At 33.5% G+C, this 144,179-nt stretch overlaps 2 protein-coding genes across 6 annotated transcripts; one reads left to right on the top strand and one right to left on the bottom strand.

Moving 5' to 3' along the window:
• Window positions 1-7,381: 7,381 nt before the first annotated feature.
• LOC120072247 (sterol 3-beta-glucosyltransferase UGT80A2-like) lies at window positions 7,382-42,380 on the top strand. Of its 5 annotated transcripts, XM_090310820.1 has the most exons (15): window positions 7,688-7,825; window positions 8,000-11,005; window positions 11,439-11,611; window positions 12,284-12,520; window positions 18,637-18,748; window positions 19,380-19,550; window positions 21,501-21,564; window positions 24,937-24,994; window positions 25,076-25,253; window positions 39,533-39,663; window positions 40,070-40,172; window positions 40,273-40,349; window positions 40,809-40,856; window positions 40,936-41,085; window positions 41,928-42,380. In XM_090310820.1, exons 4-15 carry the CDS (start codon window positions 12,335-12,337, stop codon window positions 42,090-42,092), a joined length of 1,443 nt encoding a protein of 480 aa, XP_090166946.1. In that variant the 5' UTR covers window positions 7,688-7,825; window positions 8,000-11,005; window positions 11,439-11,611; window positions 12,284-12,334; the 3' UTR covers window positions 42,093-42,380. The 5 variants fall into 5 exon arrangements, with proteins under 5 accessions (XP_038880599.1, XP_038880597.1, XP_038880598.1 ...); XM_039024671.2 differs by lacking the exon at window positions 8,000-11,005 and having other exon boundaries at window positions 7,382-7,825; window positions 11,452-11,611; XM_039024669.2 differs by lacking the exon at window positions 8,000-11,005 and having other exon boundaries at window positions 7,447-7,825.
• Window positions 42,381-43,814: 1,434 nt separating this feature from the next.
• LOC150037876 (uncharacterized) lies at window positions 43,815-76,763 on the bottom strand. Its single transcript, XM_090311055.1, has 7 exons — window positions 76,633-76,763; window positions 61,090-61,207; window positions 49,488-49,591; window positions 47,797-47,890; window positions 45,377-45,489; window positions 44,801-44,904; window positions 43,815-44,143 (listed from the first exon to the last, which is right to left on the bottom strand). The coding sequence occupies exons 1-7, from the start codon at window positions 76,761-76,763 to the stop codon at window positions 44,130-44,132; spliced, it is 678 nt and encodes a 225-aa protein (XP_090167181.1). The 3' UTR covers window positions 43,815-44,129.
• Window positions 76,764-144,179: the final 67,416 nt, after the last annotated feature.

Below are 144,179 nucleotides of genomic sequence, written 5' to 3' on the forward strand. Positions count from 1 at the left end.
GTTTACACACTTCCGTATGGAATTCAATTCCTTCACATATACTATAGACCTTTAGGTTATTTCTTGAACATGATCGACCTGTATGTCAACTACATACTATTCAAGACTGCATGTAATTTCCTTGGATTTTTCTAGTTAGTAGATAGATTAATATTGTGACATTGATAATTAAATTAATAAACTAATTGATTATGAGGCTTTAGGGCATAAATCCCAATAAAGAGGGGGTTCCACCCCTAGTTGAGTCTCTTTTCTTCTTCTATTTTTCTATAATTTTCAAGTATTAGAGATGTTGTATTGGCAATATTTGTTTATGCCTAGTGGATGTTACTCAGGGTGTCTCTACATCTGTTGTATCAGATAAAGGATTGTTACTGGAAATGTTGATCCTACAAAATATATTTTCCTTATTTTGAAAATTCTGTCTACAGTTTTTTTTACATATTTCCTGTCTTTCCTGAGCATGACTATTTTGGGAACTAGAGTTGCTCTCTTGCTTTTCCACGGTGCATATTTAAAGGCATAGTGATTGGTGTTTGAAGTCAGATGTTTCATAAGAATTACAAGTGCTATTGTCTTGTGAGGATTTTTCACAAGTGTGTCGATCTTTGAAGAAATGAAGGCCGTGTAGTTGTAAGTTTGGAGGTTTACTCCGAGTTGTATTGTCTTATTCTTTAACATTTTTAGACGAGTTTCTTAAGCTTAGGGGGAGTTTAAGCTATTCACATGAATTGGTCTTTATTTGAGTGGGAAAGATAAAGTCCTTGTGACATGGAGTCTCACGGCTTAAGGGGAGCTTAAATCACTTCAAGAGGGAGTCTCAAGCTTAGGGACAACTTAAGTAATCTTCACTAATATCCATACTTAGGAGGAGCCTAAGTTTCAAAGGGAGGGAGTCTCACATCTAAGGGGAGCCTAGTTGATCATTTGAGTAGTTAAGCTTTACGAGTATCATTGTAATCGTGCTATTGTTACAGATAAGTATAACACTGTAATTGCTTAACATTCGTTAGTGAATTTATCTTTCCTTGTCATACTACCCCCCAGGCGTAGGTGTATTTCACCAAACTGGGTTACCAAACTTTAGTGTCTCTATTATTTGTTTGTTTGTTATTATTTTCTAATGTTATGAGGAATGTTGTAACATTATTCTTAACAATACCTAGGGTGTAGTAGGTAACCTTTTATTTTCATCAGATTTTATCTTTCATTTTGGGTTGTTAATATACTTTGGATGATGCTCAATTTTGACTACATCATGTTATCTCACAACAGAAGCTACTTTATGCCTCTAATCTTAGTTGTTTATTATGTTTAATGTGCTTAATTATTATTTTTTTGTAGAAATTCGAGCAAATCATGCATTTTGGAGCATCACAGACCATTTAGAATTAATTTGAAGCTATTTGAAGTGATACTGACCACTTGAAGCTTCAAAGGATGCAAAAGGACAAAAATACCCCAAAAAGGTCTGGCATCGTGGCACTGTTCGACGCTTTTTTCAGAGAGCTCATAAGGCAAGAGCACTGATTGCTTCAGATATCAATGAAAGAATGTGCGCCGCAAAGCTCGGACTCCGTAAAGGCCTTTCAGGGCATCAACGTCGCATCACCATCACATTTTTATATGTACTTTTCTTTGGCTTTTTTAGGGTTGAGCAACTTGAATTCCATGGAGGCAGAAGAGTTCTCTACAAATTTCTCCTTTTCTCTTCATAATGCTAGCACTTCTTAGGTTAGATTTCTTTTTATTTTAGGTTGTAATCATTGAATGGATGCTCCCCCTTCTCCACTTTGTTTATGGATTGTTAAGGTAAGAGTTTTTCTAATTTTTGGGAGCAAGGACCTATGTAAATTTCTTGATATTTATTTTAAATGAACTACACATTTTAAATTTATGGTTTGAATCTTGTTTGTATTTAGATAAATGTTTATGTATGGATTGACACCTCTACCATGAATGTATGTCTTAGCTAAGATTAGTTGCTTGCATGTTCTTTATTTGTTTATCTAGCTAAAATGAAAAGTAACAATTGGTTGAATCATATAGGCTAGGAATATAGGCTTCCTATAGCCCTTGAATCCATGCTAAACCTAGGCTCAAATATTAATTGGTTAGTTAATTAGGCTACCTAATTGGTTAATTACACATGAAATCCTAAACTGTAATGCAAATGTGTTACTTTTAGATGGACGCCTTCGAACCCAATAAGACTAATGCATTTATTAGGGCTTAGGCTTAGGCTTTAATTAATAATTAGGGTGTTTATTTGGTTTAATCTAATGAGTTGGTTACCTATAACATCAATGAGTTTGGTTAGGCCAACTGAGTCATTGTGCACACATAAATTAAATGTATGCTCGATTAAAAAAAAATCAATGTTAAAAAATTGCATAGGAATTCAGCCTACTCCTAGAACTAGAATTTCCAATCCGAAGTGACATTTACCTGCTTTATCTTTTATTTTCATGCATATTATCTCTATCATACCAAACTCCCTTTTTACCACTATAACTAGTTAACTGACTATTCGAAACACATATTGCATTTCCTTGCAAATTGACTTGGACTTGATTGCTATGCATTTGTAGTAGTAGTAGAGTTCGGTAATTATAACATCGTCACGACGAGTTGTTGAGGTTAGTTTTTCTAGTTTAGGAGTGAAGAGAATGAATGATTCACCCTACAGCGGAAGCGTTGGATTGCATAATTTTTATTTAGAATTAAATATAAATTACAAGAGGGTCAAACATTTACTTACCTTTGGAGAACGAGTTGGTGAGTCTATCCCTTGGCCCTCTAACTCCATGAAGTTGAATTTCCATCTTCATCTTCTCCACAAGATCTAAAACAATACTTAAGCTTTTAAAAGTTGGGATAAATCTCATTTGGCCTCCAAAATAGGTTATCCATACAAAATTTCCACACATGATGTCTTTCACTCCTCAATCTCTTGCTCCCACTCCTCGATTCTCGCTCTCAGTTTATGCTTAGATTCTCACTCTCAAATTCTTGCGTTCACTCCTCATCCTTCCTAATTCCCCTGTCTCTTTGTCTACCATTGTTGCTCTGTAACTAACCTCCAAAACAATAAAGTGATAGAGTAAACATGCATAAAACGGAAGCTAACATAATCATTAAACATTCTAATTATACTTAATTTGAGTATAAAGCATGGTGAAAAATAGTTTTAACAAAGAGGGTTTCAGAATGTACAACCTTTGTAGATTCACTCCAAATCCTTGCAATCTCCACGAATTAGATCTCCAAATCTTCAGTAGACTACCAAGAGGATCTTTCTACTATTCTCAGCCTTGGATTGAGTGGTGGAAACTCAGAATTGAGAGCAATTGGAGAGGGTTTCTAAGAGCAAATAAATTTCAAAATTTCTGTAAAAATTCAAATTGCATGATCCTCATTCCTTTGAAAACTAGAGTATTTATCAAGTTAATTCATGCAAGCACTTACTAATTCAGCTAATTGACACTTCAATTAGCACTTAATAAGTGGGCAAGGTGTTAAAATGTGGACTAATCCACTCAAAATCCCATTTTTGTGTTAAATCCACAAACCAAATTATTTTCCAATTTTGAATTAGATTTAATTCTAAATTAAATAAATTTCAATTTCTAAAAATTGAATTTAATTTGGAAATTGATTTAATTTTAAATAATAAATTAAACAAATTGAATTAATTAATTAATAATTTAATATCAAATATTAAATTAATAAAAAAAACACCTAATTTAAACATTAATCCTATTCATGTAATCAATATTTAAATATTGTGAACTCTCCAATTATGTTTAGTTTCAACAAAATTAAATATTAATTATATCAAATATAATTATCCAACTCCTAAATGAAATTGAACATTTCAAATTCAAACCCTAAATAGAAATTTGAACACTTCAAATTCACTCAATCTTCTAATCCAAGGTTTAATCTTTTACGAGCTAGTAGAGGGACCTTATGGACCTACAGATCATGAGCTCCAACGATTTGAGATTAATTGGCTAAACTCTTTAAACCGAATTAATCAATATTCGTTAACTATCGAGACATACCACTATAGCTCAGTAGTTGCACTCTCTTCACTGTAGATATATTTCTATCCACTTGATTTAACCATAATCAGTAAGTTGATCATTCACAGGTCATTCGTATTTACAATTAGGTTAAAATTACCATTTTACCCCTATAAATATATCTTGCTACCTAAGTCACCACTGATCCTCTATTGAACAATTGGTTTATAGTCCAACTAATAAACCATGTCCCTCTTCTTCATGAGAGGGTGGGGTCTCTTTGTTCAAGACAAGAAATCAGTACTTAAGAGAACAACCTATCTACTAACCTAGATTAGGTAAGAGTGAATTTCTTCTTGCAGAACTATGTCCCTAGCTATCTATCCGATTTTATCCCCAAAGTGGGAGGCTTATTAAGCAGTGTTGTTGAACTACTCTAACATATGCAGATCAAAGGATAATCCCAAATAAATAGAAGTTCATATTTAGCTCAGGATTAAGATCGAGTTACCTTAGGTTATCGAATTGAAATAGCCAGTTTGAATAGTAAATGGTCGTTATAAAGAAAAGTGACTATTTTCGTGGTACGGTCTTATGCAAATGTCTTTTTCATAGGATGCCCTCGTTCGCATGTCTCCACATGAACAGTTTCAGGATCACATCGTTTGTATCAGTATACAAAATGGGTCGCATCCATAGTGTCCCTAGGATGAGGTACCCAATCCCGTCCATATACGTATAGTTCTTTTAGGCTATATACTATAACTTGATCCTCTTTTATGTCTCTACTTAAAATTAATGTATTCATACTATAGCCATGAGTTTGTTTATTGAATTTTAAGTGCAATTTCAATAATACTTTTATTGATAAAATAGAATACGTTTCATATATTATGAACTACGAGTTTTAGGACATTCCCATCATAAAGATCGCGGAAACTTACATGGTGAAGAAGTATGAATGGGCCAAATACGAGAAAATACAAGATTTTGATTTTTCTTTCTCATTCAACACATTTTCATTTCTTATTATTTCCCCCTTTTCTCATCTCTTTTGTGTACTCTCTCTATTTTTTTTTTTAATGGTGAGTACTTTTAGGGCTTCTTATTGTGCTTTTACAGAGATGGTTGTTCTTGAAAATAGTGAAAACCTACATGATGATGAAGCACTAATTGGCCTAATACTGGATGGTACAAAGCCACAACTTTCTACAAAGCATCAATGCTTGTTTTATTGTAACATTGCCTAATAATTTTACAACAAATGAGCGAAGGAAGCATCGATTTGAGAAGATAAATGAGCGAGAAGGAAAACAACAACAATGAAAGAAGGGAGTGAAAAAAGCAAGAAGAGAGGAAAAGAGAAAGAGATAAGAGATAAGAGAGAGAGGGAAGTGAGAAGAAAATAACCAGAAAAAGAGAAGATAGAAGAGAGAGAGAAGTGAGAAGAAAAAAGTGAGAAAGAGGAGAAAGAGAAAAGAGAGAAGGTATAAGAGAGAAAGCATAAGAAAGAAGTGAGAAAGTGAAAAGAGAGCTAGAAGAGAGAAGAGAGAAAGGGAAGCGAGAAAAGAGAAAGGGAAGTAAGAAAAGAGAAAAGATGAGAGGGAGATTTTTGTATGAATGACCCATTCTCAGCCCCCTAAATGAATAATGACCCACCCGTAAAAAACAAATGAAATCTAATAGTCTGCTTACATCTAAGCACACTACTGTATTTTATACCGTATCACATTAAAGATGACTATGTCTATCGTAGCCCTGGTGTGATGACACATTTATCGCGATCTTCATTTTTCTCACATTTCGCTATGCTTTTGCCATGATTTTTGTGGTGAGGTAGAGAAAATGAAAACTACAATAAATATGATCATTGTGTGAAGACTATGATATATGTAATGCCCCAGGACAAGGATTCAGAATCCGGATTTGACGCCTGATGGCCCTAGCATTCCCCTGCATTCCCTTCGTCCTGGCTATGTCCCAATTGTGACGATCCGACTTTCTTGGATTTATACTAGGCTATTACTACATGTAAGCATAAATTTCAAAATGACAATCTCATACATTTTAACTAAAGTCAAAAGAATTTTATTAAATAAATAGTTTTTGTAAAATTTAAATAATTGAACATCTTTGATCGGGGTCTCCCTGAAATATAAGTTCAAAATAAATTTGAAGAAGCTTTATAAATAAAAATTTCAAACAATGGAACTCTAAGTTCAAACATCAAGACTGAAATTTAAAACATGAAAACATGAAAACATGAGCAGAAACATCTCTTTGGTCGCAATGGCACAATCACAATTTCCTTTTGTCATTTGTCAGTATGTCTTTGCTCCTACCTGAAAACATAACATAAGAAATGATGAGTATAAAATACTTAGTAAGTAATTCTACTACTGGGGTCAGGCTAAACATTTATGTCCGATAAATGCAACATTCTAATAGGACATCCAAAAACCTCTACTTATCATGGATGACCATCTAGTGAATAATTTCACCTAGCCTACTGTCTATGAGATGTACCCTTTAGGAGATAACTAACCTCTGACGATCCTAAAGGAGATAACTAACCTCTGGTAATCCTGAAGGAGACACTAATCTCTAGTGAATCTCATAGGAGAAACACAAACCTCTGGTGAAATCCTAAAGGAGATCAGTAACCTCTGGTGAAATTCCAAATGAAACACAAACCTCTAGTGGGTACATGACTACGGGTAAGGGCAACTATCACTAACATAAATGTCATGCATCATAAAACAGATTCCCATACATGAATCATAACACAAAGCTCATACATACTCACACATGTCAAATAAGATCTAGTTCATACTCATACATTATTGTAAAATATTATAAAACAAGATTATGCTCACACTTATCACATACTTCAAACAGGACAGTCATATATTCATATTTCCTTTCTAATCAGGCATCATGATTCATACAGTCTTATAACCATCAAAATTATCCTTATTATTGCCCGACACGAAAGCAGTTCCAATAGTAAGATTACTTATCTTGAACTTGAGCTAGATAAAACTCTGCGAGCAATCTACCTCCCTCATCTAACTTCTAGGAATGCTTGTTGAAAAAAAAAAGAAGTTGTCTTTCTCAAATAACTAAACCATGTAAGGACCCGAATTTAGGAGGAGTGCATGAATGAATCGATATCACATTCGAATGTGAGGGATCCTAAAACTTTGAAAGTATGGTTAACAGAGACTTAAAAGAAATAAAAGTTACTATCTATACCAAGGGACATTTTCCTTTTTGGTGGTTCAGTCATAAACGTATTTATCTTGAAGCAATTCTAGGTAGAATGACCTCCTAGAAATTTCCTTAAGATACATGTTACCGAAGACAAAACATACCCAGCCTAACGCGATGCTGTATAAAATGTAGCGCTTTGACCATATGGCGTGCCAATGCAAGGAATCTTGTGGTAAGTGTCCCCTTCGTTGGCGGGTTTTGATCTCCCGAGTGACATTTACAAGATCTCCATTACCCATTGTCCCAATTCTCCCAATTCTCATTGTTTTGTCTTTCAATTTTGACCCACCTACTCAATCAACTCACTTTGAACTTTTCCCACTTTCCCAATTACTCCGATCCTTTCTTCATCAAACGTTACAGTTCCATTCTCTACCTAAACGAGCCTCTGTGGAATTCCATGGCCCACTTGCAGATCCACCAATCTCCCCATTCTTCTTCCGGTCGTTCTAGTGACTTCTCCGTATCCATGGACTCAGATGGCGATGGCGACAGCGACGGCGATCGGGTTGTCTCTTCTTCTGGTTTGTTTCTCGTGTACTTTTCTCTTTTTAGGAGGTTGACGTCTGTTGTTGTTGTTTGAATTGGCTATTTGCTATTTTTCTATGGAAGTTGAGAATTCGATGTCTTCGATGTCCTATGTCATGGAATGAATTATGGTATATAAGAAATTCTAATACGTAGTGTTATTATTTCAGGATTTTTGGATTCTGTAGTTCGTAGTGTTACTTAAGTAAGAATTCTAGTCCATGCCAGATTCATCCCAACATCTTCTGATCGATAATTCCTTGTAAGGGCTCAATTGTCAAATTTTGGAAATGGAGTTTTTAGAGATTCATTAAATACCCAAGGTCCCTCTTGAAATTCTATTCAATCAACACTCCCTACTTGAAAATCTGAGAATGCCATCACCTGTTGATAACATTTGGTGATAATGAACCTCCTAGTCCTAAGTTTCTCCTTACCGTCCTTGTTCCGATCTCGTGCCTATTTCTGCCAATCTCATTTAATTAAGTGTGAGGTGGTATCAAGGCTGTTGGATCTTGCGGGCTTGCATTGGTAAATTGAGATTGTGCAATGGGGCCTTGCGGGTTTCCCCTTGGAGGCTAACACACTGTGGCATAGAGTGGTCCTCAGCCTTTTCAGTAGGCTTTGAGTTATAGGTCCAAAGACACATCCAGAAATCCTGGGAAAATTACCTTTGTTGGTTTTCCTTTTTCTCTTGGTATTTTCTTTGAAACGGAAACAAGTCTTTTTCATTGAATTAATGAAATGAAATGGGACTACTCAAAGTACAATGGACCAAGTGAGGAAAAAATGAAGATACAACAAAACTAACACAGCAACAAGAACAAAAAGAGCAATCGTCAAACACAAGAACGACTGGTAAAACACAGATCTTGAATCTTGACTGCCAAGAGCTTTGAAAGCAGAAAAATTGAGAATGAACTCAAAACAAGACTGACTTGCAAGCTGCCATATAGAAACCTTCCCAGAATCCGAGCCAGCCAAAATAAATCAACCATAAACCCCCAGCTGAAAGAAAAGAAGAACCTGGGAAGGAGAAATCACCAAAAACCAAAAGCATTTATGCAATGAAGACTTGCACTGCCTTATCCAAAATGCTTAAAAGCTTTACGACTGAAACTTTCCTACAACAAAAGCTTCTCCAATTGGATCACTAAAGATATTCACTTAAATGCATCACTTAGTCCCCCTGATTCCGAGAAACAATTTACATATTGAAGCTAATGCGAATTTTCACAACCAGTCTTGCTGAGAGAGGTTAATCCATAACAAGTCCACAAGCTTCAATTATGGATTTTAAGTGTGCAGGAATGTTCAACTGAGGCAGTGGCTTAAGGCAAGAGTTCCAAACCTCTTCTGATTTCAACCCTTCTTCATTTTGAAACAGAAAATTGAACTCTTCCTCAAAGTTGTCAACTTGCCTGCTTCTTCTTGAACAACTTCATCTCCAAAGCTGTCTAAATCTTCGCTGCTAACACCCATTATTGAGTCCTTGTCTGAAATGTAAGTCTTTTTCTGCTGACAAACAGAGGAGCTACACCAAGTACCTCTCAAAAATGTGATCTTATGATTAGGGATGTGGAAAACTGAATGCTTGAATTGTTGAGGAGGGGAGGATTGATGAACTGACTTGTTGGAAGGGATTGGAACTTACAAGCCCAGGTGCAACATTTGTACAATAAATCTGGATTGGTAGATACTACTCTTGACTTGAGATTGTATTTCTTCTTCCTGGAAAAATGCTTAGGATAAGGCTTCAACAATCTTGAGAATTTTTGTGAGAGAGAGAGGGTGTCTCAAATAATGAAGCACATTCTTTGGCCTTTGAAGAATGAGGAAGATCTTGATGGTTGCTCTGCTGGCAGCCATCTTTCTGGTAGTCCGAGAAGAAAGGGTATTCATTATTGGGCTCCCAATTCTCTAGAGAGGTTTTCTTGCAAATCCTTTTCATTCTTCCATGTGATCCTTCTCCTTTTAATCACCCCTCTTTTTCCTTGATGTGGAGGATTAAAATCTTTGGAAAGGTCAAATTCTTTGCTTGATAGGTTTGGCATGAGAGAGTTATGCAGTATTTTCCTTTTTGTTAGGCTACTGTGAGGCATGGTGCCTTATTTAAAAAGGGAAGTTTGAAGATCGTGATCATATCCTTTGGAGTTTGTTGCTTGATCTGACAATGATTTTCTAAGTTTTTTGGTGTTTGGCTCACAATAAAATGTTTTGTTCTATGATGGAGGAGGTTCTTCTACATCTTCTATTTCATTGCCTTCCAGGTTAAGGGTTGGATCTTGTGGGGAGTTGGTTCTTTTGCAGTTTTGCGGGCTTTGAATTAAGGGGAACAATAAGAATTTGCAGTATAGAGTAAAAAGAGAAGGAAGATTTTGTGGAGATTGAATGAAAATATACCATTAGTACTCACCAGACTTCATTATTGTGAAAAATGGAAAAAGATTGTTGATGTGCTAAAGGAAGATGTGTTATTGATCCCATTGTTGCTGACAAGGCCTTGATGCTGTGTAAAAATGAGGAGCAGACTGCCTTTCTTTGCAAATTTGATTGTCGGGTGAAAGTATAAATTTTTTATATTACATTTGAAAGATGTAAGACACGAGAATATGGCTTCTTTGAAGTCACCTGGGCAGTGGATAAGTCAAAGGTCTTTCATCCTATTGATCTATTGAGAAAGATTTCTGTGGGGAATTGCATGTTGAAAATCAAATACACATAATGAAGTGGAAACAAATTCAAAGATCAACTTTGAAATACGGTGAGGCAAATGATCAATCCGAAGAATTGATTTAGAAGTGCTTCATGCATACTTGATGGAATTTCTTGAATTCCAAATAATTCAGCCAATGAAACATGGTTAGATGTGCATGAAGAGCATATGGTTGAAGAATCTTACTGCTTGGTTTTTGAATGTCGAGGAAGCTTTAAGAAATGGAGGGTTTGAATAGTGCCTTTAGTTATGAAATTTGATTGAAGACAGTTGGGAATTCATAAGGACACTTGTGTACAAAGGTTTTGTAGATAGCTGATGGTGAAGTATTCAAGAAAAATTCCAATGTTCCAATTCAAGGGTTGATAGTTATCTTTTGTTATAATTGGGTCAACATGCAAAGATGTAATAGCATCTTGGAGATAAAGATCTGATTTTAGCGACAGACTCCGATATCAAGGTTAGTAGGAGGAACAAAGGGTTATCATTTCTTCTAGGCTGTTGCATGGTGCAGTTTTTGAAGCTGGGTAAAAATTGATTTTGTTGGTTTAGCACTCGGGATCTTCTTTGGCAATTTTGTTCTTCAATGTTCTAATTTTTGGCTCTTGTAATATTTGGAGATCTTTACTTTTTATTTGTTTGATCGTTTGGTTTTCTTTCCAATTCCCTTGGTTGTTGGCACCCTCAAACTTTTTTCTATCTTTACCTTGAACTTGTTTTTTGTTAAAAAAAAAAAAAAAAAAATCTGCCAAATAACCCATTCCAGAAGCATCTTCCACCAATTGCACTCACTTGCTGTATATTGGTTGGATGGAAGCATCTATGGAGACAAATATGGAACTTTGGATTTTGTGTAAAGCTATATGTTCTCCTATATCTGAATATGCTTTCAGGAAATACTGACAGGAATTCATCTGGAGATAGTACTCAAGGTGGATCATCAGTGGGTAGGGAATTAGATTCTTGTTCAACTAAGCCTACCAAGTCGGGGAAGTCAAGACAGAGTCATGCATTGCATCATTTACTGGGAAATATTTTTGATGAAAAAGTTTCTACGAGGAGGAAGGTGTGTTATATTCCTTTTGAGTTGACTGACAATTTTATCATTCTAGATTCCTGAAGGCACAGCCAAATGTTATTCCAGGAAATGCATTTCCTTTTACAAATTAACTAAAACCTCAGGACCTCATTTAATCGTGATGTAACAACTAGATGGTTATATTAAACAAAGCATTTTGAGAAATATGCTAGGTGATATTCCAAATGATTTGAAAATAGTTTCTGTATGATGTTTAAAAATCAGGGAGAGTAAAATACAATTTCCAGATTCTCCAAGAGATCTGAGTCTCTCTTTTACACTCAGTATTTCACCGACTCTTTCCCTACTTGATCTTGTATGAACTTTCTTTAACTATACAACATGACGAATCTACACAGCCCCTATACTAACGATACCCTCCTGATAATTAGTAACTTATCGAGCTAATTCCCTTGCATCTTCCTTCTTGCACCTATACACTTAACTGGAGGTATGGTTGACCCTGTCCATACCCCCTTTCCTCGATCTTCACCTCATACTTTCAAGTTCTTTTAACTTTACAACGGTATGAAGCCTCGTTGTTGTCACAGGTTATATAAGAATTCCCTATGATGTAGTGTAAAATCTTCTCTGCACTGATGAATCTCCTTTATAATTTATGCTCTCTTACAAAGTTCTAAGTCAAAAGTGTGCATGCAGCTCAAGTGGTTGAAAAGGGTTGCCACAGTCAAGGATGATGGAACTGTACAAATGGAAGTTCCAGAAGGCATTCAACCTGAAAGTTTTCATTTAAGTGTTTTGGATGTTGAGGCTGTAGATGATGAATCCCTAGACACAGCCAATGTTCCATTCATCCCCCCATTACAAATTGTGATGCTCATAGTTGGTACAAGAGGAGACGTTCAACCTTTTGTTGCCATTGGGAAGCGTTTGCAGGTTCTACTTGCTTTTCCTATTTCTTTTGTCGGTTCCTTGTTGATTTTTCTTTTATTTATTTATTTATTTTTAGTTTATGTATATTGGTTTAGTAATTTTATCACCATTTTTTTGGGATAGTTTTTTGGATGCTATGGTATTCTCTCATTTTCATTCTTAATGAAAGTTTGTGTTCTGATTGTAAAAATATAGTAGGGTATGATCAGCTTGATATTGATGATAACCACTTTTAATCATAAGTTTAGCAAATCAATCAAACTAAGCACGAGGAGTCGAAGGAGACTATTTTGATTCGTATAAAGATTTTCTTATCTTGCATACCAAGTCTCTATTGTCCTCATTTTCCATTCCAGGAGGAACCTGTATATAAACTTCTTCGAGATCATCATTGAAAAAGGCATTTATGACATCAAGTTGATGAATGGGTCAATCTTGATTTATAGCTAAAGATAAAAGGACACGAACAATGTTTAGTTTAGCAATAGGAGCAAAAGTCTCTTGATAATCAATATCATATGATTGAATGAATCCCTTAGCCACAAGTCTTGCTTTGAACCTTTCTATACTGTCATATGACTTATATTTAATTGTAAAAATCCATTTGCAGCCAACATGATTCTTTCTGGGTGGAAGTCTTGTGATAGTCCACGTTCCATTACTTTCAAGAGCTTTAATTTCCTCCTCTGTAACCTTTTTCTACATAGGATTCTTAAGTGCATAAGTGCATCTTGAATATTATGGGGAATTTGCATATTGTCCAATTGAGTTACAAATGCTTTATAACCTGAATGTAACTTCCCATATGCTACATATTCTTCAATTGGATGACTAGTACAACTTCTAACACCTTTTCGTTGAGCAATTGGTAGTGCTGCATCATCAATCAAGGCTACCATAGAGGTGATGTTCTCATAAGTGGGATTCAAAGAAAAAGTGCGTGGTTGACATTCAGAGTCTTTCAAGGTAACCTCTTTCCTTCTCAAGTAAACAATAGGAGTTCAATTTTGTGAGACTAAAGGTTCAAAAATTTGTGAGACTCCAAACAATAGGTGGGTTCAATACGGAGCTAGGTAACTCATTTAGAGGAGGAGCTAGGACTTCAGTTATGATGTGAGTAGGAGGTGTGGGATAGGTAGACTCAAGTTTCCATGCTTAAATTCTCTCACGTTCTCCCTTTAATTTGGGACTTGATAGAAAAAAGATTGGTTTTCAAAGAAGGTAACATCCATAGAAGTGTACATTTTCCTAGTCATTGGGGAATAACATTTGTACCCCTTTTGATGTGATGAATAATCTAGAAAAATGCACTTCATGGATTTTGGATCAAGTTTGGATCGATGAGAAGAATGATAAAAAAGGTACAGTAAAAAACCCATGAGGCAAATTTGAGTAGAAGTTTTAGAGTTGGTAATGAATTTGGAGGAAGACAGCATGAGGATATTTGAATCGGAGGACTTGACTGGGCATTTAGTTTACGAGAAAGGTTGCAGTAAGAATGGCTTCTCCCAAAAACAAATTAGGAACATTATTGGCGATCATAAGAGAACAAGCGATCTCAAGGTGTCTATTTTTCCTTTCGGAAATCCCATTTTATTAAGGAGTGTCCACACATGAACTTGTGAACAATACCATGAGAAGAAAGAAATGACCCAAGAGTTAAATTTAAATAGTTTCGAGCATTATCTGTTTTGAGGACTTGATATTACTTTGAAACTAAGTGGAGATTATAGAGTGAAAGGATTGAAAAATACTTGATGTTTCAGATTTTTCCTTCATGAGGCATGTCCATGTCAGTCTCATATGGTCATCAATAAAAGCTATGAACCACTGTGCTCCATATATATTTCTAATTCTAGAGGGCCCCCGAATATCATTGTGGAGCAATACAAAAGGTTTTGAAGGTTTGTAGGGCACCGTTGGATAAGGATTTTTGGTATGTTTTGAGAGTTGGAAAATTTCGCACCGAAAGTGATTTGGTTTTTATTAATGTATAGACAAGGAAACATCTTTGGAAAATACAAAAAATTTGGATGACTAAGGCAAAAGTGTCATAACATGATTTGATTTTCACTAGACAAAGACATAGAGCAAGAAGAGGACTCGGGAATGAAACTAACATAATTAGAAGAAGATTAACATATGGTTGGTTTGATATTTTGTCTCTTTGTATTTTGTCTCATTGTAATTGAGCTATTACCCTTTTCATTATATCAATGAAAAGTTTTGTATCCGTTTAAAAAAAAACGAAGATTCTCATATGGTTTTGAAAGATGAACTTGGAAGATGCTTTCCTTAAAAAAGATAGTTGCCATCTTGCTACTTACCAATGCCAATCACCTTCCTCAATTCCAACTCTTTAAATTCACACAAGTTCGAATAAAATCCAGATATACAATTCAAGTCACTTGTAAATTTGCTTATTGACATCAGGTTACAACTCAATTTAGAACATAAAGACCATTAGAGAGTAAGAGATTTCTTAATAATTTTATCGACCTAGTTCTTGTAACCTCAGAGAGAGATCCATCTGCTATGCAAACTGAGGAATGACCTGGGTGTGATTTAAACCAATAGAAAATATTGATATCACTAGTCATGTGATCCGATGCTCCAGAATCCACAATCCATAACTTTTGTTTATTGTGGTGACATAAAAATAAGGAAAGATAATATTCTAAAGAGCAAGATAGCTTCTGGAAGATGTAACAGTTGGTTTTAACATGATGGGAGAGATTGGTTAATGTCAATAGAGCGACCAACTGGAGGTGGAGTTGGTAAATTGACCTACTGAAAAACCATGGATGCGAGACCTAAACCCACCCTGCCAACGAACCAGATTAATGATATGGACCAACTGAGTTGAACTGAATTTAACCAAAATACAATTTGAAACATATTAGGAGTTTCACGATCTGAAATTTCTTGGGGATAGATGCTTCACGTCAAACATAGAGTAGCGCGTGGAATCTGGAAACGGAATTAGAAGGGGTGGGCAACACTAGATCAAGGCTGGGGGTGCCAGATCTGGAAGGAATGGCATTGAAATCTAGAAGGAGCAGTGTTATATTGAGGCTAGGCACTTGATTTGGAATGAGTAGCGGCAGATCGAGGCTGGATAGAGGCGGATGGAACCAATCTGGGCTTCACTGAACAGGTTGGTGGTAGGAGATGTGACCTATAAATGTATCTGGGGGTGCCAGATCTTGAAGGAGTGGCACTGAATCTAGAAGGAGCAGTGTTAGATCGAGGCTAGGACATTGGATTTGGAATGAGTAGCATCGGATCGAGGATGGATAGAGGCGGATGGAACCAATCTGGCTTTGTTGAACAGGTTGGTGGCAGGAGATGTGACCTGTAAATGTATCTGGGTTGCACGAAACAGGTGATGGTAGCTTTGAGTAGGTGAGCGTTGAATAGACGACTGCTAGGGTTTCGGCGATGGTGGCTTGGGTTCTAGCGAAGGTCGCTAGGATTAAAAAATTCAAAGCTCTGGTACCATGTAGTTTTGGAGAAATATTGTATTTTCTCTTATCTATTAGGATTAAAAAATCCCAATAATGGGCAAATATAATACAAGAGAAATCCTAACTGAGGAATTAATTATAAAAAGAAAGGACATATAAAAATAATTGAAAATTATAAATGACTATACACAAATCTATAGTGGCCGTACCCATAATGACCCTATAATTTCTCGTCTCAACCATAGGCAATAGCAAAACATGTACTAACCTCTATGATATAAAGTTATGTGTTGTACCACAATCGATAAACACTATAACTCCCTCCTGTTTGATTAATCCTTTCAGTTTCATGGCCCTAGATTAGTCAACTCTACCACTCGATTCAAGGATAACTCCGCCACGGACTCCACCTTCACTTTTTATGTTCAACTTGTTCCAATGTCTCTTCCTCACCATCGAACATCTCCAACTCTTCATCGTTCCCCTAAACTGCTAGTATTCTGAGCTCTCTTTGATCACACACTTTGCATAGATCACAAGCCGAATAACGCCGATCACAGTGGGCCCTCCTTTCTTGCTTGAAACTCAGCATCACACAACTGTTTCAAAGGCCCCTCTCGTTTGTTCCCCATCGTTGACACTCCTCACGAAGTGATCGTTCTCATTGGCACAACTTCACTCAACTTCCTACTATCCATACCTATTAGTTTCCTTCATTAAGAAAAAAGTCAAAATAAATAATTTTATCAAAAACAGTTCGAACTGATAACTCATTGCATGCCTCACCTTAGCATTTTAATTTTCAAGTAAATAGAAAAAATAATCATTGTTGGATATTTTCTTGAAACTAAAAGTTGAACCATTTATAAAAATGCTAGAAGTTTTTAAAAGGAGTATCATTGTGGAAAAGAAAATGTCACGATAGTACTGACACATCTCTAAACTACTATTTCAATTATTTATATTTTTTGGAGAAACTAGTGTGATTAGAGAGTTCATTCCCATGTATTTTGTAAATTACAGTAACAAACTCTAGCTACAGTGATGATAATTGTATTTCTATACAGTGGTAACATGTGTTAACATACCACCAATATGGTGCAGTACTAGAATTTGATTAGCTTGAAAACAAATTGGTTGAGCTTGGAAACAAATAGATTGATCAGCCGTAGTAGCTTTTGCTATAAGGATTTCTTAAATTGGGCTTTGAGTGGTGGGCATTGCCAAAGCCCACTTGGAGAATGTGTTTTTAATTTTAACTTACAAAGTTGGGCATAGTACTTTTGGTTTTTGAGGTTTGAGGTTGATGTCTATTTGGTCTCTAAATGATCAAAAGCTACATTTTAGTTCATGAAGTTTGGAAAATGGTTGTAAATAGTTTTTGTACTCAAATTGACCGTTAATTGGCCTCTCTCTCTTTGTTTTGTTTTGTTTTGTTTTTTTTTTTTTTTGGGTTTTGTTTTTGTTTTGTGTTTGTTTTTTTTGTGGAGGAGCTGCAACTGTAGTACTCAATTTTTCCTTTTCGTTTTTCAACACCAACAGCAAGCACAAATATCCACGGTAGAATGAACTCAACACCTTCAGGTCTCACTTCTCTTGTTCCAGTGGTATTCACGTATCTGATGCAAAGCGGTGATGCCACACAAACTACATCGTAAACTACAATAGTAATGATCATGGCCCACAAACAGTAGCATTTGGCTACCTATCGGCTACATACCAGGTAAGATTGACGTGATGACGGCAGTCCACACTCTCCAGCAACCATGTGTTTCTCAGGGACTTGGCCGTAGACCTAGGGTGAATTTTTCCTGGGCAATTTCTTAACAGGGGTATAGCACCCTTCAAGGCAGATCTATGATGCCCATACTGTGTCCTCTTCTTGATTTCTCACTTCATTTCAAATCTATAAGTAGCTTGGTGAAAAGGTCACTTGAGGAGGAGAAAGAATGAAGATGAAGAGAAGAAATGAAAAGGAAATGTTGCATCACATTGTCCAATCATCAAAAAGTTAATATATAATTAATATGATTTGCCAAATCTTCAAACCTAATGAACAAAAGACTGCAAGGTTTTTTGTCAGTCAATTAATAGTCAATTTGAGCTTCAAGACTAAATTCAAACCTTAACATATCAATATGTACTAGTAATAACTTTAATTAATTTTTTATTATGTATTTATAACATAGTTTGTTAGCTTCCAAAATATATTATCAGACCTCCAAAATATATGATATTGATTTGTCCCGCTGCCGGAGCCACATTATCAAATATGAAATTGACAACTTTGGTTGTCATAGTAATAACATTTAAGAATAGTATAGGGTTTATGAAATAAATTAATATATTATTTCATGTTTGTATTAAAATATAAGTGAAAGGAATATGTACTGCAATTGTTCTGGAAATTTTGCCCTTTGATTGGTATTGTTACTTGGAAATGTTCCCTTCATATTGGCTTAATTTCTGTAGGGACTTTTAGGTTAGATCTTATTTTTTCTTATAGAAGTTTTATCAATAGACATAATTTGATTTTTTCCCTCTTTATCATTGCATATGTACAAATATATGCATTAAGATACGGGGTCTCTTCAATAAACTTTGATAGATCAAGTTAATTTTAAGTTGACAGAGATGACTTATTACTTGCAGGAGTATGGCCATAGAGTTAGATTAGCAACTCATGCAAATTTTAAAGATTTTGTACTCTCTACTGGACTGGAGTTCTTTCCTTTAGGAGGAGATGCTAAAGTTCTTGCCGATTGTAAGTGTTCTAATTATTTTCCATTTGTTTTTGCATTACATTCGACTAACTATGGTAATGAACACATCAGTATTATTAAAGTGAAAAAAAAAAAAAAAAAAGAAGAGTGGTTTTTAAACTATTGTGTGAGGGATATGCCCATTTGTTTTTTAAAAATGTGCTGAGATGGATAATTTTAGAGCTTTTTTGTTTACTTATTTATTTATTTTATTTTTATTTTAATTAAAAAAGGTGAAACAAAAATTAAAGGAAATATTAAAAAGAAAAAAGCAACCAAAAACAAAAGGAAAAAAATATGTCAAGGAAGATCCAAAATTACTATGGACCCTGAACCTGAATGAACGAACCGTAAATTGTCAGTACAAGCCCAACAGCCTGATAACACCAAAGAAGATCAACCAAAAAGAAACTTACTAAGCAGCACTATGATCTTCTAGAATTAGCGAAGTTAGCTGCCAAAATTGAAGAATTCTAGATGCCACATTTTACCAAAAAGACACAAAATTGATGAACATAATCTATGTAACACTTCCCTTCTACTGCCTCTTTGAAAATAGCTAGATTTTCTATTGACTCTCTTCTGGATCTTCGGAGCTTATTCATGATTATATATTTTGCTTATTTTGTTCAGATATGGTAAAGAATAAAGGATTCCTTCCATCAGGACCTTCAGAGATACATACCCAACGCAATCATTTGAAGGATATTATTTTCTCATTACTTCCTGCATGCCAGGATGACGATCCAGAATCTAAAATTCCATTTAAGGCAGATGCGATAATTGCGAACCCCCCTGCATATGGTTAGAATCAAATTTGTTATTCTATGTTCTTTTTTATTGGGATTTTGAGTTTTTAAGTTCAGCTCATAATCTTTTCTCCTTGTGCTTTTATTTGTTCCCTACCCTTTCAGTACGGGTCATCTGCTGACAACCATTTTGTCAAGGCTTACTATTTTAAGTCATTAGAAGAAATGTTTCTAAAAGAAGTTGTTGTCTCCAGCTTATTAGTGCTGAAGATTTTACAGTGGAGGCTGATTTTATGCATTTATAATTAGTTTGTGCGTATTCATTGGAATCTTTATTGTTAATAAATCATTTCTGAAAAGATTATACAAAAAATGTACAAGTCTGGAAGCTTTTTTTTGGCCAATTAGTAAGCTAAATTGAGATATAGTACTCCCAAAGATATTTTGATTTAAGAGTCTGTAGGATGATTAAGTGGACTACATCCTCCCAAAGCTTGTCAATGGTCTATCTATGTGGGAGAAGATGCACTTCTTGTTCTCTAGCCAGAGGACCTAGTGTATGTTGCACTCTAACTAGATTTCCCAACATATAGCTGATCCTGCTAGATATTATAGTTCAAGCTTTTGGTTGGGGAGATGGAAACTTCTAAGATCTAGAGAAGGAAGGAGTTAATGGAGCTGTATTGACCACAAGATATATTGGAATCTCTGTCAAAGATGGTTTTTCATTTAGTTGGAATAATATAACCCTAGATTTAATGATGTTCTGTGGATGTTATGAAAGGGAACATGAAGTCTACTGATGTTTAAGTTTCCCAATCTTATGTGATGAAGAAAAATCGGAAGTTTTGTGGATGGAGTATAGTGAAGTATTGGTTATTATTAGACTTATTGCTCAAGTAGATGAACACTAACAAGGTTTTGGGGTCCTTATGAGTCCCAATCATTTATGGATGAACAATAAATGGTTTGAGTACACTTGGAGAGGGGAACATCTTCGGGCAATTTCATTTGAAATTTGAAAACTGGTCTACTGATAAGCATAGTTAAATGTCAATAAAAGAACAAAATAATCATTTCTATTCTATACAGTAGAGTTTAATATAGATAAGCATACGCGAAAACCCAAGGATTCGTGGATGAAGCCATAAACTAACTTACAAAGTTTACTAGATAAGCTACGTCTAGTTGTAGGTAATTCAACTTTCTAACCAATTTTTATATCTCTCAAAATCTTTAAAATGATTCTCCATCTTTTGTAAATTGCAAACTAGGCATCATTGAACTAGTACATGGGTTGGCTCCTAAGCTTTCTATCTTAGATAGCAAATCAAGCACATATATTCTCTGTGACATGAAGATACCTTTCTTCTTTTCATGACCTAAATATTGAAGTACTTCAATATTCCTAAGTTTTTAGTATGAAACTGAATTTGGAGGAAAGCTTTGAGAGATGACATGCTTGATGTATCACTTTCAGTGGTGAAGATATCATCAATATATGGAATACATAGAATAATATCACTTATAGAGATGACATTAACACTAAAGACTGACCGAGTATTTAGTGAAGAGTTGGGGCTAAAACATAAAAGTGTAAAACTTGAAATCCACAAAACCTAGGGATCAAAATGGTATCCCCCTCCAAAGAAGGGGAAAAAAAAAGATTTTTTTGACTTGCTATCTACATAACTTTCTTTTGGAATCTTTGGTGTCAGAGGAATAGGCTGATCTTTGCTGTTAATAATTCACTTTTGATACGTCTATTTTTAATGCTCTTTATTGTAGTGATTATAGTTTAATTAGTAAATGGAAAATTTTCTTGTTATCCACCATTGAGTTGTTGAGTATTTTAACTCCTTTTTCTCATTAATCCACCATGTTTCTTCCTCAAAAGAAAAATAAATAAGTAACAATCAAACACCCGACTCTGACTGGCAAGCAGTGTGTCCTTATAATCTTGAATATCATCTAACGAACTTAAATTGCTTTGCTGACTGTCCAGGTCATACTCAAGTTGCTGAGGCGTTGAAATTACCACTTCACGTGTTTTTCACAATGCCATGGACGTAAGTCTTGTTTCGTGAGAAAAAATCTAGTGCCTAAAACATTTGATGCACATTGTTAAAAACTGCATCTTACGTTGACATTATTGATTCAGCTGTACATAATTTCTCAGATAGTATTGTTTTCCATTTGATTAAGTCATAAACCTTATGTTAAATTATGAGTTTAGTTCCTAAACTTTTTGGATTGCCCCAAAATGTTTAAAAGCATCTACTAGGTCAATCAACTCATAATTTTGGCATCTTATATGTGCTTGGACTTTTAATTTTGTGACTATAGGCCATGCACCTTCCCTTCCCCCTTTCTATTCAAGCAAAAAACAAAATTTTCATTGATATATGAAACATAGAAAAATGTCCAATGACACGACACAAAAAGGAAGTGATGTTAGGGGATTTTTCATTTTTGGATCTAGAGGCTCTTTACCGATTAGATGGTACCACATTTGCACCATTCTTTAACCACTTTTTTCCCAAGTTTTGGATGAACATTTTTTTCAAAGGGTCTGTGAAGGATAAGATATTCTTGTTGTTTTGTGGGTTTGTCGATTGGTTTTGATGCTCCAACAATGGAAACAAAGGTTTTTAGCAGTGTTCTAAGCCATGGAGAATCCTTTTAGTCTTGATCTCAAGATATTTATTCACAAATTCTTGAGAAAGCTTCGTTTGCTGCCTTGTTTCCCTGGCAGTTTGGCGAAGAAAAAAGTTTCCAATGTTGGTTCTTACAAATCTGATCGGTCAGACATGTTTTAAATTTTGCATCCACGATAATCTTCTTCTTCTTTTTTTTTTTTTTCTTTTATTAGAAACAACCACTTTCATTGAAAAAAATTGAAAGAATACAAGCATGAACATACAAAAAACCAAGCCCACAAAAGAGAGAAGACCTACAAAAAGAGACTCCAACTATGCAAGAGAATGTCTATGGAGTAGTTACAAAAGGTCTTTGACAATGAAGTCCACAAAGAAGCCTGATAGTGAATAAGAAACCAAATCTCATTAAGATCCCTATCTTTCCCTCTAAAAGTCCTGTCATTTCGCTCGCCCCACAAAGTCCATAAAATAGCACACACCTCAACATGCCATAAAAAACGACCCTTCCCCCCTCACGGCGGATGGAGAAGGAACTCCTCGATCATACTACGAATACCCCTCTGATGAGCCCAAGAGACGCCAAACATCTTGAAAACACAGCTCCCAAACTGAAATAGCATACTCATACTGCCAAAGAATATGATCCAGGTCTTCCTCTGCCTTCCGACAAAGAAGACAGCAGAATGGCTCAACAAGCGAAGGTAATTTCCTCACCAGCCAATCCATCGTATTAGCACGACCAGAACTTGCCAAATAAAGAACCTCATTTTCCTAGGGATCTTAATCCTTTAAAGAACTGAGAAGACCGAGACACCTATGGGAGAATGATCAACCATACTTTGGAAAAAGGATTTACACTAGAATCCCTCCAAAGGACTAGGATTCCAAACTCTTACATCCCTTCTCCCAATTCTAAATGTATGACCTTCGAGTAAGACAAGAATAGAGGCCACATCTGTTGTTTCCCTATTGGAAAGAGGATGAAAGATACTGAAAGAGAAGGAACGCAAGCTCCCATACCAAACAAGAAAGTCGATCACAAAGTGATTCATTTTGGAAGATAAGTTTTTGTTTTTTTTTTTTTTTTGAAAAGGAAACAAGTCTCTTTATTCATTAAGAAGATAAGTGAAACAATCTCAGGAATAAAGCACAAAGAGGTCTCTCCCCCACCTAATGGTCTTCCCAGAAATACGTGTCTCTCCCCTCCACCACACAATGAACAAGGTTAACAAACGAAGAGAGCTCTTTCGAAATATCCTTCCACATGTCCTAGTGTGTCCCTTTACTCCCCTTAGCCAACCACTCGAAATGATGGGGGCCATGAATCTTACGCCAAAGAGAGTTGGGCTTAGAGAAGAAACGTCGTAACCATTTGCCTAGGAGGGCTTTGTTATGTAATCTAAGGTTTCCAATCTCAAGACCCCTCCTCCCCCCCTCCCCTCCCCCTGAGATCGACTTTTCCACCGTTTCCCACCTAACCAAATGAGCACCTTTACCTTTCCCTTCATCAACCCCTTCCTAAAGGAAATCACACGTTAATCTCTCCCCATCCTTAGAAACCTTAGTAGGGGCTCTAAAAAGGGAAAAGAGGTAAATGGGTAAGCTAGATAGGACCAATTTGATCAAAGTGAGCCTTCCCGCTTTGGAAAAGAAACCTCTCTTCCAAGAGGCTAACCTTCTTCTAACTTTGTCCACCAGTGGATCCCACAAAGCAATCGACTTAGGGTTGCTTCCAAGAGGAAGACCAAGATAAGAAGAGGTAAGGTCTCGAAGCTCACACCCCACCATATCCGACCATCTTCGAAGCTCCCAACCTCACAATTAATCCCCATTAAACTACATTTACTCCTATTAATCTTCAAACCAGAAATCTCCTTAAAGAAAGCCAAAATATGGTTCAACACAATAACGAGGCCTCACTGCCAGAGTAGAAAAGATCATGTCATTAGCAAACTGAAGATGTGAAAAGGGGATCCTAGCCTCACCCACTTGAAAGGGAATAATAACATTACCGTCCCACACTCCCGCAATTCTACTAAGAATATCCATGGCCAACAAGAATAAGAAGGGGGACAAAGGGTCTCCTTGTCTGAGCCCTCTTAAAATAGCTAACATTCCTTAGCAACCCCACATCCACACCTCCATTTATAACCAAAGCCCTTCTTATCCAAAACCTTGTCTAAGAAGTTTCAATCCACATGGTCATAGGCCTTTCCAAGGTTATGAAGTTGAGATATGAAATATAAAAATGACTTGGAAGAAAATGTTCTAGAGGAATCCAAAGTCCAAATTCCTTCCAACTTAGATGAATTATTCTAGTAAAGACCAAAAGGTCATTGTTACATTGATTAAAGTGTTGATATAATTAAATTTACTGTAACTCATCAGCTCAAACTTTTGGGTCAATTAATGATTTAACATGGTATAAGAGTAGATCCTGTGTTTAAACTCTTGTAATGTCATTTCCTCCTCAATTAATATTGATTTCCATTTGTTGGGTTTTCCACAAATTTTCAAATCCACTAGTGAGGGAGGAGTATTGAAGTGTTGATATAATTAAATTTACTATAACCTAACAGCTTAAGCATTTGGGTTAATTGATGATTTTACACATCCTCACTAAGGATTAACACCAAAAACTTAATTTCAGGGCCATCCTTATGATATATTTCTCATCTGCATGATTATGTCTATTCCGAAGATCAAAGTTATGATCTATGTAATTTGGAAAGCACGTCTGTTCTATTGGATTATCAGTAACTATCAGCACTTTTTGTTCAGGCCCACGAGTGATTTTCCTCATCCTCTAGCCCATGTCAAGCATCAAATGGGATATAGAGTAAGTAGTACTGATGGTTCTCATTTCACTTATTGGACTACCGTTTTTTTTAATACATGTAAATATTTGGTCTTTTGGCAGTTGTCGTATAACATAGTTGATACTTTAATTTGGCTTGGAATTCGTGACATTATAAATAGCTTTAGGAAGAAGAAGCTGAAACTGAGACGAATATCATATCTCAGTGGACATTACAGCAGTCTTCCGGAGGTGCCTTATGGGTATATATGGAGTCCTCACCTTATTCCAAAGCCAAAAGGTGAAACTTCGATTCTTCTGTTGTTGATATTCATTCAATAGGTATAGCGTAATGGAAAGATTATATTATTGCTACTATGCCCCCCACCCACACCCAGAAAATAAAAACAGGAAAAATAAAAATAAAAAAATATATTATGTGTGTGTATATATTATTGGTACTATACAGTCTATTTAACCGGCATTTTCATGGTACAATATTCAATTTCACATGCTTGATCCTGTCTTCCTTGTATTTATTTTAACAAAGTCTATTTGTTTATAATCTTCTTCTGTGTATGCATATAGTTACATATTTGCATGGGTAATATATTCATAACTTTTCTTATGATTCTCCACTGATGGATTTTGAACATTAAAGTTTCAGATTCTCTAAATATATTTGAATTTAGATTGGAAGGTCGTTTGGACTTTTTCTGTTTCACCATATTTGATTATGGGTAGTTTGGCAGGTTTAGTTGTTTTTAGAATAGACTATGTTAGGTTATATTAAGCAATATGCTGATTTTCTTCTCTAACAAGCTTGATATGAGCTGCACTAGCTTGCTAATTTAAGTGCCCAGTTTAAATTAAGAAGATTAACATACACCATGAGGCAAATGACACTAGTCAAAATCGGAAACAAACTATCAACACGCTATCACATTACAAGATGTTTAGTGCATCAACATACTTGAATTTTAAAAATTTTAGCTTGACATGAATGAAATGAGAGAATTCTTCACTAGATAATCAACCATGACTATAAAGATCGAAGAATATGAAAACAGCGAGCTAAGTTACAATCTCCTTGCCTAAGAAAAAATTACACACTTAAGGGGTTCCCTCTATAGCTCAATTCAACCTCAAAGGAGAATTCAGTTTTACAATCCTCTCACTAGTTAAAGGGATTGGAAGTGTTCAAAGGTTAGAGGAACTTTCGTTCTTAACGCAAGGTTAGATTTCTTGAGTGGAAAAACTTTGAACTTCTCTAGGGGGAGTGACTTTTATAGCCTTCAAGGTTCGAGGTAGTTAAGGAAAGTCAAAGTCCATGCAACCAACTTCCCAGGTGGTTTCGGAGTCCAAGGAGGATCTGGATTGAAAATGACGGTCATTTGTTTTGACCAGCAAAAATGGTGGGTCAGCAGTTTAAGAATGAATGCAGCTGCATTTTGTTTTGCCTTGTGGGAAATGGGGCCACATTCTGACAAAATAATAGAATTCATGCAAATAAGTCAAAATGAATTAATACATTACAAAATTGACATTTTTACATCTAGATACATTAAATGAACACAAAAGAGTCTTGGGTTCATACTATTCCTAGATACTATTTCTATTTCATACAAAAGAGTCATACTAGTTTTACCTCTAGAGACACCAATTCGCCTGGGCATGGTTTTATGATGAAACTTCAGGGTTTGAAAGTTATTATCCGGGATTGGAATACCAATCGTCGTAGTGAGGTTACTAATCTTCATTCCCTAATCTCACAATTAACCAATTTAGATGTCCTGGAAGACAACCAGGCCCTTAATGAGGAACAAATTAATAGACGTGTTCTTCGTGAACAAATTGAAAATATGACTATTCAAGATCATTTCCATTGGCAGCAGCGTTGTAAGCTGAAATGGCTTCTTGAGGGTGATGAAAACACATGGTTTTTCCATAAAATTGTTGCTGCCCGACGCCGTAAGTCCTCTATTACGGAGATTCTCTCAAGGGATGGCACAAGTCTTTTGACTTCACAGGACATTGAAGTTGAATTCTTGTCTTTTTATTCATCCCTTTTCAAAAAAGACGGGGGTCAGCGATTCCTTCCACTAAACCTTAAGTGGAATCCTATTTCACCTACTCAAGCCATTGATCTCGAGCGTCCTTTTATTGATGATGAGGTATTTGCTGCTGTCTCCTCTCTTGGTGTTAGTAAATCTCCTAGTCCAGATGGTTTTATGGCTGAATTCTTTAAATTTTTTTGGCCTACTCTAAAATCTGATATCATGTTAGACATTAATGATTTTTACAATTCTGGGATTATTAAGTGAAAATGAATGAGACTTATATCTGCCTGATACCCAAGAGAGTTGACTCGAGATCTATTTCTGATTAAAGACCTATTAGTCTCATTCCCTATGTTTTTAAATTATTGCCCGTGTTTTGTCAAATCGCTTGAAAAAGCTTCTTCCTTCTACGATTTCACCCAATCAACTTGCTTTTGTAGCTAATAGACAGATTCTTGATGCTTCCCTGATGGTGAATGAGCTCATTGATGATTGGACCTCTCAGAAAAAACCAGGGGTTGTCTTAAAACTGGATCTTGAGAAAGTTTTTGACATAGTTGATTGGGACTTCCTTGATTATATACTCCAGGTTAAAGGTTTTGGTTGCCGCGGGTGTAACTGGATCAGAGGATGCATTTCTAGTGCGAATTACTCGATCATCATTAATGGCCGCCCTCGTGGCAAGATTCTTCCCTCACGAGGCATAAGACAGGGAGATCCTCTCTCTCCTTTCTTATTTATCTTAGTGGCTGATTGTCTGAGTCGTCTTATTGATCATAGCTCTGCATTGGGTCATATTAGTGCACATCCTGTTGGCCATTCTGATTTTACTCTGATTCATTTACAGTTTGCTGACGACACGTTATTGTTCTCTACTGCTGAAAGAACTGCCATATGGAACTTGTTTGAAATTGTCCATATTTTTTAGTATGCTTCTGGCCTTAAAATCAATCTTGTTAAGATTGAGCTTCTTGGGATTCATGTCTCTGACTCTGATTTTGACTGGTTGCTGCATTCTTTTGGCCAGCTTCTTATTTAGGGCTTCCTTTGGGTGGTAGTTCAAAATCTGGTTTGTTTTGGCAGCCTGTGATTGAGAGGTTTCAGCATAAACTCCATAATTGGAAGTATTCGGTCGTCACACGCTTATTCAAGCTACTCTTTCTAGCCTCCTTACATATTATTTGTCTCTGTTTAAGGCTTCTTCCTCTATTATTAATTGCCTGGATAGATTGGTTCGGGATTTCTTTTGGGAAGGCTCTCATGGTGATGGTGGTGTTCATAATGTGAATTGGATGGTTTCTCAGCATCCAAAATTATTGGGAGGTCTTGGCATAGGCAATTTTAACCATCGGAATTTGGCTCTTCTTGTGAAATGGGCTTGGCGGTTTTTAATTGAACATGATGCTTTATGGAGGAAGCTTATTGTTGTCAAGTATTATTCTACTGATTGTGTTTGGCCCTCCCTGTCAATGGAGCTTCTTCCAAATCACCATGGAGGTATGTTTGTCTGTCTTTTGAGTTGATTGCTAATCGAGTTAGTTGCCGCATTGGGGATGGTTCATCTACGTCCTTTTGGAATGACTCTTCGCTTAGTTGTGGAGTCCTTTCTACCACCTATCCACGGCTTTTTCGTCTTGTACAACATTCTGAGGTTACAGTTGCTAGTGTTTGGAACTCATCTATGACTGCATGGAATTTGGACTTACGTCGTAATCTTAATGAGTTAGAGATTGCTGAGTGGGCCTCATTATCCTTTCACTTGACACCAATCCGATTGCGTGCTACCCTTGAAACTTGGTTGTGGCCTCTTGATCTATCTTTGGGCTTTACTGTCAAGTCTCTTATGACTGATTTGGAAGGTGATCTGGATTCAGACTTGACTGATCTTTATTCGGTGATTTGGAAGGATAGATATCCTAAGAAGATTAAAATCTTCTTTGGGAACTCAGTTGGGGTGCCATTAATATTTAATACTGCTGATCATTAGCAACGTCGTATGTCTTACATGTCTCTTTCTCCATCTTGGTGTCATATGTGCCATGAACATGCTAAATTGTCAGTTCATCTATTTTTTCATTGTTCTTTTGCTACTGGCATTTGGAACCTTCTCTTGCCTCATTTTGCTTGGAATTTCACTTGTCCACATGATATTTCTGATGCTTTGGTCTCGGTGTTAGTGGGACATCCTTTTGGTGGAACCAAGAAGGTCATTTGGTTGGCTTTTATCCGTGCTTATGGAGTGAAAGGAACGGACGGCTTTTTCATGATACATGTTCTTCTTCTGTTAGGTTTTTTGAGTTAGTTTTATCTACCGCTTTTTCTTGGTGTAAATTACAGCACCCTTTCACTCATTTCATTTTATCTTTCTTAGTCAATAATTGGCACTCTATTGTAATTCTTCGGGGTCTTCCCCTTATTCATATTAATAAAGTTTCTTTTACCCAAAAAAAAAAAAAATTCTACTTTGGCGACTAATGGACAGTTGCATTTATTTCATTAAAACATACTTGATTGCACGAGAAATAAACTAAATTAATGGGAAAAATAATAGTAAAATTACCATTCATTAGTCATCCACAAATAAGATAACCCACAAAATTAAATCATGGATGATTGAGACAAATACAACCAAAAGACTTATATTGATGTTTGAACCCGGAGTTGCGGAAGACTGAATTTTTTTGCTTTATTTGTAGACTGCAGTAGGTACATCATGGCAGAATTAAGTAGAAATGGGTTGAATGAATACAGCGTTGTGGGAATAGAGATATAAAGAACAAGTCATGGGTAAATTTTTGAAGATTACACATGCATCCAACCAGTAGATAGAGATGAAGTGAAAGGGAGAGTGTGCCTCACTTACTGAGACAGAACCTGTCGTGGGGTTGGACTATGACTTTTTCGAGATGATGGGATACATTTAATGCACCATGTATGTCCATGTTTTCAATATTTTGAGCTCATGAGTTTGGATACAACAAAAACAACTAAAGTTTTGCCAAGACAACTCAGCAAATAAAGACACCAATTACCATCTTACAAGTCGATAGCTGGATCCCTCATCCTTGCAGTGTTTAAACTAAAAAAAAAAAAGTCAAAATTTGTTTTTGGATTTGAGTATTATTTTTCTGTTTTGGAGAACTATTAGTGTCACACCCCTCCTGAGCCTACCTCTAAAATCCGAAAGGAGGCATGAGGACGGCAGATACCACCCTTTTGGGATACCTACTGCCCATTTGACCATTTTCCACTCAATAAACTTAAAGTTAAGGAAATAAACAACAATTGTTTGGCTAAACTTATTTTATTACAAATAGCATAACGTTTTTACAATTTCCAGACTTAACTACAAAGTTTACAACAACAACTTAGAATCGGAAGTGTAGCTGTGGCGTGGTAGACCTTGACTTTGGCAGCACCTTGGAATTCTTCATTTTTTTGCTACCTGGGAAGAAAACATGAAAAAAAAGAATGAGTTTCAAGAAGCTCAATGAGTGGTAACTATTTAAAAGAGAATAGAGAAGAGAAAAACAACAGGATTACGTGAAAACCCTAGTGCAGGGATAAAAACCACGATATAAAGTCTTTTCTTATTTGTTTTAAAACTGATACACTAAATACACAGGGACTCACTGTATAAATAGACAGTAGGAAACCTTAGGGGTCTTACACAATTACATAAATGCCCCTAGGTTAAAAACCCTATTTCCAACACTCCCCCTCAAGTACATGAACAACTCGTTGACTCGAAGGAATATAAGGGATGCATATGTTTCGACTGTCCAACCTCCTTAATATAGTGTCTGTCTATCTCCACATGTTTAGTTCTGTCATGTTGAACTGGGTTGTTTGCAATACTGATGGCAGCTTTATTATCACAAAATAATTTCATTGGAAGCTCATTATCTTGCTGGAGATCTGATAATACTTTCTTCAACCAAATTTCTTCACAAATCCCTAGACTCATGGCCCGATACTCTGCCTTAGCACTACTTCTAGCAACAATTCTTTGTTTTTTACTTCTCAAGGTGACTAGATTTCCCCAGAAAAACGTACAATATCCAGACATAGATCTTCTATCAACAACAGACCCTGCCCAGTCAGAATCAGTGTAAGCTTCAATAGATCGTTTATCGGTTTTCCTGAACATTAGGCTTTTACCAAGAGTTCCTTTCAGATACCGAAGAATACGTTCAACTGCTATCATATGATCCTCACAAGGAGCTTGCATGAACTGATTCACAACACTTACTGCATAAGAAATATCTGGTCTTGTGTGAGACAAGTATATCAACTTCCTAACTAACCGCTGATACCTTTCTTTATTAACAGGAATTCCATCATTCTTATCACCGATTTTCACATTGTATTCTACTGGCGTGTCAACAGGTTTACACCCAGTCATACCTGTTTCCTTTAGCAAGTCCAGTATATATTTTCGTTGAGAAACTGATATACCCTCTTTTGAGCGAGCCACTTCCATTCCCAGAAAGTATCTTAGCTTATCGAGGCTTTATTTCAAACTCTCTAGCCATCTCTGTTTTTAGTCTTGTGACTTCTACATCTTCATCCCCAGATAAAACAATATCATCAACATAGACAATAAGAACAACTATTTTCCCTGATGTTGATCTTCTTACAAAAATAGTGTGATCGGAATGTCCTTGAACATATTCCTGTGCTTTCACAAACGTCGTGAACCTGTCAAACCAGGCCCTTGGAGACTGTTTCAATCCGTATAGTGATTTTCTCAATCTACACTTTATTTTTAAATCGACTCTCGAACTCGGGAGGGGGACTTATATAGACTTCCTCCTCAAATTCCCCGTTCAAAAACGCATTTTTAACATCAAGTTGGTGTAGGGGCCAATCTTTATTCACAGCTACTGACAGAAGCACTCGGATCGTGTTAAGTTTAGCCACAGGTGAAAACGTCTTAGAATAATCCACTCCATATGTTTGGGTGAAACCTCTTGCAACAAGTCTAGCTTTGTATCGGTCAATTGTCCCATCTGACTTGTACTTTATAGTAAACACCCATTTACATCCTACTGTTTTGTGCCCTTCAGGCAAAGTCACCGATTCCCAGGTTTTATTCTTTTCCAGAGCTCTTATTTCTTCCATAACAGCAGACCGCCATTCTGGTTTTTTCATTGCAACACTTATGTTATCTGGAACCACCTCAGTGTCCAAGCTAGTAGTAAAAGCCTTGAACTCGGATGTCAGATTACTATATGTCATGTAACTATGCATAGAATATTTAGTACATGAACAGGTACCTTTCCTCAGGGCTATAGGAAGATCAAGTGACACATCACGTTCTTTCACCTCTTCAGGCTTCTCACCATGATTTACTATCTGTGTATCAGAAACTTCAGTAGTATCTTCCACATCATCATTAGCACGGACCATTTCATCCTCCGTAGCGTCAATCATTTCATCCTCTACAATTTCCCTTTCTATCACTCTTTTAGTATCACTGCTTCCTTCCCCCTTGGCATGCCTGCCTTCATCATTCTCCATACATAAATCAACATCATTAGGAATATACGTACCTGGACCTGATGACAGGTCAGACTCCTGCACTGGAGCCGACAGTTCTGGTTCAACAGGTGACACTGCTTCCTTCTTGAGATTCTTCCTGTAGTACGTTTTCCAAGGAACTTGATTGGTAGGAAGAACTGGACTATCATGATCAGGACTAGGTTTAGACAAGGTTTGAATGGGCGCTGACTTTAAAGGAATAGCATAAGAGGACCAGTTAGTCTCTTCATTTATGTTCTTCCCCTAAAGATGACTAACAGGAAAGAACGACTGATCCTCGAGAAAGGTGATATCCATAGAGACATAATACTTTCGAGATGACGGGTGATAACACTTATATCCACGTTGATGGAGTGGATATCCAACAAAGACACACTTCTGAGCACGAGGAGAAAATTTCGTGCGGTTTAGACCATGGGAGTGAACAAAAGCAACACAACCAAAAACCCCAAGAGAAACATCAGAGATCAACCGAGTAGTAGGAAAAGACTCTTTAAGCAATTCTAAAGGGGTATGAAGATTAAGAATACGAGAGGGCATCCGATTAATGAGGTGAGCAGCAGTAAGAACTACATCTCCCCAGAGGTATGACGGAAGGGTGGTGGATAACATAAGAGATCGGGCTACTTCAACCAGATGCCGATTTTTACGCTCAGCTACTCTATTTTGTTGCGGAGTGTAAGCACATGAGCTCTGGTGAACAATACCTTTAAAGTCGAGAAATTCTCTGAAAGAGGCATTAAAGAATTCTCACCCATTATCACTTCTTAAAATCCCAATCTTTGTTTTAAATTGAGTTTCGACAGTTGTGTAAAACTGTTGGAAAACAGAGGACACTTCAGATTTATCAGTGAGCAGGAAAACCTAGGTGAGACGGGTGTGATCATCTATAAACGTGACAAACCACCGTTTTCCCGTGGACGTAGTAACCGGTGAGGGACCCCAGACATCACTATGAACGAGAGAAAAAGGACTCGAGGGTTTATAAGGCTGAGAATGGAAAGAAACACGATGTTTCTTTGTACGAATACAAACATCACAATTAAAAGAAGTACGAGCATTATGAAATAAATGAGGAAATAAATATTTCATATATTGAAAATTCGGATGTCCTAAGCGAAAATGCATAACATAACATCATTTTCAGAAACAGAGAAATTTAAAGACATAAACCCCGATTGGTGATCATTCCTAGAGGAAGTCTCGTCAGAAAGGAAGTAGAGTCCCCTATCGTGCCAGGCAGTGCCAATCGTCATCCCCAATTTCAGATCCTGAAATAAAATTGAATCAGGTGAGAAAATCGCCTTACACCTCAAATCTCTTATTAGTTTACTGACAGATAACAGATTATATGATATTTTAGGCACATGTAAGGTATCACATAGAATTAAACCATGAAACGGAGAGATATTGCCCTTTCTTGCAACAGGGGCAAAAGATCCATCAGCAATTCGAATCCTCTCATTACCAACACTCGGATTATATGACATAAATAACTCTGAGGAACTCGTAAGATGATCAGTAGCCCCTGAATCCACAATCCATGGTTTCTTACCATTCACACTAATTAGGCCAAAAGAAGGAAAATTACCTGATTGTGCAATTGCACTCACCCCAACTGTACTTGAGCTATGTTTACCTTCACCAGGAGATTTCTTCTGAGTTTGGTCATCTACTGAATCACTTGCCAGGGAGTATTAGATTTTTCATGAGACTGTCGTCGCCTGCTATTTGGGGGCTTCCCGTGTAATTTCCAACATTGATTCTTCGTATGCCAAAGCTTTTTACAATGTTCACAAACGGGAGGAGGTTTCTTATCACCATCAGTACTGGACGGCTTGGCAACGAAAGCGGCTGCATCAGTAGTTGAGGTGGTATTATTCATGGCACACGATCAATCTTTTTCTAGTTGTATTTCAGAACAGACTTCTCGAAGTGAATGAATTGGGTTCTGGCCCAAGATCCGACTACGAACCCCATCCAACTTTGGATTTAATCCAGCCAAAAACACATAAACACGATCTGCTTCCTCAATCTTAAAAAATTGGGCCCCATCCTGTGGACAATTCCAGACAATTTCTCTACACAAGTCCATTTCCTGCCACAGCATCAACAGTTTGTTAAAATAAGAGGTAACATCCATAGACCCTTGTTTGGATTCATGAACCTGTTTATGGAGTGTATATAGCCGAGAGGCATACTGTCGTTTAGAATATAGATCTTGCGCCGCCTCCCAGATATCCTTGGCTGTGGCAGCATATAATAGCCGTCTTCCTATCTGGGGTTCCATACTGTTCACCAAGACCGACCGTAGCAACGAATCTTCTCCTTTCCAAATTTGTTCTTCAGGATCACCTGGGGCCGGCTTTGGAATTTCCCTGTCAAATATCCAAACTTGTGATGCCCTTCCAAGGCCTTTTGGATCGATTGAGACCAAGAAAAATAGTTCTGGCCATTTAATTTTTCTCCGAGGATAAATCCTGCAAAATTACCTATCGAACCAAGTAGGAAACGTTAGGCACTATAGGTAATGAGTTTACCGGATTTTCTGAATAAATCGGTTGAGGATTTTCACCAAACATCGTATCCAAATCAGAAATTTGCTGTTGCAGATAAGCCAACCGTTGTCTCACATCGTCTGGGTAACGAGCTAAACCACAATTGATTGGAACAGGTGCTGGTTGCTCGAGACCTCGACTGTTGGATGTGAAAAAGCCATCGGGTTGGCTGTTGAAGAAAACCGGATCACCGGGTCGGGCTGACAATGGATCAGTGGCGCAAAAAACTGGACAGATGAGTTTTCGGGTCGGGCTGAGCTTTCGGGTTGGGCCAGGCGTGGGTCGGATCGCGGGTCGAAACTAAATAATTGCGGGTCGGAATTAAAAGCTGCGTTCTCAGGTCGGGCCTGGCGTGGGCCGGATCGGTTCGGGTCGGAATTAAAATCAACATACCGGGTCTGGCTGGTCTACCCTAGTTCAACCCAAACCGGTTCGGTTTGCTCCAGACCAGTACTAACCCTAATTAGATCATCACTCTTCTGCTCTTCGCCCCCGACACTTCTCCCTCTGCCCTGATAGCTCCGATCGACGGTCAACACCTCCTCGCGGCCAGCCTGTTCTTCACGTCCAAGACCGCCGACTCTGCCGTGATCGCCGTCGACTCTGCCATGATTGTGATAGCTCCGATCGTGAATCGATGGTTCCTCGCGGCCGGCTCCAGCTCCGATCGGATTCTGACTGGTTCCGGAATGGTGATACCCGATTGGCTGAGGGCGATTTTCCAAGGATTGTACCTGAACGACAAATATTAATTCCGGTAGGGCATCCTGAAAACATTCCTTTACCGCTGCTCGGATTGCCGTTCTCATGTCAAAACTTGAAGACTCATCAACAGAGGAGGATTGAGGTTGATTTTCTTCCATAACGGCTAGGTTTTCGTCACCGTGCTTTGATACCATGTTAAAAAGAGTATAGAGAAGAGAAAAACAATAGGATTACGTGGAAACCCTAGTGCAGGGAGAAAAACCACGATATAAAGTCTTTTCTTATTTGTTTTAAAACTGATATACTAAATACACTGGGACTCACTGTATAAATAGACAGTAGGAAACCATAGGGGTCTTACACAATTACATAAATGGCCCTAGGTTAAAAACCCTATTTCCAACAGTAACAACATAACAAGTCTCTTTCAACGTATAGCAAATAAAGCATATCACAATTACGAGGTCAACATTTAAATCTCAGCCTTGAATGAGTCTGTTCACAACCCTACCTACACATGCGGTTGATAGTTAAAACTAAAACTCAACATATCCATTCTATCTCTTATGTTCCCTATGTGCACATAGATCCCTGCTTATGGGCTCAGAAGCTAGGCCCGTCAACCTTCTGACCATCCCATACGAGATTCCTCTCAAAGGCTCAAGAACTAGGCCTCATGGCCCCCTGACCATCCTGTAAGATTCTGCTCCGGATTCAGGAACTAGGTCTATTGACCCCCTGACCATCCCGGCCACATTCTCATTCTCATTCACAACATAAACATATATCAATAAAGATATCATAAAACCTTAAAAGAAAACCACTCATCTTGATTGTCAGGAACCTTTCTCTCTTTCCAAGTTCCTTGGTCTCCCCTGGCTTCCTTTTGAACCCTAATTTCCAGATTCAACTTCAAGCTTAGATTACTCAGTTTTCTGAGCGTTATTTCAGGAAGGTTCCTTCTACAAACATGTTCTAAATTGTCTCATGAGGCTCACTTTAAAATCTCAACTCAGAACTCCTCTTGATTTGGCTGGAATCTTCAAATTATTAAGACTGGCCCAAGCTTACCCGAGAGCTCGACCCTTCTGTCCTTTCTTCACTCTCCAGCCCGATTCTTTTGAGCTTATTCTCCGGAAGCCCTGCCTTGAAAACTAGACACCCAGAGCTTTCAAGTGGCTTTGGAATCAGTCAAAATGCACAAGTAGTTTGGGAGGACTCCTCGTTTGAACTTGGGTTACAATCTGTTCCCATCGCCTGGACAGCACCTGCACCTTTTGCCTTCTTGATCAACGCATGGTCTTGCTATCAACGCATGCTCTTCGTGATCAACGCAAAACTTATTTCGAATCTGCCCTCAAACACTCTTCCTAATGTCCTTTGAAGAGAATTTGTGTTATGAATTGAAGAGAAGCCTTGTGGTGGTATTTATAGGCCTTTAGCAACCAATCCTCATCATCTCTTAAGGCTCCAATGCATGACACCTCTTACTTAGGAACTTTCAGAGTGTCTTCACCTTGCTTTGCCACTACCTACTTTCATGCCACTTCCTACTTGCTCAGTTGCGTTGTCCTCCCCATGCACAAGTCCTCTTTGCATGTCTTAATATTCATCCACCTCCTCCTAACTTAAGCTCACACTCCTCTCGGTTTAGCCACTTGTCCGGATGATTTGCTATTCAGCCTTGCTCTCCAAGTTTCTTCAATTCATCACCTCAACGCATACTTTCCCTTATGGTTGAATAGCACTCCTTGCACATCTACCTTGTCAACGCATGACTCTTACCTATATGCTCGCCGAGTTCCCCTATTTGAACCTCCTAGTCATGGTGCCAACCTAGTCTCATCGCATGGTTGCAAGCCTTCCATCGCCTAACCCTTTGTTGGCCGCATCCTTGGCCACCACTCAACCATCGCTTGGCCTATTATCCACGCATGACACCACCACATGCCAAGCCTTGGGTCAAGCTAGGTCTTAAGCCAACGCCTCTTGGTTTGTCTTTTCGCATGCCCTCACCATATGCCTACTACCGATGTGCCCTCGCGTCAATGACCAAGGCTTGCCTTGACATCGCCTAGCCTCTTGTCATCACCTAGCCTCTTGTCATCGCCTAAGCCCTCATGACCAAATGCAAGCATGCCCTTGTTGCTTGCCAACGCCCATAGTCGCGTGCACGAGACCAACACATTCACCACCCAACCTCGCAAGCCTTTTGTGTGCCGCAAGCCCCATGAACGCATAGACACTACACTATGTGCCCATCATAGCTTGGCCCATCGCATAGCTTGATCGTGTAGCTCTTGTGTGCACCGCATGCCCATCTGTTGCATACCTCAATGCACGCTACCTCGCTCCATCGCATAGCTCTAGTGTGCATTGAGTAGCCAGCGCCTTGCGCTCACTGCCGCACACTGGACAACACGCGCGCCCAGCCTCAATCGCTTAGCTTTGCACTCATCGTCTAGTGCCTATGCTCATCGTTTAGTGCTATCGTCTGATGCTATCGTGCAGCCTCGCAAGCAGCTATGCGATTGCCCTCGCACAATGCCTCAACGTCCAGTGCCCACATTCGCGTGCAACCGAACGCGTCCTACTCGCGCCTGGCCCATCCTCGTTACTCGATGGCCCTTCCTCGCTGCTCAATCACGCAGCCTCTTGTCATCCCAATGCATGAGCAGCCCTTGTCACGCCAACGCTTGGCCAGTGCCTCATGCCAACACTCGACCAACATGCGTCCATCACTTAGCCAACAAGACTCCCTCTCCAAGGCCAAGATTAATACATAGACACCACACCATGCGTCCACCACTTTAGCCAACATGATACCCTCCGATGTCAAGACTCACGCATAGCCAACTTTCACCATGTGCCCATGTCTCACAAGCCTCAATGCATGGTTGTCCTAGGCTTCAACACTTAGCCAAATTTTCACTTGTTAAGCTCCAACTCAATGCTACTCAAACGTTTACTCCAATACTTAGAATTTTTCTTCCCTTCAACATAAGATTTAACTTATACTTGGTTTATTTCCTTAATTACTTGCTTAAGTAGGGAAATTGGGATCCGGGTATTATAATTAGAACCTCTTAAAATTGTTTATGAATTATACCAAAAAATACTTGTTAAATTTAATACACAATGTCTTTTTTTAAGTCAAAAAATCAAATTCAGATTCAATCTTTTATACTATTGCCTTGCATGCCAAGTTTAAGAAACACCTAGGTCCTGCCACAACTGTTCCTATGCTTTATAGGATCTTTTGTGGCTCTGAGTACTTCATTTAGTTTCTTGTATCTTCATTTTTCCTGGTAAGTTTTGCTGAACTTTTTCTTGCTTCATCCATAATTTGAATGGGGTTTAGTTTTCCTAAAAATTCATTCAGCTCAAGCTTTCGGTTTGTGAATGAAATATGAAGTATGAACTACTAAATGTTGCAAGGAACTTCTGGCAGTGAATTTCTTAAGTTGGAAACTCTTGTTTTATTACCAAATTATAGTTACCTAGTCAGTGTAAGGTTTTTTACTCAAAAAAGGGGGCCCATTTTAATTGTTATGTTCAAGTGTTAGCTATCCAATTCTTCTTTCCTCCCTTTCACAGGATGAGTTGTTTACAAATTCTTGCTACTATTGTTTCCTGTTCTTTGGGATTTTACATACATCCAGTGATACTTGGTGATCCCACTCTTACTGGTTGCCCCTTTCTCATTGTTTCAGATTGGGGGTCTAAAATTGATGTAGTTGGATTTTGTTTCCTCGACCTTGCTTCAAATTATCAACCGCCAAATTCTCTTGTGCAATGGATGGAAGCTGGCGAAAGGCCAATTTACATTGGATTTGGCAGCCTTGTGAGATATATGTTTCCCCTTTGCTTTTCTAGTATTTCAGTACATGCATCAAACATGATTTAATCTTCCAATTTGTAAATAGTGAGAATTTTATAGATAATATTTTCAAGTGTAATCATATATGTAATGAAGGATGTAGTTGTTAAACATTAAAATATAACTCGAGAGACCCAACTAAAGATCCAAGTCCTGTGAGTGAACTGACATTGAACAAGAATCCTTAATTCTGAGCTCTAAAATTTAAATGCTCCAGCCAGGATTTCTTCTCTGCATTGCTTCATATTTTAGGCTATTGAAATGCTTATGTTTCAGTTATGCTATAAAACAATTGAAACAGGTTGAAATTGTCCTTTTTTTATTTTTATTTTTTTTATTATTATTATTTTTAATTTGGTGTTTGATGCAGCCTGTTGAACAACCACAAGAAATGACACAGATTATAGTTGAAGCTCTGGAAATTACAGGAAGGAGAGGAATAATAAATAAAGGCTGGGGTGGTCTTGGAAGCTGTTAGTCTAATATTTCTATCCTTTTTCCTCCCTTCTAAAATTATATATTACGTGGCTTCCAATGCTTGACTCATGAAGAAATATGGATCTCTATATCTAGTGGCAGAGCCAAAAGAGTTTGTGTACGTGCTGGATAATTGTCCCCATGATTGGCTATTTCCGAGATGCATGGCTGTGGTAAAGTATTTGAAGTGTTACTCAAAACTTAGGCTTTAAAAAGCTATTTTCTTTCATAATTTTTATTCTGAACACTGTTTTTTGCAAGTTTACACTCCCTTATATCAATAATAGAATCAGTCTTCTTATTGAATATAGCCGTACAATCATTGCCAAAAATCTTCTCTTTGCACCAATTTATATGACCATAAATTGATTAGGCAGCTTATTAGAAGAGCTAAGCATCGTTGTGGTATAGACTGTCTCCAAGCTTAACATGTATGCATTTTCACGGATATATGGATTGTTATTTATATAATTTTGTGAAACCAAACAGACATGTTTGAGTTGTAAAATGTGTAAATAGAGGATTCAATGGCTAATAAGATAAATACTAGTTGCCTGCTTCTCTTTGAACTCCATCTCTGTCTCTCTATGGTGTGTGTGTGTAGAACAATCTAAATATAGCGTTTCTTTCAGGTACACCACGGGGGTGCAGGAACAACTGCAGCTGGACTCAAAGCAGCTGTAAATTTTTATTATTCCACCGTTCGTTTTGCAAATTACTTGTAACAATTGAGTTTAGCCATATTCTTGTTTTCTTCAGTGTCCAACAACAATTGTGCCAATCTTCGGTGATCAGCAATTTTGGGGCGAGCGTGTGCATGCACGGGGACTTGGTCCCCCGCCTATCCCAGTTGCTGAATTTTCACTTGAAAAGTTGATTGATGCCATAAACTTTATGCTTGATCCCAAGGTATTTCCAGTACTTATGTGAACTTTTGGTGACTTCTAAAACTCTATATTGCCGTCAGGTTTGCAAAAAGATTCTGTTGTTATGTGCATCCTGAACAAAACTTTTATTAGAACTTAATAATTATTTCGGGTCTTGTACTTTTAAGACTTGTTTCATTTTCGTCCTCATTTTTTTAAAATGTTCATATTTAGTCTATATGGTTGATTGCTTTCAATTAATGTAAAATTCGTCCTCACCGTTAGTTTTTGTTCAACATTTGCTAAAAGTAATTTATTCCTTCTAAGTCTTCACTCTCGGAAATTGATACGTTCTGTAACTTGTATGAAAATTATTATTATTATTATTTTGCCAAATTGAATAAAAGATAACTACGAGGTCCATTCTTAAGATCTATTGACAATCAAGGGACTGAAATTAGACAATTAAAAGTATAGACCATAAAAATTCACCCTAAACTATAAATCCTAATTGGTATTTTAACCAAAAAGAAAACTCTTCATGTATCATAACTTTGTGAAAATGTACATATTGCTTGGAAAGGAACGATGGCCTGATGTTTCAGTCACCAAACTCAATTCTTCTCCCTTTTGTCATTAATTCTATTAGATTGTTTATCTTCTCTCCTTTGTACACATCACTTGCATCCGAACCTATGACTTCTTAGAGGAAGGACAAATATCTTAACCATTGAGTTATGCTTACGTTGACGAACTATCTATTACTTTCTATATATGACGAACTATGTATTACTTTCCGTATATGACGAACTATGTATTACTTTCCGTATATACTTCGCTGTATTCTTAATGACGGATATTTTCTTGGCATCGGCCGGCTTGCAGGTAAAAGAGAGGGCTGTGGAACTGTCCAAGGCCATAGAAATTGAGGATGGAGTAGGAGGTGCAGTGAATGCTTTCCACAAGCATTTTCATCAAAGTAGAACTCTGGCTAAACCTGAGACTCCGAAACGTGGCTTTTCGGTTAGACGCCTTCTCCATATATCTTAATCTTATTTGCTATTTTATTTATTAGATGCATACATCATCTACAGAAAACTACCTTGACAAAAGGCATTATTGTTGTATCTGAGTAATCTAACATATAACTTCTTGTAATGTGAAAGACTCTTTAGCTTTCATTTTGAGTGTAATATAAACTAGATTGGTGTATGAACAATAAATGTTACTCTTCACCAATCTCATACTTAGAACACAGATAATATTACAAAAAGAGAGTCTGCTTTACGATGATTCTCTACTTTTTAACATAAGAATAATTGTATTATTGCTTTTTAACATTGAGGTTCATTATTAAATCTGAGTGACTATTTAATGGTGATGACGAGAAACAGTTTCTTAGCGAAAATGTGACAGACGGATAGTTAATGTTTTGTTCTTGTGATTTTCATTTTTACCTTAGATCATTCCTAATTTACACGTTTGGAATCAATTTTCGTATTTGTGATAATTGTAGAATTGTCATGAAAAAAAAAATTTGCAAGACATTTTAAATGTAAAGAAAAAAATAATTATGGTTGACAGTTTTTAACTGTCATTAATTTATATATTTTTTACCGTTTTCTTTGCATCGTTGTGTATATATTGTGTTTTTTGAGGGTCAATTAAATAATTGTAAAGAATACATAAAAAATACATTTGGAATCGAAGAGTGATTTACCGTCATAAAATCTAAAATTAGTAGTAGTGAAAGAAAATTCATTCTTCATAAGAGGATTCATTAACTTGCATGTGTACTCCATAACACAACAGCTATGTTCCGACTAAAAGTCAATTATGTAAATCAAATTGATAAAAGAATGTAATTCATTAGCTTTAATGTGTAATCTTTATTTTCCATCTATGGCAATTGCAAATAGGCTAAAGTTTGTGTAAACGACATTATTAGCTTAAATCGGAGAGTTTTTGTACCGGATTTGGGTGATTATTGATAATGTCATCCTGGGATTTGACTGCCTCAATACTATCAGATAAAAAAACGGTAAGGTTGGATGGGCTGCAATGAAAATTGATATGAGCAAGGCTTATGATTGAGCGGAATGATTTGTTATCAAAGGTTTTCTTGCTAAGTTGAGTTTTCATCATGATTTTATGGAACTTATTATGAGATGTGTTTCTCTTTCTAGAGGAATATGCCAAGGTGATCCAATTTTTCCCTGTTTATTTCTCCTTTGTGTTGAGGATTTATCGAGGATATTATGCAGGGTGAAGGAGAAGAGATGTTTATAAGGGGTGAGGATTGCCTCTCATAGCCCTTCGATATCCCACTTGCTTTTTTTTTTTTGCATATGAAAGTTTCTTTTCTTCGGGACGTCACGTGTTGAGACGAATCGCATAGCTCGTCTTTCCATAACTATTCTATTATTACATAACTCGAGATGATTTTCAGATTCTCAAGGTTCAGGTTGTGGCAAATCATAAAAAATACTTGGGGCTTCTGGTTTGGTTTGGAAATGGTAAATACTAGTCTTTCTCCTATATGAAGGTTCGGATTTGACAGACATTGTGGTATCATCTTTTGTTCATCAGGCGGTCTTAAAAGTTGTGGCCCAAGCATGCTATGGGGTGTTTTAAAGTTCTCATGTCTCTGCTTGCAAACAGATTAATGACCATGTTTTAAAGTTCTCATTTCTTTTTCCCACTGAAAATAATATCGGAAAAGATGGTCACGTTTACTCCAATGAAAACATTATAAGTCAATGGTAATGTAATAAGTAGATCTCATTACGATTATATCAATTTTCATTACGGAGTGATAAACATGACATTAATGTAAAGAAGAACGAGGAATCCATGTCTTTCTTACACATAAAATTAAAAAACCCATATAAGGATTAAAAATCACATAGTGCAAACAACACCAAAATAATTTTGAACGACAAAACTCCAGAACACAAATTTAAGAGTCACTTGTTGAAGGGAATAATAACAAATGTTGTTAGAAGTTATTCCCAAATTATTGAAAATTTAAGAACTTTTTAAGCTGGAGGAAATTCAACAATAACTTTAGGTTGTGCTTCTCACTTTTCACATCGCATCACCTGCAAATCAATTTTACGAAAGGAGAATGTAGGAAGTTAGATTAAGTTTTTCTAAGAACTTAACCTATCCCGAAATGACTCAATGCTATAGAAAATTGACTCATTGAAAAATGTTAACATACACTACCCATTGCAAATGTCATGATAAACACACACACATATATATATATCATTATTTTTTTTAGTTGCACAAAATATTAGGGAGCATTTTCAAATATAGTAAAATGAACTAAATGTTACTGTTTATTAGTAAAAGACACTGATAGACATTGACAGAGCTATATCTATATATATTTTAATATTTTTACCATTGAAAACAATTTCTCAAACATTATTATTATTTTGATAATACGTGAGGTGGAATAACTGAAACTTCAACTTTGAAGTTCAACAATATAAGTTTTATGTCAACTAAGACTCTACTCATTTTAGTCACTATTAATCTTCTTTAAAAACTTTTCAAGTGTTAATTTTTAAAGTAAGTCATTTCGAAAAAAAAATTATTTTACATTTCAAAATTTATTTTACATAGTTTTTAACAGAAGAGTGTAAATAAAAAAGACTCTTTTATAAAACACTTTTTTTCTCTAATCAATCTAAACATACCCTTAGTCACACGATTAGGTATTTCTTAACAAACCACCTTTGTTTTTATACCTGTTGAATCACGCCATGAAAGAAAGAGGCGTAAATGAGGATCTATAGGTAATCCCATCGACTCATACGTTGGGTCATAAACTGCATTTCTACTTTCTGCTGACCTGTTTCCAAATTTCATATATTTTATCAAATTATTACAATACTATCACAATTCTTATGTTACAATTCTAGTCCTTTTAGATTTCAATATTGCATTTCATACCCTATTAAAGCTTTAATCTTCACGTTTAACACGTCTTTAAACATCAATATCTAATGGGTTAGTTGGATTCTTATGTATATGAACACTAGATTCTATACTCCTACCATTTATATGGTCTATCACTAATAGATTCTAAAGTTAAATCCAAATTTTGCTATTTCTATATATGTATATTTTTTGCATTTTGTGCTGTATATGCTAATATTTGGGCCTGCTCGTTATATTTGCAACTACCCATTAGATAAATATTAAGAAGTCGTTGAACTTGTAATTTGATGTAAAATAGAAATATTTAGAAGGTTAGAGACTTAAAATACATTAAAATAAAAGTAACATAAAAGCTTAAGCAAAAAAATTAAGTTTGGATGTACCTTGAAGTTGGAGGTGTGGTAGCATTGCTTAAGACATTGCCTTCAGAAATCCAATGGCGTGAGAGGTGAAGATTGGAAGATGATGGCAGCCCATCTTCCAGATTCAATCTTGTCTGTAATCAGAGATAGATATATAATATACCAAATAAAATATGAATCTATCATTTTAATTTACTCTCTTTTTGTAAGTTTAAGATACATATGCACTATCTGATCTAGGACTTATTTCAGGCTAGTTTTGAGGTTAGAACAGTGAATTTCATGAGGATATATGTTTTATTTTTACATTTCAAACAATTGGAGTACAAAGGCGCTAACAGTGCTAAGTTTGTCACACATATGCACAAATCAAATTTTTTGCACATACAATGTCTTGGTATGTAACATAGCAATGCTACAATCGTACTTGGATAAGTTATACTTCACTCGACGTCACAGATGTGTCATCTCAATACTACTTTTTGTCCATTACGTCGAAATATTATTTATGGCATCTCGACACTATCAAATTTTCTTTCATAAAATAGCACACGACTAAGGTACAACATCGAGACGTTATCCCTTGCATGTCTTGATGTCTGTAACAACAATCGTGATAGAATTCATCTTTAGAAGAAACAACTATGACTTCTTCATAAGAAAACGAGGAGGGTCGTAGGTTGGATACTAACACTCTCTCTCTCATTGGAGAAAAAGAATGATTTCCTCTAAAGAAAGGTAAAATTCATCCTCGTGATATGTTTGCTTTATCATGATACAAGATGGGATGCTAGCAATTCCACACGTTTACACATGGGCCCTGACTTCACAGTCATACAAGGTGTGTGTGTGGTGGAAGTTATGTCTATGGTTGAAGAATTTTCAAGTGAGCAAAGCAGGTAAAAACTGTAGCATAAATTTCAATAGTGTTTTATCGTCATGTGACAAAAAAGAAACATCTTGGAAGACGACCTTCTAACTGGTCTATTCTTTACGATGGTGTAGATTATAGTTCTTTGATTTGAGAATTATGATTGTTGGTGAAGACAATGGATTTACTAGAAGCCGTAGATTCTTCGTAGCTTGCCAATGTGGAATTAATTGGGTTTACGCACAATATTTTGAAGAGAGAAATTTCACATATAAAGGAATAGAAAAGTAATGGGTTCCTATATCTAAAAGAGTTGGAAAGTAATGAGTTCCAAGTAATATAAGAAATCCAATAACTACTTTTATAGTGTCACAGTTAGAAACACTTTTAAGCTTGAGTGTGCTAGCTCTAGTTTTGAGACAATACTCTTGTAATTTCGATAATTGCAGAGAATTTTTGTTATTGTAACAATTTTTCCACCCAATGAATTTTTTCTAATAGATTGTGACTATTTTCGATTTTGGAGATGGCTATGTAAATTCTTGTGTCTTAATTCTTAGTTTTGTTGCTTTCTTTTAATATTTTTCAATTGTTTTCTACTTGTTCTTCAGTAAAAGTGAGGTTTTTCCCAACATTGTTAAAGAAAAGGGCAAAAGGAAGAGTAAGGACATGAAAGCTTTGTGGATCTCTTTCTTATGTGAGAAGTATCCTAAACCCATTTTGATAGATGGGTTTTATTGGCAAGGTTCAAAATAGGCTGTTTGAATTTAACACCAAAGTCCTACATTTGATTGGATGCTTCAAAACACTCTTTGAGTAAAACAAGAGAAAATTTTCATATGTACTCCAAAATATATATATATATATATATTTATTGATGAAAAATTAGAATAAGAAGAAGATGGTTCAAAAAGAATGCTAAAAGTGAGAAGAGAGAGAGAAAATAAACTTTTTAGTCTCAAATTCTGAGTGTAGCTTACTTTGACTCTAGGTTTTACAAAGTTATAAGTAATTGCAATGGACAATATTTTTAGGGATAATAGCTAATATATAATAATTTTTAAAAAAATTGCGAATATAACAAAGTCTATTAGTAATAAACTCTTACCAGTGATATGACCAATCATTCGGAGATTATCTAAATTTGTTCATATTTGTATTTTTTTATATTATGTTATATCTGCTAATAGTTTGAGTCTGATTGCTATATTTGCAACTGCCCCTTTATATTCAAGATTTCTAATTTTAGTTTTCATTTCATCTCTAGGTTTCCGAATGTGGTACCTCAATTTACCATTATATTTTGATTGAAACTGAACTCAAATCTCAAAGTACAAATATATATAACTCACATGAAATAGAGACAAAACTCATAGTTAATGAATAAAATTATAACATTTTGAAACTTGATGAGCTAACCGAGTTCTATAGAACAAAAAATATTTCATATTCAAAAGAAAAAGAAGAAGAAAATGGCAAAAGAAAAAAAAAACAGTGGATACATCAATTTTCCTTAAAGAAAAAGAAGAAAATGGCATAATATGGTATATTATGTTGAGAGAAACAATACCTGAGGAAATTGGATGGTTGAGAAATCGGTTGAGTAAAAGGTGCCATTCGATGGTCCTTGGTTCAACGGTCCATGAAATTGCATTTCTTCTGACCTGAAACAATGGATACATCTATTTTCTTTAACTATATTATTCCCTAGTTGATTATCAATTTTATTTTGAAAAAAGATTGAGTGTTCAACAATCATTCAAAATATCTTTTGAAAAAATCAGATTATAAAATAAGTTAGTTCAGGAGATACACGGAAAATCCACTTTTAGAAAAATGAGTTTTGAGTGTTTAATTGTTAATCTCTTCCTAAGTTGTATACTTTTTAATATTACCAAATTGCCCTTAAGAGTCGTCTACCTTATATTCACTACGTTGTCATGGCTACCACTACCCTCCGCAGGCCATTTCTGGTGACCACCACCAAAAACCTACTACAGTGAAACATCCAGCAACCATCTCCGATGACCTTCATTGGCAACCAATCCTAACAAATATCACTGGTGGCTAATTCCGACAACCACTCTGGACAACCAACTTCAGCCACCACCACCACCAACTTTCGTGTTGACCACCCCAAATGACCAACTCTGGCGACTATTATTCTAAATTATTAGTTCATGATTTTTTTTTAACTACCAGTTCATTATACTCGTTCTTTACAGTAATTTGACATTAATAGAAACACTTAAGTGTATAAACAAATCAAACAAACTTATATATAAAAATACTTTTGAGAAATAGTTGTCAAAACACATAAATGTTTTATTTTAAACCTTTTTTTATATGGGAAGTATTTAAATCAAAATGATTTTTTGAATTTTTTTTTTTTAAGAATCAAAATAATTTATATCAATAAATACTCTCGATTGAAGTGTTTATAGTAAATTGAAATAGTGCAAATTAATAAATTGAAACATCAAATACGAACAATTGAGGTCAATTCCCTAAAGTTTAAGAACCTACTATGACTACTGTCAATATTATTTCGGGAAAAATGTCTTTTTGATCCTTAGGTTTTGAATCTAGTTTCTGTTTGATCCTTAAGTTTCAAAATATTACAAATTTAGTACTTAAGTTTGGTTTCAATTCACTTCATAAGTTTCAATTTTTAATAATTTTATCCTTAAGATTTTAGTTTTATTTCAATATGGTCCTTAAGTTTTAAGATTTTATAATTTTAACTTTAATTTTTCATTAAATACTCATTTTCAATCATTCACGTCGATGTCTCTTAATTAATTTTAAATAATTATGAAGTAAAATGATAAAATTTTGAAACCTATAAACTAAATTGAAACTAAACTCAAAATTTAAGGATTAAATGTTTAACATTTTGAAACCTAAGAATCAAATAGAAACGAGACTTGAAATCTAAGACTAAAAAAGTATTTTTTTCCTATTATTTAAAAAGAAAGAAACATATTATTTCCTAATTTTTTTAATAGTTCAATGCGGCTTACCTATTCAGGTATAAAGATAATATTATATATCATTTTTGTTTTTTTTTTAGGTTGAAACTCTCTTGTAGTGTTCTAAAAAAAGGTATAAAGATAATATTATATATCATTTTTGTTTTTTTTTTTCCCTTCTTGAAACATTATATTTTATCAATTTGTGTGAACATAAATACCCTTGAAAACCTCTTTTTCTTTTTTAAATAAGAAATTGTTATGGAAAATAATTGTAATAGTGACTTACGGGAACAAAATTTGTGAAGAAGAAGCATAGTGATTTGGAGGGTTGAAGTTCATCATGTCTTCATCAATGTTCATATTCCCATAGCCTTCTTTTGCTCCATCCACCTTTATATATATAATATTCATTTCGTAAACAATCATTTCATCAAGTAAAAAATATGATATTTTTTCCAAAAAATATACATATATAAAATAGAAAAATAAAGGAAACTATTTACACAAAATAGTAAAATTTTGTTTTTTTTTTTTACAAAAACTGATAGAATTCTGTCAATGTCTATTAGTGATAGAAACTGATAGAAGCTAGCATGGATAGACGTTGATAGAAGTCTATCAGTATCTATCTGTGTTTTTTTTTTTTTACTATTTTTGTAAATAATTTGACATTTTTTCTATCTGTAAAAGTCTTTCTATAAAATATGAAAAAAAAAATGATTTTTCAACAAAAATTTAACCTTAAAACTTTTATTTAATTGGATAAGTAATGAATTAATGTATGCTCAAAATTACATTGAAAAGATTATCCACTAGTGAACTCAGCTATCAATGGATTAGACTTGGAGAAACTAGAAAATGCAACTAACCGGGAAAAACTAATTAATATGAAATCATGCCATATAAATATTTATATTTAGGGGTTGTTTGGGACACTCACTTGAAGTTGGTGGAGTGAGTTATTATAGCCTATTTCATATTTGGGGCACCAAATATAATAATAGTGCATACGACTATTTATAACCTACATCTAAGAATAGTAAATGTTATTTCAAAACTCTATTTGCTAAAGTATTTATTATTTCTCGCTCATCCTATCTTCACAAGGCCCAAATACTCAAGATCAACGCTGGAAAGATGAAGAAATGGCTCATAAATATTCTGCCAAATCCTCGACACTCGAAACTGATGCTCGACGTCTTCATACTCGATCCTCGATAAGAATTCCCTTCTTTGTCTGACGAGTCTATGTTAAATCCTCGATGGAACTCGATGGCAACAAAACTAATACTCGATCGTACTCGATGGTTCTTTAACGATACTCGGTGTGAATAAAAGTTGAAAACGATGTACTCGAAGCAACTCGATAGCGAAGAATCGATGTATGATTTACTCGATATTTAGATTACACGATGCGATTTGAAAGATAATTGAATGGCACACGATTTGCAATAAAAAAACACTCGTATGAACAAGAAAGATAAGGCAAGAAGATGGAGACACAATGTTTATATGGTTCGGCAAGATTGCCTACATCCATAGGAAGATCTGGATTTTTTTACTGATGAAGATTGCGTACAGATTTTGTTGTTTACAAAAAACTAAGGAAAATGATGATAACTCTGTGATTTGAATTTAAAACCAGTAGTATATATAGAGCATACCAAAAAAACTGAGGTATTTGACTTAAAGCTTCTTCAACTCCAAAACACAAACTATTATAACCTAGACTAAAATAGTTTGTTCCCAAAATACAAACTATTATAACCCTAGATTATAACGTCCCCTTACGGGTTCGGTTTGAATTTTTAAGTGCTTAAAAAAAATTCTCTCATTTTGAAACACTTATTTAAGTAACAATAAGGAAGAGGTTAAGGTGAAAGTAACAATAAAAGTAACCTCCAAAGTTTGTTTAGTTTGACTTTCTAAGTTATTTGGCCCAAAGAATCGGGAGAGTTGAGGATTGGAGGAAGTGAAGTAGTGAACTCCATTTTTTGTTTGGCCCATGGAATTCGTTGTCTCTATCACTAAAAAGTGACATTTTTATGTTTTATTAACTTCTTACACTATGGACCTCAGAAGTTCACAACTCCTCAAACTTCACGACTAGTTAAAGTGTAGAACTTCACTCCTTTCCTCAAATATATATTGTGTTTAAAAATGTATTTCTAAATGAAAAAAAAATGAATTTTCAATTGCTTAGAAAGTCAAGACTTAAGAGAGTTAGGCAAAGTTATTCATTTGATAGGGTGTTGAGCAAAATTATCAAAATATGCAACGAAAATGTTTTCGTCAAAGAAGGGTTCATTCCATTCATTTTAAATCTTGAAGCACTAATACTAAGACTAACACTTGAGCTTGACCATTGTGACCTTTGGGGGCCTTCACCAGGCTCCTCCATATCTGGCTATATCTAATTTACTTGTTGAAATAAGTATAAAGTATTCAATATATTTCTTCAATATCAAAGTCTCGCGGAAAATAGGTTTGATAAAATCAAGAATATCCAAAATGATTTGGGTCGAGAAGTTACATCGTTTTGGTCCATATCTAAAGACAACAGACATCGAGTATGTTACCCTTGGCCTCACACTAGTGAGCAAAACATCTACAAATTTTAAATGGGTCTAACTCTATTTAGTTTCAAGCATTGATATTACTCTTGAAATATTGTTGGGCCTGTTCACTTAATTTCTTGAATCAAGAAAAGCCCAAATGATGAAAAGGCTTCAATTGAATCGATCCATGATCCAAAAGCCTAGTTAATTTGCCCCAAAAACTTGGTAGGTAGATTGCTTGGCTCTGTTGCCCCACGACCTCTAGCTGATGTGCAACACGTGGTGTATACCACTTTCACTACCTAGTGGAAGAGACACCACTTTCTGATGGGAAAAGAAAAATAACAAACAAATTTTATTTTCTTTCTCTCTCTCGTTTTAGTCTACTGTTTACAGAAATGCTCTTTAACCCTCTTCTCTTTCTGATTGTTTGTGTGATTTTGCTGTGAGAATGAAGAAGAAGAAGTAACATACAATGTGATAAAGAGAAAGAAGGGAACAAGAGCTACACGGAGATGTACGTGGTTCAGCAATGGAGTGCCTACATCCACAGGAAGGAGAAGAAGTTTTATTACTCAAGAGCTAAGTCATTTTCTTTACAGATCTTGTAGCTTTCTTGTAAGTTTTTGAAAGATTATCTTACTAAAGGTAAATGATGCATATTTATACTTTGAGCTGATACAAGTAGTTACATAACAAACTGTAAAGAAATTGTAAAAAGCTATTGAAGACTTGATTTGTATACTTGAGCTTATTTTATAGTTCAAATCTTCACCTTAAGCTCAACATGCAAGCTTTTCTCCTTCCAAATCTAACTGGTCTTCACCTTTTTTCAAGTAGCTGGAAGCCGATCTGACCAAGACAGTTAGAGAGTTTGAGCTTTGAAACAGGTTTGGTAAGTATATCAGCAGCATTCTCAGTGGTATGGATTTTGTGTACTTCGACTTCGCCTTTTTCTATTCTGTCCTTAGGAAATGATATTCTATATCTATGTGTTTGGTCCTTGAGTGATATTGAGGATTTTTGGAAAGATGAATGGCACTTTCGTTATCACAGTAGATCTTAACTACTGTTTGATTAATACAAAAGTCCTTCATCAACCCCTTTAACCACGATGCTTCTTTTATAGTTTCTGATAATGTCGTGTATTCTACTTTAGTAGTAGATAAGGCTATGATTGATTGGAGATTTTCTTTCCAACATAGTAAATTTGGACCATATAAGAATAGATAACCTGTTAATGATCTCCTTTTGTCTTGGTCACCTGCAAAATCTAAATCAACATATCCATATAGCTCTATTTCTATTTCTTTTGTACTTTGATATGTTAATTTAGTTTGTTTAGACCATATTAAGTATCTTAATATCCATTTTGTTACTTCCCAGTGCCTTTTTCCAGGGTTAGACATGTATCTACTGACAAGACTAGTATAATAGGATAAGTCTGGTCTAGTTGATATCATTAGATACATTAAACTACCTACTGCTTAATTGTAAGGGATTAATTACATTTGAGTCAAATGTTCTATATCTGTTTCCTTAGGTGAATTATCTGGTATAATAACAGGCTTAGTATTAGACATATTGAACCTTTTAATAACCTTTTCACAGTAGTTTGTTTGACTGATGGTGAGGATAGAGGAAGCCCTATCTCTATTTATTTCAATCCCAAGAATCTTTTAAGACTGACCCAAATCTTTCATGTCAAACTCTCTCTTTAGAAGATCTTTGACATGTTTTATATCCTCCTTAGATTTCCCAGCTAGCAACATATCATCCACATAGAGGAGTAAATAGACTTTGTCCTTATAGGTAATTGAATTAACATAAGAACAAAGGTCATAGGTACTTCTTTGAAACCCAATACTCTCTATGTAGTTATTGAATCTTCTGTACCAGCATCTAGGAGATTGTTTAAGACCATATATGGATTTGTTTAGGAGATCATAAAGATCATCCTTTCTTTTTTCTTTAAACACTTCAGGTTGAACCATATAGATAACCTCTTCTAGATTTTCATGAAGGAAAGATATTTTAACATCTAGTTGATCTAATTTAAGGTTGTAATGAGCAACTAGAGATAGTAGAAGTTTGATAGAGGTTTGTTTTACTACTGGTGAAAAAATTTCAGAATAGTCCATGCCTTCACTTTGAGTAATCCTTTAGCCACTAACCTAGCCTTATAGCTAGGTTTTTCTTCTTTAGTAGAACCCTCTTTTAGTTTATATACCCATTTGAAAACTATAGGCTTGCATTATTTAGGAAGAGGGGATAGAGTCCAAGTGTTGTTGACATTGAGTGATTCCATTTCTTCACACATAACTTCAATCCAAGACCTAGCATTAAGGCAGCTCACTGCCTCTTTAAAAGTAGCAGGTTCTTGGTCATCAGGAGCTATTGTAGTATTTAGAACTAGGTTCATGTAATTAGTTTTAGTATACCTAACTGGAGGAACTATCACTCTTCTTTGTCTATCCCTAGCTAATGAGTACTGACTCAAATCAAGTTGAGTTTCAGTATGCTCAGTAGACTCACCTGAGTTTTCCTCTTCTCCTTCTTCAGATTCATTAGGAGGATTGTGACTAGTGGATGAATCTTTAGGTGTCTCCACCTCAATCCTAGCAGTAGTAGGGTTTTAAGGAACTTCACAGGTTGTCTTTTCCTTTTGCATAAACATACATACACTTCACTGCCCTAGATTTGAGTTTCCTCTAACTTTAGTGAATATAGCCAACACATCTAAACACCCTTAGATTATCTAGGTTAGGAGGATGTTTTGTCTATTTTTCTTCAGGAGTTAGGAAGTTTAGGGAGGAATGAGGACACCTATTTAAGATGAAAACAGTGTAGCTTGCTGCCTCAGCCCAATACTTTTCACTAAGAATAGCATCTGAAAGAAGACATCTAACCCTTTCCATGATTGTTCTATTAAGTCTCTTAGCAACTCCATTCTGTGAGGAGTAAATCTAACAGTCCTATGCCTAGTTATGCCCGTTTCTTCACAAAACTTATTAAACTCTTCACTACAGAAATCCAGTCCATTATCAGTTCTCAGGTATTTAATTTCTTTAGAATTTTGCTTCTTTATCATGAGTTTCCATTCCTTAAACTTATCAAACACTTGGTCTTTAGTTTTAAGGAAGTAAACCCAACATTTTCTAGAGAAGTCATCAGTGAAAGAGAGTAAATACCTTGAGCCACTTAGGCTAGGTGTAGGAGCTGGACCCCATAGGTCTGAGTGAATATAATCTAGGATAGCCTTTGTGGTATGTTGTGCTTTAGTAAAACTTTGTCTTGTAGCCTTTCCTAAAACACAATGTTCACAGAAAGTTAGATTATCTGAGAGACCTTTAGGTAGAATCCCTTGCTTAGATAAGACTTCTAGGCCTTTAACACTAATGTGAGACAATCTCTTGTGCCAAACATTAGCCTCCGTGATCTCATTTGTGGTAACAACATATGCCCCTGCCATCATTTCAACTCCTTTAACCACAAATAAGTCATTTACTTTTTCCTCAACAAGTATTACTTTAGAGTCTTTTAGCACCTCAAGGGTTCCTCCTTTGCCCCTGTATTCACACCCAATTGCATCAAGCATTCCTAAGGAAATTAGGTTTCTCTTAAAAAGTGGAACATATCTCACATTTCTAAGAAGCTTAATAGTTTCATAGAAACAGAGCCAATGCCTTCTATTTTACAGCCTTGGTTGTTTCCCATGTAAACCATTTCTCCTTCAATTTATTTATAGGTGTTGAACCATGGTCTCATAGAGGTCATGTGATAGGTGCATCCAGAATCTAGGACCCAATCATGTTTTCCTAGGGGATTTACATGATTGGATTTATCTAAGGTTGAGGTTAGAGCATCTGAGTAGATATAAGATCCTTCTACCTTAGAAGCTTCAGGCTGTTTACCTTTAGAGTCTTTTTCTTTCTCTTGGTTCTTCCTTTTAAGAATAAAATAATTTTTGATTAAATGTCCTTTCTTTTTGTAGTATTTACATTTTAGTTTCTGTTTAGGCTTATTTTCTTCCGAATTATGTGGTTTTCTATCCTTTGACTGATTTGGTTTAAAACTTCCTTTAACAAATAACCCTTCACCACTAGGTTGATCCTTTTTTACCGTTTGTAACTCTAGCTCTCTAGTTCTTAAAGTTGATATTATTGTATTAGTACTTATGTTATCCCTTCCGTATTTTAGAACATTTTTTATTTCCCTATAGGGTTTAGGTAGAGAATTAAGAAGCACATAGGCCTCATTTTCATCTCCAAGTTTCTCTCCTAAGCTTTTGAATTCAGCAACAATTTTCTTGAATTCATCTAGATTATCAGTTAGAGACTTCGATGAATCCATTTTAAATGTAAAGAATTTTTCCCTAAGGTACATTTTACTAGGAAGATCCTTTGTAGCATATAAGTCTTCCAATTTAGTCCATATCCTATAGGCTGTTTCTTGATCTAAAACTTGTCTTAAAAAATTATCACTAAGGTTTAGGACTAACGTACCATAAGCTGCCAACTCCCAATCTTCTTTTTCTTGAGCTGTCACTGAGGCTGGGAGTGCAAATGGGTCAAGGAGAGCTCTGTGAGCCTTCTGTTGGCCAAGAATTGCTTTGATTTTGGCCTTTCATAGTCCAAAATCTCCTTTACCATCGAATTTCTCTACTTCGAATCTTGCTACGGACATCTTGGAGTGAAACTTGAATCTTGAACCTTTAAGAACTGCAATCTTGTAAGTCTTTTACTCTGATACCACTTTATTGGGCTTGCTCACTTAATTTCTTGAATCAAGAAAAGGCCAAATGATGAAAAGGCTTTAGCTGAACCGATCCATGATCCAAAAGCCTAGTTAATTTGCCCCAAAAACTTGGTAGGTAGATTGCTTGGCTCTGGGGTCTCCATGACCTTCCAACTGATGTGCAACACGTGGTGTATAGCCTGATGGAAGAGAAACCACTTTCTGATGGGAAAAGAAAAATAACAAACAAATTTTATTTTCTCTCTCTCGTTTCAGTCTGCTGTTTATAGAAATGCTCTCTAACCCTCTTCTCTTTTGATTGTTTGCATGAGTTTGCTATGAGAATGAAGAAAGAAGAAGAAACATGCAATATGATAAAGAGAAAGAAGGGAGAAGAGCTACACGGAGATGTACGTGGTTCGGCAATGGATTGCCTACATCTACGGGAAGGAGAAGAACTTTTATTATTCAAGAGCTAAGTCACTTTCTTTACAGATCTTGTAGCTTTCTTCTAAGTTTTTGAATGATTATCCTACTAAATGTAAATGATGCATATTTATACTTTGAGCTGATACAAGTAGCTACATAACAAACTGTAAAGAAATTGTAAAAAGCTATTGAAGACTTGATTTGTATGTTTGAACTTATTTTATACTTCAAATATTCGTGATATCCTTTTCTAAATTTTGAAAAGTACTAAAAAAGGGCTTTCTTAGGCTTAAATTTTAGTTAGTTTTTTTGTTATTAGTGCTCGTAGAGTCATTTATTTGCTGAATATATAGAAATATAATATTTGGATTTGAATGAACTAATGAAAATAAAAAGATGAAGAGCCTTAGAAGGTCAAAGTTTACTTAAGGCATGATGAAAGAGGAAAACATGAAGAAAATGCACCGAAAAAACATTGCAATGCTGTGTTCCACATTAGAAACTAGAGTTTAATACAAGGCAGCGTTGTGAAACTACGCCCTAGCATTAGGACGCTGTGAACATAAGCTGCACGTAGTGTTGTTCAATGCTAAAGCGTGCTAGGAGCATATCGGCGTAGCATCGCGATGCTATCGATGCTTCAACTTATAAATCTTCTCTTTGTTTAGCGATTTTGTGGAGTTCGTTTTTGGAGTCATCACAGAGGATAGGAGAGCATCGTACAAAGGAGTTTTAGAGTATTGTTATCAGGATTGATTGGAGCAAGATCGACTGCGTAACGTTGTACTGTTGGCAACAAAGTGAATTGATGGATTATATCTTACTTTTCTTTATTTATTTTCCATAGAATTTTGTGCAACATGACTGTTGCGTATTTGAGAACATGAGTAATGAGTTTCTTCAGTTCTAAGGTTAGATGAATTTTTTTAGAATTTAGATGAATATTTGAACTAGCATTTGATTATTATCTCATTGATTTTCTAATATGTTTGTGCTTAACCAATTGAATCTTGATCACCATTTAATTGTTGTGGGGTCTTTAATTTTGATTAAGAGGGAGGGTTTTTGGCTTGACTCGTATACTCAATTATTGTTGGATTATGCATGAGATTAATAGGAAAACAATGGAGGTTAGTCACAAAGGGTCACATTATTGTGCCTAAATTACATAATTCATGAAAATAGAACCAACGTTTAAGTATTAGAAAAGGTTGAGCTCGAGAGAGGAAACCTAGATTTTAGACTTCTAAACTCAAGTTAATGGTTTAATTGATCTAATGAAAATAATTATATTTAAAAAAAATGATGTAGTGATGTTTTAATACTTTATTCCTAATTTCCTTTATTTACAAAATTATATTTGAAATAAAATTGTCCGTTCGTTTTGTCATTGAAAATAGCATGCATATTGTAATGAACCCATATGGAGGTCCTAGAAAGTCAAGCCATTACATTTTGAATCAAAGTCTAATGATCCCATATGGAGGTCCTAGAAAGTCGAGCCCTAAGTGTCCTTATAGTCCATTAACAAATTCTTTATCATCTCCGATAAAATGTTTATGACAGATTGTACATAAATGTTTTGTTTAATTGTGTTCGCATTAACTTTTTAAGTGATTAATTTTGAAAAAAAAAATTGAATTGTTTGGTAACCACCCAAAATAACTTTTGAAACACTTTCAAGGTTTATTCTAAATAATTTTTATGAAAAGAGTTTAAATAAAAATGACTTTCTTGAAATATATTTTTAACTCTAGTCAATCCAAACAGATCCTAACTTAATGCATTAGTATCTTCTTGTTTTCTTAGTAGTTTGACAGAAGGTTAGTTCTACTGGGTTCTTAGGGCATGGCACCACGAAAAAGAGGTTCATATGTGTATATATATTACCCTAAGGGGAAGTTTGATGCGCAGGTCTGAAATCTTAAACCTGGGAATGTTAAGTCTAGGGGATTAGATTGAGAAGTTTAGGTAGTCTAGATTTAAGAAAAATGTGTTTGGAGGGCAGGTTTTGGAAGTCTGAATTTAAGAAGCCTATGTTTGGAGTGCAAGGTTAAGTAGCTTGGGAATGAAGTGCAGATTTATCAATATTTAGTTTGTAAAATATTTTCATCTATTTAATCACTAGTTAGATTTTAGATTAGTTTAAATTTTTCATCTTAATTATTTTAATATAGTTAATTTTAAATTAAACTAAAAAATTTATAAGAATATTTTTTAAAAAAAAATTGAAATAGAGATTTTTGACTAAAATTATAATTTTATTTAATCTATTATTTTAATAATTTGATATTTTAATCTTACTAGATTTTGAAATAAAATTTCATAGGTTTTTGTCACTTTAACTAATTTTAAAATGATCATTTTTTTTACTATAATACGCTGACTTAAAATTGAAATAAACTAGTATTTTAATATTAAGTTTAATGAATGAAAAACTATATTTTTTTTTCTTATCAACTTATATTTGAGGAATAAAAAATCATAAATGTTAACTTTTAGTTTTTATTTGGTCGCTAAGTTGTTTTAAACATTTTAAATCTTTACGTTTAGGAAATGATTCTAAGTCTCCAAACTAGTTAAATTGACCAACAAAAAGAATTAAAATGTTATTAAATTAAATTAGAGTTTTCAAACATATATAGTTCTACACATATAACCTAAATAAATATAACTATTCAATTGCAGTCTATTGGTATGTTTAGAATGACTTAAAAAAATATATCTTTCAAAAATTCATTTTTAATTAAACATTTTTTTTATAAAAACTTATTAAAATAAAAAAAAAGCATATATGTATTGAAATTCTTTCTTAAAAGTGTTTTTATATACAAATTTGTCTAATTTGTTATATACTAAGAGTATTTTATTAATGTTTTCAAGGTTTGTTGGTGGCGGTTGCCGGAGGTAGTCAACAGAGTTGGTGGCCGAAATTTTGCCAATATGGGAGGAAGGGGGGTTGCCAGATGTTGATCAATGGTGGTCGGAGTTGTCCAGTGACGATTGGAGGTTGGTCGACAACGGTCACCAAATTGGCAGCCAGAGTTGGCCGGTGGTGACCGTCAGAGATTGTGGTTGGAGTTGGCCAGCGTCGTTCGCCGAAGTTGGCCCGCGGCAATCGTCGGAGGGTGGTAACCGGAGTTGGCTGACGGTAATCGTTGGAGAGAGTCGGCTTGAGCTGGCCATGGTGGTCATCGAAGGAGTGTCTGAAGGTTAGCCGACGTGTTTCCTAGATTAAATTAGGAAAAAGGGGGGAGGGTGGTTAACCCATGAGAAAATGATGTAGGAAGCCAAGACTTCCTAAATTTCTACCCCAAACAAGAGTTGGGTTTAGGATGCCTAACCTATCCAATCCCAACCTTTGAAACAAACACCCCTAAAGTATCTAAAATTTTAAAACTATAAAATGTTCAACTACTCCATCTTCATCCTAATTTTTTATTTAAAAAGAAAAATGCTATTATTAAAAAACACCTCAAATGATCCCCTTAAAACTACAAAGCTAATTTATCTGTGACTTCAAGCATTTGATATTTCTATTGATATTATTGATTAAATGAACAAAGAGCAATGTGAACTTATGTGAAATTCCTATCAAGTAATTTTGGCCTCATTTGATAACCATTTTATTAGATCTTGTTTAGTAAGCATTTTTTTTTTTTGTTTTTAAAAATTAAGCTTATAAACCCTACTTTCATCTCCAAATTTCTTACTTTTTTATCTACTTTTTGCCAATGATTTAAAAAACAAGCCAAAATTTAAAAACTAAAAAAAGTAGTTTTTCAAAAGTTATTTTTGTTTTGGGAATTTGACTAAAATTAAACCAATATACTTAAAAAAGATGCAAATCATGGTAAAAACTGAGGAGACTATAAGCTAAATTTTGAAAAAACAAAGGCAAAAAATGAAATGATTATCAAACGAGAGCATAATTTTTGGTTTTTTAAAATTAATCTTATAAGTCCTAGATTCCCTATGAATTTATTTGGTTTAGTATCTACAATTTAAAAAAAAATCATAAATAAAAAAATTAAATCATTATCAAATGATATTTTATTTAAAAATTAAAGTTGAAAGGACAATAACTCGAACAATATTGTGTAATAAGTAGATTCTGTAGTGAAAAAGTGATTATCAGCTATTCATGTATAGAGAGACACTTACCATAGCCGATGCAAAGAGGTGTGCAGAAGATATTGCTGGAGAAGTTGAGTTGGACAGACGAGTGCCTGAATATTGTTGGCTAACATGTTGAGTTCTCACTTCAATCATTTCTTGACCTCTGTTTTTATGAAATTTATGGTATGTATTACTTATAAAGAAACTATTTCTCAAGCAATTATTTGTTAAATGAAATAAGAGTTATCTAACATACAACAAAACTTCTTATACACAATGTTACATGTTAAGAAACATCATAGATAAACCCAGAAGAACTAAAGTTATAATAGAACTTGTTACACAATGTTACAACATTTTAAGAAACATCATAGATAAACACAGAAAAATTAAAGTTATAATAGAAAACAACTCAAATTAGAATCATCCATAGTGGTTTTCGTAGGCACAATAATCAACATTTCAGACAACTCAACATGATTAACAATATAGTTAACACGGTCCATAACCTTAAAAGGTATAAGATGATCAACAGAATTCACATGAGTATTATGAGTAATTTGGTCAGCATTCACAACCCTAGATTTTTAAAAACTCATAAACAAGTCAAGACGAGTCACATTTCTGGACTTCTCTACAGAAATACTAGGTATAGTAGTAGATGTATTACCTTCAGGTTCTTTAGGAGAGGCATTAAACTAATTTGAAGTATCTATAGAAACATACCTTGTGAGGTCTTCCATTGTTATAATACCCTTTTTAACAACACGCCTTTCCATCTAAATTTTCTTATTTATCATAGGCTCAAATCTTTTCTTATTGACAAATGAGTTTTCAACAAAGGCACCACCATTTGAGAAAGGAACTTTTCTCACTGAACACCATAGACATTGACATTCGATGGAGAACCATCCTTCTTGGAAGCCTACTTTTCCTTTAAAGTTTTCCTGACATGAACTAATTTACTCTCAAATGAGAGTGTAACTTGACAAGAATTCACCATCCAGAAAAAAAGCATATTAAACATAATGGTAGACAAGTCAAACACAAAACTGACAATGTCAACATTTTTCAAAATCATAATTGAGTTTTTTTTGCTTATCGCTTACTTTGCACTTTGACTTTCCTTGATCAGATATCTTTAGTTGCTACAAGTCAATTCTGTAAGGACGTAAAGTTTCCTTGAGGGATACAAATTGCACTATTTCCACAACTTTCATCTGTTAATTCAGAGATCCTAAAAAGTAAATAAGTTCTCTAACCATACTCATTTCATGCTCAGTTTGCATCTGTTGGACAAAAAGCTCCACCGTCTTTTGAGAGATAGCTTATTCTGGAATCGTATTTTTCACTGAACAATGATCAACTTGACCAAACTTCTTATGCAAGAGCGTAATTTCATTGTGCTTAGAGAAGTTACAGACAAAATTAACAACATTAGGAATCCATATATAGCAATTATCAGAAGAACACATACCTAACATTATAAGAGATTTATCATTACCCGTCACCAAACATTGGTCTTTTAAGAAACTAATATTTAAGCCTTGATCACATAACTAACTGATACTGATGAGATCTGTTGTAATACCTTCCACAAGCATGACATCTTGGAGAAAGGAAAGGGATATTGGATTTGCCTTCTACTAAGATTTTTTCTTTTTTCCTTATCACCAAACATGACATGACCAAAATCACAAGACTTGGAGATTGTTATAAAAGGCTTCTCACCTATCATACGTCTCGAGCATCTACTATCAAAATGTCAAAAATCTTTTGTGGAGGATCGAAAGATGTAAGTATTATATTGCATCGAACACATGCTTTCAAATGCCACTCCTGCTTCAATTGAGGGGTTAAAGACTTTTGAATGTAGCCTTTCCTGACCTGAGTAAAAGATGGTCGGGATAAATTTTTATAAACACCTTTCAATTTAAAACAATAAGGTCTATTGTGACCATTTTTACCACAGTGATGAGAAACCCATACCCTTTTGGCAAGTTTTACAGACTTTTGAGAGGATGTTTGTGTAGATGTTGAGGACAAATGTGCTGACATCTGCTTCTGGTCACATCCAACTATAGTTTCTTCTTTCCCCTAATAAATAAGCTAATCATCAATGCTTTTTTTTGTTTTAGAGTATCCAAGATTTTATAGATCATTTGCTCCCGGGTTCAACATCTTTAAAGATTTATACACAAATTCCAATTCACTCATATTCCAATTCACTGTTACTTGTGTTCACCTCACATTTAAGCTCAGAGACAGTACTTATATATCTATGATTTTTAGTAAGAAGAGTCTCAGTTCTTTCTATCTGAACATCCAAGGTTTTTATGTCATTAAGTCATTGTTGATTTAAAATATGATAAGATTTTTCAATATGCGAATCTTCTTCTTTTTCACCACTAACTGATACATGCCATGGAATGCATATTTTTTAGCCTTTATTTGTGTACTTTTACTTTGAAAAATGGATTATTGTATGAGTTTTCCTCTAATTTTAGTCGTAGTCAGTTAAAATGAGCTCACTAGTGGATAATTGTGCTTAAAAGATGTTATTTGCTGATTTAGAGCTGATTTGGTATATTTTGACAGGTTTTTGGTTGTTTCTGCTGATTTCTATCTGATGCACCTATATTAGAGTGATGCACTCGCATTAGAAAAATCTTAATTTTCCAGATTCACATTTAGTCAATTCTGGTTGCTATTTTTATGATGAAAGCTATTATTCAACACCTAAAATGATGGATAAACGTCTAGAGCATGATTTTAGGTCATTTCTCAACCACTTTGGTGCCTATAAAAGGGAAGAAAGCCCTTCATTTCATGAATCAACTCTCCATTTTCGAATTCATCATCATTTCGGCTTCTTTTCAAGTAAGGCATAACGACTCTAGTTTATCTCTTCCCGTGAAAGCATGTGGTGAGAGAAGATTCGTCCTTGAAAAAGAAGAATCAACCTAGAGAAACACTAAGAAACTAAGGATTTGCCTCAAGGCACCTTACAGTTGTATTTTCTAGCATTATTTTTTTTATTCATTTGTTGTAATTTTTTATTTTCTTTCTTTACCCGTTCAACATTATCTTATAGCTATAATTTTTTATTTAATGAAATCTAGTCATTTATTATTAATCATGAGCTAAAGTCTCTAAGGGATTCAGTTATGTGAATACCCTAGGGTTTAATGGCTTGAGTAATGCTTTCATACCTCTTTGACTTTTCTATTTTCTTTGTTGAGTTTATGGAAAAAGATTGTTAAGTTAAACTGATAACTTAATTTAGCAATCTAGTGGAGTCTTAATGCTAAAAAGGTTTGGATATAAATTAGAGTCACAAAGGAATACGATATTAAGAGCCTAGAAATATGAGGGTCAGTCATAAGAGACATCATAGGATAAAGAATCTAAGCTTAAACTAATCTAAGATCTAGCTAACCATGAAACATTAGGCATTAGCTACTTAGATCTCCTAAAAGAAATTGACACAAGACCAAATAGAAGTAGTTATCTATTCTTGCATATTTCACTGTCATGTGACCGCATCATTTATAGCATAGAACCCAAAAGGTTGAAATATAATTTTATTCCTATTCAACACTTCTTATTAGTGCTTTTATCATTAGTTAACCTCAAAGTCACTTATTTACAGGGTACCCCTAGGTTTGCATTGAAAATCTCTTTCTTAAAATAATTGAATTGCATAAATAGTCTCGTGAGATTTGACTCTTGGAATAGTTAAAGATTTATTACTTCATCGACAGTGTATGCTTGCACTTAGACTATATGTATTCTCATTTTTATCTCTCATACACGTTTGGTTGACCATTGGCACTACATTTTTCTTCTTTATTTTTGCACAAATGAGTGTCCTCGATAATGTGGCTAACAAAGGTTTTGACATCTTCTTCAGATTCATTACTATCTCCAGAATCTTATTTAGCCAAAGATACCACATAGCACTTACTTTTTCGTTTAAGATAATTGGGGCATTCAGACTGATGGTGATCGAAACCTTCACATTCCTTGCAAGGGAATTATATGACCATTGATGCCAGAGTTGTCTACATTATTCTTCCGATTATGAGATCTGTAAGGTTTCGTAGATGTGCCTCCATTTGCTTTAAACTTCCAAGGAACATAGTTCCTAGATCTATTTTCAAAATGCTTCAGAACTTTGTTAAACTGTTTGGACAGTAAAGAGATTGAGTCTACAAAAGATTCTTCTAAGTCACCAGTTTTATCATCGAATTGATCATCTGCAAAGGATTGTAGCAATGCCTTTGATTTTCTTGTTTAATTTGATGTCAAGTGTCATTTCAAACGGACGCAAGGATCCGAACAATTCATCAACTTTCATAGCTAAAATATCTTGTGCTTCTTCAATGGTTGTCATCTTCATGTCAAACCTCTTCCACAGAGTTCTAAGAACTTTTCTAACCAATTTCTCTTATAAGTTCTTCTCACCGTGAAAGATAGCACTGAGGGTATGAGAATTCCCTATGGATGATTTGTCCTCAGTCTCAGTCCATTCAACTTCAGACTTAAGGGCGTTCCCAACATTAGGAACAACAATCTGAGGAGGACTGCATCCAGTTTACCACTACTTTCCAAGTCGTGTGATCAATAGAATATAAAAAAGCTATCATTCTAGCCTTCTAATATGAGTAGTTTATTTCAATTTGAAGAAATTCGGATCGAAACACCAGAAGTAATTGCGACTCTCTCTAATACCAATTGAATTAAAGGTTATCTAACACACGAAATAACTTCTTACACACAATGTTACAACATTTCCAAAAACGTCATAGATAAATATAAAAAAACTAAAGACAGAATAAAACATAGAGTTTGGTAACCCAGCTCAACGCAATACCATCTACGTTTGGGGACAGTGTGCCGGTGAAAAGATATATTCACTAATACAAAGCCAAGGAATTACAACGATGTACTTATCTGAAAATGAACGATAATTACAGTGACACTCGAATAACCCAACTTAGAGACCAATCACTTAGGCTCCCTCTAAGTGTGAGACTCCCTCTCAATGAAACTTAGGTTCCCCCTAAGTATGAGATCTTCTCATCTTCAACGTACTTAGGATCCCCCTAAGTATAAGAATATTAATGAATGACGACTTTGTCTCCCCCTAAATGTGATACTCCCTCTCACCAAAATTTTATCTTTCCACCTTCAAATGAAGATCACTCCACTGGATTAACTTAGACTCTTTCTAAGTTTGAGAATCCCTTCTCAAGTTGTTGAAGAATAAACAAACACGATCTAGAATAAGTCTCAAAATCTACAACAATACAATCTTCTCCGATGAAAGATTAATAGACTTGTGGTTCAAAAGAAATCACATAAGACAACTAGTTTCAAAGAATTTGTAAAATGATCAACCCTAAAACTGAACAAAACCATGGTATATATATATATGGCTAGCTTTGGGAAGATATTCAAAGAATGAAGAAATAATTTCTATAGGGAAAAATACAGCAGGTCACTAAATCTACATAATAATCTTGACAGATGAGGAAAAAAATATTTTGCAGAATTTTCTATCTATCATGTTACAATGTCCTTGACAATGTCACAACATGTTGTAAGACATGTCACACATGTTTTAGAAATATGTTGTTCTAGTTTTTCATATAATAAATAGGTCAATCACACTGTAATGACAAATGCTCTAACACTAAATATAAGTTATCTATAAAAGGATTTGAATAAATAGTACAATACAAAAATATGAGAGTTTAATTTTATTTTAATCATTGGTTTCATAACTTAGATCTCTACCTTGAAATGAACAAAGTGAAAATATTAGCTCATTCCAGTAACCTCCTCGCATCCTTTTCCAAGAAGATCAAAGTTAATTAGCCCAAAACATCACTTGAATTTTAGATTGAGCACTGGTTTCGACAATATGTTTGTTGCTTATCAGAGATACGTATCTCCAAAGGTATCATTTCTTTTTTTTTTTCAATTTGTTTATACATGAAATGAAATTTTATGTCAATATATTTAGTACCATGATGGAACTGATGGTTTTCAGACAACTGTATGGTATTTTAGTCGTCATAGTATATTTTTATTGTCTTTTCTTTTATGCCAAAATGCTGAAAATGTTAGCTTTTTTATTGCCTTTAAAAAATTTATGAACTTTGTCTCTATAGTAGATAGGGCGACCTCATATTGGAGTGTATAATGGTGATAAGCACTTGAAAAGTGCTTTTGTTGCTTTCAATTTAGAGATCTGTTCATTAAATATGATTAGATTTAAAGTCATTTATTAGAGATTTTCAAGAATTGAACAAGAGAGTGGGAATTGGAGCTAAATGATAAAAAAATAGTCCATTTGTGCCTACTAAGGATACTTAGGGCTATTTCTACAAATAAGGGAGGAAAAAAGGCCAAAAATTGATGCTCCCCTCGATGTTAGGGAACGCTGAAAACCCAAATGCAACATTCAGGGTAGCATTACAACGTTAGGACACAACATCGCAATGCTACAAAGTTATTCACCCTATCATTGTTGCGACGCTATGGGGTGCTATGCACAACGCTTGCTAGCATCACAACACTAGCCAACAACATCGCGACATTGACCCAAAAATTTTATAAATATTAGGGTTTGCCATATGATAAGGATAATGTGTCTTACACATATTTTGAGTGGCTGAGTTACTAAGTGAAGGTCCAAAGAGTAAAAGAGGATTCTTTGAAATAGATCAATCTAAATCATAGATTCTAGATTTAAGTATGTCGATGAACATAAAAAAATGTAGAACCTTTGTATGAAATAAAGAATTGATCACTAGAATTAATAAGAAGAAATATTTTAATTATTGAGATGTCGTAACCCATCTTGTTTCTGGTCCTTTAATTAAATTGACAACTGTTGGCTAACTTATTATTTTTCAGGCCCAAGTAGAGAAGGAAGGATGATCCAATTCATTGTTAGGTGAAAGGAAAGGCTTAGGAAGAGCCATGAACATCAGCTCAGAGATTAACACGTGGTGAATACCACTAACACTGATTTGTTGGAAATGTGATGAGCTGATGGAAATTTCTTCAAGTAAACAATACTTTCTTTCTCTCTCTATCTCACATTTTTGAAACCCTCTAAACTCTCTCTAACCCTTCTCTGTTCTTGGAAATATTTGCAGATAATGAAGAAGAGATTCAAGCATGCAATGAAGTAAAGAGAAAGAGGAAGAAGAGATCTACACAGTGATGTACGTGGTTCGGCAAGGAGGTGCCTACATCCACGGGAAGGGAGCTAAATCTTTATTGAAGACTACATAAATGATAAGTATTCTTTTCTTCTTACAGATCTTGAACAAACTGAAGTAAAAGTTGTAAAATGATTTGAATGTAACACATTTATATAGGTTTACAATTATGTTACAAGTTTGTTAGTCGGTCTGAATGAAGAAAAAATTGTTGTTGTGATTATATCTTCAAATCTCCATCTTAATCTCAACTCAATAGTCCTCTTCCTTCCAAATCTAACTAATTCTTACCGGTTTTCAGGTAACATGAAGTTGATCTATTCGAGACACTTAGTGAGCTTGAGTTTCGAGCCAGGTTTGATAAGCATATCAGCTGTGTTCTCCAAGGTATGGACCTTTAGAACTTCGATTTGTCCTTGTTCAATCCTGTCTCCGACGAAATGAAATTTTATGCTCATATGTTTTTTTCTTGAATGGTATTATGGGTTTTGGAAAGATGGATAGCACTTTGGTTATCACAGTAGATCTTAACTACAGTTTGTTTGATGCCAAAGTCTTCCATCAAGCCTTTTAACCACGATGCTTCTTTTATAGCTTCTGAAAGTGCCATGTACTGTACTTCAGTAGTTGATAGGATTGTAATTGATTGTAAATTGGCCTTTCAACTTAGTAGATTATGCTATATAAGAAGAGGTAACCAGTCAGTGATCTTCATTTGTCTTGATCCCCTGCAAAGCCTGAATCAACAAACCCATATAGCTCAAGTTCTGTCTCTTGAACACTTTGGTAGATTAACTTAGACTGTTTAAACCAGATTATATACCTAAGTATCTATTTGGTAGCTTCCCAATGTCTTCTTCCAGGGTTTGATATGTACCTACTGACTAGGCTTGCACAATAGGATAGATCAGAGATCATAAGTTACATCAAGCTGCCTACTGCCTGACTATAGGGAACCAGTTGCATATGATTTAAGTGTTCCAAGTCAGTTTTCTTAGGTGAATTAGCTGAGGATAGTTTAAAATGATGAGCAATACAGTTACAGGTTTAGCATTAGTCATGTTGAATTTTCTAATGATTTTCTCACAGTAGTTGGTTTGACTAATGCTAAGTGTAGAGGAACCCCTGTCTATATTAATTTCAATCCCAAGGATTTTCTTAGACTGACCCATATCCTTCATGTCAAACTCTCTAATTAGGAGATTTTTGACATGACTTAAATCTTCTTTAGAACTCCCAGTTAGCAACATATCATCAACATACAAAAGTAAGTATACCTTGTTCTTGTAGGAAGTTGACTTTACATAGGTACAATATCATAGGTGCTTTTCTAAAACCCAATACTCTCAATGTAGTAATTGAATCTTCTGTACCAGCATCTAGGAGACTGCTTAAGTCCATAAATAGACTTATTTAAAAGACAGTAGAGGTCCTCCTTTTCCTTTTCTTCAAAACCATTTGGCTGAACCTTGTAAATACTCTCATCTAGGTGGCCATGTAGGAAAACTGTCTTTACATCTAGTTGGTCTAATTCAAGGTTATACTGAGCAACTAAGGATAACAAGAGTTTAATTGAGGTTTGCTTTACCATAGGTGAAAAGATCTCAGAATAGTCAATACCTTCCCCCTGTGTGAATCCCTTAGCCACTAATCTTACATTATATCTATGCTTTTCTTCTTTAGAAGTGCCCTCCTTCAGTTTATAGATCCATTTAGATGTTATTGGCTTGCATCCTTTAGGCAGAGGAGTTTCGGTCCAAGTGTTATTAACACTCAATGATTACATTTCTTCCCACATAGCTGTAATCCAATTTCAAGCATTAGGGCAACTTACCCCCTCTTCAAAGTTACCTGGTTCTTGGTCATTTGGAGCTATAGTTGTATTTAAAACTAGGTTCATATAGTTTGTTTCAGTATACCTAGCTGGAGGAAAAATCACCCTTCTTTGTTTGTCCCTTGCTAATGAGTATTGACTCAAATCAGGTTGAGCTTCAATATGTTCTATTAGCTCTCCTGTAGTTTCCTCTTCTTCTTCTGAATCATTAGGAGAATCCTGACTAGTGGACTTATCTTTAGGTGCCTCCACTTCAATTCTAGTGGTAGGACTCTTTGGTATCTCAATTGTAGTCTTCTCTTTTTGCATGAACATTTTCTTTTCTCTAAAAGTGAAATCCTTGTTGACCAAAAATCTTTCCTCAACAGAATTCCACATTTTAAAGCCCTTTACACATTCAGTGAACCCTACAAACATACATTTTACAATCCTAGACTTAAGTTTTCCCTAATTTTGATGTATGTACCCAACACATCCAAATACCCTTAGGTTATCCAAGTTAGGAGGATGTTTGGACCATTTTTCTTCAAGAGTTAAAAAGTTTAGGGATGTATGTGGGCACCTATTTAAGGTGTACACTATATAGCTTGCAGCTTCAGCCTGGTACTTTTCATTAAGAATGGCATCTGAGAGTAAGCATCTGACCCTTTCCACAATAGTCCTATTAAGCCTCTCTGCTACCCCATTCTGTTGGGGTGTATATCTGACTATCCTGTACCTAGTTATGCCTGATTCTTTATAAAATTTGTTAAATTCTTCACTACAAAATTCCAGTCCATTGTCTGTTCTTAGGTATTTAATTTTCTTAGAGGTTTGCTTCTCAATCATGAGTTTCCATTCTTTAAATTTGTCAAACACTTGGTCTTTTGATTTAAGAAAGAAAACCCAACTTTTCCTTGAGAAGTCATCTATAATGGAAAGTAAGTACTTTGTGCCACTTAGGCTAGGTGTTGGAGCTGGTCCTAGAGATGTCCAATTTTTCCACTGGGATGGGGCCCTGCAGGGCCATACCCCGAACAGGGTAGGGATTTTCCGATTAGGCGGGGAATGGGGGAAAAAATTCCCCGTGAGCTAAACGGGGACGAGGATGGGGAATGCATTCCTCATCCCCGCCCCCGGCCTCGGCCTCGCCCCGTTCCCCCTCCCCGCCCCGATTTACTTTTACATATTTATTTAGTATAGTTATCTAATGTTATGTTATTGTTATTATTATATAATTCTTACATTTAAATTTCAAATTTGATTATTTATTGGGAAAGAAAATGTTTAAATTTAGATTATATATGTGAATAATTTGATTTATATTTATTTCTTTCTACTAAAAAATTAATTAGTTTTTTTAGACCAAAATTTGAGTAATTTATCTTTAAATTCAAATTGTCATATAAAACTAACCATAATAAACAATTTAGTGATAAATTTAATTATTTAATTAAAATTTGCTCACATTAGTGATTTAAATTAATTGGTATTTTACAAAAAAAAAAAGGTAACAGAAAAAAATTTCCCGCGAGGAACCCATCCCTGCCCCGATCCTCGTGGAAAATTTCACGGGGATGGGGAATGAAATGAGGAGTGGGGACGGGGATGGGGAATGGCATCCCTAGCCCTGCCCCGCCCCATGGACATCTCTAGCTAGTCCCCACAGATCTGAGTGGATGTAGTCAAGAATAGCTTTTGTTGAATGTTGAGCTTTGGTAAAGCTATGTCTGGTTGCTTCCCTAAAACACAATGTTCACAAAAGGTTAGCTTGTCTGAAATTCCCTTGGGTAGAATTCCCATTTAGACACTACTTCTAGCCCTTTAGCACTAATATGAGATAACCTTTTGTGCCATATGTCAGCTTCTGTCATATCATTTGGAGTGGCAACATATGCCCCTGTCATCATCTCAACACCTCTGACCACGAATAAGTCATTAACTTTTTCCCTAACAAGGACCACCTTTGAGTCTTTTAGAACATCAAGAGTTCCACCCTTACCCCTGTACTCACACTCAACTGCATCAAGCATTCCCAAGGAGATTAAATTCCTCTTGAGGAGTGGAACATGCCAAACATTTCTGAGTAGTTTAACAGTCCCATCCTTGAGTTTCATAGAGACAGTGTCAATATCTTCAATTTTACAGCTTTGGTTGTTCCCCATGTAAACCATTTCTCCATCAATTTATTTGTAGGTGTTAAACCAGGGTCTCATAGGTGTCATGCGGTAGGTGCACCCAGAATCCAAGACCCAATCATGTTTCCCAAGGGGGTTAACATGATTGGCCTCATCAAGTGTTGAGGGTAGTGCATCAATATTTGCATTTAACTTTCTATTTTGGCTTGTTTTCATCTAAATGTTGTTGTTTTATGTCCTTTGAATGATTTGGTTTGAAGTTTCCCCTCACAAACAACCTTTCACTACTTGGTTGTTCATTTTTAATTGTTTGCAGCTCATGTTTTCTTGTTCTTAGAGCAGAGATGATTGCATCAGTAGATATATTGTCTCTTCCATACTTCAATGCATTTTTAATTTCCCTATAGGATTCTGGTAAGGAGTTTAGAAGGCCTCATTGTCATCTCCAATTTTCTCCCCTAGATTCTTATACTCAGCAACAATCCTTTTGAATTCATCTAGGTTATCTAAAAGTGGTTTTGATGAATCCATTTTAATGGTGAAGAATCTCTCCCTAAGGTACATTTTTTATTAGGAAGATCTTTAGTAGCATACAAGTCTTCCAATTTTGTCCAAATCCTATAGGCTATCTCTTGATCAAGGACTTGCCTTAAAATATTATCACTTAGGTTTAGGACTAACGTACCATAGGCTACTAGCTTCTAGTCTTCTTTCTCCTGAGCCGTGACATTGTTTGGTAGAGTTGATGGATCAAGAAGAGCCTTGTGAGCCTTTTGCTGACCAAGAGTGGCTTTGATTTGGGCCTTCCAAAGGCCAAAATCACCCTTTCCATCAAATTTCTCCACTTCGAATCTTGCTACTGCCATTTGACTGTGAATCTTGAATCTTGATTCTCCAAGAACTAAAGTCTTTAAGTGTCTTTGCTCTTATACCAATTTGTTGGGCTAACTTATTGTTTTTCAAGCCCAAGTAGAGAAGGAAGGTTGATCCAATTCATTGTTAGGTGAAAGGAAAGGCTTAGAAAAAGCCATGAACCTCACCTTAGAGATCAACACGTGGTGAATACCACTAACACTGATCTGATGGAAATGTGATGAGCTGATGGAAATTTCCTCAGGTAAACAAAACTTTCTCTCTCTCTCTAACTCATGTTTCAGAAACCCTCTCAACTCTCTAACCTTATCTATTCTTGGCAAGATTTGCAGATAATGAAGAAGAGATTTAAGCATGCAATGGAGTAAAGAGAAAGAGGAAGAAGAGATCTACACAATTGATGTACGTGGTTTGGCAAAGACGTGCTTACATCCACAGGAAGGGAGCTAAATCTTTATTGAAGACTACAGAAATGATAAGTATTCTTTTCTTCTTACATATCTTATACAAACGAAAGTAAAAATTGTAAAATGATTTGAATGTAATACATTTATATAGGTTTATAATTCTGTTACAATTTTGTTAATCAGTCTGAATGAAGAAAAAATAGCCGTTGAGATTATATCTTCAACAACAATTCTAGAATAGTAATAAAGGAATTTGATCTCTTGAGAACAATATTTGGACTTTTAACTACTAGAACAACTTGACTTCTATGCTTGTGGCTATTAATCTTTTGATTTAGAGGGTTAGTTCCAAATAGGAAATAACAGCCTTTAGGGATCTCCATTTGTCTAAATTCCCTGCATGATCAAAGTCTACAAATCCATATGACTCACCTATTGGTTCTTTAGAACTCTGATAGATTAGTTTAGCTTCACTAGACCCTTTTAGATACCTAAGTATCCATTTTGTTGCTTCTCAATGACTCTTACCAGTACTAGTCATGTACATACTAACTATGCTTGATGCGTATGTGAAAAGCAATCAAAAAGTACTTTCTTGGGCTTATAATTTCATTAGTTTTATTGTTAATTTGTGTTTGTTGATGCACTTTTATGTTATATTTGTAGGATCAAGCTTTTGGATTAGAATGAGCTAATTTAAATATAAAATGACAAAAATACCTCCTAAGAAGGTCAAAGGTTAACCTACGGCAAAGAAGAGGGGTAAAATTGATGAAATTAGGGCTTAAATGGGCATGGACGGTGCAATGCGGTGCTTCGTGGCATCGTCCACAATGTTGTATCTTTTATCAAGTTGTTATAAAATCCATCATTAGTAAATAGGTGATAACTTTTGAACCGAGTGGTCGTTTTGGGTGAATGACCACTCGTTTTCTTTGTATTTTTGTCCTCTATCCATAGAAAGCATTAATTTTTTAACTTTGAAATTTTTTAGAGAGGATTTTTTATATTTTTTTATGGCATCCATTGGTAGTTGAGTTCTAGATAGAGATGATATCTTGAAGCTTTCAAAGGAGCGGATGATTGAAGAGATCATTGGAAGGTGATTCCAAGCTTGCGGAAAACAGTCAAGAGCATGACTTATATCTCTTCCCCTCTTTAAGGTTCAGTTTCTTCATATTCTGAATACATTATGAATTTTCTATACTTGTATCGTACCATGGGTTGTTATGTTCATAGTTTCAAGATTTTTTCATGTAGTTTTTGGATTGTTGCAAACTTTGTTAATTGTTTCCTAGATCTAATGAATGCATAAACTATTTTAGCATGTTTAATATTAATGGTTTTTAATAATTGACCATTGTTTGAATGTTCTTTACTCAATATCTTGCTTGAGAGAGATTGCACTAAGTTAGATCTAACATGCTAAAGTACTAACTAATTTTGCATGAAAGTAACAAGAGACTAGTACATATTGATAATGAAGGGACTTAATATTGTATCTAACAGTTCAATTATATAAAAATGAGGTTGGATTTTAGACATGAGAAAGGGTTGAGCTCGAGAGAGGATACTTAGATATAAGATTTCTAGGTCTATAATTAGCATAAAATCAATCTAAGGTTAAACAATTAATTTACTTAATCCATTAACGAAGTCACTACCCTAGGACATGTTTTTTGTCTACCTTTGCCCAGGTGTTATCATTTATTTACTTTCTAGGATTAGATTAAATTAAGTATTCATCACATTCTGATCCTTTTGGTTAAATGAGAAGAATCTCTGAGTAGCTAAAAGAATTGAAAACCAGTTTCTCAAAGCATGATACTCGTCTTGACCGTTTTAATTATATAATTACTTGATGTGTGTGCTTGCGCATATTGATATGATAGATCTGGCCTAGTAGACACTATTGGGTACATTAAACTCCTCACTACTTGACTATAGAGAATTAAATCTATTTGATTTAAGTGTTTAACATCAGCTTCCATAAGAGAATAAGTTGCAAACAACATAAAATGTTGATCAATAGGTGTGGTCACCAACTTAGCTTCATTTAAGTGAAATCTCCTGATTACTTTGTCACAATAATCTTACTAGTTGTTAACGTGTTAGAATTTCTTGAATCTTATATCTGGCACTCTTTATAACCAAGTACGGGATCTTGCTTGAATACTAATTTTTCATATTTATATAATTTTTTATTTTTGACCCTAGGGTTTAGAAATGTGTACTATAAACTCTCTAACCCTAGAGACATATCTACTTTGTAACTAAATTATTTTTTCTTATGAAACTTTTCTCATTTATCCCGTGGATATAGCCAACACACAATCAGTGAACTACGTAAATTTGTGTGTCAATTATTTATTATTTTAAATTTTTTGTTTTCTTTATTAGTCGGTTCCAAAATAAATTTTTTGTTTTCTTTATTAGTCGGTTCCAAGAATGACCTTTATTATATCTGACGGATCTTGGATAACTTTATGAGCATTGGGATGTCCAAGAATGACCTTTATTATAGCTTTGTTGTTGCCATCATCAACCAATTTCTTGAATCTTGAAAAACAAGATTTATTTTTCTTGGATTATTTTTGCTCTAATAGTGATTTGCTCGCGGTGGAAGAAGAACACATGCAAGGTTGAACGATAAGAAGAAGATAGAGGGAACTACATGGTTTAGTTCCGAATACCAAGAAAGTTAAAAGATAAGTACATCACATGGTTTCTAATTTCACTCTCGACTCTCTTTTAAATTAGTTATTTTTAATTGGGCAATTGTAATTGATAGCATTTTTAAGAACAATAACCAAGTGTATAACATCATTTTAAAAAAATTACAAATATTGTCAAGTCTATCAACGATAGACTTCTATCGTTCATAAACTCTTACCAGTGATATGGTCTATCACTATAGACTCCCCTATCACGGATAGACTATTTAAATTTGATCATATTTTTAATTTTTTTTACATTATACTAATATCTGCTAATGTTTTTAGGCAACTTGGACGCCCTAAACCATACTGAGGCTATACTATGGATAAATGGAAGTCACCAAAATGGTTATTTTTCTAAGAGTGCTTTTAGTAAGACAGAAGTAGGATAGAAGTACTTACGAGGAAAGTTCTAAAGTTGTTGATTGAGCTTCTGTTCGATCAATTTCAAGTGTATTTGATTTTGCTGTATCAGTAACTAAATTTTTAGCTGATGTTGAAGATGATTCTCCTTCCTCGAAATGCTCCTCCATGTCCAAAGAAGAATGTCAATAAATCTTAAGACCTTAGAATAATAATATTATATGCAAATGAAATAAAGAAATGTATCTTACATTTTCTATTATTACCATTATACATTTCTACTTATAGATTATATGGATACATTGTTAAAACTATAAGATATTGAAGGGATTTTAACGTTAAGGACTTTTAATTTAGCACAGTGAGGAGAAGGAACTCATAGTCGTGTGTCACTAAGCTTCGTTGGTCGTTGGATTTTTGTTAACAGTTGTTTCGAGCATGTAGGTCTCGATTTTAGAGGCTTTAGGTCTCACGGTTTTCGGTGGGTGTCGGTCGGTCGTAAAGTCGGTTATGGCGAAGATTGTTCAAGCGATTGGGTCTCGGTCAAGAGACAAAAAAATCGTGGTTCATGTTCTTCTTGAATGAAAAATTACAAACTGTTGACTATTGTTAAACCTTTGTAATTGTGATTATTGCTCTTAGTAAAAGTCTTCTAAGTTGGTTTTCAAAGTGGATGTAGACTCTTCTTCCTTTGATTTATTGTTGCAAGCTATTATATTCTATTTGCGAAATTTATAGTTCGTTTTATTTACAAGTGGTATCGGAGTTTCATTACATCCGAAGGAAGAAGGTATGTTGTTTTATGCCTCTGATATATTCATATGTTCAAATTATTTCGTACGGTTATACATTGACTAATGTCTTCATTATCGGCACGTTTTGAGGTTGCTATGTTTGAAAAGGTGATTTTAGTTTATGGAGAAGAAATATTAAAGCTCTTTTCATACGACAAAAAGTAGTCCAATTCTTAGATGTTGAAAGAGACTTTTAGACTACACTCACAGAAGCCAAGAAAATGTATAGGGATGAAGTTTCCTATTCAACGATTTTTCATTATCTTTCAAATTAGATATTTAGGCTAGTAGATGATGCTACTACTATTATGGAATTATGGAAAATTGGTCTACAAGCTTCAACAAGGCATAGTTAGAGGTGTTAAAGATGTTAATCTCGCATTTTGTGATCACTATATAATGGGATAGTCTATTAGGGTGAAGTCTTAGAAAGGGAAGCATTCAATCAAAAGTCTATAAGATTATGTTCACTCAGATATGTGGAATCCTACAAAGGTACCTTTTACGGGAGGCTTGAAGTACTTTATGTCTATTATTGATGATTTTTCATGGAAGGTATGGATCTATCCACTAAAACACAAAGAGGAAGCTTTTGAAAAATTTACTGAATCAAAGAAGTTGGTTAAGAAAGAAACAAGTATCACTACAACAAATATCTTTGGTGCTTGAGGAGGGAAGAAATAAATTTATAATTAGTGGAAATATGATTTTTAATGAATCACAAATGTCGTTTTGTGTTAAAACTTAGAAAACAATAGTCAATTGAACATGTTGAGGCAGATGTTAATTGATTTTGAAGCACAACCATCAACTACTTTAGGTGAATCTAGTGATGAGTCACTACCTATTTCAAAAATTCACAACGGTTTGAATTTGATGATGGATAATCTAAACAAGATACAACTTTGATTGATGAGTGAATTGTTTCTGAAGAAACTTCGAGTAATAATGACCTACAATGCTATCAACTTACACATGATAAGCCTTAGAAGGTGAGACGAGCTCCTACGAGGTAAGGTAAGGCTAAATTGATTTAGTTCCTTATGCTCTTATTTGTGCTTCTAATAGTATTGAAGTAGAGCATCTTACTTTTGAGGAGGCAATTGTTTTTTATTTGAAAGAATAATGGAAAGATGCTATGTAAGATGAATTGTTGAAGAATTAGATATGGTCATTAGTTCCGAAGCCCTCTGAAAAATATTCATTAATTCAAACTAGGTACTCACTCAAAAGAGGGAGTTGACTTTCATGAATTTTTTTGTCCAACGGTGAGGCATTTATCCATTCGGTTATTTTTATATTGTTGTTCACTACGATATGTTTCTTGACCATATGGATATCACCATAACATTCTTTCATGGAGAATTTGAGGAAGTGATCTACATGTCTCAACCAAAGGGTATGTGATGAAGTTAGAAAAGATATAGTTTATCTTCTTCACAAGTACGTATATGAACTGAAGCAATCACCAAGACACTGGTATATTCGATTTGATTGCTTTAGTTTAAAGCAGACTTCACAAGAGCTCATACGATGCTTGCATTCACTAGAAATTATCTTTGAAAGATACACATACTTATCTGTTATTTTATGTAGATGACATGATAGTTTTGTCTAAGGATTATTCTGAAATCTGTGAACTTAAGAGACAGCTGAATAATGAGTCTTAAATGAAAGATTTAGATGCATTGAAAAATAACTTAGGCATAGATATTAAGGGAGATAGAGAGAAAGGTTAGTTAACCATTACACAGGAGAGCTATGTACATAAACTATCTAAGAAGTATAATAAAGTAGTTTCAACACCCTTAATATCTAATTTTAGACTTTCTTTGTCTCACTATATCTCCTACTAACCAAGAAAGGTACAAATCTAAACACATAATAATAATAAAAGAAAAAAACAAACAAAAGAAACATGCATGACATTTTTTAGCCATATATGTCGTCAGTCTTATTTTCCATTCAACAACACATCCCCAATTTTTTATTTTTTGTTTCCAACTTTTTGCCTAAACCCAACCCAAAATTGGTTTTTCATGTGTTCATATTTGTTCAAATAAACAACACAAGAATACACAAACTTTTATATGTCATTGAGTTTAATGATAAAAGTCTAGAGCGTTGAAACAAACTTTAAATTTCAAAGGTTAAAAATGAACTAATTTTCAAAATTCGATAGTATAATTCAAACTAACCCCATAGTTTTACTATTTTTTTTAATAACTCAAGCACCTAAAACAAAAAATATTTTAAAATTTTAGATTGATTAAAAAGTGCTTTTTACACAATCTATCTCCACGCTGTTTTTTTTTTTTTTTAAATGGCAATTTTTAGTTAATGCAAGTTTTTTAAACTACTTTTTATTTATTATTATTAGAAAAACAATTATAATAATCTAATATTATTGTAAAAGCTATGCTAAACTATAAGTGTGACATATCAAAATTTATTAAACCGAAGGAAGTCGGTCGGAGAAGAGGAGGGGTTCGATTGACATCAATTTGGAAAATTCTACACTGACCATTTTCATAGGAATAAAACTGACCAAAATTGACTGACCGACCCATAATCGATTTATACTCCTCGATGGTAGAGTCGATTTAATATTTACTAAATTGACCAAAACTGACTGCTGCACACCCCTTAAACAACTAAAAATACTATATCTTTTTTCCTATATCTTTCATCTAATTTTTCAAAAATATGAATAAAATATTATTCTATCATTATTATTTTACTTTTAAAACAACTAAAAATACTAAAACTGACCATAATGATTGTGAATATTTTATTTTTAAATTTTTCAAACCTTTCGTTCAATATAAAATTTTTGAAAGAAAAAAAAGAGAGAGATGGTTAGTTAACACGCTTTTATTTTTTATTGCTGTGGATATACATTATTGATTAAGAATTCTAATTCTCAAACTATTTTAAAAGATAAAGGTTGAATAGTAAAAAAGAAGAGAGGAGAGGAAAAAAAACAATATATAAAAAAACACAAACATTAGGAAAATGATTAGAGAACTCAACAAATTGAATAATAAACTAAATGATTTTAAATTAAAAAAAGAATGAAATAAATGAACAAATCAAAGTGATTGCTTATGGCACGTGTGAAAATTTAAAAAAAAAATTAGATTGATTAAAAATTCCTTTTTACAGAATGACAATTTTAGGTATAAAACTGATCAAAATTGACTGACTGACCCATAATTGATATATACTCCTCGATGGTCAAAGCTAGTTTAATATTTACTAAATTGACCAAAATTGACTCGACTGCTGCACACCCCTTAAACATACATTAAATTATTTATGGCACGTATTGAAATTAAAAAAATTAGTAGATAACATAGCAAATCATGTTTAATTAGATTTATATTATGGAACTACGTCATTATCGTATTGAATTTTAGATATCATATATGAGTCACCCATAAAAAAAAATTAACATTAAGGGATAAAGTAAGATCATAAATCAAAATAATCTAAACTTTAATCTGAAAAAAAAAAAAAGAATATGTATGGTGATTGAAATTAATACCAGTTTCAAAATATGAAAAAAAAATATATATGTATGGTGATTGAAATAAACTTTAATCTGGGAAAAAAAAAAAAAAAACTTATAAGGAGAGAGATTCATACCAGTTTCAAAGTCTCTTAATTTCTCCTAATAATTGCTTCAAATTTTGAAGTGTGAATGGCGAGTGAGAATATATACATATATATAATTTTATTTTCTCTCTCTTCATAAGGAAAACCTTTTCTTATAAAATAGAAAAATATATTATGAATTAATTTCCAGCCAATGAATTGGATGGAAATCTTTGATGGAAATCAGAAAGAAACGTTCCAATTTTTCACAATCGGTTGTGAAATTCAATTTTGTATTCTAACTTAAATGGAAAGTGAGTTGTATCATAAATAATTTAAATATATCAGTTAAATATTGAAATTCAAAATATGTTGGTAAATATTTGACGCCCACGAAATGTTACTCATACTTTAACGTATTGAATTATGCATTTAGATTAAAAAGAAAATGTAAGTTATTGTGGAGACCTATCCATGGTCGATACTCATTTTCTTCTACTTAATCACTTTTCTCCTTTTAAAATTTCAATCAATTTCTTTTTAATTGATTTGTTTAATAAGAACTAACTTCCACGTATTGTTATTTTTTTTGTTTGTTTATAAAGTATTTTTTTTATTTCATTCAAAGATCAACTCTTCGTCATTCATGTAAATATGAATATTGTTTAGAGGTTCTAATTCTCATATCCGCATTTATTGTACTAAAAATAATTATTTATTCACTCAATAGGTTCTAGTTTTGATGGAGAAACTAATAAATCATAAGCTTTATTTCTATATTTCTAATTTTGCTAATTCTTGTTGACATATGGAGAAAAAAATTATATATTTGTTCTCCAGAAGAATTAAATAATTAAAACTACAATCTTAAATAATAATTTGATAATTAAAACTACAATCTTAAATAATAATTTGAAAATTTTTTAACATGCTCTCTTGGTCTTATCTTTGTATGTGTTTTTCGTAAATGGTAAATTAGTGAAACTTTTTAAAATCTCATTTGGTAATTGTTAAAATCTTGTTTAGTAATCATCTCGTTTTATGTTTTTATTTTTTTTTTTAAATTAAGTCTATAAACATCTTGTTCACAGCTAAATCTCTTGCCTTGATATCTACTCTTTATCAATATTTTCAAAAACTAAGTAAAAATTTGAAAATTAAGGCCCTTTTGGTAACCATTTTATTTATTATTTTTTATTTTTGAAAATAACCTATTTCCTCACAATTTCTTACAATGATTTACATCTTTTTTAAATACAATGGTTAAATTCTTAGCTAAATTTCAAAAACAAAAAAAAAAGTTTTTAAAAACTATGTTTTTTAGTTTTCAAATTTTGACTAGATTTTTTAAGTCAACAGTATAAAGTAGATAACAAAGGAATAAAGTTGAACGTGGAATTTGTTTCTATAGACTTAATTTAAAAGAAAAAAACCAAATAATTAGCAAACGCGGCTTAAAAAAAAAAATTAAAACCTTTTTTTTTTTTAATTTGGCTAAGAATACAACTCTTCTACTTAAGTTTGATATAAACATGGTTAAAAAAATGAAAGGAAATTGACATAATTTTAAAAAATCAAAGACGAAATTGTTGCCAAACGGGCCTACATTTTTTGTATTTATTTTTTGGTTTTTGAAAACTCTAAGTCTATTTTATTTATCATTTTCTTACCATAGTTTACATATTTCTTAAGTATAATAGTTAAATTCATAGCTAAATCATAAAAACGATCACACTTTTTAAAAACTACTTTTTTAGTTTTCAAATGTTGACATGATTTTTGAAATCATTGATAAAAACTGGATAACATAGTACGAAATTTAGAGGTGAAATGGATATTTATAATCTTAATTTTTAAAAATAAATAGAAAAAATTAAATAGCTACCGAATGAGATACAATTTAGAATTAACAAATAGTTTTAGTAAAACATGTGAAACATTGGTTTTTAAATAGATTGGGCATATTATTCAATTGAATACAATAATGAAGTGTGATTATATGTCATAAAAAAGGATCCTTAAAGTAAATGATATGATATTTATCCAAAAAATATGAAATTAGATTTTGTTACTTTAATTTTTTTTCAACGTACAAGAATTGAGGGGATGTAAGTTAGACAAAGTTAGTTTAATGTTCACAAGTAGTAATGGGATATTGGTATGATTATATTATATTAGGTAGGTTTTCTAATATTCTTGGTGAGAGTGCTATGTACTTTGAGGATATTTATAGGTTATAGAAAAGATGATGAATGGGTTAAACAATATTCTAATTTTCAAATTAGGAAATATGAAAAATGAACTTTCAAAAAGGAAAAAAAAAAAAAAACGAAAAATGATCTGTTTATTTGCAAGGATATACATATCTAGTTTCAATGTCTCATGTGAATAAGAGTATTGAATTGAATTTTAAGTATATCATATATATAAGTTTTTTATTTTCAAATATATAAAAAAGATTAACCATATATATTTATAGACATAATAAAATGTCGCTGTCAAACTACTATTATATATTAGTGATAGACGATAATATTTCTATATTTTTTTATAAAAAATCAAATTAAACCATAATTATAGTAACAATCAATACAATAAAAGAAATTTGTGTTGGGTAAAGATACTTATTTTTAATTTTGCATCTGTAGTACTTTTTAAAATTATTTGTGTATATGACAAAATTTTGACCTTCCGTTCTTTTTTATTTTCTTTTCCTTTTCTATTTTTGTCTTTCAATTTCATGTTTACATTTGTGCATGATTTTTGTTTTCTTCTTGGTTTTTTTTTTATTTCCTCTTTGTAGCATATTTTTTTTTTAAGAAAGCATCTATTAGAGGAGAAATTTCGGACAAACTACGGACCGTCACATCATTTATTAAATTAATGACTGAATTCTAAAATCGTCAAATTTGTGCCAATTAAGAGTTGACATGTGTCTCAAATTGAAATTGAGGACAAATTTTGTTTTCGTCGCAGATGTCGATTGAGTAAAATTAATTTTGCTCAATTTGATGTCATATATCGCGTGGTTGCCCAATTATGCCCAAATATGGACTTAATGTGGGCCTAAAATGCCAAAATAGGTCTAAGCCCAATTAATTCGACCCAAAGGCCAAACTCAAGTTCAATTAATTAGGCCCAACCAGACCCAATTAATTAGGCCCAAAGGACAGGCCCAATTCCAATTAATTAGCCCCAAAGGTCAGACTCGTGGGCCAATCAAGCCCAAACTTATGGGCCAACTAGGTGCAAGCCCATGAAGCCCATCAGGGAGCTCTATAAATGGAGAAGCTCTCTCATTTACATTTGCGAGGGTCAGCAATTCGACCTTTAGAGACCTCAGAGAATTCATCAACAAACTGAAGACTCACAAGATTCCTTATCCAGTTTTTATTAATGATTTCAAAAATCATGTCAAAATTCGAAAACTAAAAAAGTAGTTTTCAAAAAGTGTTTTTCGTTTCTATGATTTAGCTAATAATTTAATTATTATACTTAAGAAATATGTAAACTATGGTAAGAAAATGATAAATAAAATAGACTTAGAGTTTTCAAAAACCAAAAAATAAATACAAAAAATGTAGGCCCATTTGGCAACAATTTTGTCTTTGATTTTTTAAAATTATGGCAATTCCCTTTCATTTTTTTAACCATTGTTTATATCAAACTTAAGTAGAAGAGTTGCACTCTTAGCCAAATTAAAAAAAAAAAAAAAGTTTTAAAAAATTATTCTAGGCCGCATTTGCTAATGATTTGGTTTTTTTTCTTTTAAATTAAGTCTATAGAGACACAATTCCACCTTCAACTTTATTCTTTTGTTATCTACTTTATACCGGACTTAAAAAATCTAGTCAAAATTTGAAAACTAAAAAACATAGTGTTTGAAAACATTATTTTTTTTTTGTTTTTGGAATTTAGCTAAGAATTTAACCATTGTATTTAAAAAAGATGTAAATCATTGTAAGAAATGATGAGGAAATAGACTATTTTCAAAAACCAAAAATAAAAAAATAAAATGGTTACCAAAAGGGTCTTAATTTTCAAAATTTGACTTGGTTTTTAAAAACATTGATAAAGAGTAGATATCAAGGTAAGAGATTTAACTGTGAACGAGATGTTTATAGACTTAATTTAAAAAAAAAAATAAAAACATAAAACGAGATGATTACTAAACAAGATTATAACCATTACCAAATGAGATTTTAAAAAGTTTCACTGACTTACCATTTACATAAGAACATACGAAGATAAGACAAGAGAGCATGTTAAAAAATTTTCAAATTATTATTTAAGATTGTAGTTTTAATTATCAAATTATTATTTAAGATTGTCGTTTTAATTATTTAATTCTTCTAGAGAACAAATATATAATGATTTTTCTCCATGTCAACAAGAATTAGCAAAATGAGAAATATAGAAGTAAAACTTATGATTTATTAGTTTCTCCATCAAAACTAGAATCTATTGAGTGAGTAAATAATTATTTTTAATACAATAAATGCGGATATGAGAATTAAAACTTCTAAACAATATTCATATTCACATAAATGACGAAGAATTGATCTTTGAATGAAATAAAAAAAATACTTTATAAACAAACAAAAAAAATTAACAATATGTGAAAGTTAATTCTTGTTAAACAAATCAATTAAAAAGAAATTGATTGCAATTTCAAAAAGAGAAAAGTGATTAAGTAGAAGAAAATGAGTATCGACCATGGATAGGTCTCCACAATAACTTACATTTTCTTTTTAATCTAAATGCATAATTCAATGCATTAAGGTATCAGTAACATTTCGAGGGCGTCAAATATCTGCCACCATATTTTGAATTTGAATATTTAACTGTCATATTTGGATTATTTATGATACAACTCACTTACCATTTAAGTTAGAATTCAAAATTGAATTTCACAACCGATTGTGAAAAATTGGAACGTTTCTTTCTGATTTCCATCAAAGATTTGCTGTGTTTATTCATTATATATATGTAGAGAGAGAGAGAAATAAAATATATATATTTATGGATTAATTAAAGAAAAAGCTTCCAATTTATACCAGATGCTTTTTAGGACAATACATCTCTCTCTCTTTTTTCTTTTTTCTTTTTTCTTTTTTTCATATTTTGAAATATAATATATATATTTATGGATTAATTAAAAAAAAGCTTCCAATTCATTGGCTGGAATTTCATGGATATTTTCTATTTTATAAGAAAAGGTTTTCCTTATGAAGAGAGAGAAAATAAAATTATATATATATTCTCACTTGCCATTCACACTTCAAAATTTGAAGCAATTATTAGGAGAAATTAAGAGACTTTGAAACTGGTATGAATCTCTCTATCCTTATAAGTTTTTTTTTTTTTTTCAGATTAACGTTTATTTCAATCACCATACATACATACATATATATATATATATATTTCATATTTTGAAACTGGTATTTATTTCAATCACCATACATATTTTTTTTTTTTCAGATTAAAGTTTAGATTGTTTTGATTTATGATCTACTTTATCCTATGTTAATGTTTTTTCAATGGGTGACTCATATATGCTATCTAAAATTCAATACGGTAATGACATAGTTCCCTAATGTAAATCTAATTAAACATGATTTGTTACGTTATCTACTAATTTTTTTAATTTCGACACGTGCGATAAACCATCATTTTGATTGGTTCATTTATTTATTTATTTTTTAGTTAACACTCATTTAGTTTATTATTCAATTTGTTGAGTTTCTAATCATTTTTTTTTAATGTTTGTGTTTTTTTATATATAAAATTTTTTTCCTCTCTCCTCTTCTTTTTTCCTATTCAACCTTTATCTTCAAAACAGTTTGAGAATTAGAACTCTTAAACAATAATGTATATCAAGAGTAATATTATTTTGTTCGTTGTAGAAGTAATCAAAAGAATATTCTGTTGTTTCTTTGTTATTAACAAAACTGTGTTAACTAACCATCTCTCCTTTTTTTTTTAATTAAAAAATTTTATATTGAACGAAAGGTTTGAAAAATTTAAAAATAAAATATTCAAAATCGTCATGGTCAGTTTTAGTATTTTTAGTTGGTTTAAAAGTAAAATGGAAGAACTTCACACATATATGAAAATGGAAGTATGAATGATTTTCAAAAGTAATCATAATCAATGGTCTAAATTTGATTTACTTAAGAAAATTTTGGAATTTAATTTAATCAGAATCTAAATCATGAGAATGAATTGATATACTTACGAAAGTTTATGGTTTTTTTTATGTTTGGGCTCTTTTTTTGGTATATTTTATTATATTTAATTTATTTCTTCACCAATAAATATGCATGTAATTGAACGAGGGGTTGGTGTGGTCATTTTATTTTGTTTTATTTATTTATTTTCAAGTTATGCTGATGTGGATTGATAATTCAAAAATAGGCTGTGTATTAATAAATTAAGTAAAATTGACCACACCAACATAAAGGTTGGCTGGAAAATTTGGACGAATCTCATTTTGATATTACTTAATAAATAATAATTAAATAAATATCAATTAATAATAGGTACGTATGTTTTTCTTTTAAGGACAAAATACTATAGTTAAAAAATGAAGAGTGTGATCCTTTTGTGAAGTTCACTAGGGAGACCATGGAACATGAAGGGGTAATTATCTCTACTAAGCCTTTTATTTTCCTAGTTTTGAATAAATGAATTACATAATACTCATCAATTGGTTTAAGTATGATTGTTATAGTTTCGACTTTAGTCTATTTTAGTAATTCAATGTATTTTAAAATGTATATTTTAGTCCCTCATCTTTTGAGAAGTGCTCATGATTGTAACAACCCGAGGTTATGGGGGGATTTGAATAAACTAAGATCACATCTGAATGAAAAGGATCTTGAGAACATGAAAGTATAGTTAAGTTAAAACAATTGAAAGTTACTATGAATACCTAGAAACTTTACCTTTTCTTTCAATAGCTCAAACTTAGGAACTTTAAAGTGAAACACGCTTAACTTGGAGTAATCCTTTGTTGGATGACCTCCTGAAAATTTAAAATGCATATGAGTAAGAACAAAATATGAAGAAATGACTAGTATTGGTTTATAGGGACATCAGGTGCCAAATCTAGGGTTTGAGGCGTTACAATGATGATCTCAAGTTAAAAAATTTTAACATCAAATTTAGAAGAAAAAAAGATAAAAATAAAAATTAAAGGATCAAAATGGGTATTTTTAATAGTATAGAGACTATTAACCTTTAAAAGTAGAAAGACCAAAATATGGAATATTTTAGATGTTGGTGGCCAATTTGCAAATATGGAATTAGATATATTTAGACGTAGGTATTCAAATTCCCATCTTGCTTATAAAAAAAAAAAAATACTTAACAATTTAATGTATGTTTAAGGGGTGTGTAGCAGTCGGTTAGAGTTAGTTTTGGTCAATTTAGTAAATATTAAATCAATTTTGACCATCGAGGAGTATAAATCGATTATGGGTCGATCAGTCAATTTTGGTCAGTTTTATTCCTAAAAATTATCATTGTGTAAAAGGAATTTTTAATCAATCTATTTTTTTTTTAATTTTATGATAAGCAATCACTTTGATTTGTTCATTTATTTCATTCTCTTTTTTTTTTTTTAAATTTAAAATTATTTAGTTTATTATTCAATTTGTTGAGTTCTCTAATCATTTTCTTAATGTTTTTGTTTTTTTATATATATTATTTTTTTTCCCTCTCTTCTCTTCTTTTTTCCTTTTCAACCTTTATCTTTCAAAATAGTTTGAGAATTAGAATTCTTAAACAATAATGTATATCCACAGTAATAAAAAAAAGTGTGTTAACTAACCATCTCTCCTTTTTTTCATTCAAAAATTTTATATTGAACGAAAGGTTTGAAAAATTTGAAAATAAAATATTCAAAATCATTATGGTCAGTTTTAGCATTTTTAGTTGTTTTAAAAGTAAAATAATAATGATAGAATAATATTTTATTCATATTTTTGAAAAATTAGATGAAAGATATAGGGGAAAAAAGAAGTATTCGTTTGGTAACTTTTATTAAAATTATTTTTTATTTCTCATTTTTCCTTTCTGGTATGTTTTCGATTCTTAAAAAGGGGAAAAAAAGGGAAAAAAAACTATATCTTTCCTGTAAATGAGATGTTTTTTTAATTGATTTAATAAGATTTACTTTTTCTCTAAAATTTGTAAATTAAAAAGAAACTAATGTTTACCTTTAAAATTTGTAAATTAACAAGAAATTAAAAGACGTGTTTGGTAACAATTTTCATTTTTTATTTTTGTTTTTTTGAATGTCAAACATATTTTATCCTCATTTTTTATAATGATTTGTATCTTTATTAAATATATTAGTTAAATTCTTAGTCAAATTCCAAAAACAAAAACAAAAACAAGTTTTTAAAAGGTATTTTTTTTGTTTTAAAATTTGGCTTCGTTTTCTAACCCAATAGTAAAAAGTAAATAACAATTGAATAAATTTAGAGATGGAAGTGGAGTCTAGACTTAATTTTAAAAAATAAAAGCAAAAAATCGAATAGTTACTAAACGAGGTCTAAAATATATTTTTTCTAATTTTCAAAACATGAATTGATTTTTTTAAAACACTAATATATAGGCTTAATTTTCAAAATCTAAAAAAAAAAATTATTATCAAATGAGACGATAGTTTTTAAAATTTTCTTTATTAAAAGATTTAAGGATAGTTATGAAATATTTAGATGTTCAACAGTATTTTTTTGACATAAACTACAAAGTTATAAACTAAAAGTTTAAGGACATTTTGTATAATTTAATCTAAAAACAAACTAAAAACTAGAAAACAAGAATTGAGAAACCAAGATCTATAATTATTTTGTTTCTAATTTTTATTATTTTTTAAAAAATATAAACATTAGTTGTACTTATTAAATTTTTGTTTTATTATTTTTTTTTTTGTTTTTTACTTTTTACCTAAATTTAAAAAACTCATAAAAGTAATAATTACATAAAAAAAAATGTACTTGTGTTTTACAATGTAGTTAGGATCCCTTATAATTCACGAACTAATCATTTTATCTATTTAAATTCTAAACTTTTGTAAATATATTAATTTATGGCTTTCATAACATTCTATTTGGACAAATATCATGTGAATGTGAACGAGGAAGCTTTCACACCCATTTTAACGATGTTATGATATTGTTCATTTTAGTCATAAATCTTCATGAATTTTCTTTTGAATCAAAAGGCTTCATACCAATACATATAATTGTCCTTAATTATATAAACATGATCTCTCTCGTCTAACGTGAGATATTATTTGTGCTATCAATGACACTTATAAGTACCAATTAAATGATTACATTTCAATAAATGAATTAAATAATACATTTAGATAGAACTTTTTTTCCTTTTAGAACCATCTCCATACATAAACTCTAATCCTCTATTTTGTAAAAATAATATGTGAAGAATTTAACACATGTATGAAAATGGAAGTATGAATGATTTTCAAAAGTAATCATAATCAATAGACTTATCAAACCAACTTCCTTCGGTTGGATAAATTTTGGTATGTCACTCTTATAGTTTAGGATAGCTTTTACAATAATATTAGATTATTATAATTGTTTTTCTAATAATAATAAATAAAAAGTAGTTTAAAAAACTTGCATTAACTAAAAACTGCCATTTAAAAAAAAAAAAAAACAGCGTGGAGATAGATTGTGTAAAAGGACTTTTTAATCAATCTAAATTTTTAAAATATTTTTTTTTTAGGTGCTTGAGTTATAAAAAAAATAGTAATAAACTATGGGTTGGTTTGAATTATACTATCAAACTTGGAAAATTAGTTCATTTTTAACCTTTGAAATTTAAAGTTTGTTTCAAAATAATGCTCTAGACTTTTATCATTAAGCTCACTGACAAAAAATAAGTTTGTGTATTCTTGTGTTGTTTATTTGAACAAATACGAACACATATGAAAAACCAATTTTGGGTTGGGTTTACGCAAAAAGTTGTAAACAAAAAATAAAAAATTGGGGATGTGTGGTTGAATGGCAAAAGAAGACGACGACATATATGGCTAAAAAATGTCATGCATGTTTCTTTTTTTTTCTTTCTTATTTATTATGTGTTTAGATTTGTACTTTTCTCGGTTAGCAGTAGGAGGTTGAGACAAAAAATGTCTAAAATTAGATATTAAGGGTGTTGAAACTACTTTACAATCAGATAGTTATATTTCTCAAGCAGTTTATGCATATAGCTCTCCTCTGTAATGGTTAACTAACCTTTCTCTCTATCTCCCTTAACATCTATGCCTAAGTTATTTTTCAATGCATCTAAATCTTTCATTTAAGACTAACTATTCAGCTGTCTTTAAGTTCACAGTTTTCAGAATAATCCTTATACACAATTATTATGTCATCTACATAAAATAATAGATAAGTATGTGTATCTTTCAAAGATAATTTTTAGTGAATGCAAGCATCGTATGAGCTCTTGTGAAGCTTTGCTTCAAACTAAAGCAATCAAATCGAATATACCAGTGTCTTGGCGATTGCTTCAGTTCATATATGTACTTGTGAAGAAGTAAACTATATCTTTCCTTTCCTTCATCACATACCTTTTGGTTGAGACATATAGATCACTTCCTCAAATTCTCCATAAACGAATGTTATGGTGATATCCATATGGTCAAGAAACATATATAAAAATAACCGAATGGATGAATGCCTCAGGACAAAAAATTTCATAAAAGTCAACTCTCTCCTTTTGAGTGAGCTATTGGCCACTAGTCTAGCCTTATACTTCAATTTACTATCACCTTATGTACCTAGTTTGATTTTACAAATCTACATTGAATTAATGAATGTTTTTGAGAGGGCTTCGGAACTAATGACCACATCTAATTCTTCTGCAAAGAGAACAATTCGTCTTACATAGCATCTTTCCATTTTTCTTTCAAATCAAACACAATTGCCTCTTCAAAAGTAAGATGCTCTACTTCAATACTGTTAGAAGCACAAATAAGAGCATAAACAACTAAATCAATATAGCCTTACCTCGTAGGAGCTCGTCTCACCTTCTAAGGCTTATCATGTGTAAGTTGATAGTATTGTAGGTCATTGTTACTCGAAGATTCTTTAGAAACATTCACTCATCAATCAAAGTTGTATCTTATTTAGATTATCCAGCATCAAATTCAAACTATTGTGAAGACTCTGCTTTTGAAATAGGTGGTGACTCATCACTAGATTTACCTAAAGTAGTTGATGGTTGTACTTCAAGATCAATTAATATCTGCCTCAACATGTTCCATTGACTGTTTTTTTTTCTACGTTTTAACACAAAACGACATTTATGATTCATTAAAGATCACATTTCTACTAATTATACATTTATTTCTTCCCTCCTCAAGCACCAAAGCTTCTATCTTTTAATATCTTAAGGATAGCTAATAAACATATATCTCAATGGTCTCTTATTAAGCTTTGCTTCCTTAACATGAGCATAAGTTGAACACCCAAACACTTTGAGATGATATAGACTTGGAGCTTTTTATTACCATACCACTTCTTAAGGACTCTTTAAACCTAAAGTAGACGACAAAATCATATTATTGAGATAGCATATTGTTTAAGTAGCTTTCCTCTAAAACATTAAGGGTAATGAAACATTTGTCAAGAGATATTTCGTACACTCCATTATTTTTCTATTGAATCTCTCAACTAAACCATTATGCTGTGGAGTTTACATTACAGTAAAAAATGATATGATTTTTCGCATAATTAAAATATGTCATATTTTGTACAACAACATTTAGAAAACGTTATTGAAAGTTTACGATAAAATTTTCTAATGCTATCATTTGTGATATTTGTTGTAATGATACTTGTTTCTTTCTTAACCAACTTCTTTTATTTAGTAAATTTTTCAAAAGCTTCCTCTTTGTGTTTTAGCGGATAGATCCATACCTTCCATGAAAAATCATCAATAATAGACATAAAGTACTTCAAGCCTCCCATAAAAGGTACCTTTGTAGGATTCCACATATCTGAGTGAACATAATCTTATAGACTTTTGATTGAATGCTTCCCTTTCTAGGATTCCACATTATATAGTGATCACAAAATGCGAGATTAACATCTTTAACACCTCTAACTATGCCTTGTTGAAGCTTGTAGACCAATTTTCCATAATTCCATAATAGTAGTAGCATCATCTACTAGCCTAAATATCTAATTTGAAAGATAATGAAAAATCATTGAATAGGAAACTTCATCCCTATACATTTTCTTGGCTTTTGTGAGTGTAGTAAAGTCTCTTTCATCATCTAAGAATTGGACTACTTTTTGTCGTATGAAAAGAGCTTTAATATTTCTCCTCCATAAACTAAAATCACCTTTTCAAACATAGCAACCTCAAAACGTGCCGATAATGAAGACATTAGTCAATGTATAACCGCACGAAATAATTTGAACATGTGAATATATCAGAGGCATAAAACAACATACCTTCTTCCTTTGGATGTAATGAAACTCCGATACCACTTGTAAATAAAACGAACTATAAATTTCGCAAATAGAATATAATAGTTTGCAACAATAAATCAAAGGAAGAAGAGTCTACATCCACTTTGAAAACCAACTTAGAAGACTTTTACTAAGAGCAATAATCACAATTACAAAGGTTTAACAATAGTCAACAGTTTGTAATTTTTCATTCAAGAAGAACATGAACCACGATTTTTTTGTCTCTTGACCGAGACCCAATCGCTTGAACAATCTTCGCCATAACCGACTTTACGACCGACCGACACCCACCGAAAACCGTGAGACCTAAAGCCTCTAAAATCGAGACCTACATGCTCGAAACAACTGTTAACAAAAATCCAACGACCAACGAAGCTTAGTGACACACGACTATGAGTTCCTTCTCCTCACTGTGCTAAATTAAAAGTCCTTAACGTTAAAATCCCTTCAATATCTTATAGTTTTAACAATGTATCCATATAATCTATAAGTAGAAATGTATAATGGTAATAATAGAAAATGTAAGATACATTTCTTTATTTCATTTGCATATAATATTATTATTCTAAGGTCTTAAGATTTATTGACATTCTTCTTTGGACATGGAGGAGCATTTCGAGGAAGGAGAATCATCTTCAACATCAGCTAAAAATTTAGTTACTGATACAGCAAAATCAAATACACTTGAAATTGATCGAACAGAAGCTCAATCAACAACTTTAGAACTTTCCTCGTAAGTACTTCTATCCTACTTCTGTCTTACTAAAAGCACTCTTAGAAAAATAACCATTTTGGTGACTTCCATTTATCCATAGTATAGCCTCAGTATGGTTTAGGGCGTCCAAGTTGCCTAAAAACATTAGCAGATATTAGTATAATGTAAAAAAAATTAAAAATATGATCAAATTTAAATAGTCTATCCGTGATAGGGGAGTCTATAGTGATAGACCATATCACTGGTAAGAGTTTATGAACGATAGAAGTCTATCGTTGATAGACTTGACAATATTTGTAATTTTTTTAAAATGATGTTATACACTTGGTTATTGTTCTTAAAAATGCTATCAATTACAATTGCCCAATTAAAAATAACTAATTTAAAAGAGAGTCGAGAGTGAAATTAGAAACCATGTGATGTACTTATCTTTTAACTTTCTTGGTATTCGGAACTAAACCATGTAGTTCCCTCTATCTTCTTCTTATCGTTCAACCTTGCATGTGTTCTTCTTCCACCGCGAGCAAATCACTATTAGAGCAAAAATAATCCAAGAAAAATAAATCTTGTTTTTCAAGATTCAAGAAATTGGTTGATGATGGCAACAACAAAGCTATAATAAAGGTCATTCTTGGACATCCCAATGCTCATAAAGTTATCCAAGATCCGTCAGATATAATAAAGGTCATTCTTGGATTAGATATATATTTGATGGTACTTGCTAATAGGTAATTGCCCTAACTTTATTTAGAGATTCATCACTTGATGATGGTTTGGCAAACATAAAATTTAAAGAAAGAAATAAATGATCGAAATTCAAGTATTCATTAACTAAAACGTCCTAATTGTCGACTTCATTTAACAAAATTGTGGATTCAAAATATATTCATTCAATCAATTCAATTATTTATTTAGGTCCAGAAGTGTATTATCCAAGTTTCCTTTGTTGAGCTCAACTTTTTCTAATGTCTAAACACTAATCCTATTTTTATGCAACTGAACTATTAGCCACAAAATTAAAATTCTTCATTATTAGTCTCTCGATATTTTCTTAGCACACCTATGCATAGAATAAAATTAATTTAACATGCTAGCTTAGTTTTAAATTCTCTCTTGAGAAGAATTGAAAACTCAATTTCAATCAAATGGTCATCAAGCATTTAACTGATAAAGCATAATCAAGATGAAAAGTAAATATCATTTAATTGATTAAATTAATTAAGAACAATCCATAAACAAAGTCCAAATCAATCAATCCTGAAGACTACCAACAATCTAGCCACTCGTGTTTAGAATCTTCAACATAATCATGTTGGACAAAATAATTAAAGAGAAAAAGCAAACAAACAAAAAGTTATCTGTTGATCACGGTCCATCATTGGCACGACATCAATGTCTTCTTTACGATCAAACTCTGATCCATCCTAGTGATTAGGCTCTAAGAATCCTCTTAATAACAACCTCTCTGCCTCCGTTGAAGCCCTAGGTGAACCTCTAATCGATCTTCAGTCCAACCTCCAATTGATCTCCCAATCGAACCCCAAATTGATCCCTTAACGAAACCCCCTTCAAATGATGGCAAAATAAAACTTATGTAGAAGAAAATGGTCACAACGTCGCAACGCCATAAAGTGACACGATAGTGCCTGTATAAAACACACTCGTTTAGAAATTGCATAGCGCTGCAATGCCACCCTGCGAAATTCTCATGTTGTAGCGCGGAGTATGGTACCGCAACATATCATGCATGGTTTTTTCCATTATTTTTTACCCCTTTCCATAATTTTCTTTTCCCTAGGTCAAAGTTTGACCTTCCATAGGGGTATTTTCATCATTCTATATTCTATTATGAATAATCAACAGGCTTACTAGACTATACATCATAAGGTATTTTACAATCAATAATTTTCTGAGGTACACGTTTGATCAAAGAGTATGCTATATTTACTGCTTCTACCCAAATCCTTCTAGCCAACCCCACATTAGAGAGAATGCATCATGCACTCTCCAAAAATATCTAATTCATACATTTTGCATCCTCATTTTGCTATAGAGTATCTCTGACAGTATGAAAACAGATAGTTCCCCTAATTTTTAGAGAAGTCATCGAACTCAGACCCATAGAATTCCAGACCATTATAAGTTCAGAGACTTTGAACCTTCTTCCCAGTTTATTTTTCAATCAAGGTCTTCCACAAGCTTGAAATTCTTGAAGGCTTTATTTTTATGGTTCATCATAAATACCCAATTCATTCTTAAGTAGTCATCAATTATAGATATAAAGTACATGTTGTCTCTAGTAGACACAACTTTAGAAGGTTCCCAACAGTCTAAATAGATGTTGAAAACTTGTTGCGATAAAGCTTCCCAAACACATAATGTAAGCAAAATTCAAGATCCTACATCTTTCGCCCACAAATAAGACCCCTCTTTGCAAAAATCAACATCCCTTTTTTCACTCATATGACCAGACTCGTATGACACAACTTGGTCATATCCTCCTTGTGAACAGTAGGCGATGCAATAGCAGAATAGCTTACCATTGTCGAAGCTGAAAAAAATACAAATTTTCACGTTTCATACCTCTTAAAACCACCTCAGAATCCTTGTGGACATATATAATTTCACCTTTACTTTTAAAACCGTAACCCTTACTATCAAGCACACTTAAAAATATCAAACTCTTTGTCATTAATGCAACATGTCTAATATCGTCCAAGGTATTGAAGATATCATCATGTATCCGTATCTTGACTAAGCCAATTATTCCAACAATCATGCACATATCACTATTAGTTATACTAACATTCACTCCATCCATTTGTTGTTATGTTAAAAATCACTATTTATTTGGACACATATGATAAGACGTCCAAGAATCAAGAACCCAAACATTGTCATAATGTGATTATTCGTTTATAACTAGGGTTAGATCTCATTAAAAAACGACCTCAACTTCTTTTGGATCAATCTCAATTTCTACAACAAAAGCAAAAACTTCCTTCTTTTCTTACTGCCTATTTTTTTAAGACACTCAATTTTCCAACGACCTTTTTATTTATAGTAATAACAAATGTTAGAAAACTTAGAACCCTTGGACTTCGAAAACTTATGGTTATGGTTTGACTTTTTCTTACCAAAATTTCCTTGTCCCTTGCTTCTAGTAGTAGCTAACCCAGATTCCTTGTCCCTTGCTTCTAGTAGTAGCTAACCCAGATTCCTGACTCTTTATACCTAAACCAGCTACCCTCTAACGAACCTCTCGAGTAAACAGTGTGGACTTCACTTCTTCTGAAGTCTAAGTATTTTTCCCACTATTATAAGAATCAAAGAAACTCTCATACAAGACAAAGACGTTAATGGAATTAAGGTAGCATCCTCATCATCTAACTTAACCTTTATGTTACGCAAATCAAACAAAATTTTATTTTACTAATCTAGATGATCTTTAAAGGACATACCTTTTTACATTTGTACATTGTACAAACATTGCTTCAGAAGATACTTTTTGGTTAAAAACTTCATCATGTAGAGACTTTTCAACTTCAACGAAAGATCGAGAGTAGTTTCTTCAGCTGCAACCTCCATGATGATGTCATCATCCAGACATAGCATGATAGTTGAATGGGCCTTCTCCTTCATAGTCTTTCATTATTTGTCAGCCACGACTACTTTTTTCATCGATACCCTCTGCTCCTATAGCAGGGATCCCATCTTGATTTTTCATAAACCAAAAGTGTTCCTTTCGGTGAATTGATTGATTTTCATGTTCACAATAAACATCTTTGTTTGTCGAACAGATGTAGAATTTCCGATTAGGTTCGGATATTAATTTATTATGGAATTGACGAATAAAGAAAACAAAATTTTAAAATAATAAAGAATCGACACACAGATTTACGTGGTTCACTGATTGTGTATTGGCTAGATCCGCGGGGTAAAGGGGAACAATTTCATGAGAGAAAATAATTCAGTTACAAAGTAGATATGCCTCTAGAGTTAGAGAGTTTATAGTACACATCTTCAAACCCTAGGGTCAAAAATCATAAATTATATAAATATGACAAATATGTATTCAAGCAAGATCCCATACTTGGTTATACAGACTGCCAGATATAAGATTCAAGAAATTCTAACACGTTAACAACTAGTAAGATTATTGTGACAAAGTAATCAGGAGATTTCACTTAAATGAAGCTAAGATGGTGACCACATCTATTAATCAACATTTTATGTTGTCTGCAACTTATTCTCTTATGGAAGCTAATGTTAAAAACTTAAATCAAATAGATTTGATTCTCTATAGTTAAGCAATGAGAAGCTTAATGTACCTAATGGTGTCTACTAGGCCAGATCTATCATATCAATATGTGCAAGCAAACACATCAAATAATTATATAGTTAAAACGGTCAAGATGAGTATCATCCTTTGAGAAATTGGTTTTCAATTCTTTTAGCTACTCAGAGATTCTTTTTATTTAACCAAAGGGACCGAAATGTGATGAATACTTAATTTAATCTAATCCTAGAAAGTAAATAATAACACTTGGGCGAAGGTGGACAAAAAAACATGTCCTAGGGTAGTGACTTCATTAATGGATTAAGTAAATTAATTGTTTAACCTTAGATTGATTTTATGCTAACTATAGACCTAGAAGTCTTATACCTAAGTATCCTCTATCGAGCTCATTCCTTTCTCATGTATAGAATCCAACCCTATTTTCATGCAATTGAACTATTAGACACAGCATTAAGTCCCTTCATTATCAATATTTACTAGTCTCTTGTCACTTTCATGCAAAATTAGTTAATAGTTTTGCATGTTAGATCTAACTTAATGCAATCTCTCTCAAGCAAGATATTAAGTCAAGAACATTCAAATAATGGTCAATTGTTCAAAATCATTAAGATTAAACATGCTAAAATAGTTTATGCATTCATCATATCTAAGAAACAATTAACAAAGTTTGCAACAATCCAAAAATTACATGAGAAAATCTAAAAACTACGAACATAACAACCCATGGTACGATACAAGTATAGACAATTCATAATGTATTCAGAATATGAAGAAACTGAACATTAAAGAAGGGAAGAGATATAAGTTGTGCTCTTGACCGTTGTCCGCAAGCTTGGAATCACCTTCCAATGATCTCTTTAATCATCCGCACCTTTGAAAGCTTCAAGACATCATCTCTATCTAGAACTCAACTACCAATGGATGTCGTAAAAAAATATAAAAAAATCCTCTCCAATAAAATTCAAAGTTAAAAAAATTAATGCTTTTTTATGGATAGAGGACAAAAACATGAAGAAAACGAGTGGCCATTCACTCAAAATGACCACCTGGTTCAAAAGTTATCACCTATTTACTAAGGATGGATTTTATAACAAGTTGATACAAGATACAACATTGTGGACGACGCCATGAAGCACCGCATTGCACCGTACATGCCCATTTAAGCCCTAATTTCATCAATTTAACCCTTCTTCTTTGCCCTAGGTTAACCTTTGACCTTCTTAGGACATATTTTTGTCATTTTATATTTAAATTAGCTCATTCTAGCCCAAAAGCTTGATTCCTACAAATATAACATAAAAGTGCATCAACGAACACAAATTAATAATAGAACGAATGAAATTATGAGCCCAAGAAAGTACTTTTTGTGTATAAATCTGTAAAGATATTGAACTTAGGAGTGAATGATCTATCAATTCTTGGATACTCTAAAACGAAATAAAGCATTGATGATTAGTTTATTTATTAGGGGAAATAAGAAATTATAGTTGGATGTGACCACAAGCAGATGTAAGCACCTTTGTCCTCAACATCTACACAGACATCCTCTCAAAAGTCTATAAAACATGCCAAAAGGGTATGGGTTTATCATCACCGTAGTAAAAAAAGGTCACAATAGACCTTATTGTTTTAAATTGTAAGGTGTTTATAACAATTTATCTCAACCATCTTTTACTCAGGTCAGGAAAGGCTACATTCAAAAGTTTTTAACCCCTAAGTTGAAACAGGAGTACCGTTTGAAAGCATGTGTTTGATGCAATATAGTACTTACATCTTTTGATCCTCCACAAAAGATTATTGGCATTTTGATAGTAGATGCTCGAGATATATGATAGGTGAAAAGTCTTTTATAACAATCTCTAAGTCTTGTGATTTTGGTCGTGTCATGTTTGGTGATAGGGAAAAAAGAAAAATTCTTGGTAAAAGGCAAATCCAATACCCTTTCCCTCTCTCCAAGATGTCATGCTTGTGGAAGGTCTGACAACAGAACTCATCAGTATCAGTCAGTTATGTGATCAAGGCCTAAATATTAGTTTCTTAAAAGACCAATGTTTGGTGACGGGTAATGATAAATATCTTATAATATCAGATATGCGTTCTTTTGATAATTGCTATATATGGATTCCTAATATTGTTAATTTTGTTTATAACTTCTCTAAGCATAGTGAAATTATGCTCTTGCATAAGAAATTTGGTCAAGTTGATCATTGTTTAGTGAAGAATGTGATTTCAGAATAAGTTATGTCTCAAAAGATGGTGGAGCTTTTTGTCCAACAGATGCAAACTGAGCATGAAATGAGTATGGTTAGAGAACTTATTTACTTTTTGGGATCTCAAAATAAACAGATAAAAGTTGTGAAAATAATTCAATTTGTATCCCTCAGGGAAACTTTATGTCCTTACATAATTGACTTATAGCAACTAAAGATATCTGATCAAGGAAAGTCAAAATGCCAAGTTAACGATAAGTAGGAAAATCTCAATTATGATTTTGAAAAATGTTGACATTGTCAGTTTTGTGTTTGACTTGTCTACCACTATGTTTAATATGCATTTTTTCTCCATGGTAAATTCTTGTCAAGGTATACTCTCATTTGAGAGTAAATTAGTTCATGTCAGGAAAACTGTAAGGAAAAGGTAGGCTTTCAAGAAGGATGGTTCTCCATCGAATGTTAATGCCTATGGTTTTCGAGTGAGAAAACTTCCTTTCTCAAATGGTGGTGCCTTTGTTGAAAACTCATCTGTCAATAAGAAAAGATTTGAGCCTATGATAAATAAGAAAATATAGAAGGAAAGGCGTGTTGTTAAAAAGGGTATTATAACAATGGAAGACATCACAAGATATGTTACTCAGTCCACTAGGTATGTTTCTATAGGTACTTCAAATTAATTTACTACCTCTTCTAAAGGACCTGAAGTTAAATACATCTACTACAATACCTAGTATTTCTGTAGTGAAGTCCAAAAATGTGACTCGTCTTGACTTGTTTATGAGTTTTGAAGAATCTAAGGTTGTGAATGCTGACCAAATTATTCATAATGCTCATGCGAATTTTGTTGATCATCTTATACCTTTTAAGGTTATGGACCGTGTTAACTATATTGTTAATCATGTTGAGTTGTCTGAAATGTTGATTATTGTGCCTACGAAAACCACTATGGATAATTCTAATTTGAGTTGTCTTCTATTATAACTTTAGTTCTTCTATGTTTATCTATGATGTTTCTTAAAATGTTGTAACATTGTGTAACAAGTTCTGTTATAACTTTAGTTCTTCTGTGTTTATCTATGATGTTTCTTAACATGTAACATTGTGTATAAGAAGTTTTGTTGTATGTTAGATAACTCTTATTTCATTTAACAAATAATTGCTTGAGAAATAGTTTCTTTATAAGTAATACATACCATAAATTTCATAAAAACAGAGGTCAAGAAATGATTGAAGTGAGAACTCAACATGTTAGCCAACAATATTCAGGCACTCGTCTGTCCAACTCAACTTCTCCAGCAATATCTTCTGCACACCTCTTTGCATCGGCTATGGTAAGTGTCTCTCTATACATGAATAGCTAATAATCACTTTTTCACTACTGAATCTACTTATTACACAATATTATTCGAGTCATTGTCCTTTCAACTTTAATTTTTAACTAAAATTTCATTTGATAATGATTTAATTTTTTTTATTTATGATTTTTTTTAAATTGTAGATACTAAACCAAATAAATTCATAGGGAATCTAGTACTTATAAGATTAATTTTAGAAAACAAAAAATTATGCTCTCGTTTGATAATCATTTCATTTTTTACTTTTGTTTTTTCAAAATTAAGCTTATAGTCTCCTCATTTCTTACCATGATTTGCATCTTTTTTAAGTACATTAGTTTAATTTTAGTCAAATTCCCAAAACAAAAATAAATTTTGAAAAACTATTTTTTTAGTTTTTAAAATTTGGCTTGTATTTTAAATTATTGGTAAAAAGTAGATAACAAAGTAATAAATTTGGACGTGAAAGTAGGATTTGTAAGTTTAATTTTCAAAAAAAAAAAAGAACCAAAAAACAAAATTGTTACTAAATCGAGTCTAAGAAAATGATTATCAAATAAGGTCAAAATTACTTGATAGGAATTTCACATAAGTGCACATTGCTCTTTGTTCATTTATCAATAATATCAACAGGAATATCAAATGCTTGAAGTTACACATAAATTAGCTTTGTAGTTTTAAGGGGATCATTTGAGGTGTTTTTGAATAATAGTTTTTTCTTTTTAAATAAAAAATTAGGATGAAGATGGAGTAGTTGAACATTTTATAGTTTTAAAATTTTAAATACTTTAGAGGTGTTTGTTTCAAAGGTTGGGATTGGATGGGTTAGACATCCTAAGCACAACCCTTGTTTGGGGTATGGATTTAGGAAGCCTTGCTTCCTGCATCATTTTCCCATAGGTTTGAATAATGTTTACTATTCAAACTGATGGGTTAAACTTTTTTTTCGTTTGGTGACCACTGTGGCCAACTTTGACCGCCTCTCTCCGACGATCGCTGCCAACCAACTCCGGTTACCACCCTCCAACGACTGTCGTGGGCCAACTTTGGCGAACGACGATGGCCAACTCCGCCGACGACCGCCACCGGCCAACTCTGCCTGCCACCTTGGTGACCGCCGTCGACCAACCTCTAGTCGCCATTGGCCAACTCCAACCACCATTGATGAACCTCTGGCAACCCCCCTTCCTCTCACACTAGCAAAATACCGGCCATCAACTCCGTTGGCCACCTCCGGCAACCGCCACCAACAAACCTTGAAAAAAATTAATAAAATACTCTTAGTATATAACAAACTAGACAAATTTGTATATAAAAACACTTTTAACAAAGAATTACAATACATATATGTTTTTTTTTGTTTTAATAAGTTTTTATAAAAAAAATGTTTAATTAAAAATGAATTTTTGAAAGATATATTTTTTTAAGTCATTCGAAACACGGCAATAGACTGCAATTAAATAATTATATTTATTTAGGTTATACGTGTAGAACTATATATGTTTGAAAACTCTAACTTAATTTAATAATATTTTAATTCTTTTTGTTGGTCAATTTAACTAATTCGAAGACTTAGAATCATTTTCTAATCTTAAAGATTTAAAATGTTTAAAACAACTTAGCGACCAAATAAAAAACTAAAACTTAAAATTTATGATTTATTATTCCTCAAATATAAGTTGATAAGAAAAAAGTATAGTTTTTCAATCATTGAATTTAATATTAAAATACTAGTTTATTTCAATTTTAAGTCAGCATATTATAGTAAAAAAATGATCATTTTCAAATTAGTTAAAGTGACAAAAGCCTATGAAATTTTATTTTAAAATCTAGTAAAATTAAAATATCAAATATTAAAATAATAGATTAAATAAAATTATAATTTTAGTAAAAAATCTCTATTTCAAATTTTTTTTAAAAAAAAGAAATATTCTTATAAATTTTTTAGTTTATTCTGAACTTAACTATATTAAATAATTAAGATGACGAATTTAAACTAATCTAAAATCTAACTGGTGATTAAATAGAAGAACATATTTCACCAACTAAATATTTATAAATCTGCACTTCATTCCCAAGCTACCTAAGCATGCACTCCAAACACAGACTTCTTAAATCTATACTTCCAAAACCTGTATTTCAAACATAGTTTTCTTAAACCTAGGCTACCTAAACCTCCAAGTCTAATCCCCTAGGCTTAATATTCCCAGGTTTAAGATTTCAGACCTATGCATCAAACGCCCCCTTAAGGTAATATATATATACACACACGAACCTCTTCTTTGTGGTGCCATGCCCTAAGAACCCAGTAGAACTAACCTTCTATCAAACTACTAAGAGAACAAGAAGCTACTAATGCATTAAGTTAGGATCTGTTTGGATTGACTAGAGTCAAAAATATATTTTAAGAAAGTCATTTTTATTTAAACTCTTTTCATAAAAATTATTTAGAATAAACCTTGAAAGTTTTTCACAAGCTATTTTGGGTGGTTATCAAACACTTCAATTTTTTTTTTTTTCAAAATTAAACACTTGAAAAGTTAATGGAAACACAAGTAAACAAAACTTTCATGTACAATCTGTCATAAACATTTTATAGGAGATGATAAAGAATTTTTTAATGGACTATAAGGACACTTAGGGCTTGACTTTCTAGGACCTCCATATGGGATCATTAGACTTTGATTCAAACTGTAATGGCTCGATTTTCTAGGACCTCCATATGGGGTCATTATAATATGAATGTAATTTTCAATAACAAAATGACCTGACCATTTTATTTCAAATATAATTTTGCAAATAAAGGAAATTAGGAATAAAGTATTAAAACATCAATAAATCAATTTTTTTTTAGATATAATTATTTTCATTAGATCAATTAAACCATTAACTTGAGCTTAGAAGTCTAAAATCCAGGTTTCCTCTCTTGAGCTCAATCCTTTCTAATACTTAAACATTGGTTCTATTTTCATGCAATTATGTAATTTAGGCACAATAATGTTACCCTTTGTGAGTAACTTCCATTGTTTTCCTATCATTTTCATGCATAATCCAACAATAGTTGAGTATACGAGACAGGCCAAAACCCTTTACTCTTAAGCAAAATTAAAGACCTCACAACAATTGATAAATGGTGATCAAGATTCAATTGGTTAAGCATGCACAAACATACTAGAAAATCAATGAGATAAATATAATCAAATGTTAGTTCAAATATTCATCTAAATTCTAAAAAATTCCATCTAACCTTAGAACTACTCATGTTCTCAAATACACAACAATCATGTTGCACAAAATTCTAAGGAAAAGAAATAAAGAAAAGTAAGATATAATCCATCAATTTCCTATGTTTCCATCACTACAACGTTACGCAGCCAATCTTGCTCCAATCAATCCTGATAACAATTTTCTAAAACTCCTTTGTACGACGCTCTCCTAGCCTCTATGAAGACTCCAAAAATGAACTCCACAAAATCCATAAACAAAGAGAAGATTTATAAGTTGAAGCATCGATAGCATCGTGATGCTATGCCCATATGCGCCCAGCACGCTATAGCATTGAACAACACTACGCGCAGCTTATCTTCACAGCATCTTGATGCTAGGGTATAACGTCACAACATACTCCATGTCTGTAAATAGAGATATTTCAAGAGTAATATCAATGCTTGAAACTAAATAGAGATAGACCCATTTGAAATTTGTAGATGTTTTGCTCATTAGTGTGAGGCCAAGGGTAACATACTCAATGTCTGTTGTCTTTAGATATGGACCAAAACGATGTAACTTCTCGACTCAAATAATTTTGGATATTCTTGATTTTATCAAACCTATTTTCCGCGAGACTTTGATATTGAAGAAATATATTGAATACTTTATACTTCTTTCAACAAGCAAAATATGAGTAAATATGGTATAGTTACCAATGAAACTAATATAATTAGATATAGCCAGATATGGAGGAGACTGGTGAAGGCCCCCAAAGGTCACAATGGACAAGATCAAGTGTTGTCTTAGTATTAGTGTTTCAAGATTTAAAATGAAAGGAATGAACCCTTCTTTGACGAAAACATTTTCGTTGCATATTTTGTTAATTTTGTTCAACACCCTATCAAATAAATAACTTTGCTTAACTCTCTTAACTCTTTACCTTCTAAGCAATTGAAAATACTATTTTTTTTTTTCATTTAGAAATACTTTTTTAAACACAATATATATTTGAGGAAAGGAGTGAAGTTCTACACTTTAACTAGTCGTGAAGTTTGAGGAGTTGTGAACTTCTGAGGTCTATAGTATAAGGAGTTAATAAAACATAAAAATGTTACTTTTTAGTGATAGAGACAACGAATTCCATGGGCCAAACAAAAAGTGGAGTTCACTACTTCACTTCCTCCAATCCTCAACTCTCCCGATTCTTTGGGCCAAATACCTTAGAAAGTCAAACTAAACAAACTTTGGAGGTTACTTTTATTGTTACTTTCACCTTAACTTCTTCCTTATTGTTACTTAATAAGTGTTTCAAAATGAGAGATTTTTTTTAAGCACTTAAAAATTCAAACCGAACCCGTAAGGGGACGTTATAATCTAGGGTTATAATAGTTTGTATTTTGGGAACAAACTATTTTAGTCTAGGTTATAATAGTTTGTGTTTTGGAGTTGAAGAAGTTTTAAGTCAAATACCTTAGATTTTTGCTGGTATGCTCTATAAATATTACTGATTTTAAATTCAAATCACAGAGTTATCATCATTTTTCTTAGTTTTTTGTAAATAACAAAATCTGTATGCAATCTTTATCAGTAAAAAAATCCAGATCTTCCTATGGATGTAGGCAATCTTGCCGAACCATATAAACATTGTGTCTCCATCTTCTTGCCTTATCTTTCTTGTTCATACGAGTGTTTTCTTTATTGCAAATCGTATGCCATTCAATTATCTTTCAAATCGCATCGTGTAATCTAAATATCGAGTAAATCATACATCGATTCTTCGCTATCGAGTTGCTTTGAGTACATCGTTTTCACCTTTTATTCACACCGAGTATCGTTCAAGAACCGTCGAGTACGATCGAGTATTAGTTTTGTTGCCATCGAGTTCCATCGAGGATTTAACATAGACTCGTCAGACGAAGAAGGGAATTCTCATCGAGGATCGAGTATGAAGACATCGACATCGAGTTTCGAGTGTCGAAGATTTGGCAGAATATTTATGAGTCATTTCTTCATCTTTCCAGCGTTGATCTTGAGTATTTGGATCTTGTGAAGATAGGATGAGCGAGAAATAGTAAATACTTTAGCAAATAGAGTTTTGAAATAATATTTACTATTCTTATTTGTAGGTTATAAATAGTCGCATGCACTATTATTATATTTGGTGCCCCAAATATGAAATAGGCTATAATTACTCACTCCACCAACTTAAAGTGAGTGTCCCAAACAACCCCTAAATATAAATATTTATATGGCATGATTTCATATTAATTAGTTTTTCTCGGTTAGTGGCATTTTCTAGTTTCTCCAAGTCTAATCCATTGATAGCTGAGTTCACTAATGGATAATTTTTCAATGTAATTTTGAGCATACACTAATCCATTACTTATCCAGTTAAATAAAAGTTTTAAGGTTAAATTTTAGTTGAATAATCCTTTTTTTCATATTTTATATGGAGATTTTTACAAATAGAAAAAAATTCAAACTATTTACAGAAATAGTAAAAAAAACACATATAGATATTGATAGACCTCTATCAACGTCTATCCTTGTTAGCTTTTATCAGTTTCTATCACTGATAGACACTGATAGGCTTCTATAATTTCTATAAAAAAAAACAAAATTTTACTATTTTGTGTAAATAGTTTCCTTTATTTTTCTATTTTATATATATATTTTTTTTGGAAAAAATATCATATTTTTAACTTGATGAAATGATTGTTTACAAAATGAATATTATATATATAAAGGTGGATGGAGCAGAAGGAGGCTATGGGAATATGAACATTGATGAAGACATGATGAACTTCAACCCTCCAAATCACTATGCTTCTTCTTCACAAATTTTGTTCCCGTAAGTCACTATTACAATTATTTTCCATAGCAATTTATTATTTAAAAAAGAAAAAAAGGTTTTCAAGGGTACTTATGTTCACACAAATTGATAAAATATAATGTTTCAACAAGGGAAAAAAAAACAAAAATGATATATAATATTATCTTTATACCTTTTTTTAGAACACTACAAGAGAGTTTCAACCTAACTTTTACATAAGGTTACTATTCTTTTCTTGAATAGGTAAGCCACATCGAACTATTAAAAAAATTAGGAAATAATATGTTGACACTATGCTTAACATTTTACTATATAATTATTTTAAATTAATTAAGAGACATTGACGTCAAGAAAATGAGTATTTAATGAAAAATTGGAATTAAAATTGAAAACTCTTGAAACCCAGGGACCAAATTGAAATAAAACTAAAATCTCAAGATTAAAATTATAAAATTTTGAAACTTAGGAAGTAAATTGAAACAAAACTCAAAACTTAAAAGACTAAATTTGTAATATGTTAAAATTTAAAAATCAAACAGAAACTAGATCAAAAATCTAGAGATCAAAAAGGTATTTTTTGGGAAATAATATTGATAGTAGTCATAGTAAGTTGTTAAACTTTAGGGAATTGACCTCAATTGTTCTTATTTGATGTTTACACCTGACTATCTCAAATTTGACTAAGCATGTATTTCTTAAATAATATAAATAGTATGACACCTTAACACTAATGTGATCCAATTAACAATTGAAGTAGATTTTCGTTTTTTATTATTCCAAAATTTCCCTTATTGGTATATCAACATGTATATCAGTAGTATATCCAATATATTTTATGTTTGGTATATCAATCATCTGATATACTTTATATTTGATATATCAGTTGACTAATCTTCCAACATAAAGCGTATGAGTTATATCATTGATATATCAAAATTACCATTTATATATTGTATTTATCAGTCAAGAAATGAATATAGGTCTCAAGTAGGAATGGGGAGTTTGATGAGTGAGGATAATGCATACAATAATGGAAGGCATCAGACAGAAGAAGTGATCAGTGGTGAGAGTTCATATTGGGCTCTCAATGGCTATCAATTTCCAACAACCAATTTGTCTTCTGATCATTTCCCTTTGGTTGTAGCTCCTACCACTCCCTCTGCTATCCATCTCTCCAATATTCCTCAGGTAATTACTCTCTTTCTTTTCTCTAACTATTCTTATGTTTCTTATTTCTTCAAAATTGACAATTCGTTCTTTGTCTAAAACCTTAGCAAAGATATTTCTAAGTAGTTTGGTTTCGTCCTGAACACTGTCACGAACAAAATGACAGTCCATCTCAATATATATAAATTGATTAATTGTCACAAAATAAACCTTCGAGTCTCCCAAATCTTTATTTGACATCTCTTTGTAAGTTAAGAAAGCTTTCACGTGCATCTTCCAATGCCCAAAACATTTTCTATCAATTTTTTTGTTGGTTCTGTCGAAACCTCTTAGCTTTATGATCCTATGACTCTTGAACCAAAACGTTTTTTGATACCGCTCGATTAGGACAAAAAAATCTCTACCTATTTTCTAACCAATATGAGATTTTATTTGCACCTAACAGATTTTTCTTATGTTTTAAATTAAAACGTAATAGATCTACATGAATACTTCATTCATAGATATGTAAGCTATGCAGGAAACTATGGGTGGTGGGAGTAGCCAATATCTACCCGGCTTCTTACAAATACATTCAACAGATCCATTTGGGTACGTTCCAATTTATTAATTTCCACTATTTCAATTTACTATAAACACTTCAATCGAGAGTATTTATTGATATAAATTATTTTAATGTTTTAGGAAATGTTTAGAGTTTTTTCAAAAAATCATTTTGATTTCAACACTTTCCATATAAAAATTTTTAAAATAAAACATTTATGTGTTTACCAACTCTTTCTCAAAATATTTTTATATACAATTTTGTTTGGTTAGTTTAATTATATACTTAAAGTGTTTCTATTAGTGTCAAAGTACTATAAAGAACGAGTATAATGAACTGATGGTTCAAAAAAAAAAAAAATCATGAACCAATAATTTAGGAAAATAGTTGTCGGAGTTGATCGTTTGGGGTGGTCAACATGAGAGTTGGTGGTGGTGGTGGCTGGAGTTAGTTCTCCAAGGTGGTTGTCAGAGTTAACCGCCGGTGGTAGTCGTTAGGATTGGTCGCCAGTGGAGGTCATTGGAGATGGTTGTTGGAAGTTTCATTGTAGTACGTTTTTTGTGGTGGTCACTAGAGGTGGACTGCGGAGGGTAGTGGTAGCCATGATAACATAGTGAATGTAAGGTGAAGGACTCTTAAAGGTAATTTGGTAATATTAAAAATTATACAACTTAGGAAGAGATTAACAATTCAACACTCGAAACTCTTTTTTCTAAAAGTGGATTTTCCATGTATCTCCTGAACTAACTTCTTTTATAATCTGATTTTTTTAAAAGCTATTTTGAGTGATTGTCGGGCACTCAAACCTTTTTCAAAATAAAATTGATAATCAACTAGGGAATAATATAGTTAAAGAAAATTGATGTATCCATTGTTTCAGGGCAGAAGAAATGCAATTTCATGGACTGTTGAACCAAGGACCATCAAATGGCACCTTTTACTCAACTGATCTTTCAACCATCCAATTTCCTCAGGTATTGCTTCTCTCAACATAATATACCATCTATCAAATTGTTTTTTCTTTTTTTTTTTGGCCATTTTCTTCTTCTTTTTCTTTTGAACATGGAATATTTTTTGTTCTTCAATTTTAAGTATAGAACTCGATTGGCTCATCAAGTTTCAAAATATTATAATTTTATTCATTAATTATGAATTTTGTCTCTATGTCATGTGTGTTATATATATTTCTACTTTGAGTTTTGAACTTAGTTTCAATCAAAATTTAATGGTAAATTGAAGTATAACATTTTGAAACATAGAGATGAAATGAAAACTAAAATTAGAACTCTTGAATATAAAAGGACAGTTGCAAATATAGCAATCAGATCTAAACTATTAGCAGGTATAACATAATATAAAAAAAATACAAATATGACAAAATTTAGATAATCTATCAATGATAGACTATATCGTTGGTAAGAGTTCATCAACCATAGAAGTCTATCACTAATAGACTTCGTTATATTCACATTTTTTTAAAAAAAATATTGTTTATACACTTAGTTGTTATCTCTAAAAATATTGTTCATTGCAATTACTTCTAACCTCTATAATAGACTTCTCACTCTTGAGCACTCTTTTTGAACCATCTTCTTCTTATTCTAATTTTTCATCAATATATATATATATATATATATTTTTTGGAGTACATATGAAAATTTTCTCTTGTTTTACTCAAAGAGTGTTTTGAAGCATCCAATCAAATGTAGGACTTTGGTATTAAATTCAAACAGCCTACTTTCAACCTTGCCAATAAAACCCATCTATCAAAATGGGTTTAGGTTACTTCTCACATAAGAAAGAGATCCACAAAGCTTTCATGTCCTTACTCTTCCTTTTGCCCTTTTCTTTAACAATGTTGGGAAAAACCTCACTTTTACTGAAGAACAAGTAGAAAACAATTGAAAAATATTAAAAGAAAGCAACAAAACTAAGAATTAAGACACAAGAATTTACATAGCCATCTCCAAAATCGAAAATAGTCACGATCTATTAGAAAAAATTCATTGGGTGAAAAAATTGTTACAATAAACAAAATTCTCTACAATTATAGAAATTACAAGAGTATTGTCTCAAAACTAGAGTTAGCACACTCAAGCTTAAAGTATTTCTAATTGTGACACTATAAAAGTAGTTATTGGGTTTCTTATATTACTTGGAACTCATTACTTTCCAACTCTTTTAGATATAGGAACCCATTACTTTTCTATTCCTTTATATGTGAAATTTCTCTCTTCAAAATATTGTGCATAAACCCAATTAATTCCACATTGGTAAGCTACGAAGAATCCATGGCTTCTAGTAAATCCATTGTCTTCACCAACAATCATAATTCTCAAATCAAAGAACTATAATCTACATCATCGTAAAGAATAGACCAGTTAGAAGGTCGTCTTCCAAGATGTTTCTTTTTTGTCACATGACGATAAAACACTATTGAAATTTATGCTACAGTTTTTACCTGCTTTGCTCACTTGAAAATTCTTCAACCATAGACATAACTTCCACCACACACACACCTTGTATGACTGTGAAGTCAGGGCCCATGTGTAAACGTGTGGAATTGCTAGCATCCCATCTTGTATCATGATAAAGCAAACATATCACGAGGATGAATTTTACCTTTCTTTAGAGGAAATCATTCTTTTTCTCCAATGAGAGAGAGAGTGTTAGTATCCAACCTACGACCCTCCTCGTTTTCTTATGAAGAAGTCATAGTTGTTTCTTCTAAAGATGAATTCTATCACGATTGTTGTTACAGACATCAAGACATGCAAGGGATAACGTCTCGATGTTGTACCTTAGTCGTGTGCTATTTTATGAAAGAAAATTTGATAGTGTCGAGATGCCATAAATAATATTTCGACGTAATGGACAAAAAGTAGTATTGAGATGACACATCTGTGACGTCGAGTGAAGTATAACTTATCCAAGTACGATTGTAGCATTGCTATGTTACATACCAAGACATTGTATGTGCAAAAAATTTGATTTGTGCATATGTGTGACAAACTTAGCACTGTTAGCGCCTTTGTACTCCAATTGTTTGAAATGTAAAAATAAAACATATATCCTCATGAAATTCACTGTTCTAACCTCAAAACTAGCCTGAAATAAGTCCTAGATCAGATAGTGCATATGTATCTTAAACTTACAAAAAGAGAGTAAATTAAAATGATAGATTCATATTTTATTTGGTATATTATATATCTATCTCTGATTACAGACAAGATTGAATCTGGAAGATGGGCTGCCATCATCTTCCAATCTTCACCTCTCACGCCATTGGATTTCTGAAGGCAATGTCTTAAGCAATGCTACCACACCTCCAACTTCAAGGTACATCCAAACTTAATTTTTTTGCTTAAGCTTTTATGTTACTTTTATTTTAATGTATTTTAAGTCTCTAACCTTCTAAATATTTCTATTTTACATCAAATTACAAGTTCAACGACTTCTTAATATTTATCTAATGGGTAGTTGCAAATATAACGAGCAGGCCCAAATATTAGCATATACAGCACAAAATGCAAAAAATATACATATATAGAAATAGCAAAATTTGGATTTAACTTTAGAATCTATTAGTGATAGACCATATAAATGGTAGGAGTATAGAATCTAGTGTTCATATACATAAGAATCCAACTAACCCATTAGATATTGATGTTTAAAGACGTGTTAAACGTGAAGATTAAAGCTTTAATAGGGTATGAAATGCAATATTGAAATCTAAAAGGACTAGAATTGTAACATAAGAATTGTGATAGTATTGTAATAATTTGATAAAATATATGAAATTTGGAAACAGGTCAGCAGAAAGTAGAAATGCAGTTTATGACCCAACGTATGAGTCGATGGGATTACCTATAGATCCTCATTTACGCCTCTTTCTTTCATGGCGTGATTCAACAGGTATAAAAACAAAGGTGGTTTGTTAAGAAATACCTAATCGTGTGACTAAGGGTATGTTTAGATTGATTAGAGAAAAAAAGTGTTTTATAAAAGAGTCTTTTTTATTTACACTCTTCTGTTAAAAACTATGTAAAATAAATTTTGAAATGTAAAATAATTTTTTTTTCGAAATGACTTACTTTAAAAATTAACACTTGAAAAGTTTTTAAAGAAGATTAATAGTGACTAAAATGAGTAGAGTCTTAGTTGACATAAAACTTATATTGTTGAACTTCAAAGTTGAAGTTTCAGTTATTCCACCTCACGTATTATCAAAATAATAATAATGTTTGAGAAATTGTTTTCAATGGTAAAAATATTAAAATATATATTGATATAACTCTGTCAATGTCTATCAGTGTCTTTTACTAATAAACAATAACATTTAGTTCATTTTGCTATATTTGAAAATGCTCCCTAATATTTTGTGCAACTGAAAAAAATAATGATATATATATATGTGTGTGTGTTTATCATGACATTTGCAATGGGTAGTGTATGTTAACATTTTTCAATGAGTCAATTTTCTATAGCATTGAGTCATTTCGGGATAGGTTAAGTTCTTAGAAAAACTTAATCTAACTTCCTACATTCTCCTTTCTTAAAATTGATTTGCAGGTGATGCGATGTGAAAAGTGAGAAGCACAACCTAAAGTTATTGTTGAATTTCCTCCAGCTTAAAAAGTTCTTAAATTTTCAATAATTTGGGAATAACTTCTAACAACATTTGTTATTATTCCCTTCAACAAGTGACTCTTAAATTTGTGTTTTGGATTTTTGTGGTTCAAAATTAATCTGGTGTTGTTTGCACTATGTGATTTTTAATTCTTATATGGGTTTTTTAATTTTACGTGTATAAAAGACATGGATTATTCCTCACATTAATATCATGTTTACCATTCTGTAATGAAAATTGATATAATCGTAATGAAATTCCATTGATAGATCAATCACGATGAGTCACAATCGTAAATGTAATTAAATTGTTTTTTTTATCACATTTACTTAAAATTATGAATTTTGTCACATTTACTACTATGGTTACCATTGCCTCTGAAGGTCAAACAATGTAACAAAAGTGGTAATTAATGGTAATGATATGACGTAATTTGTAGAGGTAATTGAATTGAGCACCCTCCACTCGTCAATCAATTTGCGTTTTTATTACATATTTGAAAATGACCTCAAATGTTAGTGTATGGATGTAGAAAATGAATAAACAATATCAAAGATAATAAAATGAGATCTACTTATCACATTACCATTAACATATAACGTTTTCATTAGAGTAAACCTGACCTAATATACTTTTCTGATATTATTTTCAGTGGGAAAAAATAATATATCATTTTAGATCGATGGAAACATTGTGCCTTTTTTAAGGAAATCACACACTCAAAGGAGGCGTTCCCTCGTGACTTTGTTTTTGGTAAAATGCCGCGTACCAATAGAGATAGTCATTCTCACTTATATACTTATGATCCTCAATGTGGGACTTTGGTCGCATTCCCAACACAACAAGAATCCTATCTCAATCTTCTGTAACAACGAATAGAATCAGATTCAAACGCTTAGTTTCAGCATACCGATCAACATAGATGAAAAAGAAAAGGAAAAAACAATGAATGCGTAGGAAAATCGGAGAAAGCAGAGACATTGAAACATAAAGATGAGAATCAGAAATGAATTTAGAAAACGGAGAGCTAATCGAACGAATTGTGAAAAAATTGAAGTAGAGAGGGTTTCTCAGCAACTTCAGAAAAGACGAGCTAGGGTTTCATTTGTGAGGGAAGGCGCAACAAGCGGCCGGAGTGGTGTTCACGTGTGAAAATTTTGGGGAAAAAGAAAAATTGAGGCGCCTAAAAATTAAACCTAAAACTTGACATCATATCAAAAATTTTGTCGACGTGAAAAACATCCAAAAAAAATCCGTAACCTCCACTTTCTTTTACATTTTCTTGACATTTTTCTTTGAAATTTCCTATTAATAAAATGTCAAATAGTTAAAATTACAAACGTCAAGAAATGAAGTTTTTCTAGTAGTGTAAAAAGACCGAGGTATAAACTTAATAAGAGGTATTCTCGATAAAGACCGAGGTTGAACACAGGGACTTTCTTAAAACTCAACTAACTAAGTAATAGTTTCTACTTAGATTGACATTTTAAGTGATCAATAAATTGTGGAATGTATTTTGCGTCATGGCGAAAATGTAAAAAGATTCATAAATTAAAAGTTATTGGTGAAGGGTGAATGTACAACATGTATAGTGAGCAACAAAAGAGAATATAAGGAAAAAATAATGTTGAGATAAGAACATCAATCCTTTGAACATATATCTTTAGGTTTCCGTTCATGTTCATAACCACAAATAGATTTCATCTCTCAGCGAGTTAGCCATATATGTCATATTTCTATGATGCATACTTTAAGTTATCTGAATGCAAAGTTGTATTTATGATGCATGCTTGAAGTTATCTAAATGCAAGGTTGTATTTATCTCTAAATACACTCCTTTGCTTAATGAGATCCATGATCACTTATGATCTTGAGTATTAATTGTTACCACTTGGTCAGATTAGCTAGATGGAATCAAAAGTATGAAATAAACATATATTAAACAAAATGAACTTCTACCTTTGCTATACTCGTTAGAATGATGCTAGACTCACCCCAACCTTATAGTAATTTGTCGAACAATGTACATGCTCACATTTATTTATAACAGATACTAGAGGGCCATTTTTTTTGTTGTGATTTATCTCATAATGAAGTTCAAAGAAAATGGTAAACAAGTTGGAAGACATAATAAAAGTAAAGACGAAGGGTAACACCTTTCATTTTCAGATGCAGTTAATTTTCGTCAGTTGGCATTTAGTTTGGATTATGTCTTGATTTTGGATTAAATAAATTTGTTAATTGGAGTTAATTATTGGATATTATTGGGTTATGTGAGTTGTAGAAATCTAATTTTGGGAAAATAGATTTTAAATTGATTAAATTAACGTATTAAGTTTTTGAATTTTGTGGAGTAGAGATTTTTAATTAAGTCTCAAATTCATAATTTCAGGCATTTAATATATTATTTGGATTGTCTAGATGATTTTGAAAGACCTGATCATTTTCTAGGTTGAATTCTTATATTTGTGGTTTTTAAATCAAAATTTTTAGTCGGAGAAATAAAGAAGATTTATTTGGAAAATATGTGTGTGACCGATGGTAGTTGGTCGAAGCTCTGGTAGGTAGCCACTCCCTTCTCAGGAAACCGTACGTGAGATTGCCACATCATATGGCTCCGTCCCGAGATTCCGTCGTTGGCCGTTGTCATTAGATAGCGTTGTCGTCGCCTGGACTCTCGAATCTTTTTCTTCTCGGATAGTCACAAACAATGTTGTTTGCATTGCGGGAGATGCCTGCTTCTCGCCCAAAAGAACCATTCAATAGCTCGTCGGACTAGTGGGGCCCTATCTGGAGACATACTGATTCTATTTATGAGGTCGTAAAAGAAGGGAAAGGAAAAAAGAGAATAGACATGTCATACCTCGATTCCTAAGGTGGCAGTGTACCTATTCACTGCCGACTAGAACAATACAACGAGACGTGTTTGAGTCCAGCGATGTTAATGTATTACATCAATATTTACTCGGATTTAAAGCGAATATCATATATAACTAACAAATTCTTTGTTGTTTTGTACAGACAAGGATCACACGTACACCACTGTGTTGGATTGTATGTTGTAAAACTCGTGGTTTGTAAACATTAAATCTACTTTTTTTTTTTAATAAAATTGTTATTGAGGTTTATTCAGTAAAAATATTATTGAATATGTGAATTGCACGTTTTATACTTTAAATACAATAAACTAATAACCCTTGGCTATAACATGAATACTTAAACTTCATGTGGAGACATAAGAGTGGATCAAGTTCAAGTAATAACCAAAACGATCAATTATAAGGATTAGGCTGGGTGCCATATCCTGAGGACACTGATAACTTGTAGAAATACAAGTTATTTATATCGTCTTACTTAGAATATGCGGCAATAGAAAGGAAAAGTTACGTCGAATGTAGTAAAATTGGCTTAGAAACGTGAAGCTTGTAAAAGTATCGCAAACACAGCCACTGACCACATTGCGAGGGCAAAAGGGATGTCCAAACCTTTGTTTTGCAGGTAGCAGGTATCACCACATGCGACAATTGCTCATGGACAATAAGATCAACGCATTCTCGGGGATTTCTGAAATTGTTCAGCTTTTTCTTGTCGCAGTTGGTGGGAATGTCCGCTCTACTCCACGTTCCATTTGTCAGGCAAAAACTTGTTCTTAGAATATGCCAACGCAAAACTTGTTTGTTGTTTCTGTAATTACGTGATCTATCTTCTATGTCTTAATCGCACTAACAGATGATAAATGATATGAAATGTTATAGAGTTTGTTGTAAAATACCAATTGATGCGCTCAGATAGTGTTATGTGTGTCACAAGTTTTCTCATGATGAAGCCAAGTATAATTCCACCGCGAGTTTCTCAGAATGATCCAAGGTCGAACGCAGGGATTTGTGATGTTTGTGCGACAATGAGGTGATATGTGCGATCGTAAAAAAATTATGATTGTGAAGTGCTAAAGAGTAAAATGCGATGGTAAATGAACAAACAGGTAACAAATAAAGCTGAAATTGTGCAAGGGGTGCGTGAGTGAATGTGATGGTAAGTCTTGTAGATAGAAAAGTAGGGTGAAACGGGTTAGGGGAAAAGATTATCGCGAGTTTGTTAATCTTGTTAAGGATGCAACTAAGGTTCCGTCTTCCCTTGGCTTACACCTCTTGGTGATCGCCCGTGTCACCATATTTCTATGATAATTAGAGACGAACATTTCCAAACACAAGGTTGTCTCCATTTCTAGAAATATTTCTTACTTTAGTTAACGTATTCTATCAACCTTCTTTCGAGAGGTGGATTAACATCTTCACTTCTGCTCTCGCAAGTGAAGATGCCATTGAGCATATGTTAAATAAACTTAGCTGACATCTTCAACATGGATTGACTCATTCGCTCAATCCTTCCTCCACACCCTAGAAGTTTATTGACTCATGGTGAAAGAAATGAAGTCCTAGAAGTTTACTGACTCATGGTGAAAGAAATGAAGGATGGATGTATAATGGTGAACATAGAGATGAAGATGAATATGGAAGTGATATTAATTGGTAAAGCGTTTGTTACAGAGATATGAATGATAGACAAAAAATGAACAACAAACGATGAACAAAAAGTAAGAACAGTCGAAAGCTGCGTGTCAATGTCCTGGCACGGATCCTGATCGAGGCTGCTTGCTTGCCGGTGCGTCGGATGAGTGGAGGAATGAGGTGGAGAACTTCCTTCTCAGGAGAGTTCTTGGGAGAAGAGTGTTCCTTGCACATAACTTCTTTTTGTTATTCTCCTTGTCTCTTTGTCTCTTCGTCTCCTCTTCAGCTTGTGCTGAGTGTTGCTATTTATAGATTTTAGCGCCTTTTGCATCAGTGGTCCTTCTCTGAAAAGTTAGTTTTTCTTTCGCGGCTGGTGTGAATGTCCGCTCTACTCCACGTTCCATCTATTAGGCCGTATGCCAGAAAAAGCTGTACGATTTTAGAAATCCCCGAGAATGCGTTGATCTTATTGTCCATGAACAATTCCTGCATGCGGTGATACCTGCTACCTACAAAACAAAGGTTTGGACATCTTTTTTGCCTTCGCAATGTGTTCAGCAGGCGTGTCTGCGATACTTTTACAAGCCTCACATTTCTAAGTTAATTTTACTACATTCGACGCAACTTTTCCTTCCTATTGCCGCATAATCTAAGTAAGACAATATAAATAACTTGTATTTCTACAAGTTATCAGATACTATGGATGTGACCCACTTTGTAATTATTACAATACTTGTAAAGTGTTACAAACGATGTGATCCTAAATCGTCCATATGGAGACATGTGAGTGGGGGCGTCCTATGCAATTAGTTTGAATAAGACCAGACCACGAATAGTCACTTTTATTTTATAACACCATTTACTGATAAGATTGACTATTTTAATTTGATGACCTAGGTAACTTCATCTTAATTCTGAAATAAATATGAACTCTTGTTTATTTAAGATTATCCTTTAATCTGCATGGGTGAGAGTGATTCAACATCCTTGACTTAATAAGCCTCCCATTTTAGGGGTATGGTCGGGTAAATAGCTAGGGACATAGTCTTGCAAGATATAATTTACTCCTACTCAATTTTTGGGTTAGTAGATAGATTGTTCTTTGAAGTGCTGAACCTAGGTCTTGAACAAGAGGCCCCAATCTCTCTAAAGTTTGAAAGGGACTCGGTTTGATGGTTCGACCACAAACCAATTGTTCATTAGAGGATCAGTGGGACCTAAGAAGCAAGATGTAATTACAGGGGTAAAATGGTAATTTTGACCTACCTATAAATACTAACAATATGTGAAGGATCGACTTACTAATCATTGTTAAATCAAGTGGACATAAATATATCTAAAGTGAGGAGAGTGGAGCTACTGGACTTTAGTTGAGTGTCCTGGTAGTTAACAAAGTTGATTAATTGGGTTAATGAGTTTAGTTGGTTAATCTCAGATTGTTGGAGCTCGTAATTTGTAGGTCCATTAGATCCCCTACTAGCTCATACTGGACTAAACTTTGGAACAGTATGATGAGAGAATTTGAAACATTCAAATTTGGATTAAGGATTAATAATTGATGTTTAATTATGGAATTAAACAAATTGGAGGGTTAAAAATATTTAAATATGATTTAAATATTGTAAACATGAATTGAGATTCATGTTCGAGATAGGTGTCGTATTAATTTAATATTTGATATTAAATTGATTTAATTAATTAAATTGTTTAATTAGATATTCAAAATTAATTTTATTTAAAATTACATTTAACTAATTGATACTCCAATTAGCACTAAGTGAGTGGGCAAGGTGTTGAAAATGGGATTAATCCAATAATTGAAAAAAAAAAAAAAATGGAGAAATCCACTTTCAATTAAAACAAAATTAATTTGAGTTTTTTTAATTAATTTAATTTTACAATAAAATAAAATTAAATAAAAATTACAAATTCAACTCGAAAATTGAATTTCAATATTAAAAAATGATTTATTAATTTAATTTAATTAAATTAAATAATAATTTAATATCAAATATTAAATTAATAAAATACCCAATTGATACACGAATCCCATTCACATAATCAATATTTAAATATTTTAAACTCTCCAATTACGTTTAATTTCGATAAATTTAAACATTAATTATATTGAATATAATTATCCAAATCGTAAAATTTAAATTGAACATCTCAAATTTTAAACCCTAATTTCATATTTGAACACTTCAAGTTTCCTTAATTTTCTAATCCAAGGTTTAATCTTTTACGAGCTAGTAGAGGGAACTTATGGACTTATAGATCATTAGCTCCAACGATTTGAGATTAATTAGTTAAACTCTTTAACCTGAATTAATCAATATTCGTTAACCAGCAAGACACACCACTATAACTCGATGGTTGCAATTTCATCACTGTAGATATATTTCTACCCACATGATTTAAGCATAACCAGTAAGTCGATCTTTCATAGGTCGTTCGTCTTTTGCAGCTAGGTCAAAATTATCATTTTGCCCCTATAAATACATCTTGATCATTAAGCTCCCGCTGAACCTCTATTAAACAATTGGTTTATAGTCCAACTAATATACTATGTCCCTCTTGGCCATGAGAGGGTGAGGTCTCTTTGTTTAGGACCAGGAATCGGTACTTAAGGGAATAACCTATCCCCTAACCCTAAAATGGGTAGGAGTGAATTCCATCTTCAAGGACTATGTCCTCACGTATCTATTTGATCTTATCCCTAAAATGGAAGGCTTGTTGAGTAGTGCTATTGAATCTCTCACCTATACAGATCAAAGGTTAATCCCGAATGAACAAGAGTTCATAGTTAACTCAGGATTAAGATCAAGTTATCCTAGGCCATCGAATTGAAATAGTCAGTTTTAATAGTAAACGATCGTTATAAAGAAATTTCAATTTCAATAACACTTTATTGAATAAATTCTTCAATAGTACTTTTATTGATAAATAGAATATATTTCCATTATTATGAACTGCGAGTTTTAGGACATTCCCAACATGAAGGAAGACCAATCAGTTAGAGAACATGGTCAAGTTCAGCGTGGCTAAAATGAACGAGACGGTCATTGACGAGCAAAGTCAGGTGTTTTTTATTCTAGAATCTCTCCCCAAGAGCTTTCTTCAGTCCCGCAACAATGTGATGGTGAATAAAATCCAATACACCATAATGACTCTTCTGAATGAGTTGCAGACCTACCAGTCTTTTATGAAAGGTAAGGGACCGATAGAAGGAGATACAAATGTTGCCCATTCCAGAAAATTCCATAATGGTTCATCCTCAGGAACTAAGTCTGTACCGTCATCTTCTGGTCTTAAGAAGGTCCAGAAGAAGAACGGAGAAAAGGGGAAGGATCCCTCTGCTGGGAAGTGTAAGGGAAAGGCCAAGTCACCCGACAAGGGCAAGTGCTTCCACTACAATGTGGAAGGTCACTAGAAGCGAAACTGCTGAAAATACCTTTTTGAGAAGAAGAAGGAAAAGGAAGGTAAATGTGATTTACTAGTTTTAGAAACATGTTTAGTAGAAAATGACCACAATGTCTGGATACTTGATTCAAGAGCCATCGATCATGTTTGTTCTTCTTTACACAAAACTATTTCCTTCCAGCAGCTTGCTGAGGGTGAAATGATGTGCAAGGTTGGAACTGGAGACTCCATTTTAGCTCGTGTAGTGGGAGCGGCTAGGTTGTTTTTTAGAAATAGATTTTTATTTTTAGAAAATTTGTATATAGTTCCTAAAATGAAAAGGAATTTAGTATCTATTTCCTGTTTAATTGAGCAGTTGTATTCCATGTTTTTTCATATAATGAAGCATTCATTTTGAAAAATGGTGTATATATTTGTTCAACAAAACTAGAAAACAACTTGTATGTGTTATGACCAACCGAAACAAAAGCACTTTTAAATCATGAGATGTTTAAAACTTCTAAAACTCAAACTAAAAAGAAAAAAAAAATCTTCAAATAACAATAATAATTATCTTTAGCACTTAAGATGAGGTCACATTAATCTCGATAGGATCGGAAGATTGGTAAATAATGGACTTCTAAGTGAGTTAGAAGATGATTCATTACCTCCATGTGAATCTTGTCTTGAGGGTAAGTTGACTAAAAGGCCTTTTAGTGAAAAAGGTTATATAGCCAAAAAACCCTTAGAGGTCATACATTCAGATCTTTATGGTCGAATGAATGTAACAGCTGAGGGAGGGTACAGATACTTCATCTCTTTTATAGATGATTATTCGAGATATGGTTACTTATACCTAATGGAACATAAGTCTGAAGCCTTTAAAAAGTTCAAGGAGGATAAGACAGAAGTTGAAACTCTGTTAGGTAAGACTATTAAAACATTTTGAACTAATCGAGGTTAAGAGTACATGAATTTAAGATTTTAAGACTATATGTTAGAACATGGAATCCAATCTCAACTCTCAGCATTTAGTACACCTCAACAAAACGGTGCATCGAAAAGGAGAAATAGAACCTTGTTAGACATGGTTCATTCTATGATGAACTATGCTCAATTTCCTAGCTCGTTTTGAGGATATGCAGTAGAGACTACAGTTCATATCTTCAATAACGTTCCCTTAAAGAGTGTTTTTGAAACACCTTTTGAGTTATGGAGGGGACGTAAATCTAGTTTACGTTACTTCAGAATTCGGGGTTGTGCAGCATATGTGCTAGTGAAAAATCCTAAGAAATTGGAACCTCATTCAAGATTATGTTAATTTGTTGGTTACCCTGAGGAAATGAAAGGTGGTCTATTCTTTGATCCATAAGAAAAAAAAGTGTTTGTATTGAAAAATGCTACATTCTTAGAAGAAGACCATATGAAAGATCATAAACCACGAAGCAAATTAGTATTAAATGAAGCTACTGAAGAATCAACAAGAGTTGTTGATGAAGATGTTGGCCTCTCATCAAGAGTTAATGAAGGGACTAGCACTTCAAGTCAGCCTCGTCCTTCTCAATCATTGAGAGAGCCTCGACGCAGTAGGACGATTGTAGCACAATTTGACCGTTACTTGGGTATAACTGAAAATCAGGCCATCATACCAGATGATGGTATTGAGGGGTTAAATGACGTAAACAAGGACCACTGGGTTAAAGACATGGACCTTGAAATGGAGTCAATGTACTTCAACTCAGTATGGGATCTTGTAGATCCATCTGAAGGGGTTAAACCCATAGGGTATGAATGGATCTAGAAGAGAAAGAGAGATGTAGCTGGGAAGGTACAAACCTTCAAATCTAGACTCGCTGCAAAGCGTTATACACAAAGGGAAAGACGTTGACTATGAGGAAACTTTTTCTCCTGTTGCCATGCTTAAATCATTAACGATAAGCCTTGTGTTTACAAGAAGATCATTAACGATAAAGTATCTTTCTTAGTACTTTATGTGGACGATATCCTACTCATTGGGAATGATGTAAGATACCTTACTAATGTTAAAAAGTGGCTAACAACCCAATTCCAAATGAAAGAGTCAGGAGATGCACAATATTTTCTTGGGATCCAAATAATTAGGGATCGTAAGAAAAGAATGCTAACTATGTCCCAAGCAACTTCTATCGACAAGTTGTTGATTCGATATTCGATGCAGAACTCTAAAAGAGGTTTATTTCCTTTCAGGCATGGAGTTCATTTGTCAAAAGAATAACGTCCTAAGACACCTCAAGATGTTGAGGACATGAGACATATTCTCTATGCCTTAGCTATGGGCAGCTTAATGTATGCTATACTCTGCATTAGACCTGACATTTGTTATATAGTAGGAATAGTCAGTAGGTACCAATCCAATCCTGGATTAGATCACTAGACTGTGGTTAAGAATATCCTCAAGTATATTCGAAGAATAAAGGACTATATGCTAGTGTATCAAGCTAAGGATTTGATCCTTGCTGGATACACAGATTCTGATTTTCAAATTGACAAGGATTCTAGGAAGTTCACGTCAGGATTAGTGTTCACCTTGAATGGGGGAGCTGTAGTATAGCGTAGCATCAAACAAGGATGCATTGCAGACTCAACCATAGAGGCTGAGTATGTAGTTAATTCTGAAGTATCAAATGAGGCAGTTAAGCTGAGGAAGTTCCTAAGTGATTTGGAAGTTTTTCCAAACATGAACTTGTCGATCACTTTATATTGTGAAACAATAGGGATGTGGCCAACTCGAAAGAACGTCGTAGACACAAACGAGGAAGTATCACCTAATACGAGAGATTATGCAACGAGGAGATGTGATCATCACAAAGATTTCTTCGGAGCACAACGTTGCTGATCCATTTATGAAGGCTCTCTCGATTAAAGTGTTGAAGAGTCATCTTGAGAATCCAGGTCTACGAAATATGTACATTGTGTAATCTAGGGCAAGTGGGAGATGTGTAATGGCTATGAGATGCCTTAGTTTATGCTTTGTATTTGTAACATCTTGTTGTTCCGTGTAATGTATCACACTAACTAGAGTTTTAGTTCAAGTGGGTGTTTGTTGGGTTTTATGCCCTAAAACTCGTAGATAGTGAATGTAATTAAATTACCATAATTAATAAATAGTTATGAATGTTTTCGCAATAAGTATTATCAATATTTTATTTAATTTTATCTTAATTACCCTAAATTCCAATAAACTAACATCCTAGGTTGTCTTATGAGAATTGAACTGTATGTTGAGACATATAGGGATCAATGTTCAAGATACAACCTAAATGGTCTATAGTATAAGGGTAAGGTTGTGTACCTTATCCTAGTAGCACTATGGATACAACCCACTTTATATTTGATATAAATGAAGTGATTCAACATGTTTGTGTAGGAGACACACGAGTGGGGATATCCTGGGCAATGCATTTGCACAAGATCAGACCGTGAAATAGTAACCACTAGATGTAACTCCATTGACTAGTTAGGTTTCTATTTCAATAGGATGACCTAGAAAACTTAGTCTTACTCTTGAGTATATTATGAACTACTATTCAAGAGGGATCGTCCTTTGATTTGTATGGGTGAGAGTGGCTAGTTTCCCGACTCAATATACCTATCATTTTGGAGATAAGACCAAGTGGGTAGCTAGGAACATAATCATACATGATGGATTTCACTCATTCCTGACTTCAGGGTAAGTAGACGAGTGTTCCCTTAAGAGGTGTCTCCAGGACTTGAACAAAGGGCACTACCCTCTCATTAACTCGAAAGGGGTTTCTATTTAATGGTTGGACCATAAACAGTTTGTTTATTAGAGGAGCACTGGTTCTTTAGGATGTAGAGGTAACTTAGGGGTAAAATGGTAATTTAACCTAGCTGGTGTTACGAACACTCGTGAAGGACTAAATTGTTGTTATTTGTCTATATCTGTGGACACGAAAACATATTTGTAGTGAGAAAAGTGCAGTTTTGAGTCTTTAGTGGAGTGTACCGACAGTTAACAAATATCGATTAATTTGGTTAATGAGTTTAGCCAATTAATCTCACATTGTTGAAACTTCTGATCTGCAGGTCCATTAGATCCCCTTCCTAGCTTGTAAAAGGTATTGAGGTAATTTGTCATTAAATTGAATTGAAACGTTCAAATTTAGAATTGAGATTTTTTATTATATGTTAATACATTTTAATATAATGTTTAATTTTAGACTTTATTATTAATTTTGGATATGAGTCAAAATTAATAAATGAGAAAACAGAGTATTTGAAAGGAGTTTAAATATTAATTTAGTATGAATAAGATTCATATTAAAACTATAGGTTAAAAATAATGTGCATTAGATGCAAATTAAAACTATAGGTTAAACGAGAGAAGTGTTTTTGAATATGATTCAAATGGGAAATTAAATTAAATATGTGATGTTTAATTGGATGATTAATTTAATTTAAATAAATTTAATTAATATTTCAATTTAATTAAACTGATTAAATCAAAACTATTGGTTAAAATTAATATACATTAAATGCGCATTAAAACTATATGTTATATCTAAATGGTTATTGGTTTTTATTTATTTAGTTAAATTAAATAAATAGTTTTATTTAATTTTAATTAAATAAAAATGTAACTCCTCACGTAGGGGAGTTACTAAAGACGTGGGATGAATCCCACATCTTCTCACTTCTCTCTGTATAAAAAAAATTAAAAAAATAGAGCAATTTTCTTTTTATCTCTCAGTTTTTTTTTTTTTTTTTTTTTTTTTTTTTTTTTTTTGTAGAAGAAAAAACTCTCCTTGTTTTTCCCAAAATCCTCCCAATTTTTAAAGAGAATGACACAATTCTCAAATCCTCAATTTTCCTAAAGAATAGGGAGAACTCCAAGTGATGGTGCCCATTCCAAATTCGTATAGAAGAATTCTACAGAATTCCCAAAAGGTTTACATGGTAGAGTTTCTTCTCTTTGTAGGTTTTGTTTCTAGAATTGCATGCTTAATCTATTTTGAAATGTAGTTTTTATTCCCAAAAAAAATGTTTTGATTTTAAATGGCATTTTGAAATATTTTTTAGGTTCTGTATGTTATGGCTTCCACTGTGCTCTAGGGTTTTCATCCCTTCAACTGAACCACGAAATACTCACTTTTCTTTATAACAACTGTTTAAATCGATGGCCTAAGGTAATACGATATTAATCTTGTTCTATTATGAACTCCTGGTTATTCGGAATTATTCTTTGATTTGCATAGGCGAGAGTGGTTCAACATCACTGCTCAATAAGCTTCCCATATTGGGGATAAAACTAGATAGATAGCTGGGGACATAGTCCTACAAGATGGAATCACCCTCTCATGATAGAGAGGATATGGTTTATTAGTTAGACTATATACTAATTGTTCAATAGAGGATCATTGGATACTTAAGGAGCAAGATGTATTTACAGGAGTAAAACGATAATTTTTACCTAGCTATAAATACGAAAGACCTGTTAAGGATCAACTTAATAATTATGGTTAAATCAAGTAGACTAAAATATATCTACAGTGAGGAGAGTGCAAATACTAAGCTATAGTAGTATGTCTCGGTAGTTAACGAATATTGATTAATTTGATTTAAAGAGTTAAGCCAATTAATCTCAAATCCTTGGAGCTCATGATCTGTAGGGTCATAAGGTCCCTCTACTAACTCGTAAAAGATTAAACCTTGGATTAGAATATTGAGTGAAATTGGAAAAAGTTTTATAGTGGATTTACCCCAAATTCACTTTGATAGTGAATTTATCCAGAAATTAACACATAGCCCACTTTAATGATGCTCTTTGAAGTGTCATTCAGTTGATTATTGAAGTGCTTGCATGCTTAATTTGATTAATAAGGCTGATGATTAATTAGACTGAGAGGATGCATTATGAATTTTTATTTTTTTAAAAAAAAAGTCTATATAAATTGTTTCTCAAACTCTCTCCAACTTACTTCCAATTCCTTCTCAATTCAGAGTTCCACCACTCAATCCAAGACTGAGAATAGTAGAAAAGATACTCTTGATGGTCAACTGAAGAAATTGAAGGTCAATTTAGTGGAACTTGCAAGGATTAAATGGAAATCTACAAAGGTATTAAAGCTGAAACCCTATTATTTGAAAAACTATGAGTTTGTATGCTTTTTACTCAAATTAATGTAATTAGAGTGCTTAATGATTCTATTAGCTTCTGTGTTTTGCATGCTCACTCCATCAAAAAGAAAATATATGTTATAAGTATACTAAATTACAACTTAGAAATAAATATATACTAAATATATAGTGAATACCTTCACTTTTTTCACCCTTTTTCTTTGCTTGATGATTCTTCAAGTTCTAAGGTTCTTTTTGCCCCCTTTTGTTTTTGTTGTTCACTTTCCATAAATTTTTTCACTTATTAATCTGTTAAAATAGTCATAAACACTTCCGTCAACAAACTAAACACTTCATGTTAATCAGTGATAGAGCTAATAATTGATAGACTTAAAGTAGTGAAGTCTATCAGTGATAAACTTATCACTAATACGCTTCTGTCATTGATAGACTTGAAGTGGTGAAGTCTATATTTCAAGTCTATCAATGATAGAAACTTATCACACATAGACTCTAATCGACAACATATTTGGAGTTTAAAAGCATGCTATCAATAGTCTATTAGTTAAACAACTAAACACAAATGAAATTACAATCTTACTTACTTTCAATGAAAAATAAATCCAGCATCCTTCAAGTCTATTAGTGATAGAAACCTATCAATAGCATACTGTAATAATCAACAATAAATAAATATATAAACATTAGTGAAATTAGGCATTTACTTCATAGCATACTCTTATTAACCAACAAATAAAATAAAATAAATAGTAGTGAAATTATATTGCATGAAAATAAATTCAACATCCATGAAGTATATAAGTGATAGAAACTTATCACTAATAAGCTTTAATCAAATCACCAACGAAAAAAACAGTGAAACTATGTATTTACTTACCTTTCATGGAAAACAAAAAATAAATTCAACATTCTTCAAGTTTATTGGTGACAGAAATCTATCATCGATAGACCTCAAACAAAAATACATTTGAAGTTTAAAGTACATAAAAAACAATCAATCAACTAACAACAAAAAAGAAAAAACAGTCATGAAACTACGCTTTTTCTTACCTTTCAATGTGATTCCGCTGTCGATTTCAATGTTATTTTACAAATATTGGTTGATTATCCCCTTCGATATTTGATGGATGAATGGAAATGGAAACGAAAACGAATGTGTTGGAAGAAGATTGTCGTCGATGACGGATTTTAAAAGGGAGATGTTAGGGTTTTGGCATCGTCGTTTGAGAAAAGATTGATGGGGTCTGAAGATAATCAAACAGGTTAGGGTCTTTCGAACAAAAACAGGAAGAAACTAAATGACTATCGATGGATGGAAAGCTGAATCATCGGTGGATGGAAACTTACTATTGATGGATGCAAATCATCGATCATTTTTAGAAGAAGAACATGGAATCCAAATCGTGTAGGATTTGATCGTGGATCGTGGGCTTATTACATTTCCATGGGCTGAACTTAAATTGGTCATATTTGTATTTTTTTTAATGCTATATTTATAATTAGTTTAGCCCAAAAGATTATGTTTACAAGTAGTTTTAATTAATAATATTGGTCTTTTTTGTATGTATCCATATGAGAAAAATTTGGGTAAATTTAAGAAATTTGTGAATTCAAAGAGGGATAAGTTACAATTATAAACATGGGAACATTACTGTAACATCTTGCACATTTTTTTAGTAATAATGTAATTTCAGTAACTTTATTATTTGGAACTTTAGTAATTGTTATTAGTTGGAGGGCATTTTTGGAATTTCGGACTTCAAGTATAAGTGCGAGAATTTAATTGTTGGCGTGAAATTATTCAATTTGAAATTCAAATTGAAAATTAATGGCAGAAATTAATTTTCTCTTGAAACAGAAAGGAATTTAATAGTACAGAATGGAAAGGAATTAAATGTAATTATATTTACTTCATTTTTTGTTTTTTTTTTTTTTATTATTATTAGTATTTATAAAAAGTCAAACCTCACCCCCCTTTTGTTCCTCACGCTCGTGAGCCCGTCCGACGCCACCTAAAGCCGCCACGTCAGTTTCTTCTTCATGACCTCCGTCCACCATTGCTCAGGCGTCGTTCGCTTTTGCCGTCACTGGATCTATCGATTTGGGTAAGATTTCTGCCATTTGGGTTTGTTTTCGGTTGATTCTTGAATACTCATTTACTTTTGGCATCAATTGGTTGATACCCATTGTGTTTCAAATTTAGATTCAAGTTTGTGAAGGCATTGAGGTGTTGCTCAGTGAAGTTGGAGTTTGTCTTAGTGAGTTTTGGTAAGTTTTATGCTTTGATGACCCTCTTATGGATTAATTTTGGTTGTTGAGAAATTTTGGTAAAGTCATTTGGAAGTGATTTTTGACGAAGCTACATATGGATAATTTATTTGAGACATTGGTAGTGAAGTATGTATTGAATTCAAGCTTTAATCATGTAAGCCTAATTTTAAATATGATTAGGGGGTTGATTCAAGAATTTCATTCAAGATGAAGAAGAGTTGGTTTGCTAATTATTTGGACTTAAAATTGGAGGTTTGGAAGGTGAATTCGAATTGGACCACACCTTAGGTAAGGTTATCTGGAAATATTTTCTAATATTTGGGTATTTGGAATTTGGCCTTAACTATTAATTTTAAAGCTTGGTTTATGTTTAGGCTTGATTAAGGATTCAAGAATTTCACAAAGATTCAATTGCTTTTTGGTTCGACCTAATATCAAGGTAAGTAATCTTACTACTGGAACTGCTCACGGGCCAGGCATTAGATGTATGCTAGCATGTTAAATGAAGGTTATGGCAGAATGACAACATGAAAGATTGATAGTATAACATGATTAAAGTATGTTCTGTTACAAGATCCGAATTATTTATTCATGCACATAGACACTTGAATGCTAGTATGAGGTGGTATGTGCTTCCATATGGTTGTATTTGATTTGATGATGTTGAGGTATACATGTATGTTGTAGAACCATGATGTTGAGGTATACATGTATGTTGTAGAACCATGATGTTGATGTTTATATGTATGTCATAAATTCATACAGTGATGATTATGATGTTGAGACTGTGTGTGGCGCCACACACTTTCTCATGGTCCGAGAAGTGTTCACTCATAGTAGGACTATAATGTATTGTTCATTAAAGGAATCAGTTTCATTAGAGGAATCAGTGGTACTTAAGGAGTTAGATGTAACTATAGGGGCAAAATGGTAAATTGGCCCAGTTGTACTTGTGAGTGATATGTGAAGGGTTATCGTACTATTGATTAGTTATATCCAATAGACACAGAAATATATTTGTTGTGAGAAGAGTACAGTTGTCGATTTTTAGTGAAGTGCCTGGAAGTTAATGGATGGTGGATATCGTGATTAAAGAGTTTAATAAGTTATTCACGTACCATTGGAGCTTCAAGCTACAGGTCTAGAAGGTCCCCCTGGTAGCTCAATGGATTCAAGTTGAGAATCAATTTTTGGGTTAATTTGAAGTGTTCAAATTAGCAAGAGGGAATTTGATTATATGATATAATTAATTTGGTTAAATTATATGTGAGATAATTGATTTGATGTAGTAGATACATTAATTGGAGGAATTGATATAAATATGATTTATATTAAATAAAGGAGAAAGAACTATGATTTAAATGTTACATATGATGTGATATTAAAACTATAAGTTATAAATATAATATAATAAATTAGTTATTATATTTATTTATAATAAAAAAAATTATAAGATAATTTTTTTAGTTCGTTATTTTCTTTTCTCCATTAATCGTGCAAGTGCGAGTTTAATTTCAGTTTCAATAACTGAAGAATAAAATGAAAAAAGTTTTTATATTTTGATTCATCGGATGATTATCGCATACAATCGATTGAGTGAAGAGAGCTATACGATAGGCCTTTTGAGAGAGTGAACGACGAGCAAGTTAGCTACATGACTGCCTCGTTTACTAAACGATTGAGTACCATTTATCTATACAATAGACTTACTATTTCTTGCACTTACTCGATCGTGTAAATCGATCGTATACATCATCTTTCCCTCTACCAAATTCACACAGTGCCCACACCTCATAGATTCTCACTCCGAGAATACCAAGGTAACAGAGTGGTAGTGTCGAGGATTGTTGTTCGAGGATCAGATAGTTCGTGATTACACTGGGTGTTTGTTGCATTCGTGATCGTTTACACTTTGTTGGAACACCTGACTAGTGTAGATCGAGAATATGTGAAGAAGAGTTCTTCAAAGGTATGTCAAGCGATTCTTGGTGGGTTTTCTTGAATAAGAGATCCTTCAACCGCTCACTGGCTCTCTTGAATAAGAGATCCTTCAATTGGTGTCAGAGCTAGGTTGTTCTGATATTCCAAATCCATTGATGTATTGAATTGCTTTCACATTCTTGGTGGGTTTTAAGTATGTATGCATTCTATTTAAGTGTTAGATATATTTGTGGATGTGGGTTAATGGAGTTTCTGGGATGATTTCCTCTGGTTATTACTTTCTTTTACATTTCAAAGTTAATTATAAGAGCCCCTGTGTTTTTGGTATATTAACTTGCTATCGAGTCTGTAAGAGTCGCTTGTGATGAACCTTCAAGGCATGGACATGCACTTTACTTTGAGGAAAAAGAAGACCAAGAGTTGGCTAGATCGTGTAGCCCAGGGTAAATGATCGTATAGATTTGGCTAAACGATCGAGTAGAGTAGTTCTAACTCAATCGTGTTGCATTTACTAAACAATCATATGGCCGATGCTAAACGGACGAGTAAAGTGTTTACTCAATCGGCTTGCGTTGGCTACTCGATCATGTAAACAATGGAGGTAGACGATCGTTTAGTATGGGATACTCGTTGCTTGGTAGGCGCACACACTAAACGATCTTATAGGCCAACATGCTTTATCGCATAGCCACTGGCTACTCGATCACTACATAAGTGTTGCTGGGCGCTTGCTCCTCGATCGCCTAGATGATCATGCTTAATCGCATTGTTGTTTTCTACTCGATCGTTTAGATAGGTGTTATTATTGGTGTGTTGCACGCTCGAGTGACCTTTATGCTTCATCGCATAGTCAAAGGTACTCGATCGTTGTTATATGATCGTGGTTACTCGACCAACTTTACTAGACGATCACAAGGAAAAGCTACACGATCAGGAAGCGAAACTTTTTCTGGGCGATTTAAGACCCGGTTTGCCTATTTGAACCGATTTACTCGATGGTTTATATAATAGATAGTTTTTTCTATTTTCGGTTTTTGAGGCTAATCATCTCGGTCCATTAATTTTGGTGAATGTACATGAGATGTATGTTTAAATTATATGTCATATAGTATGCCATATAGTTTTAAATCCCACCATAGGTTATGCATTTGTCATGCATCATCTCTATATTGTAAGAGTGATGATATAGTAGCTTGCATGATTAAATTATTTAAGAGCATGCTCATGCATCATATAATATAAGAGTTATATTTATACATACATTAAGCATATTCAAGCATCATCTTTATATTATAAATGTTATAATATAAGGGTGTATGGAAGCATGTATACTTAGGTCATTACTTTTTATAGAAGAGTTATATATAGTAATGAATGGACATTGCATGAAGTATGGCACATAGGTTAAATTTATAAGAGTTATAAATACCTAGTCTAGCTTAGCAATGTGGATAATTTTGGTTGCTTCCTTTTATAAGAGTTATAATGGAAATTAGAACTAAAATCAATAAGAAAGACATGCTGCAAACTTAGGTTGAATCATGTTTTAAAAGGTTTTTAAAATTTGATTGAGATAGACCTAAGATCACGATTCTAATGAGATTAGAAACTAAGTTTAATCTTTTAATCAAATTAATAGGATTAAATTGACTAATGAAAGATTAAATATGTACCAAATCTATCTATAAGGCACCTTTTGTCTAAGGCGGATTCTGTCTAGGCTTGGGTATTTAAGCTGACGAAAACAGAACACCCCTACCTGGGAATCTACCTGGAAAGGTGAATTAGATAGATTTGTTGCATGCATGCAAATTTTATGATAGTCCATTAAAGTGTTTAATGGGACTTGATTTGAACTTGTTTAATTATTAAAAGCAAGGGTTGTTTTTGAGAAAATTAAACACACTTAGATAAAATCAGTAGCTGGATTGTCTAAGTTAATGAATCCCTGGGTAGAACATTCAGTGGGAGGTACTTAGGGTATATGATACTTCACTTAAACTTCTACACGTTTCTCCCTCATGTTCACACCGTGAGATCTATCCTCGGCCTCGAGGCACCCTAGAAGTGTCCCCCTAAAGGATTGTGTTTAGGTAGGTCAATAAAAAGATGAATGAAGAGAATGTTCATAGTAAGTGGGAGCGGGAAGTGTGACAACATATCCCACTGTCTCTCTCATTAGGTTGGAAAACATTTTGTGCATCGCCTCGAGGCACCTTGGGAGTATCCCCCTAAAGGATGGTAGTTTTGCATGACTCTTTATCTAATCTTCTATATAGGATAAGGTCACTTTAGTCTCTTGTCTTAGTCTGCCTTTTCCCTATGATGTGCACATTAGGGCGAGACTTTAGGGCTTAACATGAGGGGTTATGCGAATATGTTAAAGGTTAACCGTTCTGGATCGAAAAATGGTGACTGTTAGTGTCAGTTACAAGAGTGTTGGGATTGGTTTCCTAATTCTCCCAGAGTCTCGTTGTTTTGTAAAGATACACATTATTTAATGAATAAAATAAGTGTTATTTAATTCGACATTTACTCATATCCAATAAACAAAGCTCCTTGGTTATCTTATGTGAACTTAAGCATGTATATGTGATATACAAGTGGATCATGCCTTAAGTGATAACCTAAATAGGTCTGTAGTATAAGGATTAAGGTGGGATACTTGATCCTGGTGACACTATGGATACGACCCGTTTTGTAGCGGTTTGCTAGTGTTGTAAACTACAATAGATGGTAGATCCTAACCATTCATGTGGAGACGTGCGAGCAAGGGTGTCCTATACAAAGAGTTTGTATAAGACCCGGACCATGAGATGATTAGACTCTATATATAACACCGTTGATACTAGAGATTTACATCTCACCTAAATGACCATAGGTGACAGACCTCAATCCTGAGTGTTTTGGGAACTACTGCCTTTGAGGGCGGTCCTTTGATTAGTATGGGTGAGAGTGGCCAAATTGCCAATTCAACATGCCTACCTTTTTGGGGATTTGTTTGATCTGATAGCTGGGAACTCAATCCACAAGATGTAATTCACCCCTTTTCTGAAGTAGGGATAAGTAGAGAGATTGCTCCCTTAAGGGCTGATTTCGGGGATTGATTTTAATTTCATTTAATTCCAATATTTTTTGAATAACTTATTCTTCAACAACTCTTAGAAGTAGTTTCTTTACACTTTAGAAAGAAAATTTTCACTATATAAATTGAAATTGAGTTGGTAATCTTAATTCAATATATGAAAATAATTAAATTGGACTTTTACATATTTACGGTTTGCTTCTTTTTAGAATAAAATTTTAAATAAATGACCCAATTAACTCGAACCAACCCAACCCAAATATTTCGTGGTTGGGTTGGGTTGGGTTCATTTTTTAATAAAGGTTATTTTGGTTAAAAAATTTACAATCCGAATAATTGGGTTGGGTCTAAAAAGTCTTTCATCCCAAACCAACCCATGAACACCCCTAGTAGACATTTTAGCCTTACTTATGGATTTTGTAGACATTTGAAAATACTGTTGCCTATATTTTGAATTTTGTAGACATTATGGTCTTTCTTGTGAATTTTGAAGACTTGTTTTGTTATAATAGATTTTGGATATCGTTCTTGTGGATTGTGGAATCTTATGTAATTTTTATTGGTGATTCCAAGCGTTTTTTTAAGGGAACCGATGGAACCGAACCAACGCAACCCTTTTTTTATGGATTGGTTTGGTTCAAGTTCATAATTTAACAAGGGTTAGTTTGGGTTAGAAAAATACACAAACTGAACCATAGGGTTGGGCCTAAAATATCCCTAAACCTATCCCAACCTAACCCAACCCACGAACACCCCTAATAGTGGCCACAGCTTCTCTTTGGAAGAGAAGACTCAGTCATAGTAGGACTATGACTTATGATCACTGGTAGAATCGGTGGTACTTAAGGAGTTAGATGTAACTATAGAGGCATAACGGTTATTGGCCGAGGTGTACTTATGAGCGATCTGTGAAGGGTTGTCGCACTTCTGATTGGTTAAGATGGAAACATGATATATCTATGGTAAGGAGAGTTCAGCTGTCGGTCTTTAGTTGAGTGCTGACAGTTAACAGACGGTGGATCCAGTGACTAAAGAGTTTAGTCAGTTATTCACGTACAGTTAGAGCTTCGAGCTACAGGTCCATAAGGTCCCCTTGGTAAATGAGATTTACATTAAGTACCATGGATTAGAAAAAAAACTATGGTTTATATGTTTCATGAGATGAAATATTAAAACTATAGGTTATAATATAGTATGATAAGTTGGTTATCATTTATATTTATAATAATATTAATTATTGGATAATTAAATCTTTTTCTCTAATAACCAATTGAGTGGAAGGTTATTGGTGGTTTATGGTAACCGTGAGATAAAAGGAAATTATTTTCCTAATTTTAGTAAGTTTTTACAAAAGTTTGGAAAAAATTTGTTTTTGAGTTTTCTATCTTGCAAAAAGATACTCACGGAGCTTGTCAAGTAAACACCGATTTACTAAGCGGCAAGTTGAGCGAAGTAAACAATCGTGTAGTGTTTTGTAGGTGATAGACACTGATCTAAACGATGAGCTAAATGATCGCTTAGATTTTGCTAGACGGTCACTTAGCTTTAGCTAAATAATGGGGCATCGACCTATGCACTATTAAGTTGAAGAAGAAGAAGGGTGTAAGGGAAAAGGGAAAGCACCTACTAACCCATAACCTGCCGTAGAGCGGGTAGGCGACTAGCGTCGGTTGAATAAAAAAAATGTTTCCATTGCAACAAGGACGGGCACTGAAGTGGAACTGTCCTTGCTGGTTGAAGGAGAAGAAAAAGGCTAAGACCAAGGCAAAATAAGATAAATATGATTTACTAGTTTTGGAAACTTGTTTAGTGGAGAATGATGATTCTACCTAGATTATAGACTTTGGGGCCACTAATTATGTTTGTTCTTCATTTCAGGGGATTAGATCCTAGAGGCAACTTGAGGCTCATGAGATGATGATGTGAGTAGGCACCGGGCACGTCGTCTTAGTTGTGGCAGTGGGAGGGCTCCAATTGACTTTACAGAATAAATTTATCATTTTTCATGATGTATATGTTGTTCCCGAGTTAAAGCGAAACTTAATTTATGTAAAGTGTTTGATTGAATGTAAATATACTCTCAACTTTTCATTGAATACTTTTTAGAAAATAATTTGTATGTGCTTAGGCCATTAGCAACAAATTCTCTACATAACATAGAGATGTTTAAAACTGTCGTAATTCAAAATAAACGACTTAAAGTAAAGAAAATACCCAACTTTGCCACCTTCATTTAGGGCACATTAATCTCAATAGGATTGAGAGGTTGGTAAAGAATGGCGTTCTAAGCGAGTTAGAAAAAAATTCTTCACCTTTGTGCGGGTCATGCCTTTAAGGTAAGATGACTAAAAGACCTTTTACTAGAAAAGGTTATCGAGCCAAAGAGCCTCTAGAGTTAGTGCATTCAGATCTTTGTGGTCTGATGAATATGCGAGCCAGGGGAGACTACGAGTATTTCATCACTTTTACAGATGATTATTCGAGGTATGGGTATGTTTATTTGAAGCAATGAAAGTTAGAATCGCTTGAAAAGTTCAAAGAGTTCAAGGCTGAAGTTGAAAACACATTAGATAAACGGATTAAAACACTTCGATCAGATCGGGGTGCAGAGCTTTTGGATTATGAGTTCCAGAACTATATGATAGAACATGGAATTATTTTCGAACTCTCAGCACCTGGTACACCTCAGCAGAATGTTGTATCAGAGAGGAGAAATAGAACCCTATTGCACATGGATCGATCGATGATGAGTTACGCTTCCTTATCGGACTCATTTTGGGGTTTTACAGTGGAGACTGTAGCTTATATCTTTAATAACTCTAAATGCAATAAACTACGAGCCCTTGGCTATTGTCATGAATACTTAGACTTTATATGGAGACATAAACTTGATCAAGTTCGAGTAAAATAGTCTAAATCGTCTATAGTACTTGGATTAGGTTGGGTACCTATTTCTGGAGATGCTATTTAATATGACCAACTTTATGATTGTTACAAATGTTTTAAAGTGTTATAAACGATGTGATCAGTTCGTTCATGTAGAGACATGTGATCGTGGGTGTTCTACACAATGATATTGTGTAAGACGAACCACGATATAATCACTCATACGTATTAACGCTGTTTATTGTTAAAACTGATAAATTTCTCTTCTTGATGACCTAGATAACTTGATCTGAACCTGAGCTGTTTATGAACTCCTGTTTATTCGCGATTGCCCCTTGATCTGCATAGGCGAGGGTAAGCCCAACGTCGCTGCTCAATATGCATCCCATTTTAGGAATCAGACCGAGTAGATGGCTAAGAACATAGAATTTGCAAGATGGAATTCACTCCTACCTATTTTAGGGATAATAGAAAGGTTGTTCCCTTAAAGGTTGATCCCGGGTCTTGAACAAGGGGCCTCATCCTCTCGTTGGCTTGAGAGGGAATGAATTTAATGAATATGATCCTAAATCAATTGTTCATTAGAGGGATAGTGGTAGTTAAGGAGAAAAGATGTAACTCAGGGGTATTTTGGTACTTGACCTAGCTGAGGTTACGAACAACCTATGAAGGATCAACTTATTGATGACGGCTATATCAAATGGACACATAATATATCTACAGTGAGGGGGAGTACAACTACAGGCTATAGTGGACAGTACTGTTGATTAACTAGGTTAAAGAGTTTAACCAGTTAGTCTCGGGTCGTTGGAGCCCATGATCTGTAGGTCCATTGAGTCTTCTTGCTAGCTCAATACCGACAAAGTTGAAGAACTAGGTGAAGTGAGAATTCGAAATGTTCAAATTCGGTCTTAAGGGAATATTGTATTTTATATGAGATATAATTTAGAATTAAATAATTAATTTTTTAATTAATGACGTTTGAGAGTATACTTGATCATTAGAATGAAAGTATTTTTTAAACTTAATTAATGTGATGCTAGGTGTCTTAAACAATTTAATATGTGATACTAAATTTATTTTTTTATTTAATTGAAATTGTTTTAATTAAATATTTTTCTAAAATTTGAAAAAAAAAATTTCATTTTTTATTAAAAAAATTAGTTAGTGGAAAAATCCAATTGTTGGATTTTTTCACTAATTAAGTAGACTTTGGAGTGGCATTTCTCAAGCCTGACACCTAGAGATTACATGCTAATGGAGACTGATGTGGAAGACATGTAAAATGAGATTTGGCATGTGTTTTCTCTACGAAAGGCTTTGTTTTTTAAATTTGCAAAATTAATGCTTCCATAACTTTTAACCTAAAATCTTCCACCTCTTTTCTCTTTACTCTCCTTCTTTCTATAGTGAAATTCCCTTATTTTCACTAACATATCGGTCCCACAACCATGTTCTTCAATCGAAGAATAGTGAGATTTACCGTTGGTGGTGTCGATCGAGCTTGGGAGAGGAAGATTGCGGTGTAGTTTTCAAAGGTTGTATTATCTAACACTTTGCATGCTTATTCTTATTTTTAATGAAATTAGAATGTTGTCGATTTCATCGTTTCTACTGTGCATGCGTTCTTTATGTTCCATCACAATCAACAGTGTGATGACCCTTCAAAAATCACCGTTAGTACAACTGGGCCAATTTATCGTTTTGCCCCTGTAGTTACATCTAACTCTTTAAGTACCACTGATTTTCCTAATGAACAATGTCATAGTTCTACTATGACTGAGTCCTCTCTTCCCAAGAAAGGGTGTGGCCACTATGTTCAAGACCTTGAATTAGCCCTTAAGGGAGCAATTTATCTCTTTGTCCCTGCTTCGGGGAAGGAGTGAATTCTGACTTGTGTAGCTGAGTTTCTAGCTCCCCGATCAAACGAATCCCCAAAATGGTAGACTTGATAAGTTAGCAATCTGGCCACTCTCACCCATACAAATCAAAGGACTGCCCTCATGAGTAGGAGTTCCAAACTCACTCAGGATTAAGGTCATATCACCTATGGTCAACCTAGTGAAATGTAAGTCTCAATTATGAACGCCGTTATATAAAGAGACTAATCATTTCGTGGTCCAGTCTTATACAAACCCTTTGTATAGGATACCCCCGCTCGCATTTCTCTTCGTGAATGGTCAAGATCAGACCATTTATAGCACTTTACAACACTTGTAATATCTACAAAGCGGGTCTTAGCCGTAGTGTAACCAGGATAAGGTATCCCTCCTTTATCCTTATACTACAGACCATTTAGGTTATTACTTAAGGCATTATCCGCTTGTATTACTCCACATACATGTTTAAGTTACATAAAATAACCTCAGATCTTAGTTTATTGGATTGAGTAAATGATTATAAAATAACACTTGTTTTATTAATAACAATATGTTTACAGAGTATTTACAAACTATGAGACTACCAGGAGAATTAGGACACCAATGCCAACAATCTCCCACTTGTCCTAAAGACTTGGGAAACTAATGTACAATAAAAAATATAACAAAATACAATAAACTAGAGCATACTCTATACCCTAGTAACATCTTCCACTTGCCCTAGATAAGGTGCCACATATCCCATAGACCCAGACTCTCCAGATAACCCTCGAACACTTTAGCCTGAGAGTCTTTGTAAATGGATTAGCAATGTTGTGCTCCGATGCGATCTTCGTGACAATCACATCACCACGATGCACAATATCTTGCTTGCCTCTTCGTTAACTCCGAGGTTCCTTAGAATTTGCCACAGTCTCGCTGTTATCACAATAAAGTGTGATTGGAAAAGACATATATGGAACAACTTCTAAATCAGTGAGGAACTTCCTAAACCAAACAGCATTTTTAGCAGTTTCACAAGCGGCTACGTATTTGACTTCCACAGTGGAGTTCGCGATGCATCTCTGCTTGATGCTTCTCCAAACTATAGCCCCCCCATTCAGAGTGAACACTGACCCTTATGTCGATTTCCAAGAATCTCTATCAGTCTGAAAGTCAGGGTATGTGTATCTTGTAAGGATTAAATCCATACACGAGCATATAGTCTCTCGTTCTCCGAAGATACTTGAGGATTGTTTTGACCGCCGTCTAGTGATCTAATCCTGGATTGGACTGATATCGACTTACAATCCCCATTGCATAGCAAATGTCAGGACAAGTACATAACATTGCATATGTAAGACTACCAACAGCCGATGCATATGGAATCAGTCACATTTCCACAACTTATTGAGGTGTCTTAGGACACTGTTCCTTAAACAAAATAATTCCATGCCTGAAAGGTAATAAACCCCTCTTGGAATTCGGCATCGAGTACTTGATAAACATCTTGTCAATGTATGATGTCTGAGACAAGGCCAACCTTTTGTTCTTACGATCGCTTATGATCTGGATCCCTAAAACAAATTGCGCCTCTCCCCAATCTTTCATTTGGAATTGGGTGGCTAGCCATTTCTTAATGTTAGTCAGAAAACCTACATCATTCCAAATGAGTAGGATATCATCCACATACAACACAAGAAAAGCTACCGAGCTGTTGATAATTTTCTTGTAAACACAAGGCTCATCAACATTTTTGATCAAATCCAAATGACTTGATTGCACTATAAAATCTAATGTTCCAAGTTCTATATGCTTGTTTCAGTCCATAAATGGACCTATTAAGCTTGCAAACATTTTGCTTTTGATCTGGATCAATGAACCCTTCTAGTTGAGCCATGTAGGGGGTCTCCTCAAGATTACCATTCAAAAAGGTAGTCTTGACGTCCATTTTCCATATCTCACAATCATAAAATGTGGCTATGTATAGGAAAATCCTGATAGACTCCAACATGACAACAGGTGAGAAAGTTTCTTCATTATCCTCTCCCTCAACATAGGTACAACCCTTTGCCAATTTCATAGCCATAAAGATCTTTACCTTTCCATCTACACCTCTTTTCCTCTCGTAGATCCACTTACAACCTATAGATGTTACCCCATCAGGTCGATCCACAAGTTCCCAAATAGAGTTGAATTACATAGACTTCATTTCTTGATTCATGGCTTTAATCCACTCATCTTTGTCAACATCCTCCATTTCTTGCTTATAAGACAACAGATCGTGAACCCCATCATCAGATATGATGTTTTGGGCTTTTGTTAAACACATGTAGCATTCAGGTGGGTTCACAACCCTCCCATTACGTCGAGGCAATCTCAACTCTTGAGATGGTTGAATAGATGTGTTGAGATAGGTGTCCTAATTCTCCTAGAGTCTCATTGTTGTCTAAAGTTACACATTGTTCAATGAATAAAATAAATATTATTTAATTCTGGCATTTACTCATATCTAATAAACAAAGCTCATTGGTTATCTTATGTGAACTCAAGCATGTATATGTGATATACAAGTGGATCATGCCTTAAGTGATAACCTAAATCGTTCTGTAATATAAGGATTAAGGTGGGATACTCGATCTTGGTGACACTACGGATACGACCCGCTTTGTAGAGGTTTGCAAGTGTTGTAAACTACTACAAATGGTAGATTCTGACCGTTCATGTGGAGACGTGGAGCGGGGGTGTCCTATACAAAGAGTTTGTATAAGACCTGAACCACGAGATGACTAGACTCTGTATATAACGTCGTTGATACTAGAGACTTGTATCTCACCTAAACGACCATAGGTGACATGACCTCAATCCTGAGTGTTTTGGGAACTCCTGCCTTTGAGGGCGATCCTTTGATTAGTATGGGTGAGAGTGGCCAGATTGCCAACTCAACATGCCTATCTTTTTGGGGACTTGTCTGATCTGGGAGGCTGGAACTCAATCCTCAAGATGGAATTCATTCCTTTCCCGAAGCAGGGATAAGTAGAGAGATTGCTCTCTTAAGGGTTGATTCCGAGGCTTAAATATAGTGGCCACAGCTTCTCTTTGGTAGAGAAAACTCGGTCATAGTAGGACTATGACTTATGTTCATTAGAAGGATCAGGGGTACTTAAGGAGACAGATGTAACTATAGAAGCATAACGATTATTGGCCCAGCTATACTTGAGCGATCTGTGAAGGTTGTGATTAGTTAAGATTGACACATACATAATATATCTATAGTAAGAAGAGTTCAACTGTCGGTCTTTAGTGGAGTGCCTGGCAGTTAAGGGATGTTGGATCCCGTGACAAAAAAATTTACTCAGTTATTCACGTACCGTTGGAGCTTCGTAGCTACAGGTCTATGAAGTCCCCTTGGTAGCTTGGATTCATGTTGAGGATCAGTTCTTGGTGTTGATTTCAAATGTTCAAATTGACAAGATGTATTTTGATTATATATGATATAATCGGTATGATGTATGAGATACATCTAATGAAGGATTGATGTAAATGAGATTTACATTAAGTACCATGGAATAGAAAAAGAACTATGGTTTATATGTTTCATGAGACATCTACTGGAGGATTGATGTAAATGAGATTTA

The sequence above is a fragment of the Benincasa hispida genome, chromosome 2 (assembly GCF_027475165.1).
Source record: "Benincasa hispida cultivar pf3 chromosome 2, pf3_genome.v1.1, whole genome shotgun sequence".
Taxonomy (NCBI): domain Eukaryota; kingdom Viridiplantae; phylum Streptophyta; class Magnoliopsida; order Cucurbitales; family Cucurbitaceae; genus Benincasa; species Benincasa hispida.

What these genes read in the sequence shown, in the direction of transcription:
- LOC120072247 (XM_039024669.2), top strand. Translation starts at nt 7,702, where the DNA reads ATGGCCCACTTGCAGATCCACCAATCTCCCCATTCTTCTTCCGGTCGT. An exon ending in TGCGAACCCCCCTGCATATG is followed by an intron (nt 19,551 to 21,500) that starts GTTAGAATCAAA and finishes CTGACTGTCCAG; the next exon opens with GTCATACTCAAGTTGCTGAG. An exon ending in CTGGGGTGGTCTTGGAAGCT is followed by an intron (nt 40,173 to 40,272) that starts GTTAGTCTAATA and finishes CTCTATATCTAG; the next exon opens with TGGCAGAGCCAAAAGAGTTT.
- LOC150037876 (XM_090311055.1), bottom strand. Translation starts at nt 76,763, where the DNA reads ATGGAGGAGCATTTCGAGGAAGGAGAATCATCTTCAACATCAGCTAAA. An exon ending in ACAACTTTAGAACTTTCCTC is followed by an intron (nt 61,208 to 76,632) that starts GTAAGTACTTCT and finishes TCATAAAAACAG; the next exon opens with AGGTCAAGAAATGATTGAAG. An exon ending in CAACCATCCAATTTCCTCAG is followed by an intron (nt 45,490 to 47,796) that starts GTATTGTTTCTC and finishes CTCTGATTACAG; the next exon opens with ACAAGATTGAATCTGGAAGA.